Genomic DNA, 110,334 nt, shown 5'->3' with positions numbered 1-110,334 from the left:
TCACAAGGGTAACGATGTTTTTCTCTGGGACGCGGGGAGTGTCTGAGAGTGCTAATAAGGCTATTACTGTGGGTTTGTACTGAATAAAAGAAGTTGACCGCTAATCGTTTAATATACTCTTGAATAAGTTCGATTCGAAGGTCTCTGTGAATATAGATGTTGGGAATATACCAAGGAGCATTGATAATTTCACGTAGAATTTTATTTTGTAGAATTTGTAATTGTTTAATATTGGTTTTAGCTGCAACTCCCCAGATCGGTGCTGCATAAAGAAGAGCTGGGCGCAGTATGAAGCGATATAGAATTAATTTGTTTGTAGTAGATAAGTTGCTTTTTCTACCAAGAAGAGGTCGCATAGTAGCTGTGGTGATTTTAAATTTTTGTACTACGGATCGGAAATGGGTTCTGAAGGTAAGTTTTTGGTCAAGGGTGACTCCAAGGTATTTGGTTTCATTAATCCAGTCTATTTCTTCATCAAATATTTCAGGGGGGTGGAGGATAGTATTTCATGTTTCCTTTACGGAAAATTATTGCCTTAGTTTTATCAGTGTTAATTTTAATCCTCCAAAGGTAAGCCATTTTTCCAGTTTTATGAGATAGCTTTGGAGTTTGTTTCTTACGGCGGTAACTGTGCAGGCTTTAGTAAGTATGGCGGTGTCATCGGCAAAGAGTGCAAGATGAACAGAAGGTTCTTTAGGGATGTCTTGTGTATAAATATTAAAAAGGTACGGCGAAAGTGCCGACCCCTGTGGGACACCAGCATTTATTACTCTGGTGGTACCCTGCATGAAGGAGTAGAAATTAATCCAGAAAAAAAACCTCTTTATTTTAGTCTTATCTGAACAGATAATTTTGTATCCGATATATTGTCACATACTGTGTGCAATCATGAAGGAGACTCATTTGAATTTTGTATAATAACTATTGGTATGCTAACCAGAAGTGGAGCAGGTATCCGTGGAGAACAGCTAAAAGATACAGAATTTTTCAAAAGTGACGTCAAAGGTGAAAATTTTTCTAATGGGACAAAATGAGATTATATAATGAATCAAGGAATTTTGTATTGCTATTTTTCCCGACTTAACTACCTAAAATATTCTTTACTGTGTAGAATAAGTCTTAATTACGAAAAGTTCTCTGAGTAATTTATTGTTTCACCGAAAGTCTTTCAAACTTCCTTACAGAATTTGCTATTCAAGGTTCAGCTGTTTATACCGTTACTCATTTTAGCTTCAACAGACTGAAAACCCACATTTCACAAGAACTGGAAAATACGTAGTGATGTTTAAATGTTGCAATAGAAGAAGTTCAAATTAAGAACATTTATTCTATAAAGCTGTACAAACTTGACCCTAATGTTTGGAATCTAATTTGGCTGAAATTTAAATTTATTTTAATTTGCTAAAGCCTACTTTGGGTCCATTTGTTTCTGCAGTACTTGTTTTATTTAGAAATCTTAGTTTACTTGTGGATTTTTTTTTTTTTCAGATTAACTCGCATAAGCTTTTCCTGTAATATATGATTAATTTTAATAGATAAAAAAGAAATTGCAAAAAATTATAAGTCACTAGATTCTAAAGCATGTTTGTAATTTCTTGATGTAAAGCAGCAACAAGAAACATGGACAAATGAACTATTCAAGCTATAACTGAAAGGAAGTTTAATACTTAATCAGCATACTTTTAAATTCAGCAGCTGTATCATGTAATTCTATATAAAAATTGAGACTACATTTAATCCTTTGAATTTTACTTTTTAGCAAGCATAAAAAATAAAATTTTCCAAAAGTATTCAGATAGAAGATGTTAACTTTTTATATTAAAAATATAAGTAAAAGATATTCAAAGAATATTTGCATATCCTCTATTATTTTTTTGTTATTAATACTGTATATTTAGAATTTTATCTTTTAGGTTTCTATATTTATTTCACTTATGTATTATTTAATGTATAAAAATAATAACGAAATGAAACGTGTAGTCATTTTCTGAATTGTTATCCTCATTTTTTATTTCAGGAAAGTAAATCCTAGATATTAATAGGACTAAATGCTGTATGTGTTTGTTTTGGTATTAAAAAAGAAATTTTTTTATATAATAACTTAAATATTACATTTCATTTAACATATTCAGTTTATCCATTCTATGAATAAGAAAAATTAGAGTTTATCAGTTTAGTTGGGGACAAATATTATTCATACACAGATAAATGCACTCATTAAAACATTATGCAATTTATATTAACATCATTTGACTGTCATTGTACTTTCTGTGAACACATGGAAAAAGGGTGGATGTTTATTTAGTATGATGACCTGTATACAATATCATCACAGACATAATGATTACATTTGTAGATACCAACAAATATATTTTGCACATTTTGCTGATAAATTTATATAATTAAATGCAAAAGTCAAAATTGGTACTAAATTTTAAACACTACATTCAACAAAATCTTAGTAAATATGGATCTTAATTTTATAAATGAAATATATCATGATGCACTGTATAGTCAAGGAATGCATATTTTAAAACTATAATAAATAAAATATTTGCTTAAGTTACATTATTCATTCATAATACAAATCATTACAAAGTATAAATACAGATGGAAAATGAAATTTTATATTTTGCAAGAATTTTCGCATATTTGTTTTTTAAACTTTTCTATATTCTTAAATTATACATTTAGTCCTTCTTATTACATACATGTATCCCGTGTATTACTGATATTTTAATTCTGGTATGTACCTTATTAACAGTTTAAGCATAATAATACAACTTAATTTGCTTGCCAACTGAATTGTGGACTTCTAATATGTTGTTGTCTGTACTCAGCAATGTTGTTAGTCCTTCTTATTACTTACATGTATCCCGTGTATCACTCATATTTTATTTCTGGTATGTACCTTATTAACAGTACAATAGGCTCAAATTCTAAGTAATTGACGAGGCCCATCAGCTGAACACTGGTGGTTTGACTTCAATTCCTGGAGAATGGGCTGGTTGCATGGCAGTTTTTCCATGTGTAACAAAAGTTAGTTAATGCAGTGAGTTACATACACATTATTTAAAACTATTTAAGCATATTTGGTACTGTGTATATTTTATGTAATATTATTTATATCTATCTCTACTCTACATATTTTTATTTACATTCAGTTTAACAACACTCAAGTATAGCTATAGTCTACATGTTACTGTGTACTTTGATTATTATAAAATGAGAAAGGTCTAAACACAAAGAATTATGACTACCTGATACTATACTAATGGTACACAATGTTTACAATTACTTTTTTTAAACACTCAGTGCATTTATGTACATAGCATCACTTGCATTTAATATATTCAAACTCAAGTGTAAAGTTTCTGTACATATAATAATGGTATTTATAATATTACAAATTGCATTAGTATATTGCTGTTTGTACATATATATTAATGCTATATATTAATGCTATTCGCACTTACAAGCAATGCATAATATAACATGCTTGCACATAAGAGTACTGAAAAATTGTATCAGATATTTTCTTATTTATTGTACATAATCGTACATACGGTATTTTATGTATGGAGTGTTATTACATATACTGTATTTGTAAGTATGTGCAACATCTCACCAATGCCCACTGTGGCCCAGCATTTAACTTGCTAACACTGGTAGGTCAACCCAGGTTCATATCCTGATGAATGGGCTGGCTGCATTTGAGTTTTCATGTTTTTTTTTTTCATGTGTTATAAGGATAAAAGGCAATTTCTCTTAAAAAGGAATACACAAAGGCCTCCATTCCCTCGATGGACACGCTTGTATGCATCGGGGAAAAACATGCAGATTACTAAAACTATGTATCTTTAATAGATTTGTACTTATACACCCTTGAACTCGCTGTATTTTGTGAATTTTGATTTTAGCCATAGATGCATTTATAACCAGTGTAATTTCAATCAATGCGATACTGTATCTTTAGTATCGCATTAATTAGTTGCATTCACTTGTGATCTAGTCAAATTGTAATAAGCTAACATAGATTTAAATTTCCCTGTTATTCATGATATAGTGTTTTCTTTATTATGCATTTCTAAGCTTATGGTATTTTTGTTTACATTGGATTACTGAAAGTGTATGTGATATTATATAATTATATGCTATGTAATACTGTATTCCTTGTAGTATATGACATGTTTTGATGCTTTTTACCTCCATAAAAACTCTGATCGTAAAATCTAAAATGATATGCATAAAAACTAGGACTTGTATTCCCATGTAACGTTTTTTTAAATAATTCATTAGCTGCTGTCTGGTCTGCCACTTCAGAGACTGGTCATGGCTTCCATGGAGATATATGCATCACTAAACATTTCTGTTCAACATTATGCAGCCATAGCTGGGAGTTGCTTCAGTAGTAAAAATGTTGTTACTTGATAAGTAATGCTTTATATTTATATGCATTTGTCACAATTCACAACAATATTGAAGACCGTTGGCATTTAAATATACCTAATACAATGCATAAAAGTTCTACATATATTAATGAATCAATTAATTTAAGTAACCCGAAAATTCAAAATGAACTTATATCACCACTATTTAAACATTAACTCAAATCAAAACACACTATAAGTTTCTATACCTATGAAATGATACATTTTGCTGATTATATTTTATTTTGCCTGCATTATTGGTGCATAATGCAATCGCGCAGTGTGTACCAACCATTATACTATATAAATTTAATTATATTTGAGAACGAAAAAAAAAAAAGAACTAATGAGTTTCCACAGTCGATCATAAGCTTACGTTCAGCTTAATGCGGAAATCTCTGTCGATCTGAGGAGAGAGAACTTCAGTGACGTCACAGCCAATGGACGGCGAGAACGCATTTTCGTTTGTTTACCCCAAGTGAGCTAACCTTTTCTTTTTACGGACCTTGGTTGAAGATTGCAACACGAAATGAGTGTAACCTTTTTTCTTAACCACTGCTACTGGCTACCACCAGCTGTTTCTCCCTTTTTCGGCGTCAAGGCTGTTCTCAGAATATCCAAATATTCCTCCAAAATGAAAATTGACTATCCGCCCAAATGAAGTTGTAGCGCCCTCTATTTTTGAATATTGATATTAATCGAAAATACAAAAGTGATATTCAGCAAATTTTTATTAATAACATGGTAAAGTATGCTATTTTTTAATTCAGCAGAATTTTGAGGATGTGTTATGTAGCAGCAGACTTTTTCAGTACGGCAGTGCAATTTTTTATGTGATAATACAGGGCTAAATTTGCTTATGTTGAATGAATAGGCAGACATTTGTCAACAAACCGCCTTAAAATAACAATTTCAAAGGTAGTTCTAAAATACGATCTGTGTGTGTGTGTGTTCAATATAACAGTTCAGTGGCATGGTAAGAGACACCAAAGTTTATTTTTTTCCTTGCGGCTGAAAGACTTAACAAATGCAAAAGAAGTCGGTCCGTCTGACTATGATTCCGCGTGTACTTCGTAAGTTGTAAATTTAGTTGGAAGTAAGTGATCATTATGGCCCGTTTTTTTCGCAAACAAAGTAAGCGCATGTCCTGTCGTAAAAAATACAAAATAATAAGGAAGGTTGCCGAGCATAAAAGAAAGCTTCGACGCGAAGCAAAGAAAAACCCGGTGAAGAGGAAACCGAAAGATCCTGGTGTTCCTAACAGCGTACCGTTTAAAGATGATATACTGCGAGAAGCAGAAGAGAGAAAGCAAAGAGCTAAAGATTTACGTGAAGCGCAAAGAGAAAGTAGATTGAAAATGCAAATGGAAAATAGAGGTGTGGAAGATTTAGTGAGTAAGGCTGTCAAGAAAGATAAGAAGTATGAAGGTGATTTACCAATTGATAATTCCGAAGAAGAGTTATTACATAGTTCAAGTACTAATTTCAAATCTTATTACAAGGAATTTAAAAAAGTTGTTGAAGCTGCAGACGTTATTCTAGAGGTATTAGATGCTAGAGATCCTTTGGGAAGTAGGTGTCCTCAAGTTGAACAGTGTGTTATCAATTCTGGTAAGAAATTGGTTTTGGTACTAAATAAAATAGATTTGATACCGAGAAATAATTTAGACTCGTGGTTAAAATTTCTTCGTCAAGAGCTGCCCACAGTTCCATTTAAGGCATCCACACAATCCCAGAATACTAATCTCTCGCAATCCAAAGTTGCTGCTTTCCACATAACTAAAAGTTTGCAAACATCAAGTCGCTGTGTGGGCGCTTCATATCTCATGAAAGTACTTGGAAATTATTGCCGAAATCAAAATATTCAAACCTTTATTAAAATAGGTGTTGTTGGTTTTCCAAATGTGGGTAAAAGCAGCATCATAAATAGTTTAAAACGGACTCGTTCGTGCCGAGTTGGAAGTGTGCCAGGTGTGACTAAGTCAGTTCAAGAAGTGTCATTAGATAAACACATTAAGATTCTGGACAGCCCTGGAATTGTATTTGCTAAGGATGGATCGCCAGCAACTCTGGCTTTGCGAAATGCTGTTAGAGTAGAAACATTGAAAGATGTTATCACTCCTGCAGAAGCTATTATCCAACGAGCTGATCGCACTCAACTTTGTATGCATTATACTATCCCAGAATTTTCATCAACTCATGAGTTGCTTGGTTTATTGGCCAAGAGAATAGGTAAATTTAAAAAAGGTGGTATCCCAAATTTTGAAGATGGTGCTAGAAGATTAATTAATGATTGGAATAGTGGAAAAATTAAATATTATACCCATCCACCTGAAGAATACAAACCATCGATTCATATTAGTGCAGAATATGTTTCAGAAATGGGAAAAGCATTTGATTTATCATCTTTAGACGAGCAGATGGAGTTGGATAAAGCTCCTGAAACACTGCCAAGCAAAGCTGTTGCTGCTAAGAGTGCTGAACCAACAGAAGGTATGCTATCTGGTGAAGAGGAAGAAGCCATGGATGCTGATGATGATTTTGCGACAAGGAAGGAGAAAATGATTGTGGCTTTTAATGAGAGAAAGAGACGGGAGAAAGGTGAGACTGACCATGAAACGAAAACTTTCCTGAGAACACAACAAATAAATAAAATTTTGAAAAAGAAATTGAAGAATATGAGACGTAGACGTAAGAAAACTGAAAAGGCTGCCGTTGCTCTTTCTGAATCAATGGATAGTGCTTTAAGTATTGCATAAATTTAATAAATGAAAGATATTTAAAGTTTTTTCTGTTTTTATTATTTTGTGTGTTGCTTTATTTTCACTAAGATTTTGCTGAGATTTATCTTTTAAAAACAAGTAAGTGTCAGAACTTCTTTATTTATAGTTATATTGCCTTTATTGCTTGAAATATGTAGGGTATTAACTGCTTTCTGTTTAACATTTAAATTTGTGTCAGTTTGTCACTAAGTTTAGAGTATTTTGAATTTAAATAATCATAAAAAGTGTAATTTTTCACTGTATACAGTATATGCATAATACATGGTATTAATTTATATATAGATTCATTTTCTACTTGAAGAGAAAGAATAGCAATTTATATATTCTGTAGTGTGAACTAGTAGTATATTTATTTAATTAAAAATCCAGTTTTCTATAAATTTTATCAAAAGAATTTCAGTTCACTTAAGACTTATAGCATAAATGTTTTCTTCATTTAGGAAGCTCACGAGTTCAAGTGTATTATTAGATATAGATCTTTCACATATTTTGTTAATACACTGCGAGTTCACATGTTTCAATGCATTTTGTATTCTGTTAGGAAAAGAAGTACTTTTACTGTTATGTATTAGCCATCTATGCTTTTTAATTAAAATAAACTACAACATTTTTTTAATTGCTTCTGTGGTATTATGCAAGCTTCTGAACTGCAATTTATATTGTTAAAAGTTTATATTTGGGTGCTCCTTATTCCTTTTCATGCCAAGATTGGTGCCAGGAAGTCACAGTTTCAAGATGGTCGCCACACAAAACCAAAATAAGAAGTCAAAGATTTGCACAGACTTGGTGTCCATGTACACATCAATCTATTTTCGATGACTCTTTTCCATTTAATATATATACATATATATATTAAATGCATGTCAGGGTTACCATAATCTGGCACGCACGCACTCTTCCGAGATGTCAACAAATCGCTAAGGGCCAGTTATCTGAAAACTGCCTTCAAGGTATGTATATATAATCAATTTCAAAGGGAAGTAAAAAGGTGGAAAGAGAATTAAATTTAATGCCTAAAACAAAGGTAAACCTAATTATCTTATCTACATGAAGTTAGTGAAATCACTGAGTTACATCTATTCAGTGGGAAATAGTTAAAAAAACATAAAGTATCCGAAGAAAAACAAAACTACTGTGTAAGTATATATTTTTGCATATGGCTTGGAGGATTAATGTCAAAAGAGATACCAGTGAAATCATTGTAAAATTAAGAACCAGACATATTAAAGAAATGAAAACTAACCAAATAGACAAGAACTAATAGATTCTATTTGTTGAAATTGCACTGGTATTGAACTTACCCCTAAATATACCTACATGTACTTTGCAATGTGGGCATCATGGATGGATCTCAAGAACAAATCCTTCATATTGATAAAGTAGTACTGTCAGCTCATGAATTGGCTTTTTGATAAACGTAAATGCTAGCAAGTTTAAAAAAAAAAAAGAGCTAAGTTTATTCTGTAAGTTGTGCTACTCGAAAGGCTTTGTATCATAATCTGATTATCTTATTCAAAACTTATTCATTGGTATTATTTTATAATTAGGCTGAATAATAATCATGGGATGGAATTAATGTGTTCAGTAACACTGTTGTATTTTATTAAGAATAATCCGCACATCTCTTATTTAAAAAAATATAAAGCAAAAAATTATCAAGTGTAGAGTGGAAAATATCTCAGACTGCAATTCTTTTGAAAAGAGGCAAAAATATACTTGCCATATCCAAAATTACTTGACATGTCTTCAATTAATGCATAGATTGTTAATTCTTTCTAACCTTTTCTCTAATGTTATAATGTATAAAAATTAGGACTATCCGTAATTGTATAGGCCCAAGGCGTTTGACTTCCGGAGTACCTTTGCAACTTAATGCAATTACCTCCACAACTTCGATAAGGAAACTGAGTTGGATAAGAAAAAGCAATGGCTAAAGTAGAGATGAACAAACCATTAAGGGTTTACACTGAAAGAAATGAATAAGGAGTCCACATATGGGACGAGCAATTCTCTCTGCTTTCAACTTGTAATTCAAGATTGAAAGAGAGAAAGGTGTTGATTGAGGCGAATTCCGGAACGCATTGCGTTAATGGAATCGGAAAGGTTGGAAGAAAACAGCCGGGAAACATGTTGTTCCAGGGCTTGGGAAAGGTAATATTAGGTAATACGGACAGCCGCAGTGATAGCTAATGCCTTGGGGATGAGAGGGGGGGGAAAGAGTCTTGCGACTAAAACTGGAATCCAGGGAAGAAGGAGCGAAGAGGAGGGGGGGAGAGTCTATTCAGGAAGGGTAATTGTATAGGTGGCCCTAAATAATTAAGAAGAAAGATAATATGCTTATGTCTCATTTTAAGTACACTGTTTGTGAATATAATTAATTCAGGAATCATGCTTGTAGTCCTAAATTGTCAAAGCATATTTCCTTATAAGAAATAATGGATAGTCAAAAGATTTATTCTACAGGTAAAACATTATTGATATAAAAATCATATGAAATATAAAGTCAAAATGCATAGAATAAATTAACCGTTTCATGAGAGAATGGTGCTAGCACCAGGGTACCTGGGCCGAAGACCCTATCCCTAATCGAACAATTGGGTAATTCTTAATTCTGTACAGCATAAGATAAAACATTAGTCAAACTCGACATTTAATACTTAAGGGGGGTAGAGTAGACTTAGCCATATACAAGGTACCCCTTGTATTATGGCTAAGTTGTTTGATTTATCTCCAAGTTGGTGTTTGATTTATGGTAGCCTGAGTAATTGAATGTTATGGAAATCCTATTGTGATGTAATCGGGTGCATGTTTGTGGTAAATTTTGAATCATGGGCTGTTTTGTAAGCATTTTTGTGGTATGTGTAGGTTTGATTCTTTAGACGGTGGAATGGCCGAATGTAGTAAGATTAATTTGAAGTTTCTGTACGATTAAGATTATGTATTTTTTGTTTGCCTATATTGTACAATTTGGTGCTCTTTTGACTTTAAGTGAAAACATATCGATGTGTACATGGACAAAGTAAAGGGAGCGCGCAATGCAAGTTTGTGCAATTCTCGGATTTTTCTTTTTTAAGTGAAAATAGGTCGATGTGTACATGGATAAAGTTAAAAAAGTGCGCAATGCCATTTTTGTGCAAGTCGGGGATTTTTTTTTTTAAGTGAAAATAGGTTGACATGTACATGGATAAAGTCAAAGGAGTACGCAATGCCATTTTTGTGCAATTCGGGGATTTTTTTTAAGTGAAAATAAGTCTATGTGTACATGGATACTGAGTTTGTGCAATTGTGTTGTCTTGTTATTTTGGCTTTGTGTAGCGGCGCTTTTTGGCGCAAAAATTGCCGCTTCACAAGCCAAAATAACGAGTCAAAGAATTGCACAAAATCGGTATCCATGTACTGCCACGTTTCGCCAAGGAGTACCCTAAACTATACTTTTACCCTTAAGGTAAATAAAGATACAAAATTTTTGGTTTTGAATTAACGATGAGTGTGAAACTGAGCCGAGAGTGAAAATGCAAAGCATCTGGAAAGCCATTAAAGCTGGTGGCATAATTTGTAGGAGAACTACATAGTACATGGAAATGCAAGGTAGCACAAACTTTTTGTGAATTACAGAAAGGAAATGAAATTACAAATGGAAGTATTTTAAGAAAAGTCAATAGTAATTGAACTGACTATAGATAACATGAAATGGAGAATTGAGCGTTAGGAGAACTATGATCTAGCCGATAAATTTAAGCCCATGGTTTTGGACTGCATGTATACATAATAGTACATATTTTTTATATGTCATATAAATACATATTTTTAAAAATTTATCTTATTATTTTATAAATACAATGTGCTTTAAATATTTTTAGAGTGCTTTACTAGCATGAGTGCTACTAATCGCTGTTAGTGTTGTTTGACATGAATATTTCCTCAAACAGGTTGAATAATTTATCAGTAAAATTTTCCGTTGATTGTATTTCAGGCATTCTAACTGTGATTTTCATAATAATGTTGGACAATGAAAGTCCCTTGAACAAGTTACTTATTTTTTCTTTGAGGAGTTTGAAGACTTTGCTTAAGGAGCTTTTGCTTTTTTTTTACAATTCATTTTGCCATCATTCGATGTTCTGAACACAATTCTACAAAGCAAAATTCCATTAATTCATGTTTTGCAATCAATGATTTATGATCTGTTTAAAGACATTTTATCAAAGTTTGTAAAACCAGTCTGTGTTTTGTCTTGTAATTCTATATATGATGTGATTTATGGTGAAACAGAAAATCAGAAGGAAGATGAAGATTTGGTAATAGGAGCTGCAACTACAAAAGTAGTGGAAGAACTTTCAGAAGAAGACAAAAATAAGTTTTATCTTCATGTTAGAAGTTACTTCTGTCGAATATGTGATTACACACTACATAAATTTCCAGTCAACGATGAAGTGATTTTGCATGCTAAAGTTGCTGATGTTTCTGCTCTAGCAAATGCATCTTTTTTTTATATAAGGTACTTTTTGAATAAATTTCCTGTGTTACTTCGTTTAGTCATGAAAGATGATGATATTGATGTTGCTACTGATATACTGCAGTCGCAATTTTGCAGTTTACAATTAGAAAACTTGGATGAAGTTATAAAATCAGCTAGGATTGACACCCAGTGGAGGTTAATTGGAAAATTGAAAGGTGCTGATGGAATTTTAAAATATAGTGAACTCTCTAGAATTATGTTGGCCATCTTGACAGATCCCCATAGTAATGCAGAGTGCGAGAGGATCTTCAGTGTTGTTGCGAAAACGAGGACTAAATTTAGATCTAATATTAGTGATGACACATTAGAAAAACATTTATTAGCGAAAGCAGGCGTACGTGGCAATTGCTATGAACAAAATTATGAAGTTTCTTTCTTAACGAGAGCAAAATCTGCCACTGTCCATAACATTTGTATGAAAACTGATTAAAGTGCTTTTTTTTTTTTTTTTTTAAACGATGAAAGTAATAAAAATGTTTTTTATGTTTAAAGTATTTTTGTTTTGCTTGCATTTAAGACTTAGTAACTATTTAAAGTTAATTCATTATTAAAAACTATATTTTTATCATTTAAAAAGTCTTTTTAACATTGTGAAAAATCTCCTGATTTCTTAAAAAAATTTCCTGATTTTTGAGTGTCATAGGTTGGCAAGTATGTTAATGTCATCGATGAGACAATCTATTGGAAGGCCTCTAATGAGAACCTTAATTGGACGGTCAAATTTTTTAACAATGAGAAAGTGATTTAACTTTTGTTGGTCTAGATAAGTGGTGATGCTCTGTTTTGGGGAGGATTTTTAAAAATTCTCCCTGAATGTTTCTCGCGAAGTTCAAATTAGTTTCATGTCTCATCTTTTTTAGAAATTCAGAATGTTTGATTTCAGGCTTGGCTATTATGGGCTTATTTTTTAATAAATTAACCTGCACATTGCTTTTGATATGAGTCACAAATAACTAGTGGAATTATATAATTATCCTGATGGCTCACTAGGACCTTTTACTCTTGTGCCATTTTAACTGGGAACTTATACAATGATATTTGTTTTTGCCTTCTTTTGAATAGTTCACGGGAATGTGGCATTGTGTTGTCATTAAGGAAATTAATCGATTGCATTATTACTACCTTATTTGTGTGATGCTTTTCTACAAAATTTTGCATTCTTTTCCATATTTTACTCATTTCCTTAATCACATTTGAAATAAAGAATTCCTCTATCTCTTTCTTTTCCTTCTCCTCAAAAGAGATCTTTCCATTGCTATTGCTCACAATGCAGACAGTGGTTTATTAGTGGTTATCTTTGCCACGTTTCCTCACCTGCTCTTGAATGTCTTTATCATTTACTTCCAGTCCCCTCAGTCCCCTTGGTCTTCCTCCGAAGACACAATATCATCAACAGCTAATGATACCTGTTTATGAGTAAATATATCAAAGTTATGCCTAAAAATGCAATCAGATCACAGTTTCTCCCTAGCAGATTTGAGCTTTTCTTGGTGACCTCATCTCAAGCTTGTTCAATAACTTTGAACTTGTTCACGATATGGAAATTATTTTTTAGAACTATAACTGAACTTGAGGAGTTTGAAGACTTTGCTTAAGGAGCTTAGGCTAAAGTTGTTACAAGTATTTTTGTTTTTATCAACATTGCTGGGGCTTGGTTCATGTCTATAAGTTTTGTTGCTGTTTCTACCAAAACATTAATGGTACAAGGTTATTTCTTTCTTAGCATTGAAGCTTAGCTTTTCAAGCATTGAAGTATTGGTTTGGTCTAAAGCTTTTTAAAATTCAAAGTGATCTACTAATCCATGGGCTGGAGTAGTGTTGGAAGAAACCTGCTTGAGCTTAATTTGAAGTTCACTAAAAAGTCATCCTCAAAGCCAGAAGGATGAGCAGAGAAGTGTTATTCCTCACAGCAAGATAATGAGTGAAAGGTATTATAAGAGTTATTTCATTTATGCAGAACCGAAGACTTGTTGATCTATTTGATGAACAAAATACATACTAGCCTTTCTCTTGAACCTGTATATCTCTAATCTCATATAAAAAGAGTGCTTTATATACACATATATATGTGTGTGGTCATAATATTATAATAAACAGTATACGCATATACTGTTGTTGACTGTATGAGAGAGGCACATTGATTAAGACCAAGCATGGGAGGTGTTTGTCCATGATAATAGATATGATTAGTATATATGGCATTATGCAAGGCCGTAATAAGCTAAGTCATGTATAATGCTACTCAGAGCTCATGATGTTTAGAGGTGGTAATAAATTGAAAACCTGTATAGAGGTAACGTAATGAGATATGCAAACATCAGAGAACCATAGCATAAGGAAATCCAGTGCGAGAGAGGACAGGAGAAAATATAGAAAGCCATAATGCATTTCTTATTTGATTATTATCAAGTAAAATACCCACAATCATAGAGAAAGAGAGGGGAAACTTTGATTCAGTTGTATCATGTTGCATTTACAAAACATATATGTATTACTCGTATCACAAGGCATTACTTGTTTAAGAACTTTATTACAAATTTAACCTTTTCATGCAAAACATGAATGGTACAAGGTTTTACTATAAAAAGCTAAAGATGATTAATTGTAGAGGGAAAGATATGTCTGTTGAGCTATAGAAAACAAATAGGTATTTTTCATGAAAATTGTGCTGAATGCTAGTAAAAAGTTCTATTGTGTGCTAAATAATAACTTCTAGAAGGAAATTAAAAGTGTTACATCATGTACATTAATAAGAAGGGAATGAAAAAACCTTATTTTATTGATTGCAGTATGTATAATGTGAGAGTAATTTTAATATTAAAGTGATTCATTATCATCTGATGGATTGAAACTGAACCTTTAGTATCTTTAAATCTTACTAAAAAATACAATGGGACTTCGAATTTATCATATATGTGCTTGATTCTTCAGTATTTTACTGGATGTAATTGATTTCATATTACATTCAGAATTCAAGACATTGATAATATCATGATTAGTTTATTCAGAAGTAGTTTTTTTCCCCCTATTACTTTGCAAAGATATTTCTGAAATTCAGTTTTGTGGCTTTCTTTTAATTAGAATACTTCATTAGAGTTACTACATTTTAGGGAAAATATCAAGGCATTTTGTATAGCATGTTAGTTTTGAAATCTTATCATCCAAGTGCACAAAAAGAGGAGAGAACCTATTAAATGCATTTGTAATATTCTGTTCCCATAAAACCAACTGCAGGAAAAGTGTTTTTCTTCTGCTTGGACACTATAGGTATTTCCGCACTTTCTGAAGAAGAAATTTAGTAAAGGTCCCTCCATTAAAAGAAAAAAAACTGAGGGGTTAAGTTCTAAAAAGGTAGATAAGTGAAGTAATTTTTAATGGTTTTGATATTCGAGCACTGTGCACAGAAAGCTGAAGTTAGTAAAGATATGCAAAGGTTATTATTAAAATGCCAATGCTTAGAAATTTATTGCAGAATCAGAAAAAAAAAAAAAAAAATCAAAAATGAAAGTAAAGCACCGAGAGTGTGAGGGTTGGTTTTGGTTTGTTTTATTTAAGGCAGAGCATCAGAAATTTATCTGCTTAATGGAAAGGAAATGCCTTTATGGAGGACTTTCTGAGGGACAACTGGCTTGTATTCGTATTACATGTGGGGAAAACCACAAAAATGTCTATGCAACCAACCCATTCACCTGGAATCGAACCCAGGTCGAACTACCAGCATTCAATGACTTTACTGTTCTGTTGTTGGTGGGTTGGCAAAATTTTGGAAGTAACCTATATTTTTAAAAGGTTTTATTAATGCATCTCCTCTCCATTTGGTAATCATATCAATAGAACATTGCCAGGAGTTGCAATTTAATGTAAAATTAATTTGTTTAGAATGATGTGCTATTGAGTTTTAAATATTCAATGATTTATTAGCCTTTGCTCTGTAAGTGGTTTTATAATTGTGGGTTTTTTCTCTTTGCCGTTGAGAGTAATTTCAGTTATTTATAGACGATCATTTCATTTGTAAAAATAGTCAATGCTAGTAGATTCAGGAAAACTTAATGAACCTGTCCCATAGCAATATACATTTATACATTGTGTAAAATATAGGCTTTGTAGAGTTAATATTAAATTTGCAGTTGGATCTCCAGTTTTAACATTTTGGTAATGGTTGCAGGACCTGGATACGGCAATTTTTATGAAGAATCGTAGAATAATTTTGAATCCCTAGGTTCATGTTTTGTTGGCCTAAGCAGTAATCAGGCCATGAATGCCATAATCTGGTTGAATAAAAAGGTCTACATGCAGTAGCCATGTGTTGAATCAACCTTTGCTATGTTTCTAAAAAGTACATATTTACTGACCAGCGCTTGTAATTATTGAACTTACTAATGTATTGTATCTAATATACAGATTATAGTTTCAACTTATTACATTGCTTTATGTGTGGAGACTTTGCATGACAATTTATAACATTAATTACACAATGGGCTTTTCAATATGTAAAAAATGATAATGTCTGAAGAAAAACAAGCTACATGGAAACTAAAAGCATATTTATTTCTTTTAAATTTTACATTGCTGTTATTCTGTTTTTAAGCAGAGTACCTAAGAATGATGGAGGTTGTGTGCTAGAATTACTCTTCTGACACGTTGAATTGACATATTCGACTGTCTGCAAAGAAACAGAAAATTAATGCAAATAAAATTTTTGAATTCTAAAGCTCCACATTTGTAGTTTGGATAAAACATTTAACACATTTCAGTCACTGAAACAATACACTGAAAGCTGTGAATAGTGCATTTTTTTTCTGAATTTGTTATTCAGTTTATTTAGCATACATATAAATTAACAATAATATACATTTTATAGAAGCTGTTGGATCTTAGTTCAGAAAACAAAATGATGTTTTCATTCTTATTAATCGAATGTCATTGCATTTTATTAAATGTATGCAATATCGTTCTTTAGATTAAAATTAAATCCTGGTCTTCACGATTTAGTCAATCGGATTCAAAATTTTTGTTCTAGAATTTCTAGAAGAATTTGAATTTTGAATAAAAACTGTAGTTTGCAGCAGGAGTGAATGGCAAAGATAAATCTGAGTTTACGAGACATCGTAAAAATATTTATTTGGAACGTTTGACATAATTAAAAATGTTGTACAGTCAAAAGTCTTTAATCTGGACGTCCATAATCCGGACCTCAAAGCTACAAACTTTTTGCGCATAATACTTTTACGAATGCGCGTTTAATGCATAATGGACAGTATAAGCTAAGCTAAAATTATCTAATTATCTATTTCAGTTAATGTTGCAGATTGCGTTGTTCCATAATCTTCTAATTGGATCCGGCTTATTATTTTTTGCAGACTGTTAGAGCAATTTTATAAAAGTAAGCTTGAATTTTATGTATACTTGAATTATGTCAAAAAGAATTTCCAATTCTGGAGCTGCCAAAGGATCTAAAAAGTGAAAGCATGTTTCGATGTCCATCAAACAAAAAGTGGAATTGCTGCAAAAAATGGATAAAGGCATATCCTTTGTTTCTCTTACCATTCCGAAATCTGTTTATCATTTTCACACTGTTCTGTGGGAGGGGGGGACGTTGTGGCGCGCAATGAACTGGAAGTTGATCTGTCAGCACTATCCTTATCTTCAGGGCTGATGTTTTTATTTTATTCGGCTTATAATTCCTTACTAAATGTAGTATTTCATCTCGATGTACTTCGTCTTTGATGTGATTTAAATCAAATTCCTCGTCATTATAAATATCACGAATACACATCAAATAGTTTACTGGTTGCAATTTTCTATTTCGACTATGCGTAATGTGTGCTTTACGCATGCGCGCGTTGAAAGAAATGTTTAATAAAGTAAACAAAAATAAATATTAAGCTTTTTTTTTTGGTAAATTTTGATATCCTTTAGATCATAATTGCTCTTTATTTCATAAATTACAGTTTCATATTTTTAATTTTATAATTTCTGCATGCCATCCTACCAGATTTAAACTGATGATCTAGAATTCGGAAAAACCGATAATCTGGAATCGCCGAAGTCCCGACGAGTCCGGATTAAAGACTTTTGCTTGTACATATTTAAATTATAATAAACATTGCACTAATTTTGTAGAGAATTCAAATGTTATAACATTAAATATTCTTTTGCATGTAAGGGATGAAAAGAGAGAATAAGCAAACCTTTTATTATTTATTTCAAACTACTGTAATGTTTTTAGAGATTTCTTGCAAATATTTACATGTATTTGATAATGTTAGGTATATTTTAAGTACCATTTTGAAAGACCATATTATGGACTTTGCTGAATACGAAAGCCTTTCTTCAGTTACTAAAGCACATTTTCTGAACATTAGAAAGAGAGAATTCACAGAAAACTTTAATTTTTTAGCTCAGTTTACCGAAGATTAAAATTATTGAATGTAAAAATTCGTTTTTAAAATCTGTAAGTTTAATGCCATGCTTCATCCAATATCAGACAACACAGAGCAATACCCCTGAAAAACTTTTGCTGTATTTACCAAATTACATGTAATAAATGTAGTTTATACTGGTGAGATCAAAAATAATCTTAATCTCAGAATCAATAACCATAGATCACACATTAAAATGTTTAAACTAAAATCACATTTTGCTCACAAAGAACCCACGACAGCAGTACCTGAACATTTTCAGGTACATGATTTTGACCGAATAATAATCTCAATTTTTTATATCATTCCAAACTAAAAGAAAGACGCTTTAAAGAATATATCTACATCTTGCAACACAAAACACAAATCTCTTTACCCATATGGGCTTAAATCGTAGAAATATGACTAGTAGAAAATGAAATCGTAGAAATATGACTAGTAGAAAATACTATTTACAGAAATTTTCAGTAAAAAAACTTAAAGGGAAAAGAGGAGGCACTCATAAAAACACGGTTATGGGACTTTCAATACCGAACAGCTTCAAAATAACATTAAAATATTAATTCAAGGTAAGTGTCTCCTTAAATTGTTCCACAATTTCAATAAGATTTAAAGGCAATTTCTTAATTACTTGCAACAAACTTTTAAAAGTTACCAAATTGTTAAAGATAGATTGACACCTCATGACTTCCTTGTAAGGAATATTAAATTATACGCAGTTTTTGCTCCATTTCATTTAAACTTTTTTGCTCCAATTTTATTAGTGATTTAGTTTTCATTCAATTAATTCAGTTCTCACATCAGACAAGGCAAAAATACATAAAAACTCAGAATAGCTGTATTGAAAATTATGAAGTAAATCTTAAACACTTATTTCCTAATATTAAAAGAAAGCATTATCTCTGTTATTGCGAAGCTTACTTTCTCTAGATTGCCGCCAAATCTACTATTCTGCTGTTTCAAATGTAAACAAATATGGCCGCCATAGCAAACCTCAAAATATGTTTATTAAAAATTGAAAAATATAAAACACGAAATACAGTTAAAACAATTTTTACAATTAAAATTAGTAATTCTATGCCAAAAACATGCGATTCGGCCAGCAGGCAAATTTTTCAGTCCGAAAAAATTAAAAGTTTCCTTTTGGTTCCATTCGGCAAAAAGACACTGAAGGTGCGTGTATTATTCTGCTAAGTTTCAAATGTAAGCAAATATGGCTGCTACAGTAAAAAAAAAAAAAAAAAGTGGGCTTCTTAGCCGCACTTAAGCAACTTTTAAATTGTTCATAATTCTACAACTATTGAATGCAGATTAACTAAAGGCATAAAAACCTTAACCGGAAGATAAAAACAACATAATTCAATCATTTTCAAAGCAAAAATACACGATTTACCAACATATAAGAATATGAAAAAACAGCTCTTGTAACAGAGTATATATATAGTTCAACCGATTGCAAACCAAAGGGGAGATGCACAAGTGCATCTCTCCTTTGGTTCAACCGATTGCAAACCAAAAGGGAGATGCACAAGTGCATGTTATAGGAGTCCTATAAGCAAAATTTCAACGTTCTGAGGTTTCTCATTTTTGAGTTATGCAAAATACGTACGTATGTATGTATAGACGTCACAAAAAAATCTCTTTGGAATGCATTTTAAATCCTTTTTGCAACCTGTTTTGGGAAAAAGAGTACTTTATTCTGTCCTTACGACAGATGTCATACAAAAACATCGTTAAATTACATTCGATAACGGTCAAAATGGATATTTTCGTTCAAATATGACACCCGAAAATTTTCGCGATTGCAATACTTCCTCTACTTCGTACAAAGAAGTAAAAAAGAGAAATTTGACAGAAAATATATATATATATATATAATAAACTTTTTGTTGGTCATTTGTTCTGCATATTATTGAACATATTAGATTCAAAACATCCGCAGAAGAAAATTCAGATTCTACTATAATTAGAATGCATTTACTTTATTACAATATAAATATTACCTTGTCCGGATGTTTAATGATAGATTGGGGAACGCATTCAAGACCAGCAATGCATGGACATTCCATCAGATATATATCTCCAAGATGAGACATTTCATTGTTTGGTAAACAACGACTTCCTGGATTAAAACAGTACATTTTAATAATTGGTATATGCGTACACATATATAATATAAGAAAGTTATTAATACACTTAGGAAGAAAATCAGCTTGGTGGCTTAAGATCAGCTCTCCTCTACACATGTACACTGGTGTGCAAAAATTAAGGACGAGACGGTTTTTTCAATATAACTTTGTACAAAAGCTTTCCAGATCAACACATTTAATACCGTAAGATCCCCAATACGTAAGGACATAAGTAATGTAAGCAACACTCACTAAAAGAGAAATCAGAGGGATAAAAAGAAGCTTTATTGAAAAAGTAGCATGGAGCGCAATGCGACTGAAGGCCGAAACATCCCTGTGATGGGTGTCCAGCAAGAAACATCCGGTCTTTAATAGGGGATATGATCTCCCCTGACTGCTAGGCAGGTTTCACAACGTCTGCCCATGCTGAGACTGAGGGCGTCAATGAGTTGTTGAGGCATTGCTGCCCATTCGTCTTGCAGCGCCAATCGATGCTCCGGAATCGTTACAGATGGTAAGGTACGAGCTGCCAAGCGTCTGCCTAGAAAATCCCATACATGCTCGATGGGATTGAGATCCAGAGATCGTGCCGGCCAATCCATACGTTTAATATTCTCACTCTCTAAGAGCTGTTCGGCAGCTACTGTGCGATGACATGGTGCATTGTCGTCCAAGAAAAGGAACTGCGGACCCACAGCGCCTCTAAAAAGACGCGCATATGGAAGAAGAATCTCGTTACAATAACGGGTCCCGTTGACTGAACCTGCGTCGAAGATGTGAAGGTCTGTACGACTACCAAGCATGATAACTCCCCAAACGAGAACACCGCCATCTCCACACCTGTCCCTTTCAATGATGTTCGAGGGATGATTGCGGCTTCCCCGCTCTCTCCAGATGAGTATGCGATGAGAATCGCTACTCAGACTGAATCTGCTCTCATCTGTAAAGAGTACTCGTCCCCATTCATTGCCTCTCCAATTCCGGTGTTCCCGGCACCACAGAGAACGCCTTCTCCGATGGGCAGGCGTTAGAGGTACACACCGTACAGGGCGTCGTGCAAACAGACCACCACCGTCCAGTCTTCTGACCACGGTAAAGCGCGATATCGGTCGTCCAGTCGCCTGCGTCGTGTGTCTAGCGATTTCTCCTGCTGTCTGCCGCCTGTTTCTTCTGGCCTGTAAGGCAATCTGCGGGTGTGGTTCCTCGTGGACGACCACTACTAAACCCCCGGATAGCTGTTCCTGTAGTTTGAAATTGTTTCCAAAGTCGTGAAACGATGCTGTGAGCAATTCCGAACTCTGCAGCCACACTTGTCACACTGCGGCCTTCCTCCAACTTCCCAATGATTCAACCTCGGGTAAAAGCATCCATATGTCGTCTAACAGATTGATTATTCGCCATTTCTCGCTGAGGCAGCAACTCGGTGTGATTTTAACTGCTATACGGCGTGCAATCTCTTTGCCAGAAATACTGATTTTACACGGACAACATGCTTTATACTACTCAGACACTGCCCCATTATTACGTCTACCTGCATATCTGCGCATGTGCTACCTTACATCACCTTACTTAATCTCCTGATTGGTCTTTCTGAGCGCTCTGCCTCTTCGTTCAGCTGATATGCTAATTTTTCGACTTCGTCCTTAATTTTTGCACACCAGTGTATTTTGTAAATCCCGGAAATCAAATTGCCTCAATTGTTTCTTTTAAGTATCTGGGAATTTATTTTAAGGATTTTTCACTTTTTCAGGTCCGCGTTTATGAGGTAAATTAAGATAACTGAAAAGTTTTGCTAAAAAAACTCTAAAATGTTTCTTTCTTAACGAAGAATTCCTCCTTATTAACGTCGCTGTGATCATAATTTTGTTGATATTCGAAATTTCTATTCAGAAATTTTGATGGTATAAAAAAAGGTATAATAAGAGTATATAGCTGTTAAAATTTGATGGTGACTTTTTTGAACACTTCATCTAGAATGAAAACTTATTTTTCTTCTCAATTTGATTCCGTGCAGCAATTTAGAACCTAATTATTCTTCACTTGCCTCGATAATCCACTTTACTAACCCCTAAAAAATAATGTTTCTTGCAAAAAATGTGCCACCCTGGAGGATCGCTCCCCTCCAGCTACGCCATTGGCTTTTACTAATATAGACAACGTAACGTGCTGTAATGATCTGTTGTTGTTTAAGCTACAGGTTAAATTATAGCATATGCATTAAGTTAAATAACTATCAATTTTATCATTCATTTTTGATGCTTCAGTCATGGAACACTGGCTTATTAATTTAAAAGTAATAAGAGCAGTAAAAATAAATATGTAATCCTTTTTTTGCAAAATTCGAATACGTAATTCCTTAAAGTAACTGGAAAAAAAAATCAGTTTGAAGTTTATTTTATGAAAAATATACTAAAGGTAACGTTATAACTGAAAAGGCGCAGTAGAAGTGATCCTGCAATTAAGAATCGAGACAAATAACATAGATATGTGTGAGTACAGTACTATAATACTACAAATAAATATATTTAGTAGATCAGGTCAATAGCATGTTATAGTACCTTTAATTGAGGAAAACAGCTACCATGAAGTGTTCGAAAAATGTGTTATCTGAAATGATTATATTTCATTTATGAAGTTCTGTTAGAGCAATTATAATGTAAATACCCACCTTCACTTCCTTTAAGCCTGCATCCACCTAACAATGTGCTTTTTGTCATACAACATTCATCTTTCCTGCAATGATCACCCGTTCGACATAATTTCCCTCTCACGATACTTAAATGCACCTAAATATACAAGTTTCACATTATTACAATCTATGTTCATTTTGTACAAATACATAGTAAATTAACTGAAACTGATTTGTAATGAATTGAAATACTTAGAATAGATTCATACAACTTAAATTTGATATTTTATTCAAAATTTTACCTCTGCGCCTTTTAAAGTATTTTTAAAGTCACCAGTAAGGAAATGACTCAGGTCAGGGGTAAACGATTCACTCATTATCCCATAGTCGGCAGGCAAAGTAAAAAGTTTTAGCCAAAAAATCAGCATTAGCTGTCGTTATTTGTACTTCGGAGTCACCAATTATGTGAATAAAAAGTACTTTCGTTCCTGCTGTTATATGAAGGAATATAGGTATATAAAGGGATGCCGTTTGCGAGAATGCTGTTCATCTTTGGCAAATCTTCGTCTATTGTAATATCTAATCTTCGAACAATCAACAAATCGCCTGAGGGATTGTCTGAAAAACCACAGGCTCATTAAAGGGCATTCATCGGTTTGCCGATGGGAGAAACAACATCGCGACTGGGAGAAGGTAGACCAGATATATTGTGAACACACCAGGCAGGGCCTTAAGAAAGACCATGTGTGGCTGCGAAGAAAAATGAGCAATGCTCTCAGCGGGACTCGAACCTGGACCTGTCGAATACGAGCCGTTACACCACGAAGGCATGATGGACGGAGGGAGAAAATACTTTGTAACTCGATGCCATAAAAACAAGCAAAGATTTCAAAGAAGAAGATCAAGTGTTATTGTGAAATTTTAAGCATCGATAAGGGATTTCACCCAAGCTGCAGACCTCATGGTCTTTCCGTGTCATCAAGAGAATTAACATCAGGGAGCCTGTGCAAAGAATATATATTCTTAAACCTGAAATAGTGCATTATGTAGGTTAGTTTCTCATCATAGTAATTAAAAGTAGGTTCTCCCCCAAATGTTTGGGACTGCGCTGTTCCAGAAGAACTATTTAGGTTAGGTTATTTGAATAATGCCATATTAAAAGACTTTCTAAGGGAAACTGGCTCGTATTTACGCTACACACGGGAAAAATCATGAAATCTAACCATGCAGGGTCTGGGATCGAATACACAGGATTCAGCGGCCGTTAACCCCTCGGCAAGTGGAGAGGACGAGACTTTTCATCTATAGCCAAAACCATGGTGTTGGCGAAACGGCGACGGGGGGGGGGAAAGGTCCTAGACTCGATAAAGGATATAGAAAATCTGGAAGCTCATCTAACAAAATCATAGGCGATGAAATGTTAGCTTCTCATGGGATCCAATTTTAGGTAATTAGTTAAAAATGTGTTGTGTTTTTAGAAGTTTCATAGTGATCTTATTAATACTAGTATAGCTACTAATAAAAATGACATTAAAACATCTTTTCCTTTAATTTTGCTTGAAAAAATGACACGTGGCAAATAAAATCCAAATTTTTACTTATCGAGATAAATCGATATTGAAAGAAATTACCCCAAAAGATGTTTGCGTTTTTTATGATGTCAGTGCACATCGAATTGTTATAAGACTATATCGGCGTATAATTAAAATTGAAGAAAATTTAAACTATACAAATAGAAATGAACATCAAATTCACTATTTTATGAAAAAAATAGACATTATGATTTTACACGTAAGTTTTCTAAAACAGAAACGAGAATGGTATTCATATAGGAATAAACGATTGAGATGTGGATGCAAATACGTAAAATTACTTTAAAGGTAATTTTTTATATGTATAATGAGAATGAAATAACGAAACGGACTTATTCACATACTAATTAGCTGGATGATAGCTTAAGTCAGAGATGTAAGGTGGATCAAATATGATCGGGACTAACATCGTTATCAACAAACTTTATGCATTCCAAGTTCCAAGTGGGATTTACGCTTAGGACTCGGGATTGAAGTGGTGGACCCTCGTTACACTAACGGTCACTGTAGGCCAGCAATATGCGTAATCTTCATTTTCAAACCATCCCAGGAGATAAATGATTTGCACACGCATCGATTTGCCTTCGTGGGGGGGGTGTCAATGTGTGGAATCCACCGGGCATATTCCTTGCCATGGTGCAAATGTTTTTTCCTAATGGTTTCTTCACTACCAACACTAACTGAAAGCATCGACTAGAGTTTCCTGATAGTGTTTCTCCTGTTCTCGTGTATAACCGAATTCACACGATCAGTGTTTGTGAAGGTGTTCCCCATACGCTCTTGTCCTTCAGTGAAGCACTTACACCACTCTAACACGTAGATCCTAGAGAGACTCTCTTCCCCATATTGTACTAAGTATTCTGCCCAATTTCAGATGACTAAACGTTTTGTTCAGGGGCGTAGCTAGAGGGAGGCAAGGGGGCATCTGCCCCGGGCGCAGAATCCAAGGGGCGCCAAACTGATGTTACGACATTTTAGAATTAAATGTTTTCCATCCTTGGCAAGCAGTAGGGGGCGCGAAATCTTCAGTTGACCCTGGGCGCTGAAAACCCTAGCTACTACTCTGGTTTTCTTGAACGAGAATGTGATCACAATGCGTTATTCCACGTTCCGAGGCAGCTGTTGTTCGCTTATCATTCATGCAAAACACGGTTGAGAAGTTCTAATCTCCACGGGAGGTAAGATGGGGATAGTGGCTGAACTAAGGATCACATAACTGTGCGTGGGTAATGGTTTGTAATAGCTACAGTCCCAATTACGAGTATATTTGATCCCCATGCATATTCAAATAAAGATTTCTAAATTTTTTAAACAGCGGTAGATTGGAAAGACGGGGCTGTGATAACGCAGGTCATAAACACGAGGTATGCCGTTTGGCTTAGAACCGAACATTCAATTAAATTTTTTCAATTTTAGATGATGTAGCGTAGGAATTTAAATTTAAGATTTGTTCCAAATTAAACAATATTTTCTCGTATTAAGGTATTGCTGGAGCTATATTTTACAGTTTTATATAGTTATGTTTTTAAACGTGTGAAGAAACAAATTTCCTTTCCATCTTGCTTATTAAATAATTTGACACGAGCTGTCTGTTGAATACTTTGCAGCAAAGTTTTTGAAACTTTTTTCAAATGGGGATCAGTTTCACATATTAGAGTGTTCTGCGGACCACCTTAATCTTGTCGCGTTCGAAAGCAATTTCTTTAGCGTAGGGGTCTTCAACCAGTTGGCCCGCTGAGACATTTTAGTGGCCCTAGACTTCAATTTGAAGAAAAAAAATTCAGACCGACAGACATTTGGAGGAAACTTTACGAATTGCAACAACACAGATTAAGTCAAATATTAAAGCTTTAATCAAACAAAAACAATGTTAAATTTCGCATCAAAACTAAAGTAACTACTATCTCCCTTCAATAAGTTTTTTTTAATTGTAAATGCATTTTGTAACATCGTTCTGTACAATTACCTTTACGCTTTTTTTTTCATAGTTAAATATGTTGCTAAAGATTTTAATTCGATTTCCATTTGACGTTTTGGAACCAATGTGTGTATATATATGCAAATGTGTAACACTATCTCTTCGCTTAGAATCAGTTGTAGTCTTGCGAAACAAACATCCCTTTTTCATATAAATTTTCTAACTACACTATTTTTTGACAGGCATTTAGCTCGCGAATCTTTGCGAATTTAGTGATGTGGCTCTCGGGCGAGAAAAGTTGAAGGCCCTTACTCTAGCGTAATTACCAGTATACTTATATTTTTAAAATGCAATTAATCAAAACTCGTTTAATTTTATATTGGTATTAATTTAATAGAAGAAAATTTATTTTCTTTTTTATAACTAAAGGCTCTCAAAAATTGAATAATATTTATCTTATTAACTAAAAATTAAATAAATATTAATACTTGCATAAATAAGATGGACGAGGCTGCCGATTCTTGCATAGCTGTTCTATGTTTGGATGTAATCTTGCAAGAAGCCCTAGTGTCATAGCGCTTTAAATCTCTCTTTTGTTACATTTCAAACTCTGATATTTTCAGCTATAGTGTGGTATACCCAGATAATTTGAATTTTATGTTTTATTGTTTTTGGAAATCTGGGAGAACTACAAGGACGGTCTTCGAGAACTATTTGTGGCCGTCCTGCAACACATTAAAGAAGACTGCTTTACAGTATGGAAACATTCTGAGCTACTCGCGAGTAACATGTTCCTACAAAAGTATTGATAACATGACCTAGAAAAACAGCAGTCGTAATTGATATAGGCATATGCAATTAATAATTAATTGAATAATGAAAATTAACACAGATACATTATAATGGCTTAAGAAATAGCACGGTCCCACACAGACACGGATGCCGAAGTTTACATATCACGGTGAAGGCATAAGACTAAAGAAGTTACACAGACTGAAGTATTACACAGACTAAACTGCCGGAGAAAAACTCGTCACTTCCAGTCAACCCGTAAGGTTGCCATTACTGTCTTTCGCCAGTTGGCGGTTTTCTCTAGAGTTTTTGAGTTTGTATCGCCTGTTTGGCCCTGCCGCTGCATGCTCCCTCCGTAGTGTCAACGAAATGGTTTGCTTTGGTTTATTAGATTACGGCAAAGCACTCGAGGGCTATCTGCCTTAGTCAACGAAATGTGACATACCGATGCGGGGGTCGGATTAATCGTCCAGAACGAGTGGTAAAATGTCCGAAGGTTTTTTCACACTGAGAAACAACTTGTGAAGAGTCTATGGTTATATTAGCGGGTTTCAGTCTATCTATGGAGATCGTTTGCTTACTCCCTTTTATTTCGAGATCAAACGTTTTATCTCGTCTTTCTAGCACTTTAAATGGTACATCATAACCAGCTTGGAGTTAATTTCTAACTCCGTCGTGTCGAACAAACACATGCGTGGACTCATGGATGAACGAAACAGGTTCGCTGGCCGTGGTTGGAAGTCATGTTTGGGCGGACATTGGAAAAGTGGGATTTTAAATCCTCCACAAACTGTTTGGGGGACGCGTCTGTAGGTGTGGGATCAAAAAATTCTCCAACGAGACGAATAGTCTTGCTGTACACAAGTTCAAAAGTGGTTGCTCCTATGTCCTCCTTGAGAGCGAAGCAGAAACCCATCAGGAGCGTTGGAAGAGTCGCCACCCAGTGACTGGTATCGTACGCTTTTAAGGCAGCTTTCAACGGACGTTGAAATTCTCTATAAGTCCATTTGCCTGTGGGTGGTACGGAGACGTCTTGGTCCTCTTGATTCCCAACAACTGGTAAAGCGCTCGAAATAAGCCGCTTTCAAACTGTCGTCCTTGGTCAGTAGTAATAACAGCCGGACAACAAATCATGTAGTCCGGTGGTCGTAGAAAGCCTGTGCTACTGCGCATTCAGTTTTGTCTGGTATGGGTACCGCTTCGGGCTATCTAGTAAACCTATCTATCATAGTTAAACATGAATTATATTAAAATTATTCTGAGAAGGAGGTAGCGGACCAACGAGGTCAAGATAGACGGGATCAAATCTCTGTGATTGATCTGGAAACTTCATTAACGGGGCTCTAGTGTGTCTGCTTACTTTTGCTTTCTGGCACGGAATGCACTGTTATGGCCAGCTTGCACAATTTTTACGGATGAAAGACCAAACAAATCGAGAATATATTAATTTTGTTGATGCATGAATGCCAGGATGCGACAAATTTTGCAATGCTGCAAGAACTTTCATACGGAATGCAGGGGGAATGTAAGGCACCTGTTGACAAATCGCAATATATTGGTAAGTTACAATTCTGTAACGTAAGTTTTCTGAGTTGTAGAAGTTTTGAATCTTTAAGTAATTGATCTTAAGTTTTGAATCTTTGTTGCATTTTAGCAATTTCCTCACAGTCGATAGGGTTAGGCATACTTATCGCTTCTATGAGAGAAAGTGCGTTCGCGGCGATATTCTCAGAACCTTTTATATGGTGAATTTCAATGGTAAATTGTGAGATAAAGTCTAACTGCCTAGCCTGACGAGGTGAACACTTATCCAAACGCTGTTGGAATGCATACGTAAGCGGCTTATGATCGGTGATTAAAGAAAAATTCCATTCTTCCAACATATGTTTAAAATGCCTAATAGCAGCATAAGCTGCCAATAGCTCCCGATCACAAGCGCTATAGTTCCTTTCTGCTTGCGAAAGCTTTCGTGAGAAAAATGCGAGAGGCTGTAAATTTCCATCAACTATTTGTGATAGTGTCCCGGCGATAGCGAAGTCTGAAGTATTGACCTGTAAAACCAACTGAGTATCTTTCTTCGGAGTAGGCGCTCAATCCCGGAACAAATTCTATTGTTTGCTAGAAGAGTCCAAGATTTGTAGGTATGGTACGGGAAAGTAGGGATGAGCTAAGAGGAGAAAGGAAAAGGGATTTTGAGTATAGAGAATTTCAGTCGTTCCGGGATTGAGCGCCCACTATGAACGGGCTCCTGCTTTTGTGAGGGTAGCTAGCGTTTCGTTAATAAGTATATTATTTATTATTCTTATTTATTTTCTGCCCCTTTTTTTTACAGTTACAATTTTCTACAATACCTTAAGTAAATAAAAACTTTACAGTTACGTATTGTAACTTCATGTAATACTCTCTTACTTAACCGTAATAAGAGTTTTAATAAATATTAAATTTCGTTGGAATAAACAAAATTATGTAATTTCGCCAAAACGTTATGCCTTTAAGCAAATTTTAAATAAGCATACAATTTTACATTGCAAACACGTATTTCTCTACGAAATATTTTTTTGTTTTGTTTCATAAATTGATAAAAATTAATCTGTTCTTAAACAAACTATTCAATAAAACATGAGTATAAAAATAAGCTGTGAAACTCCTTCCACGGTTCGAAAATAAGTCAGCGAGCATATCCCTTTTTTTCCTGGTACCCACTGAAAGCCATTCCACGATCTAATTATTTCCGTTGGAAACCATTCCGGAACCTTTCCTTTCTATTCCTCTCACCTGCGTGTATTGAACTCGCCCAGGTAACAATAGCAGGCGTTCCGAGATTGACGGTCTAGTCTTTCTTCGGGTGCGCTAAAAGAACCGCATTCGCGATTAACTGTTTGCACTTTTGAAATTCGTTCCACGCTTCCTCAGATAAATTCAGAGTTGTCATCATTTTTCTTAGCCACTTTTAAATACGAAGTATTTGATTCTGGGCTACGTTGAGTAAAAATCGACGGTAAAAATTTAAAAAATCCTAAAAATCTCTGTAAATCTTTCACCGTTTTGCGAAGTGGGTAGTTACGTATCGTTTCAACTTTGTTCGTCAAAGGCTTGGTGTCATCTTTATTAATTAAATGTCTCAAGAAAGATATTTCGTGAAGACCAAAAACACATTTCGAAGCGTTAATTGTCAATCCATATGAAGTTAATCTTTCAAAAACAGTACGTAAGTGAGATTTATGATCGTCTTCTGTATCACTAAATATCAAAATATCATCTAAGTAGACACAGGCAAATTTTAGGTCTCCAAGAATTTCGTTCATAGACCTGTCATTGTTTATCTTACGTAGAATCTAGCTAGTATCGAAGATCGTAACCAAAGTGCTGATAATTAATATTGTCTTGTCATTAAATGACGCGGGTTAAAGATATAGAATTCTATCAGTAATCCTAACGAATATTATCAGTAAAATGTTAAGATATGGCTAAGTACATCGTTGCCATTTATCTGAACGAACACTTGAAACATCGTGTTGGGCACTTGTTAAGCTATTCGTTTTAAGTTTTAGTGACTTAAAGCTTGCTAATATAAGCCTATATATAATTATATAAGCCTTATTCACTGGAGACAAATTTTCCCAGTCAAAAGTTTTTAAAAGCAAGACGCACCTATTTGATTATATGTTTAAAGTATCTGAATAAATAGTATTGTATTTTTTTTATCTATATACATAGGATGCTAGATATATATACATTTATATATATATATATATACAGCCAAAAGATACGTGTATATATCTAAAAATGATACATACGTATATATCTAAAAATTAATAAATATAAAACAAAAAGCAGTTCAAAAACTAACCCACTTGCGCGTTGATAGCAGCAGCAAGTGGTGGTAATAATGCAAAATAAAATAAATAAAAATACAAGCAAAATTCATCTCATTTTCAAATCGAAATAAACCGTATTAAAAAATCCAAGAAGCACAGTGAAAAACTGCAAGAAATGCTAAAACCAATAACGAAAAATGAAATTCACATCTTTCGCTGCATCTTCATGAGGGAATTTGTGCAACGAAAGAGGTAAATAAATAAAAAGGCCTGTTTTTGAACCAACAAAGGCACAAATTAATGTTTGATGATATTAGAAAAACAATCAAACTAATATGTTTCTTTATTAGTCCAACCCTTACAGGCCGAAGTAAGCAGTGAAAAGAAATTGCAAAAATTTATAGTATCAAAAACATGAAGAAATTAAAAAAGATTGCGAAATAATAGACAAATAAAAAAAATTATTTTGAAACAAAACAAAACTAAATAATAATAATCCATAGTGCAAAATCAAAACTAATAATAACCCGAAACTTGAGAAAACAAAACCACATACAACTCTTTTTTTTTAAATCCAATATTTGAAAAACAAAATTATATGCAAATTTTGAAAACGTACAGGCCAAGTAAACAATAAATCATAAAAAATCAAAAATGTTAAAAATGTAACAATAATCGATGTAACATCATCGGTGTAAAACTGTAATATGCACTACGCACAGCATTATGGATAAACGAATCATTAAAATTTTAGCTAACTTTTTTCACAAATTAAAAAATAATATATAATTTAAATGAGCTGCTTTAAAAACTGATCGAATTATATTTTTCTAAAAACTATTATATTTTTTTTATTTTTGTGGCTCCAAAATCGACTATTTTTTAAGCCAAAAATAAAAGGTAAGTTCCAAAATTTTTATGCAAGAAGCATAATAATTAATTATTTTTATGCTCATACAGTAATTATGCGACTGCTCAAAATTTCTCAGAATTTTAATTAACATTTTCATAGATATCATGCGTGAAAAGAAGAAAATTAGTCTTAAGAAATCTTAACTTGAAGATGTAATTGCCTTTAAATCCCGTAGATGCATTCTATTTTCTTAATATTAATATTGAAATATAAAGTACATTTTTAATACAAATTTTTAAGCATGCATAATTACATACAGGCAAACTCGGATCACGAATGCCTTATTCCACAAGTAATCCGGCTCACGAACAAATTATCTGAAGAAAAAAAGGGCTCAGACGAAGAACTACTATGTCTCGAGTTGTGAACACCTAAGTCGACAACATATGATTTTCAGAGGTGTCTTGAATTGACTGTGCCACATAATTAAAACTCATGGACTTATAGAAACACATCATTTTAATGTATTCTATTGCTTAACTCTCTTTAGCAAAACTTGGCAGCAAATGACTCCATTGGAAAGGACCATGAATTCGGCTGGAGGAAATTATGGCCAGACTGGGTACTCAGCAGAGGAGTCTTTGCGCACTTTGCCATACGGGACTTATCTGCTATTTTTGATATTGTGTGTCGAGGCAAAACCATGGGCTAGGAAGTTAAGAACGAAGATTTAGACAAGTTACTAGCAGAAATTAATTTCTAAAATTAGAAGTCCGGGGGAGGGGCATAATTCACAAGTGCACATGACTATCGCCACCGAAGGAGGGGATTCAAAATTGGACCAATGAGCTTCTCTTGTTCTTGTGACGCTGAATCTTTGAAACTGCATATGAGGGCATGTTGTTGTTTACGTTTTGTTTTGCGTTTCTTTTGCAGTTATAAATGAATGGCGTATAAAAGCATGCTATCATTTTATTAGAAAATCTCTCAGGGCTTTTATAAATTTGTTTAATAGTCAACATTTTCACTTTCGCGAAACTTAACACGCAGTGATATTTGGATTAATATTCATGGCATATTATCGCTCTTTATATGGAGTAAATGACTCAAGCTATAATTTTTTTTCCCAATGACAGATTGTGAACAATTACAAATGTAACCCAGTCCATTAATCTATACAAGACCGGATGTGGTGGTCTGTTTATTATGAAGGGACCTAATAAGTGAGACACCATCGGCTTTCCTATGAAGGGACGGACAGTTACAACCATGCCTTCTCTGGGATTCGAACCCAGGCCCTTCGACATCGCAGTCAGCTTCCCTGACCACTATACCGACTGGGCGGCCTCAAGCTATAATTAGTCTCGAATATTATGCATAATTAACCTGTGGATTAAGAGAACTCAAACGTATGATTTTTTTATTGGGCTGAGAAGTTTTGCAATAAATATGCTTGCATTATCTCAATGCTTGCATTCCTTTGATTTTGAAAGCGTGAAATTCAAAATATTGTGAATGATCTGATTATACCTATTATTAACATTAAAAGTTGTACTATATGAATAAATAAAATATATTCGTTGTGAGTAAGATAAAGCCATTCTGTTTGAAGAGTATTTCTTGTGCAGGTAATAAATACATTTAAAAGTGAACAGTTACTAATGTTAAATTTCACATACTAGACGGGTAGTAATGTAAATCAGGAAAATTCACTCTGAATACAATTTTGCATTGGCTATTATTATAGCACATCTTTTTCATATAGACTGCAATAAAAAATGCTGAGACTTCTACTATTTGCATATATAATTATGCTTATATTTAACCTAAATTCGTACTGAACATTTTCACAAGAAATCCATGATGTTTTAAGTATTTTGTACAGGAAATTGCGTAACAAAGCATTTTCAACCATCTTGCTTAAATCGCTAGGCAAAGGTCATGGAAAATAACAGAAATAATTACAGGAAGCTCATTGGTCCATTTTAGAAGCCACTCCCTCGGTGGCGATACAGATGTGCATTTACGAAATATGCGTCCGGGAGCCCTATGGAAGGCAAAGGAACAAAAATAAACAAATTATAAATGAAATATTAAAGTAATTAATAATTAAAATTGAATGAAATATTAAATGACGAATAAAAGTTTAATCAATTGTAATTAATTCATTAAATTGCATTACAGTTTTACTCAGAAATTAAGAAATAGCTCCGTTGGACTCGGGTTGAATTTACGCACTGAATGTCCAGTATAATGTAGAATTTCAAGGGATGGTAGAATTTAAGACCATTCTTTTTCCAGCACATCAGTGAAAAAAGGAAAATGATTAAAACGTCTCCAATAACAATAAACATAATACTAGAAACAGTACGAGAATATACAGGAAATTTTATCGGAAAATATTAAATATGAAATCAGAATCCAACACTTTTTGACCGCGATTCCCTACCGATATAATTCTAGCTGTCGAGTAAAGTACGGCAGGGAAAATTCCCCCCTTGAAGATTGATACCTAAGCAGAAAGCAAACGTAAATTTTCTGTATAAGTAACAGTTTCTGTCCCTTTTACTTGGTTACATTGTTCTAAAATGTCTGCTGGTGCTCTTTAACGTGTTGGAAGATATAGGACTTTCGGCCGTCGCCGGTTTGTCTCAGCAAGGCCAACTTATACTCTGTATAGTTACTCAGTATAAGTATAAGTTATACTTATACTCAGTATAAGTATAAGTTATACTTATACTCAGTATAAGTTGGCCTTGGTCTCAGTTTCGCTGTCGCTCTTTCGCCGAGAAGACAATCCGCCGCTAGCTGATTCGAACTGAGTCATTTTGCCTTCAAGTAGGAATAAAATACATTATAAAAGTCTCTCATAATGTATATCATACAGAACAAAATTATCACATTTCATAATTTTGGGCTAAACCTCTGATACATTCTGTTATATTATCAAATATATCTCTCAAGTCTTGGGTTCACTCGTTCCCGGAGGCATATAAGCAAAATGTACACTGCTAGGACAACGGCTTGAATTTGGCCAATGACAGTTCAGATGAGGGTCCCATTAGCTCCGCCCACATGAGTGACGTCATATTTCTGACGTTTGTTTACATTCTACTGTTCGGAGCGTACATTTAGTTTTTCGGAATAAAAGTGTATATATATGAGTATATATCTGTATATAACGATTTAATGTTTGTTTCGGAATATTAAGGATGATTCTACTGTTCCAATACAAAATTAGGTCTAGTCAGATTGAAGTTACTGATGGCTGGAAGATACATGTAAAGTGTAGTTTACAAATTATACTGCATATTGATAATCAGAAACTTTTAAGTGATAATGACTTAAATCATCTACTATATAAAATGTACCTGCGGGAATTCAACCAAGTGAAGTTAATGTTAAGTTAGTGAATCCAAGTGCTATTTTGTGTCAGTAATTAATGCAGTAAATATTTTGAATCAAAATGCCACCAGTAACTATTGCAATGAATTGACATAGTGTGTGTCAAGAAATCCTTAAAATACATTTCATATATATCTATCTGGATATTTACAACATTAATTGTGCTTTGATTAAGAAATCAATATGCTTTACAGGATTCAATATGCTTTCTTAGAAATAAACTTCATTTCATTATTAGAACGTAAAGAGTATAAAAGAAAATAAACTTCATTTCATTATTAGAAATAAACTTCATTTCATTATTAGAAGGTAAAGAGTATAAAAGATGAAAGAGTGTGTCCACTCTAATGAACATATTGGAATGTAATTTAGCTGTAAAACTACTGAAGTTAAATGATGAACATGTTATTTAATAAGAACTGAATATATTTAAGATATGCTACCAGCTCTGATATTTCAAGACTGTTGGATATGCTTATCTATGAAGATTAAATCACTATTAACTGACAAATTATGGTTCTGGTAAAGCATATATCATATTTGGAATCGTAGAAAGGAAGTTCATTATTTTTCTGAAATGTAAAGAAAATAATACTGAATAACTGTAAGTGCTTAGTGTTATAGACCTACTAAAATCTAATTTAGCTATAAAACTGCAAATGCTAAATGATGCTGAACAAAATTTAGCAAGAACTGAATTTAGTAAGATATGTTACCTGTAATGATATTTCAAGACACTCAAAAATGCCTAACAATGAGGTATTGTTACCTGTTCTAAGGTGTAATGCTAAATTGAATAAGTATACTTTTATTTCCAGGAAACATACCTTCAAGTGAATTGCTTGAATTAATCAAATTCAATTTTAAAAAAATCATTATTAACTGACATTATAGTTCTGGTAAAGCATATATAATATTTGGAATTTTCATTGTTCAGTATGCATTCTTAGAAAGGAAGTTCATTGTTTTGTTGAAATGTTAAGAAAATAATAGTGAATAACTGTAAGTGCTTAGTGTAATAGACCTACCGAAATTTAATTTAGTTATAAAACTGCAAATGCTAAATGATGTTGAACATAATTTAACAAGAACTGAATTTAGAAAGATATGTTACCAGTTATGCTATTTCAAGACTATCGAAAATGCCTAATAATGAGGTATCATTATGTGTTCTAAGGTGTAATGTTGAAATGAATCCAATAAGTATACTTTTATTTCCTGGAAACATACCTTCAAGTGAATTGTGTGAATGTGTGTTTATAGTTCTTTACATCTAGTTATATACAGTGATACTTACATAAGCCAAAACTGAATGGATTAAAAAAAAATTATCTTAAAGTTGTATTTCAAATTTTACATTTTGTCGTATTAAAGACTGATTACCTGGGTTTCCACTGATGGTTGAACTTAATAAAATATGTCTTGAACAGGCAAATTTTTTTTTTCTTTTGAGAAAAAGCATTTAATATTGATTTTCTTACATTAGTATGTATTTTTAACTGTGAAGTTTGTGCATTTAAAAATTGTAACGACATGCAGATTATTATATTTTCATTTATTTCCAATTTCATTAAAAGTATTTTACAATTCACTGCCTGATTTTATACATTATATGTATGAGTAATAAATAATTATTGTAAATATGCTATGTAACTTATATTGTGATCTTTATATTGAAACAACTTATATATGTATGAGTCATGCATCAACTCATGGCAATTGAAATCAAATTGTTAGTAAGAAATTAATGATAATAAGATGCATTGATGTATCTAATAAGATGTATTATTGATGACAGTACATAAAATTAATCAAAATATAAACTTGTAATATTGAAAAATTTCTCTCTTAAGTAAAATTATTGCCACTACATAATTTCAGCACAAACTAAATATTACAGTATATAAAAGAATACAGTAATATGCCTGTAAAATTAATGATACTTACAGATTAACACAACCACCTTAGCTCAATTTGGATTTAACACATGAAAATGTAAAAATTATTCATTGGGTGCAAGTTGATGGTTTTCACAACTTTTCTTAAATAGATACCCAAATTATTGATATTTATCATAAGTTGGCTAAGATTATCAAATTATGAAAAGAAAACATACTTTAGAATTTGAAATATAAATTTTAATTATTAAATAAGGAAATAAAGCACATTCATCTCCAAATCTTTCTGTAATTGGTTTGCCCTATTCTTTTCCCCAAGCAGTTTGTTTTTGCTTGAAAAAAAAAATTAAATAATTTCAGACTCGGCATCACACAAACTTCAGCAGCATCAGCTATCTACCAAATGCATTTCCTTTTTCTTTTAGAAATTTTGTATTCCTGTAGAGTTTCCACTGTAGTTTTTTCCATTGTTGATAAATTCCAAAGAGCATATTTTAAAATTAAAGCAAAAAATATCACAATTTGTTGAAACTTGAAATACAACACAAAGAATGTGTACAAAAATGGCGACATTGTGCTATTAAAGGATTGTTATGAGCATGGTTGCTAGAGTTTGGCACATTTTAAAAATTTGACGAGTTCTACTGAGGTGGTTGCAAGTAATAAATTAATTGCATTGTAATATGTGCATTTTTACTGTTAAAAATATAAAATTTTTGCTTACAATAAATATCTGAATATGCTAATTATTTATTTGCCCTCTTGTGTAATTTTGATAAATTAGACACTATTTATTTTACATTATGGTTTTTTCCTGTTATGTTTTTACCACCAATCCTCGAATTCCATATCACAGATTATGTTCTTACTGCATTAATATAAATATTAACAAGACATAGTGCACAATAAAAATTAAGCTTTATTTAGGAACTTCGCGCACACTGCCCGACAGCCTGCCTGTTTCGCTCTGCTCGCTACTCGTAAGAAATTTCTCCTCTAGGGTTGCCACATTTATCGGAGGGCGCAAGGCACGCTCCTTATCGCCATCACCACAGAGTCCCCCCCCCAGTTCCTTTAATGACTATTCAAAGGAACGACATAGGTTATGAAATTATCTCAGAGTATCCGTGCTGTCGGGTATTTTTTTTATGATTACAAAATTAGAATATAAAATTAGAAAAGATCAAAATGCAATTCAATATATAACAAGGTATTGACACATATAATAAACATGAAATAACAAGAAATATTAAGATATGAATTTAAAAAAAAATGTTTTAAATTGTTACGTAAGAAGCAAGTTTCTTAGGGAAGTGAACATGTCTTCCCGATCTGGTGACAGTTTGTGTCTTAGAGAGTTCGTTTGCAGATTTATTCTGCTGAACTGTCTTTAAGTCTTTATTTGTTTTCAGTTCAGGCAAATTAGAGTCCGAAAGCAAATAGGCTGGTTTCACACGGTCTATAGACACAGTAGATTTCAGACCGTTAACATCAATTGTGAAAGTTTTGTTCGTTCTAGAAAGGACTTTATGCGGACCTGTATATGGTTGGCACAGAGGTGGCTTTACTCGATCAACACGTAAGTATACATGCGTACACGACTTTAAGGTAGCACTTACGTAACATTTTTCTTGGCAATGTGCAGATGTTGCTATTGGATTCAATTGTTGCATTCTATGCCGAAGATTCGTGATAAATTGTATGTCATACGGAGATATCGTAGATGACGTTATCATATCACTAGGCAGCTTGAGAGTTGTGCCGTACACCAGTTCAGCACAAGATGACTGTAGATCTTCCTTTACGGCTGTCCGAATACCAAGCATAACAACTGGTAGTGTTTCAGTACAGTTATTGGTCTCATGAGCCTTGAGAGAAGATTTTAAATGTCGATGAAATCGTTCAACAATGCCGTTGGACATTGGATGATAAGCTGTTGTTGTGGTTTCTGTTCGTACCCAAAATGCGCGTGAATTCTGCAAAAAGTGCGGATCTCATTTGAGAACCTTGGTCTGTTGTTATGATCGATGGGCAGCCAAAACGAGATATCTAACAGTTGAAGATGGCTCTGCAAATGGTTTCCGTTTTTATATCCGGGATGGGAATGGCTTCAGGCCATCTGGAGAATCTATCTATGAGAGTTAAAAGGTACACATTGCCTTCTGATGGAGGTAACGGTCCGACGATATCCATATGGATTTCTGAAAAACGTGCATCAGGAAGAGAGAATTTGCCCAGTGGTGCTTTAGTATGCCTAGTAATTTTCGATGTTTGGCAAGATTCACAGGATTTCACCCAATTTTTGATATGACGTTTCATGTCGGGCCATACATAACGAGAACAAATAAGCTTCATAGTAGCTGCAATTCCTGGATGTGACAGATTATGCAGATGATTAAAGATGAGTCTGCGAAAGGAATTTGGAACAAATGGACGAGGAATGTCCGTTGATATGTCACAAAGAATATTACCATCAGAATATTGGCACGGTTTAAATTCCAGTTTCAAAGATGATGTGTTGTTTTTGAGAAGGTCTTGTACCTCCGGATCACGCCGTTGAGCTTCCGAAAATTTTTTAAAATCCAAAAATGGAGATTTTGTTATGGAATCAATTTCGATTCTTGAAAGAGCGTCAGCAACGACGTTTTTTGAACCTTGCACATGCCTAATATCAGTAGAGTACTGAGAAATAAAATCTAAATGGCGCAATTGTCGAGGTGAACATTTATGAGGGTTCTGCTTAAAAGCGTATATTAACGGTTTTTGATCCGTATAAATTATAAAATTTCTGCCCTCTAACAATGTGTCGGAGTTTCTTAATTGCAGAATAAATTGAAAATAATTCCCTATCGTACGCGGACCATTTCTGTTGACTTTTATTGAGTTTCATAGAGAAAAATGCTATAGGTTCCCATGTTTGTTGAGACAACTGCATAAGTGTGCCGCCTATTGCGACGTCTGAGGCATCTACCCAGATGCTTAGCTGGGCTCCGGGAATAGGGTGTCTCAAAAGGGTAGCCTGAGCAATGGCATTTTTGGCAGCAATAAAGGCTTGTTCAGCATTCTCGTTCCAATTTAATTGTGGGGATGAATCCTGAACACGAGAACGAGATTTCGTTTTATTAATATAGCCTTCTAACAATTTTATTAAAGGAGAAAGAATATGTGCTGCTTTAGGTATGAAACATCTGTAAAAGTTAAACATGCCTAAAAATCGGCGAAGCTGAGTGAGAGTGGTAGGTTGAGGAAAATCTAAAATACATTTGACTTTGTCAGGAAGAGGTTCAATTCCGTTTTCACTAAGGTGAAAACCTAAGAAATCAATAGACGTTTGACCAAAGGTGCATTTTGAAACATTTATGCAAAGTCCATATTCCTGAAGTTTGGAAAATAAAGCTTTCAAATGCTTGCAATGTTCCTCAGAATCTTTAGAGGCTATGAGCAAGTCATCGACGAAAGCGTAAACACCTTCTAAATCCCGCGTGACTTCATCTATAAAACGTTGAAAAGTCGCGGATGCATTCCATAAGCCGAATTGCATACGGGTACTTTCGAATAAACCGAATGGTGTGCATATGGCGGTTTTGGGGATGTCGGCTGGGTTAATTGGTATTTGATGGTATGCCTTAATCAGGTCAACATGACTAAAAATTTTAGTACCGTGCAATGCAGCAGTAAAATCGGCTAAGCATGGAATAGGATATTTGTCTTTTATTGTTTGAGCGTTCAATGCTCCATAATCTCCTACAGGTTTCCATTTCAGACTTCCTTTTTTGGAACCATGTGAAGTGGGGATGCATAATTGCTGCTCGAAGGTCTCAAATGCCCCGATTGCATCATAGTTTGAAATTCTTGTTTTGCTATTTTTAAGCGATCTGGAGCTAACTGACGAGGTTTTGCAACCACAGGTGGACCTTTAGTTATGATATAATGAATGGTGTTATGTTTAACAGGTTGGTTAGGATCTGGTAATCTAGTAACTGAAGGAAATTCTTTTAAAATTTTGTGATATGGTGTATCACTAAATACAGTTTTTACTGAATAAATGCTTGCATTTTTCACGCAACCAACGGTTTTAAAATGCGTTTTTAAATCTTTGAGACATTTGTTTCTGAGATCAGGCACCAATTCAAAGAAATAGAGAAAATCTGCTCCAAGAATGGGTGTACTAACATTTGCTATAAGAAAAGTCCATGTAAACTGTCGTCTTAATTTGAAATCCAAAGAAAGTGTTTTTTGACCATAAACATGAATAGTAGAAGAATTAGCAGCGAAAAGTGTTTGTTGGGACAAATTCCGTTTTTGAGAATTATTTGCTGGAAGTAAGGACACGTCAGAGCCGGTATCGACCAAGAATGAAAGGTTTGTTCTACGGTCACGAACGAACAGGCGACGTGAAACTTGAAGCAAAGAATAAGTCGCCTCTATTCTTTGCTGGTTTCGTTTTCCTGCCATGAACGAGGTTTTGTACATTTGTCATCTCTACACTTTTTCCCAAAACGTCTATGATACCAGCAAACAGAATAATCTCTCTTTTTGGAATTGCTTCTTTCCTTATTGCGATCTCCGCGATTTGGCGAGCGACGAGAAAGAGAAATGCGATCAATACGTTTGTTTAATTTTTCTATTTGTTTAAATAATTTATCCTCAAGAGACTGATCGACTGTGCGAGAAACGGCACAAGTCCCTGGGGTTGGATTTACTTCGAAAATTCTGTCGGCAATTTCTGCAGCTTTATCTACAGTTAAATTGGAAACCGCTGCCAAAATAGACTGAACAGTCGAAGGCAAACGTTGAAGGAATAATTCTAACATTAAGTTATCAGGAACATTTAAAGATTCTGCTCGATGTTTCATATTTCTAAGCAAATTGGAAGGTTTTAGAGAACCTAATTCTTCTCCAGATAATAACTGGCGAATTTCTTGCTGAGAAGATTCTCCTGAACGATTTATTAACTCAGTTTTGAACTTTGTATATGGATCAATAGGGTCTGGTTTCATAAGTAAATCCTGTACTAGTGATGCGATATCTGGAGGAAGATGAGAAACTACATAATTATATTTAGTAATGGATTCTGTGATAGGTTTGGGGGTGGCAAGAGCAAAGGTACTTTCACACATAATAAACCATAAAGATGGGTCTGATCGGTTATAAACCGGAATTCGGACGGCATGAACATCAGACATTGTGCAAGGTTTTTAAGCCAAAATAAAAGCAAAAATTTTAACTAAAGAAAATGAAATTAAATGATAAGTAGAAAACAGAATTATAAAATTATCTATAATTACTACTCATCTGTAATCCGGAGGACGAAAACCGATGTAATCCATTACTTCTGGTTTGGAGATCTTGAGTGATGGCTTGTAGTCAAAACCGAAAGTGCTTGAGAACTGTTCATATGATTTAACACAGTCCGGGTTACCATTATGGTTTTTTCCTGTTATGTTTTTACCACCAATCCTCGAATTCCATATCACAGATTATGTTCTTACTGCATTAATATAAATATTAACAAGACATAGTGCACAATAAAAATTAAGCTTTATTTAGGAACTTCGCGCACACTGCCCGACAGCCTGCCTGTTTCGCTCTGCTCGCTACTCGTAAGAAATTTCTCCTCTAGGGTTGCCACATTTATCGGAGGGCGCAAAGCGCGCTCCTTATCGCCATCACCACAACATCAGTAATCTTCAGACTAATTTTAAATTTAGTTTCAGTGTGAATTTCTTTTGTTCTCTGCTTTCTTATGTTTAAATTGATGTCATGTAAAGCAACATAAAAAATAAAACTATTAAAAAAATATATGAAAAGCAAACAAATGAACAGATATGAAAATTTATCAGTTCAGTTTCATAGATATTCCGTATAATAAAACCCCAAGTTAATTAATAGGTGAAACTAATGAAACGTACAACTGTCAGAAAAATACATAGAAACTTTATAGATGATATCTATATATTGGTTTCTAAGTTGAATTATCTTTATAATATGTAGTATGATGTTCGTACTCTCGCATATATGTAATACATGACAGTGAACCAAAATGGATTTGGAGGACTCTGAGAGATGTTGTGTAGTACAAGAAATCGGTTAGGCTAGAGGTCCTTCATCAAAAAATTATAGCAGAATGTGCAGCAGTCGCCTCAGACACATCGACTAAACATTGTTCAAATAGCTGCTCAGTATTGTGCTATAACTCTAGCTGTTAATGGCTACCGCTGTGACTGAGCAATCTAAGTAACTGTACAGGTACATATTCATAAATATTTTTATTAAACCTAGCATAGCCTCTGATATGTATGATTTAATTAAGTTCAATACTAAAGCACAAGAATTTTCTGCTAATCTTTGGAATATGGTAACAGGTAGTTTGGCGACATTTTGGTAAGGCGATAAATGTTACTAGCTAGAACTTTAGCAGTGTACATGGATAAAGTCAAGAATTTGCGCAATGCCATTTTTGTGCAATTCTGGGATGTTTTTTAAGTGAAAATAGGTCGACGTGTACATGGATACTGTGTATGTGCAATTCTTAAAAACGCGGCAAGCGATTCTGCACTTTCTCCCAATTTCACACCTAATCTGTCATGATTAAGCACTTTTGTTCCATAAAAGTTCTAGCATAAGCGTAATTCGGCTAGCAGATTGTTGGAAAAAAAATGTTGAGTTAAAAAAAAAAAAAAAAAAAAAAAAAAAAAAACTGCCTTTACTTCGTGAAAACAAAATGGCGTCCAAAAAAAAAAAAAAAAACTAGCAGGTTGCTGTAGCAGAGTTGGTCGCCAAATTTTCGCCAAGTTACCATAATCCAAATATTAACCGAATTTTCTTTTATTATTAAAGTGTGTGCATTTTTTGATAGGCCGTTTATAAATATAGATGAATTTTAGTTTAATAGGACCGAGGGCCAGACAACCAGCACCTGAGTGGTAAAGTTGCTGAATACTAGATATTTAGCCCAGGGTTCCAATTTTGCCAAATGCATGGGCGCTTTCATGGTTTTCCTCAAGTGTAATGTGTTTAAGAGCCAGTTTCCCTTTGAAAGTCTTCCATAAAAGCATCCCTCCTGTTAAGTAGATAGCACTCGAGTGCTTTGCATAATTAAATAAACCAAACCAAACCGAGGGCAAAAAAATCACTAAACCAAGGGCACTAAATCATGCTACTTGGCGGTCAAAGGGATAATAGTAAGAACATAAAACAGTATTAAAATTAACACACTGCATTTTTGTGGATGCCAATTGCCTCGTATTTAGCACACATTTGTAATTAGCATCTATGTTCCCCATAGCCTTTTTATTATTTGAGCAAAGGATCTTTTGTCAAATTTGTGACTATCATACATTTTTCTGTTAACTTTAATTTAAAACTGTGTAACCTCACGTTCCCTTAAGTCAAGGATGAATATTCCATAACATGTGAAGAAAACATATATTTATTTTCTCATATGTCGAATCTTTTTCAGTATTATACTCAAATATAAGACTTCATACTATATTTAAAGTTTATTATATACATCAATAAACCAGAGCTTGATCTTTCCATTAAAAAAAAAAAAAAAAAATCACATTACAGGAAATGAAATTTGAGATTAACACTACATTCAAATTTATATAATTTTAATTTCAGCTTCAATATTATTCATTTCCTAAATTAAATCTTAACCTGGACTATTTAGACATGTTATGTTCTACACTTCCTTCCCTACAAAAAAAGGGGCTCACCAACATCAAGCGGTTAAGTCGCTGAACACTGGTAGTTCGGTCTGAGGTTTGAATCCTGCAAACAGGCTAGCTGTATGGATGTTTTCATGGTTTTCCCCATGTGTAATGTGTATACAAGCCAGTTTCCCTTAGAAATTCCTCCATGAAGGCATCCCTCTGCTTAGGCAGATAGCCCTCAAGCTATAAATTGCTATAAATAACATAAACCAAATCAAACCTTGCAAAAAAGTTAGGAACAGATTATCATTTTAACACAGTGAACTTTTTCTTTGTCATCACTTCTGAAACTGACTACTTCTCCTCAATATACAAATTCTGGTACTGAACATCTTTTTGAAATGACAAGCTTTACACAAAATTAAAATCATGTAGAACTGCTGGTGGTCATCGTAGAGAGGGTTCACTGTATTTATTAAAGGTCAGAAATTTATTCAACTATTTCTAAAAATGTAAATTAATCAACAAAATCTGATATTAAGTACTTTGTAAGCATAATTAATAACAACTTCCAAGTTTGATTTAGTATATATGATTACAGTTTATTACACTAACGAATGTCATTTGCTTGACAGATATGAAGAATTTCTTTTGAGGAGCTGTTTTGCTTGGAGGGTTGGTTTAGTTTGTTTGATTATGGAAAGCATACAAGGTCTATGTGGGAGGGATGTCTTTGTGGAGGATTTTCTAAGGGAAAAACTCTCATATCCATGTTACACATGTGGAAAACCAGGTAAGTGGTCATGCAGCTAACCTATCCAACTGAAATCAAACTCAGATCGAACTATCAGCGTTCCAGTCACTTTACCACTCAGCTGCTGTTGGGCTGTGTGGGGAGGGCCATGAAGGTTAGGTTATTTCATTACGGCAAAGCCTCGAGGGCTAACTGCCTAAGGGGAGGGATGCCTTCGTGGAGGACTTTCTAACCGAAACTGGCTTGTATACACGTTACACATGGGGAAAACTACGAAAACGCCCATGCAGCCAGCCCGTTCACAGGATTCAAACCTCGGACCGAACAACCAATTTTCAGCGACTTTACCGCTCGCGCTGGTGGGCTCGAGGGCCATGAAGGAAAATAATTACATGCACTGAAAACTGAATTCTAAACTAAATGTATAAAGAAAGCAATGGAAATTCACTTATCAACACTAGTTCTTATTAAATTAAAATACTGCTTAAAATAAATTTATAAAGCTATTGAATGAAAATTTTCTGTTAACGTATTTCAGACATGTGTAAGGAGTAACAGATTAATTATTTCTAATATTATTAAGTAATTTTTGGTTAATCTTTGAATTATGGTAACTTGGCGATTTTTTGGTGACCAACCCTGCTACAGCAACCTGCTAGTTTTTGTTTGGACGCCATTTTGTTTTCACAAAGTAAAGGCATATTCTTTTTTTTTTTACTCAGCATTTTTTTCGAACAATCTGCTAGCCAAATTACGCTTATGCTAGAACTTTTATGGAACAAAAGTGCTTAATCATGATGAAGATTAGCTGCGAAATTGGGAGAAAGTGTAGAATCGCCCACTGCTTGCCGCGTTTTTAAAAATTGTACATACACGGTATCATCCATGTACACGAACTATTTTCACTTAAAAAAATCCCAGAATTGCGCACATTCTTGACTTTATCCATGCACACTGCTAAAGTCCTAGCTAGCAACCTTTATCGCCTTACAAAAATGTCGCCAAACTACCTGTTACCATATTCCAAAGATTAGCCTAATTTTCTTATAAAGGAATTAAAAAATAAAAACAAACAAAATCTTCTTTAGAGAAATTATTCTACTATTAAAAATCATATACTACTGGAATTAACATCCCACTTTATCCAAAATTAAATAAATGCATTTTTAATTGAGAAATCAAGTTGTGCAGAAATATTAAATATGAATACATTAATTAATCTTAATTATTTAAAAAAACTGAATGTGAAGATGGGAAAAATTAAGAGAAAAAAGCTTTGTAGGCTATTTGCTAGGAAATCTGACATTCTGAAAAATGAATACATGCATACACACACTCACTCATACTTATATGTATAAAACACACTATTGATAGATATAATTCACATATGATTAATTATATATTGAAAAATATATGTATGTGAGCATGCGTGTGTATACACACTCAGGCACATAGTGAGAAATTTTGTAATGTTTGAGACATAAATTTGTATTCCTTCTGGAACAGTAAGGAACGCACTTCCTCCCGCCGAATAACAGAATGTAAACCAAAGAATCTATAGTAATCCCCTAGAGATTCTTTGTGTAAACAACGTCAGAATGTGACATCACTCATGTGGGCGGAGTTAATGGTGATCCTTATCTGGATTGTCATTGGCCAAACTTAAGCTGTTGTCCTAGCAGTGTACATTTTGCTTATATGCTTCCCGGAGCTCAACACGCTCTCTCGACGATGCACTAACCGCGATTCACTACGAGACTCTTTCGGTGCACTCGACGACTCACTCGGCACTCGCTGTCCGGCTGTTAACTCGATCGACTCCGCAGAGATTGATTCACGAGACACCGACTCGATACTAACTATCTCGCACTTTTGACGAGGCACACTCACTGCCGACCAGCAGGGTTTATATAGCTTTCGGCTTGCGTTCGAGAACATTCTGGACTAAACCGGTAATTCTGGGCTAAATTCGTTCCAGAAGGTTCTCCATCCGTCCATGGCATGTCGCCAAATGAGCAATTTCTCGCCAAATGTGGCAATCCTGCCGTCCCTTGCCATTTTGTGGCAACTCTAAACCTGCGTTGCCGGGAAGCAATCTCACCGCGCCTGTACATTTCGTAACAATATGTATATGAATTATTACTTTATTACTTTGCAGCTTTAGCGCAAGTCACAGGCTTTTTGATTTACTTTTAATTACTGTATTTTGAATTTATATTCTAACTAATAGCAGCTTTTCGCTCTATTTTAGTAATAGCCTATTCTCTATGTATTATCTCCAAGAAGAATTCCAATTTTCTGGCCAATTTAGGCTAAATTTCTTAAATAGGAACTGCGCTTTACGACAACCCTTTTACTTCCATCACTTAATACTTGAATTTCCAGCCATTTGGTCTTAAAAGCTTGAAGTCAAGTTTGTTAACTTTAACTTACTAGTTTGATATCTAAAATTTGTAATTACTTACATGTTTTAAATGTTAATTTTGAGGCTGTATTATTTTTATCTTCTTATGAATTTGAATTAACTTTTTATGTTCTAATATGCTTACTTCTGTTTTTGAAATTGAAATGAGAGTGTAGGGGTCAAAGTAAGCATCTCGTTCAGATTAATAGTGTTCTTAATAGAAACTTTAATTTTAAGGTTATTTGCTATTTTGTTTAACAAGAATCTTGGCTTAAATGGACTAATGTCTTTATTTGGATTGAATATTAATTTCGACATATGGTTTGAATCTAGAAAATAATTTGATACTTACTTGGAAGTAAGCTGAAACATTCTCTTAATTTAGTTGTTGTTAATTGACGGTAGATTGGTTTATCCCCTTGATAAGTCGACTAATCTGCGATCAATAACTACTTTTTCAATATTTAGAATTTTCTTTTGGTTTTGGTGTTTTTGAGATTTAAGATTTTTCTTAGCAAATTTTAAACAAGAAGTTGAAATTACTATTTAAAATACTATTTTGAATTCTGACTAAAATTTTTTTTATTCATGGTTTTAAATTGAATTTTGTTCCTTGGAGATGGTATATGGAAAGTTTTCTTATTATAAATCGATATGAATTATATATAGAGAGAGATATAGATAGATAGATATGCCAATAAGTAAACTTCTGTGTCATGCGTAACGGTTATTTCAATAAAACTGCGTAATGTATTATTAAAGAGGTTGTAATTACAGGAATTTTCTGAAATACGAGAATGTTAACAAACAATGTGGTTCTTTAAATGGCAAAAGTTTAGCAGGGTGGTTTACCATAACTTCGGTTGAAGAGCAAATTTTTGCTTGCTTAATTTGTTTTAAAATGATTTCAAAAAAGGGACTTTTACTATAAAATGAATAATAAAATTCAAATTTTTAATTATATTAAAATAATACCCCTTAAAAATAGTATCTTAAAAATAGTTGATTTATTTTGAAATCTCAAAATAATTCCTTTTTATTATGAATTTTACATTATATTGTGTTTAATTTTAATATTATGCTTCATTTCATTATTGTATACTATTTTATAATTATATTTTATCTTAATTATGAATGTTTTTAGTTATTGATTTCAATTTAACTAAGTACCATATGTCATTAATGAATTTATTATTTTAGTATATTTTAGTAATTCTAGAAAATGCTTTTGATTTACAAAAGCTTTTCTCTTTTAAAATTAAAGATAGCCAGATGTTTAAAATAAGTAAGCAAAATAGATATAATAGAGACATGTAAAGAAAATATGTCTTGATGGCGAACTGGATCAAAGGCAAAATGGCATGACAGAGAAGTGATACCGCGGAGGTGAATAATGCCATTACCAATGTGGACGTGCATAACCAGAATGATCACTTCTAGTACTTTCGGAAACGAAAAATTTACCCGTCATAAATTTCGTTCCAGAAGAAATAAGGCATGTGACTAGTGGCTTTTAATTCCTTAAAAGTCTCACCTTCCGTCCAAGGGTTTCTTTCCCAGGCATGCATTCAGAAGATAGAATCAAATTTTAAGGCTTATTTATTTTTAAAATAAAAATTTCGGGATTAAAAGAGTTCTTTCCTGAAACCGTAGCTTATTGACATAAAAGAAGTACCGGAGCACTCTTATTTAGGGCTCCAGTGCAAATATTGTCTACGAATATTTTTGTTCGACGTTACCTATAGAGTAATTTAGAATTTTTTCGACGCCAGGAAATTGAAGAAATCTGCAATGCACTCTCCGGTATTCAAACTCCGGACCACCTGATTACGTGCCTCCAGGGACACCACAAAGGCATGCGGAAAGGACGGAAGAAATGCCTTATAAAGCTAGAATAAGCAAGAAGGAAGTTTATAACTATTTACATACAAACGCATGCTTTTCTTATTTCTGCGTCGAAGAAAAACTTCATAAGTAAGAGAAAGAGATTAAATTGTTACTATTGATCCTAAAGTTTTGTCCCAGTTGATAAATTTTCTCTGAAAACTTCTTAAGTTTTCATAATTTATTTATTTTTGGTTTAAACTGAAGTAAATTCTTTAATAATTAAGCAAACACATCAGATTTATTTGAAATAAAAATCAATCTGAAAATTTAATGTTTGCCTGTCAATATATTTGAATTACAAAGTGTAACCAATGAAGTGTCTGGTGTGCAAATATAGAAAAATAACACTTCTCTGACTCCTATGGAACCAATATTTTATTCCATACGATGTTATAGATTCTTATTCATAAGATTTATTTACATTTTACATGCACGTAGCATCGCGTGACAAAAACTCGGAGTTTGTTTACTTCGTTCTTCGCGGAGACTAGAAGGTGTTGCCATTCCGCTTTAACTAAATTTAATTAGAAATGTAACGGAACTGAAGCGACACTACACACCCCTTCCTAGTGGCAGCGATTATGGAAGATAATCTTTAAAGTGACTGGGGAACTTCACATGTCTGCCGGTTCTAGTAGTCTTGGTTTTATGATGAGGTTCTGAATTTTCTTCAGTGTTCTTGAGTGCAGGTGTTTCCCCAAGTTCCGCTTTCTTGGAATGGGAGTTTTGAAAAGGAATATCAGAATCTTGCACTAGGAAACATGGCTTTAGTCTGTCTATTGAAACTCTTTTAACTTTTCCTTGGATTTCAATATCGAAGTACTTATCCTTTCTTGCTCTTACAGGATACGGTCCAAGATAGACAGGCTGTAGCGACGAATTATTAATGTTGTTGTATAGGAATACGTGAGAACAGTTGGAAAGATGTTTAGAAACAAAGACTGTTCTATTTCCATGGGTGGTGGTAGAACTTGGCTTCATAGCTCTTATTATTTTCTGAAGGTTTTGAGAAAATTCAGACTGTTTCATATGAGGTACTGTTGAAAAGAGTTCACCAGGTAATGCTAAAGAAGTTCCGTATACAAGTTCTGCGGATGAGCAACCTAAGTCTTCCTTGATGGCAGATCTTATGCCTAATAGAACGAAAGGCAATGCTTCCAGCCATGATTTTGATTCGAGTAGATGACATTTGAGACTTGCTTTTAAAGTTCGGTGTTGTCTTTCGATCAGGCCATTTGCCTGTGGATGGTACGCAGTTGTAGTGTTTGTATGAAAACCAAGATATTTTCCTAAAGCTTGAAAAAGTTGGCTATCAAATTGCCGACCTTGGTCAGATGTTATGCGATTCGGAATTCCAAAGCGTGAAAACCAAGTATAAATCAAAGCTTTAGCAATAGATTCTGCTGATTGATCTTCTAACGGTACCGCTTCGATCCATCGTGTATAACGATCGATGATGGTTAGAAGGTATTTGAATCCTTTGCAAGGAGGTAGCGGACCCACCAGATCTATGTTTAAATGCTGGAATCTGTGTGGAGGTACTTTGAATTCTCCCAAAGATGAATGTGTATGTCTGTGAACTTTAGATCTTTGGCAAGATAAACATGCTCTAGTCCATAGTTGGCAGTCTTTATTCATATTGGGCCATATGAAACGTCGTGTTATCAATTTTATCGTGGATCTTATTCCAGGATGAGATAAATTATGGATTGAAGAAAATATTTTCTGCCGAAACTTTGCAGGGATGTATGGTCGATTATAATTTGTAGAAGTATCACAGTAAATTTTCTTGTCGCTGTCCGGTATAGGGATCTGTAGGATTTTTAAGTTTGGGTTGTTTTTAAGTATCTCCAAGTCGTCATCTTCTTGACAGTCTACTATAGTTTGTAAGTCTATTGCAGATAGTACAGAAATGGTGTCTATGCGAGAGAGAGCATCAGCGACGGTATTTTCATGCCCTTGTATGAATCGGATATCGGTTGAGAACTGGCCAATATATGACAGTTGTCTAGCTTGTCGTGGCAAAGCTTTTTCCAAATTTTGTTGGAAGGCAAATGTTAGTGGTTTGTGATCCGTGTATATTGCAAAAGTTCGCCCTTCTAAGATGTATTTGAAATGTTTTACTGCTGTATAGATGGCTAAGAGTTCTCTGTCGTAGGCACTATATTTTTGTTGTGCTGATGTCAAATTTCGGGAAAAGAAACTTAAAGGTTGTTTTTCATTATTCACAATCTGATGTAAAACGGCTCCAATGGCAGTATCGGAAGCATCAGTTGTTAGCGATATTTCAGCCTTTTCGGATGGGTGAGTTAAGTTTGTGGCATGAATAAGTGCATCTTTTAAGATCTGGAAGGCGTTTCTTGTTTCTGCCGTCCAGGTTATTTCTTTTCTGCAGTTCTTTTTAATACCACTGAGCAATGTTGTTAAAGGTTGTTGCAGTTTTGCACAATTTGGTATGAATCTGTGATAAAAATTCACCATACCTAAAAATCGTCTTAAACTAGTAAATGACTTTGGTTCTGGGAAATTTTTGATGGCATCAACTTTCGTTGAGAGAGGTTTAAGTCCTTCAGCTGACACTTCGTATCCCAGGAATGCAAGTTTTGCTTGACCAAATTTACACTTTGCCGCATTAATACACAGGCCATATTCGTTTAGTCTCTCAAGGACTGCTCGTAGATGTTTTTGGTGAGTTTCTTCAGCTGGGGAGGCTATTAGAATGTCATCCAAATAGCAAAACACGAATTCTAGTCCATTCAACACACTGTTCATGAAACGTTGGAACGTTTGGGCCGCATTTCGTAGGCCGAACGTCATGAATGGGAACTCGAATAAGCCAAAGGGAGTGAGAATGGCCGTTTTCGGTATATCTTCTTCGCGAACAGGAATTTGTTGGTACGCTCTAATGAGGTCTATGGATGAGAAAACTCTTTTTCCAGCTAAAATGGAACTGCAATCTGTTAAAAATGGTAGAGGGTATCTATCAGGAATCGTGACGTTGTTTAACGCTCGATAGTCTCCACAAGGTCTCCAATCACCTGATTTCTTCATAGCGAGATGTAGTGGGCTCGACCAGTTACTTTTGGATGGTCTGCATAAACCCATTTGGAGCATAAATTCAAACTCCTTTTTAGCCGCTTTAAGTTTCTCAGCTGATAGTGTCCTGGCTTTAGCGAAAACTGGTGGACCTCTGGTTTCGATACAATGTTCGATGTTATGATTTTTAACTTTATTATTAACTACATTGAGTTTTAACAAATCCGGAAAATCGTTAATGATACGTTTATATGGATCATTTACGGCATTTAAAATCGGAATATTATTATTGTTATTTTGAAAACAAGGAGTTCCATTGGTTGTTAAGAATGTAGTACCATCAATCAACTTGCGATTTTTAGAATCTACCAAAAGGTTAAAATTTGCAAGAAAATCCATGCCTATTATCGGTTTGTTTACGTCCGCAATTACAAAAGGCCATGTGAATGATCGTCTGAGTCCAAGATCAAGGTTGTGTAATTTTTGGCCATATGTTTTAATTTTCGTACCATTTGCAGCAAAGAGTTCTAATTTTGAGATGTTTTTTTTATCTGCAGGCAAGGGAGGAATGACAGAAATTTCTGCCCCAGTATCTATTAAAAATTGGGTAGCCGATTCTTTGTTGCTGATGAAAAGACGACTCAGCTGCACCCCTTGTCCCTCCGTCGTCAATGAGAGACGGGGAGCTGGTTTTCCGGACTATTTGTCTGCGATGTTGATGAGTAGTTGCAGGGTTGTTTACACTTAAATGACTTATCATCGAATTTTTTATGATAGTAACAAATATCACTAGATCTGTTACCACTGTAACTCCTATCTCTTGATTTGGATCGGTTACGACAATAGGGACGACTATGACGTTGCTTGTTTAAAGCAGAAACTTGTAAGCTAAGTTCACTAACCTGTTTTTGTAAACTTTCAATCACTTCCGTTTTTACCGTTATGGATGATGCAACAGCTATTTGGGGAGTAACAGGGTTTAATTCCCAAATCTTATCGGCCATTGCAGCCACTTTTGACAAATCTTCACTACTAACAGATATAATGCTACGCATATTAACGGGTAAACGTTGTAGCCACAATGTTTTTAGGAAAGTATCTGTTACTTTATCGCCAGCCAAATTACGCATCTCACACAGTAATTGAGATGGCTTTTTGTCACCCAGTTCTAACTCACTCTGTAATTTTTGGGTTTTTTGAGTCTCTGAATCAGCATATAATGAAATTAGTCTATTTTTAATTGCCTCATATTTATTATCTTGTGGTGGACTTAGCAGAATATCAGATACCTGTGACAAAATATCGGGTTCAATGGAACTTATAACATAATCATATTTTGTTTGATCTACACTAATTTTTGCATTTCTAAATTGTGCTTCTAGTTGAATAAACCATATTTTAGGATCTGGCTTCCAAAAAGGAGGAACTTTAACGCTTACCTTGGCGACAGATGCAGTTGTTGCTTTAATTTCGGTTTCGTCTTCGTCAGCCATTGTAGAATTCGATCACGCCGGGATACACCAGTGAAGTGTCTGGTGTGCAAATATAGAAAAATAACACTTCTCTGACTCCTATGGAACCAATATTTTATTCCATACGATGTTATAGATTCTTATTCATAAGATTTATTTACATTTTACATGCACGTAGCATCGCGTGACAAAAACTCGGAGTTTGTTTACTTCGTTCTTCGCGGAGACTAGAAGGTGTTGCCATCAGAGAAGTGTTATTTTTCTATATTTGCACACCAGACACTTCAACCAACAAAAATATCCTGCAGGCATCAAACTTGGCATTTCAGGTAGAAAATAACAATAAATTTTCTTTCCCTATTATTATTATTATTATAAATGTATATTTTCATAAATGTTTTACTAAGCGAAAGTAAAAATTTATTTTAAAAGTTTTAGTTTGTTAATTTTTTTTCCTTTGTTAAAAAAGTAAAAAAATTCTGGTCCGGCAGGTGATTTTTACTTCCTTGTACGAAGTAAAAAGGAAGTATTGTAATCGAGAAAAATTTCAGGCAGCATATTTCAACGAAAATATCCCATTTTGACCTCCTTCAAATGCAATTTAACGATGCACTTCCGTGATATCTGTACGTAAGGACAGAATAAAACACTCTTTTCCTGAAAAAAAATTTTAAAACTGCTTTAAAATGAATTCTGAAGAGAATTTTTCGTGGCGTCTGTACGAACTTATGTACGTACGTGCGTGCGTACGTACGTACGCATGTACGTATCTCGCATAACTCAAAAACGAGTAGCCTCAGAACGTTGAAATTTTGTATATAGGACTGCTATAACATGTAGATGTGCACCTCTTATTTTGGTTGCAATCGGCCGCACCAAACGTATATAAATATATTTATATATATATCCACTCTGTTTCCCGGCTCAGTGATCTCAGTTTCTTTACTCTTATATATGTTTGTAAATTGTACATCTTTCGTATAAATAATCATCCCTACTTATAATTGAGACAATTAAAAGACAGAAGCCGAATTTTTTTTTTGTGATTTCAAACATAATTATAGTTCTAAAAGTTGGTATATTAGAAGCTCAATTAATTGGCCATTTTATACAGATAGAATGCTTACAGAACTAATTAAAATTTCGTGTTACTCTAATCAGCAAATTCAAAGGGGTGTACTCCAACTGCGTTAATGAAAATCCTCCCGGGTCGAGCTATAGTCCAACTACGCCAATCAAACTTTCTTCCCCCTGCTGCCTACAGGGTTACAATTTAACTTTTCGAAGCCAATTGTAGCCAAGAGGAGAAAAAAATAAATAGAAATAAATAGAATTACATATCACAAGAACAAAAAATATCTAACAAGCAGGCTAATTACTTGAATAACAGTAATAAATGCGAGAGCTAACAAAGAAAATAAAAGGTGTTGGTAAACATACATATTAGCATTACAAACATCTTTCATTTGTTATAATAATATCATCGATTAAATAATTATAAAACATACAAGTTATATTTTTAATAAATTACATCAATAATAGTCAGGATGTCTGAACTAGACTGGAAAATTTAATAGAGTTCACTAGCGTGCAAAAAATTATTCCATATCAAAGTGTGTTAAAATGTGCTAAAAATATTTTTTGTTAATTAAAGTAATCATGTAAATGTTTGCAGAAATTAAATTTAGTTAAATTTAAAAAAAAAAAGCTTAGCATGAAATCTATTATAACAACATTAGGAACTACTCTGATATGCGCCCTCAAGGCGTCAAATTTCTCGCCAAATATTTTTGGCGAGAAGCTCCACGCTGCCATATTGCTATCTAAATGTTTTGTCTACATTTCGAACTTTAAGCCTAAAATGTCTCCAAAAACACGGTTTTTGCGAATGCAAAACCCCCGTTTTGAGCATACAATTTAAGTTAAAAATCCGAAACAAAAACAAAAAATTTAGATAGCAAAACCGTGAAGTTTCTAACCAAAATTATTTGACAAGAGTCCATGTACACAGCGATATGTTTTAACTTAAAAAAACATCTACGAATGGCACAATCTAGGCAACGAACGAATTTACGAACTACGCACACCTCGCTTTAATAAATTAACATAATAAATTTCAAAGAATATCATGTACACTGCATCCTGTTTAAACTTAAAAAAACATCTACGAATTGCACAATTTAGGCAACAAACGAATTTACGAACTACGCACACCTCACTTTAATAAATTAACATAACAACAATAAATTTCAAAGAATACCATGTACACAGCGTTCTGTTTCAACTTTAAAAAACATCTACGAATTGCGCAATTTAGACGGTACGCACTAATCAACAAAATAACTAAAATAAATTTCAAACAATTAAAAAAAACAACAATAACGACAGAAATTCATACTAAAAAAACAATGAACATAACATTCTACAAAATAAGAACAAGAATAAAATAAAATGCACTTACCATTAATGCTTTTTCGAGCAGCAGAAATACCAATTTCATACCGCTTTTAACATGCCGCCGCGTAATCACTATCGTATTTGTATGACAGCCAGACACACTATCCAGAAAATTCATACTATGGTTCACAAATAAATAAAATAACAAATAATCACAAATCCTTACTTCTATCACGCGCAGCCACTAAAAATAATCTCCCATACCTTCTTTTCCACACCTCCAAATACCCATTGCCCCTCAACAGGATGGCCACGACGACAACTTTCACCATTAAATCTTCCCCCCCTAGCTTCTCAGACACAAAGCATGACGGGAACCAACGAACTCCAGCGAAAGATTTTTCAACGTCAACAGGGTTGTCATACAACACGCAATCGCGCCAAAAACCAGCGCAGAACACATATCGCCACATTTGGTGAAATTAGGGCGTATATCAGAGTTGTACCCAACATTACTATGCATTTGGAACACTGACATATAAATTGTAAATAAATTAAAATTATTATGCTAAGAAGTTTTTTCTAAAATTTATCGGGTCCACCAGCGGCCGAGCGGTAAAGTCGCTGAACACTGGTAGTTCTGTCCGAGGTTCGAATCCCGCGAACGGGCTGGCTGCATGGGCGTTTTCGTGGTTTTCCCCATGTGTAACGTGTATACGAGCCAGTTTCCCTTAGAAAGTCCTCCACGAAGGCATCCCTCCCCTCAGGCAGATAGCCCTCGAGGCTTTGCAGTAATCACACACACTCTAAAATTTATCTAGAAGAAAGGAATTAGATAAACAATACTGCGAATTAATATAATCAATCAGGCCTCTCAATAAATAAAAGTTTATTTTTTTAACCAAAAATTAAAAATTGGGATGCAGAAGTTTGAGTAATATACTTGGAAATATCTGAACATATAATTAATTATAAATGTGAGTGAGTGAGTGCACCGCTATGATGGCTTCCGACCACGGACAGGAACCAAACGGAATTATATACCATCACGGCGGGAAAGACTCCAGAGTAACAAGGTTGAATATTATAAACTAATAATAGTTTTTACATATTGTTAACTGCAAGGCACTAAGCGTTATTCTGGTTATCTGCTTTAAGGTCTGAACTTTTGAAACATTATAATATTATCCACGGTTGTTTCTGCTTAGGCAGTGTTCTGAGATTTTCTCTATTTTATCAAGGGCTATTCTGTTTTTGAGTGTGTTAGTCGTCCACATTGCCCAGGCACAGTCCGCTGGTTTCTTCAAGTGCCAGGTTCTTGTATGTACACAATGGAAGTAATAATGGTCCGTGTCGCCTTCCTCTCCGCATTCGCAGAAAGGAGTATCCCTAAGTCTGAATCTGTTCAGGTATACTGGGAATGGTCCATGACCTGTCAAGAACTGTGTTAGGCTAGCACAGTGGGTCTTTATTTCCATGTTAATTTTTGGTAGTAAGCGAAATGTCCTTCGTCCTACCTCTGCCTCTGTCCATCTACTATGCCAATTTTGTAGAAGACTTGTCAAAGTTGTTCGCTTAATATGAGACCAAGGAAGTTTAGTTGGTCTTTCTAATATATCCATACAGTTGGCTGCCTGCTTGGCCAGTAGGTCAGCGGCTTCATTGCCTTGAATCCCTGTGTGAGCGGGAACCCATTTTAAAGTGGGTCTTTGCGAAATAGGCATTGTCAGAAGCTGTTTCTGAATTCTGTATACCAATGGACTCCGGCTGTTTTGACTTGCGATAGCCGTCAGACTTGATGCCGAATCACTGAGTATGGAGAATTTCTCCTGTTGACATGTGTTCGCATATCTAATTGCAGCACTGATAGCTAGAAGCTCTGCTTGGTATACCGAGTTATTCAAGCCTAATTTCCTTTTCCACTCGAATGTTACAACTCCATTTTCTAGTCTACAGAAGGCGCTGCCCGTGCCGTTCTCAGTTTTGGAGCCATCTGTGAAAAGGTTATTACTGTACCTCTGAATTGGTTGGTCGTTTATACTGATACCGTCAGAGAGATTAAAAGCTGCTGGATGAAAGTTATTGCAGTTGTTTTGCTCCTCGTAGTCCGAGTGGTGATAACTATGACCCCAGAGTGTTGAAGTTTGACCCAGCCTGGTAACCCTTACGATAGCTGCCTCCCTTTCTACTATCAAATCTAAGGGAGGAATTCCTGCTAGTTGTTGTAGGGCTAGTGCTGACGTGGTACGGTAGGCCCTGCATACTTGAAGTAGCTGCTGTCTCTGAATAGAGAGCAGGGATCTTTTCATATGAGAGGTAAGTTCACCACCCCAGATTGCTGCTCCATAAGTTATTACTCTTTCTGTAATGGTTCTATGCCAAATTTTTAGTAGCTTAGATGAGATACCCCATTTATGTGAAGTCATGCGTCTCATGTTGTTGCTTAGGATGCTAATTCGAGTCTTAAGATTCCTGACATGTGGCATCCAAGAAAGTCTGTTGTCGAGTAATAGCCCAAGATATTTCAATTGGGGGAAACATTTTACCGGTATCCCATGGAGTTTAATGCTTGGGTTGCGTCTTAGCTGCCTGCTGCGTCCTATGAGCAAAGCTTTAGTTTTCTCTGCCGAAATCTGAAGCTTATGTGCTCTGGCCCATTGGGAGAACAGATCAAGACAGTATTGAGATCTCATTTCGAGGTTACTCCTTCCTGCCACAACTAGCATAAAATCGTCCGCGTAGGCTATGATTCAAGCGTATTCTACGCTCTCAAACTGACGAAATGCCGAGTTTGCTACTATATTCCACAGTGTTGGTCCAAGGCATGACCCCTGTGGGCATCCTCTAAAGACATTTTTGACATAAATGCCGCTGTCTGATGTTACTTGTACACTTCGATCTTGAAGGTACGAGCGAAGGACGGTAATAATGGCTGTTGGGCACGCCATGTTGTGCAGCAAATTTATTACGTCTGGCCACCAAAGGGAGTCAAAGGCTCCCTTGATGTCAATGGCTATTGCCAGTGAGTGCAAATTGTTATCCTTGTTCTGTTTGATAGTGGCCATTAAAATTAATAACAAGCTAATTAACAGTTACATTAAGCGTAATTTCATTCAATCTAATACAAGCAATCGATCAGGAGCTCCGCATAACTGAACTTTTAATGCTATTTTACGTAGATTTGCGTATAAAATAAAAGTTGCACTTGTGAAACAAGTGAATAATGTACTGATAGTCAACAGGAATTAAAATACAGTGGTTAAAAATATAACTACTTGTCAGAAGGTATGCAAAGTTGCCATGGCTAGAGAAATTGAATGATTATAGAAAACTTATAAAGTTAAGCGCTACAGTGTAAAAAGAAAATTGTGGAACAAACATGTTAAGAAAATTAGATGGAGAAATAATCCTTAGTTTATTGATATCCATATAAACTCTATCCTTTTGGAAAAATGTTACATATAATTTGCACCGAGCTATCAATCACCGAAACCAAGTTAATTTCTTTCCTTATTTTTTCTTATTACAGGAATTTGTAAAAAGATATGCTAACGTAAAGGTGAAAATTTTTGCAATATTTTTAAAGAATAAATTAAAAAAGTATTTTTACTTCATGAACTGAAATTTTTACTTTACATTTTTACACAGTAAATAAGTACAAAAAAAAAAAAAAAAAAAAAAAAAAAAAAAAAGCTGGGGAATCACTGGGACTAGAAACTCGAGTCGAACTACCAATGTTTAGTGACTTTTCCGCTTGATCATAAGACCTTTTCAAATTAGGCTGAACAATATATTAAAGAAAATAGAAGATACAGCACACGTAAGAACGAAAGTGGGTTGAATTACAGATACATGTTTAATGAATGAGTTAAACTTACTTGTATGCCATTATGAAATATTAGGAATGTAACATAAAAGCATGAGTGAAGAAGGCAATGGCAATCTAAATCATTGTAATCTAAATGTATAACATTATCAAATTAATAAAAATTAAAAATGCTAATAAGTTACAAGCTTTTTATGTGTATTTCAGTTTCTTACAACCATTTTATGTATAATACAAGGAATTTGCTTAAAGTGCTAATATATATATATATACTAATTCACTTCTTTTCACATAAACTTTAGTTCTAAAGCAAATTTCTACGCAGGTGTTATTTTAAACTGCCTATTGAATAATAAATTGAAATTTAATACAAAAGCATAAAAAAATTCGATCTTTTTTACTATTTAAAGATTCAAGTATTCTTTAAATGCAATGAAAAATACAAAATACTCTTCTAGCTGTCACAATAGTCTTTATCGCAAAAATAATTTATGACTGAACTAAAATAATTTTGTTTGCGGGGCTGCTAATAATGGCTGATGTTAAATCTTAACTGTCAAAGAGAAATTTAAACGAAATGAATATAATTTCTATTATCATTTCTATACTATGGCTATCTGCTAGTAATTTCAATACGGCTGAAAAAATTGTAAGTTAATTATATTATAAATCACATGAACTCGTTGCATTATAAATTACAACAGTTAGAAATATTATTAGCGTGATTTAGCGACCATCTTTGTTAACAAATAATTTCAAGTAATTAATTTTACAAATAATTCAGCCTGAAACTAGGTAATAATAAATAAGCTACATGCTGAAGATTAAGCTTTGCCAAGATGTTAGAAACATCTTCTGTTAACTAGAGTTGTGATGCAAGAATTTGTAAAAATTATCATTTAATTATAAATTGGCATAAATACAATACAAAGTATAAAGTATATAAATTCTACATACATGAAAATTTGAGTACAGTGCAACAATATGTGAAAAAGGAATGTATTAAAAGGGAACTGAAAATCCCAGGATATGAATATAAGGGAGTTCGAATTTTTTTTTTGGTTAATTATGAAAATTCTGCGGACGCTCATAATTATTAATTGATTAATTAAATGTGTATTTGAAATTAAACGTATGCCAAAGTACATCAGGCGGAAAAGAGAATAACTTTAAACGTTTCTAGTATTAAAATATGGAATTTGTAACAAAGTTAAATAACCTTAAAATAACTTCAATGACTAAAAATGAAAAGCTTAATACGAGAATATATTGCAATAATATTAGTGCGAATTTAGAACGACTTAAGAAGTCCAATTTTTAGATTTAATAAAGAGAATTTTTTAATTAAATTAGAACTGTTTACCTAAAATGGTAAATTTAAAAGCTAAAACCATTCTGCTATCTAAGAAGATTTGTTAATATTTATCTAGACAAGAAACTTATTTAAGGTGACCTACAAATCCGATATTTGATACGTTGATTAAGTATCAGTTTTGTGTATGTCATTAATCTATCAATTTTACTATTCAAAAAGCGATTAAAATCTACAACTTGGAAAGTTTTTAATTCTTACAGAGAATAAAAAAGATCTGGCTCATCATTCCCTTAAGCATCATAAAACTTTAAAATGAGTGTAAAAGAAATTTATTTTTACTTTAGCACACTCCAGACTTTAAATTAATATTTGTTTTGCATGCACAATTTTTACAATATTGATAAACGAAAATAAAGCCTTGCAGTCTCAATAGAATGTCCCATTAATGGCGATAAATGACTTTTGGTAGCACCCAATCTTCTTGGGAAAGAAAAGAGGACAGGAAACGTCGCGCAGTTCATGGATTAGATAAGAGGGGGACTGGGATCTTCGATCAAATTTGGTGCAGTGCGTACCCTACCATTCAAAGAAATCCCGCACTCAAGCAGGAGAATCATGTTTTTTACTTTATCACGTAATTATTATATTAAAATTAATAAAAATTAAAAATGCTAATAAGTTACAGGCTTTTTATGTGTACTTCAGTTTTTTACAACCATTTTATGTATAGTACAAGGAATTTGCTTAAAGTGCTAATATACATATATATATATATATATATATATATATATAAACAGTTTGAAACTTAAATGGGTTAAACTTCTCTTTACATAAACTTCCTACTAATTCACTTCTTTTCACATAATTTTTGGTTGTAGAGCAAATTTCTACACAGGTGTTATTTTAAACTGCCTATTGAATAATAAATTGAAATTTAATACAAAAGCATAAAAATATTTGATCTTTTTGACTATTTAAAGATTTAAGTATTCTTTAAATGCAATGAAAAATACAAAATACTTTTGTAGCTGTCACAATATTCTTTATCGCAAAAATAATTTATTACTGAAATAAAATAATTTTGTATGCGAGGCTGCTAATAATGGCTGATGTTAAAGCATAACTGTTAAAGAGAAATTTAAACGAAATGAATATAATTTCTATTATAATTTTTATTATCATTTCTATGCTATGACTTCTAACATTGGTTCAGGTTCTGTTACTGTCCATATACAGTTCTTGTAAGGAAGCGCCATGTTTTTATTTTTATTGACTTAATGCAAAAAAATATTTTGATAGTTTAAAAATAGTTAAAAAAATTCTTCTTCACTTCTCAGTACATTTAATTCAAAAGTGTATTTTAAAAGGTTGTATAAATATTTTAATAATAAAAAAGTCTTTTTAATTAAATTAGCAATAAAATTAGCGATACCCTTTTTCTTTCAATGTTTTCCGATCTATTTGAAGGTGTAAATTAATTAAATTTATGTGTGATTAAAAAATATGCTCTTATCGTCATTTAAAATTATAAGGCTGTTAACAATGCAGTATTAAATCTTTTTTTTAATAAAAATTCGTCATTATTAAAAAATGTATGAGAGTTAAAAATATAGACGAATATCTTAAAAATACCAAAATTCAGGATATTACTAAAAAATTCAAAGACAAATTTTTCTTTAAAGAGTTATTTCTGACGATATAAAGATCAAAATTCTGCGATGAAAAATTTAAACAATTCAGTATTAAATGAAAACATATATCTGTTGCATTTTCAAGACTCCTGTAAAATATTATGATGCCATCAAATATATGTGTATGTGAAAAATTCAGAGAAAATCGGGTCGATAGAAGTTGTTTAAAATTTACTTTTAAGATTTGAATGCAACAAATAGAAAAGCAAGTTAAATGAAACCGAACACGTATAGATACATAAGATTGTATGCATGTATATATAAAGTCAAAATCACATTAAGTATCCATATATATATATATAAAATTCAAACTTTTCTATTTCTAGGAGATACTCCAAGTACTGTTTTCTTATATAAATTTTGGTATACAAGCATAATTCGTGTCGGTCCAATAGGCAAGGGTTTCAAAATTACTTTTGATTTAAACTCTTAATTACATTAGCAATGTACTTTTAATTAATAATTTTGTTTCTGTGTCGATTTGCTTACCAAATTTCTCAAAATTCTTTAATAGTTAAAATTTCTTATTTAAGCAATTCACTAAATTTGGTTTTTTCTTTTGGTTCTAAATTTAGTTTTTACTTTTGGTTTTCAATAATACTTTACCCATCCCTACATGGATGACGAAACACGAATTGAGTAACTGAAGAGTTAGGTTTGGAGACAACTTCTTCTTGAAAAGATCTGTTACTTGCTTGCTCAATAATTATTTCACTTTATGCAAATTAATTTAGTCTTAGAAATTTATCAAATTTTTAGGTCTCATTTTTTTGAATTATTAAATATTTTTTCATAGTTTTAGATACTTGCACTTAATTTACATATGGTCTCTGAATTTAAATGATAATGCAAGTTAGTTCGCAGCAATAATTAATCTTTTATTTGTGTACAGTTAAATTTTCATAATTTGAAATTTAAATTAGCTTTATATGAATGAGAAAATTTGTTAAATTCAAATACATGTATGTATATATATGTATATATATGTGTGTGTAATTCAAAACTTTCTATTCTTAGGAGATAATCCAAGTACAGTTCTATTATATATATAAATATATAATTCAAAGAACTAATTATATAAGGTAATTTTTTGTACTTTTTTGCTACACTAGTATTAAAGTTCACTTTTTATTAAATTTCTTATTACCCTTTCTATTCCTAGGAAATATTTTAAGTATATATATATACTTAAAATATTTCCTAGGAATTAAAATATTTCCTAGGATATATATATATATATATATATATATATATATGTATGTATGTATACATACGTATGCACGTTTATTTAACTTTCATATGTACGTATTACTCACGTATGGTACATATGTATGTCTTACAAAATTATTTTTTTAAAACCTTTCCAAAGTTTTCAACTGATGTTTTACTTTTTTACTTTTGAATAAATTTTAGAGGACTTTTGATCACTATTTAAATGAAATTTACTTTCTGAACTAAATTAATAGGTATGTTGTTGTGAAGCCACGGGAACTCTTTAAAAATGGTTGTTTTGTTGCTAGGAGAATTGCTCTGGAATTACCTTCTTTACACGTGTTTCGTTAAATATCCGAAAAATCAGCATACCAGTACGCTCTGTAAGGGAGATATACTATATTTAAACAAATTATACTTACAATGAGGAAGAAACAGGTGATTAGCAAAGAACAGATCAGTTTCATGAGTATACAATTATTTGACACAGGTAACGTGAAGTTCTACGGCCTTGATGTCTGGCTGCTTAAAACAGAATTTGGCGCCGAAAAGTGTGTTCTTTATCATTGCTTATGAGAGACACAGATAACGGCCTTATTATTGTTCATCTGTTAATCGAAGTAGCTAGATAAAATCGCATCAGCTTACGCAGCAACGTTACTGTCCATTTTCTACTTTTCAGAAAGTAATCTATGCATTATGTAAAAATTAAAAAGTTTTAATTTTAATTAAAAATACCTTTTTTTCTATTGATTTACATCTTGAAATTAAAAACATGCAAAAAATATTGCTTACGTATGATAAATTATTTTAAGGAAGATATTAAAATGAAATTCTACAAGAATACATTTTTTACACCTTTGTGTACCCATTATATCGTTCATACTGGCACAACTGGTGTTGGTGTGGGTGATTTAATTATGGCAAAGCACACTAGCTGGCACAACTGGAAAAATGAAGTTTTGAGATAAACGCGTTTAAAGTTTTGCTTGACAAGAAAATGCAAAAATCGCATGCTTAACTGGCGGATTAAGGGGTAGCATTTCGAAGAGGCTTCAGAATTGTTCTGTTATAATAATAATTAGATAATTAACACTATTTAATAATAAGTTTTATGATATTGTGTTATTGTGTAACGCAATAATAACACTTCCTTTGTAATGGCGAAAAATTTCAGATTTCAACGGAAATATAAATTTTTCAGATTTCAACGGAAATACTTACTTTGACCGTTTCCGAAAACTTTTTGGCTATTTTTTTGCGCGACGTTTCTGCGTATGGATAGAATAAAGGCCAAATTCTTTAATTACCACTTTAACATAAGTAAATAAACTATTCTGTTAAACTAAATTTAAATACACTGCTCTGCCCTGTGTAGCCAAAGCTACACAGAGTAATTTAGCGAAGTTGGCTCAGAATTTCACCGACACCGACGTGGCTTTCAACTACACAGAGTAATTTAGCGAAGTTGGCTCAAAATTTCACCGACACCGACGTGGATTTCAACTATCTGCAATTGTAATTCAAGGCCGGGAATAAGAACTCTTTTCTGGAGTAGTAACCTATGTAATGTGGCCTCAAGAGGCAAAACACGCTCTGTCTTACCGTTTCAAAACCCTAACCTTAAATACACTCAAATTACGTTTGATTCTTGGCGGGAAAACAGAAAGGGATAAGCGACAGTATAGATCCAAAACATAAAATAGCTAGTTAATCAAATTAAAGGAACCTCACACAGTATTGCAAATAAGTCCGTAGGTAGCATCTCCTTGTTATAAGAGTTTGACACAGTTAATAGAAAATGAATCATAAACTAGCTTTCATAGCCGCTGTATCGAGTAGTTACTTATGGTAAACTTGTGTGACTGGCTAGTTTTCAACTCTGAGGGGTCCAATAGCTTAATGTGAAATTTTCTGAATTGCTAACTTACAGAGTTTGTAATGAATTTCCTTCCCCTTACTACATGTTTTTATAACGTAACTGGAAGAAGCAAATCTGGCTAGCAATCGGAAGGTCCGTAGGGAAAGGAAAAAAAAAAAAAAAAAAAAAAAAAAAAAAAAAAAAAAAAAAAAAAAACCCGCTTAAGACGTGTTGCTTGAATTACGATGTTGTGGAGGATAATTCATCATTACCTACATTTGTCGGCTGGATCCACTCTTCAATTGTTCTTTAATTGCAAAAGAATATGAGGAATATTCTCCCTTTCGTGTGCAAGTGGAAGCACGTCTGGCTACCAAATGGAAGGTCCGGACTCGAATTCTGAGGAGAGGAGCCCCGATTTTTCATGCTGAAGTAAACATAGTGACTTTTACATTACATTAAATACGTTAAATTTCTACCGCACGGCTGAGATGTTAGAGAATACAGCAAAAATATGATCCAATACAATTTTTTCTTTAATCCAAATTAAAAAATACTTCGGTGTTGAAATCCATGAAGACTATTACTATTTGCATACTTTTGTTATCTACCAAGTAGACACATAATTCTATCCTATAATCTATAATAAGTCCAGAAATCGGACTTCATTTGAAAGTTTATAGTCGTCTATAGGAAAGTAATGGAGGAATTTTTACACCATTTTTAGCGAGACAGCATTTCCACTCATTGATTTGAGCTAATTTTCTTGAGCTAGCTTTGAGAATCTTAGCTTGAAATATCATGAGCTATACGCATCCTTACTTATTCACGTTTTCAAATGCATTTTTATTTGTTCCCCCCCTACAGAAATTAATACTTTATACAGCAGTTATAAATAATATACACCGCAAGATATTTGATTTTGAAGTACAAAGAGTTCTGTAAAAAAAATAGTTACGGAAATTTTTTGAAGCATGTCCAGTTTTCACCGGTTCGTTCGATAATAGGGAATTAGTTAATATTAGGGTTATTAAAAAATAATGGATTAATTTCGAAATCCTATTTTGCAGTCCTACAGAACTTTTACGGAATAAGTCACTAACCGTTTGAAGAAGTCTCTAAATTTCGAATAGTTCTTAGCAGGGCGCTTTTCCTCAAAGTTTAGTTGCTTGTTTACGTTCGATTTTATGAACATGCGTTATGTTCTCTGCATGAGCATTCGGAAATGACAGTCTCATGACTACTGATGTCAGCGTAAGGAAACAAGTCTTGGATGGCGGCGAGTATGAGTGGAGAAAATCCAGAAGGCTTTTCAGCTAAGTCCACTATTAGAGCTAGCTGTGAACTTGATGATCTTTTAACCCACCTGAGCATATGACTGACAGAAAATACGAATTGGTTATCAGCAGAACTATTTTTGCTTTGTTAGAAATTTAAAGTACTTTTGAACAATCCTGTATTTCTTGGCCATCATAGTTTACACCCCGCTTAGGAAAATTTCAAAGTTTTTTCACATCCTCTGTTCACAATTTGCCTTAACATTCGTCAGCTCATATACATACCATGAGAGAGAACAGCATCTGTCCAATCGGCAAGAAGCTGTCCTAGCTCGGGTGGCACATTTCTGGGCATCATTTTACGGGTGAAACATATTACAGGTACTAATTATGTGGATCTTCGGAGCAGAAAGAAGAATTGGAATTTATTGGATTATAATAAAATTCATTATTTTTATCTGTCTAAGGGTCGGAATATCTTAGTAATTCACCATGAAGAGCTTGAAAAGTGAAGTGGCTCGTATACATATCATGCATGCGTGGTTACAACGCTATATACCCTAAATTGCGTAGATGGTGAACAATGAAAACGTTCATGCAACCATCTCATTTTCTGGGATTTGATCCCAGATCGAACTAGCAGTAGTCAAAATCGCAATAACAACCTTGTATTTAGCGTGCATGTATTAAAACACTCAATCGATTTAGAGAACAGCTAAAGGTGCCTCCTCATCAGGAGAACGAAATTACTAGAAAGGGGAAAAAAGAAGAAAAATAAAGCATTGGCAAAGGAGTCTCAGAAACACGGGGTCGTTATCAGCAACGCACGGGGTCGTAACCGGACTTTGAATCAGAGTTACACTGGCTGCCTACTTTTACTGAGCTACAGAGATTAATTCATACATAAAACACATAGATCAAACATAAAACACATAGAATAAAACGCAAAATAATCAGCGAAGTCAAAAAATAGGGAGCGAGGGGCAAACTGCACCTTCACGCACCAAGTCTCGAGGTTCAGACTCTCTCATTTGTCACCTTATTTTTCAAAAAGATTATTCTACATAGCATAATTAAATCGCTCTTCACTTATCAGAAGCCGAAAAAAAAATTGATCTATTTTCGCTTCCTTTATCCTTTTTATTTTTAATGATTATGAGAAATATATTTTTATGAAAAATCTTTGCCAAAAGAGATAATTCGACTGTAAGCTCGCATGTACGTAAGTGTCAAGCTAAAATGCTGTTCGCAGTGCAGCATCGAATTTTTACACTAAAAGTTATAGAAAAAGAAACGAAGATGCTCCCTTGATTAATAAAAACAAAGTTTCACGAACAAGGACCATGAAACCATAGTGATCCACCTAGAGATCCGTTCCTGGAGACTGATCTGACTGGTTTGGAGTTTCATGGTCTTTTCCTTACATAAAAATGAATATGAACCAGAAAATGGGCCTTCGTCGAAGACTTTTCTTCAGTAAGTCCTACGCGAAAGCCCCCCTTAAGAAGATAATCCCCAGGGGATTTACCATAATCAGTTAACCAACCAACCAAATTATTTTTATTGTAAATTCTTAAAAAACGGTATTTTTCACGTTTCTATTGATATTTAAGTAAAAAATAGGAAATTATCAAGAAAACCATTTTCATTTATAATTAATGTTTCAAAGTAATTCAGTTTTAAAAAATCCATTAAAGTTAGTAACATATTTAATTTTGGCAAACCTTATATGGTATTTTGTTCCTCCTACATTGCCTTCGTGGTGGAACGGTTAGCACACTTGGCGCGTATTTCAAGACGCCCAGGTTCGAATCCCGGGGAGAAGATTGCTTATTTTTCACGTCTCTTGCTTCAAAATAACCTAATGACTTTACAGTGGGTCCCGAACTAAAAACAAAAATGTGGTGGACGATAATTCGTCACCACCACCAGGATTTAGCGATTGGGTCTCCTAATCCCCAATCGCCTTTTAAAAGGGGGAGTATATAAGGTATTTTCTCCCTTCTTTCATAATGCCTTCGTGTTGTAACAGTAACACACTCGAACGGTAGTACGCTCGAAGGTTTAAATATGGAACCTTCTCCTTCAGGTATAAATGATGAAAGAGAAGGCTGCGCTCAGGCGATAAAAAAAAGAGGAAGGACGTCAAGCTACTAGCGCTATTTATTGATGAAAAATGAAAACAACTATGAAATCATTTCTTTAAAATCTGGAGGTAAAAATGCATTGGAATTGTAATCACTCACTAGAACTGGAAGAGGTTTGGGAATGTAAAAGGTTGTAGAAAGCTTTAGCACCTTTAAAAGTCGTTATTCTGTATGTTATTTTGATTCAGATATGCATATGTTTTAATATGTAATAACATAGCGAATTTATCTTATGTTTTTCATAATTTTTTATTTCCTTATGAAATAATATTACTACAAACTTACATTTAAAAACCTAACTTCTAAAATTATCTAATATCTAAAATTTAATGCGAAATCCGTTTTTTTTTTTTTTTTCTATAGCATTAAAAATATGATAGTAACATAATAGGCAATCATTGATAAGAATAATAATGTCAAAAAAACTACCTGCTTAAATCATTAATATAATGCTATCCGCTTGTTTTGTTTTAAGAGTGAGTATTGAAGTTTAGATCGGCTATTATGTACCAGGGATGTTGAATTGTCAATCTCACTAAAACATTTTTTTTCTTTTCAAAACAAATGTCTATCATTTTAAGTCTTGCATAACCTTCTCCATACACGTATGAAGGTCTCTATAAACATAAAACTTTATATAAAAATATTTATTTGTACATTTAACACAGTTATTACACATTTTATTACATAAACATGATTATTAAACTTTCTTCTTACCTACACATACTTATTAAACAACTTTCTGGCATAAATATATTTATCAAACCCTTTTCATATAAATATGCAACTATATCTATAAGATTATGTACATTATTTACTAAGATGGTGAGCAAGTAAGTGCATCTAAATAGACCTGTTATCGGCTGAAACGTCAGATCGATTAAATATTAGTCCCAATATCAGCAATAGAATCCAAAATCAGTTCTTTAACGAATCTATAGTTTCAAGAAGAGCAGTATCAAATCATCACATGGTTATAACACCTTCTGTGCACGTTTTTTTTTTTCTTTGGCCTTTTCCATCCAAAGAATAAGGAGTGCAGTTAGGTCTCAGCTTACTGCTATTCAGTTTACAGATATAATAATAATAAAAAAACATTTTAAATATGAGAATTATGAACCTTCATTTATGAGAAGATGATTTTGCGAAGAAAGAATGTTTACCAGATAGTCCATGCTACATTGACTCATTTGCTCAAGATAACTCAAATACGTGAGCAATAAAACATGTCACACGAAGGAGATAATGATGGAGCTAAAGATGTTCGCTGATAAATCCAGTTTACTCTAGGAATCAAGCCGTGTCTTGATCTGGAGATCAGAACACGCATTTACAGCAGAAAAAGGAGTAGCGATTCCTTTGAAAGCCTACATCATATCTAGACAGAATAGGAATTCTTTGGATCTCCACATAGACCACCATATATTTACTGCTGAATCGCTGAATGTGGTGAAGGGTCAAGAGGAAGTTCTTTATCAACCTGTGAGACCAACTGCTGCCATAAGTGATTCATTTGTTTTAAAATGCTTGTTCGCATGTGACAGCTGTAGTCAACCGATAACTTTGAAAATCCTAGACTGAAATGAAATCTATGGAACTACCTAGAAAGCGAGGTATTGATGTATCCACTTCTAAGGTTACAGAATGAATTGTAATGGAAATAAAAGCGTGTATTGTTCTTGTTCCAAACTGAGACCTTTGGTAGCTTGATTGACAGTATCAAAATTAGGTATCAAGTTTTATTCAGCCAAGGATAGACATATGAAACTTTCCTGAAATACTTTTACAAAATGCTTTTGCTCTCTTTTCATCACTGATTTGACTTTTGCAAAACAACACTTGATAAATTTTTAGAAAGGTAAAGTAGAAAATCTTTGAAATGCCTTCTAAAATATTGCAGTATCAATTCCTGCGCAAAAATTTCATGTTTATATTTTCTTTGTCTTTGCAGTTATGGCCTAAAAATCTTGCTGCTAGGCTTAAAACCTCTAAATTCCAGCTGAGGCCTAAATGTTCCGTTACGTTTGAAGGATAATGTAATTTGTCTTTACATGTGAAGGGGGAAGTAGATATTTCACAATCAATATCGAAAGAATTGAGTGCCACACACTGAAATGCACCTACAATAGTCAGCATAATTTATCTAGAAAGAGGTGATAAAGACGATTTTTGGCAGAATAACACAAACTGACTCAACGAACTCAAGAATGGAATTTTATTCAACATGAATAAGGCTTTTATAAAATGAATTTAAACTTATTCAAAAGATTATCCATATTTTTCTGGCTTAGAATTCCTACACAATAATGAAATTATCTTTCTACTAGTTTCAAGCTTTCTTCATTATCTCCGGGATGTAATTCGAAATTCTGAAGAAGAGAAGCTATGATCAAAAACACTTCTACTTGCGCAAATGACTCTCCAACACATGATCGCTTTCCTAAAAAAAATTAAAAATTAATTTTTTTGATATTCTTCTGCAGATGGTTTTTACAAAAATAATATTGAAAAAGGATTATTTAAAATTCAAAGAAATTCTCTATTTTAATCGAATACTTAACATCATAAAAAGAAAGATTAATGAATAAGTAGAAAAAGAACATAATTTATAAAGCACAATCACATTTAATAGTTCACAAAGCAATGAAATTTCGAAATGGAAAAAAATTATAATAATTTAATCCAAGTTCACAAGTTCACATCGGTTGACTACAGCTGTCACATGAACAATGAAATAAATTTAAGCTATGTATGTTTTTATTACACAGATGGCTTCTACTTCCTTAAATATTAATGCCGTGTATCATTTGATTATAAAATTCCTTAAAAATATAATTTTACCTAATTGGAAGACAAACACGTCAATGCAAAATTTAAAATTAGGCAAGAAAAGAAACTTCGGACTAATAAAGATTTTGCATGAAAGTCTAATCGGTTTCGAGAAGGATCAAATACATATCCTTCTTCTTCAGAAATAAAAAGGTTTGGCAATGAAATTAAAGTACTCCCATTCGAAAACTATTTGCTTTTAAAAAGAGGACCTATTTCTGATGACTTTCGAAATCTGTTGAATATTATCCAAAATTTTTTCCGATATAAGGTTGCTTTTTTTTGTCTGATTTTAAATGACAGAATTATACTTGTATACTGCATAAGTACGCAGGCTTGTAGAAAAGTCTTGAAACTCATTGGCTTATTCGAAAGCAGATGACTGTATCAGTGGTGTATTTTGCTTTTAAATTCGAATCCTTATTGTGTAACACATTTTTCTTTTTTTTTTCACACATTTTGCTGAGTTCGAAACATGACGTACACATTTGTGTTCGAATAAGTGTTGAAACATTCTAACAACAGTGTTGAAAGAGATCTTTTTTAGATGTGAATGTGGAAGTCTCCACATCTAAACAAATCTCTTCAACACTGTTGCATGACTGAAACGTAATAGTGAAACTGTTTTGGGGCATAACACCGAAACGTGTTTAGAAAATACGTGTCACTGAGCCTAGGTTACATGTAGGCTATTTTGTTGTTCACACTTCAGCAGGGATGAATTGAGATATTTAAAGGCTCTAAGAACTTAAAATGATTTTGGTATCCCTATGCACAATTTCAAAGCAAACGTTTTTCCCCAATTTTTTCTCTCTTAGTTTTTTAGTTCAACTGCACTTTACATTCCATGGTAAAACCGGCAAAAAGAAATTTTGTGTTCTCCTTCTCTTGAGCGCCCAAGCATATTTGGTGATGTCCTCCTTGCTGCTCTAATAACGTGCTTATTTTACTTGCTGATTATGTGGATTTCAGATTGTGTTACCAATACCGCAGCAGCAACATGCAATTTGCATTGTCTTGAAGCAAAAGCGCTATTTTTAGAGCAAATCTGGACTTTTCTTCCTCAGGTTGCACACAAAGAAATTTCAAGATACTTGCATACTGTTTACTATCTGCAAATGGCTGACAATTCCTAAGCGAAGTGAGTAGCCAGCTAGAACATGCTCTGTCGATCACTTGCATGTTACCGTCTTTAAGTGCTTCCATCAATAAAATTTTAAAGCACGACTAAAGGTTTCATCACCATATGCACACTGTAATATTTCAAGCCTTTCATTACAGCACATAATTCAATCACATATCTGTCGGATAGTCAGATTCATTTTCCTCACTCTCTAACACGAAACGTACCAGATAAATACACTGGATTGCTGAATGCCGTGCTGTCCAACAGTAAATTCAGTCATCCCAATGCGAGTTAAACCACTTTCGCAAAACCCAGAATAGGATTCGCATGCCTGATATTAAAAAAATCTCAAGTGGCTAGCACACGACCTCCCTCCAATTCCATGTCTTAAATACAAATGACCTATAAATAATGTATCATTTTCGGTTGATCGTTTTTAAACAAAACCTAGTTTGTTGTTCCAATAAATGTAAAGGTCTGTAATAGGAAATTTTGGAATGTATTTTATTAGGATGTATAAAAACTAACTTTCCTAAGTTTACATAAATATGGTGTTAGGGAATTTAATAACATATAATTTAATTAATTGTTTTTAACTAAAGAGAATTACCGCATTTGACGTCATATAAGACGCACTTTTTTTTTCCTAAATTTGGTCTCAAAAAAGTTACCTGCGTCTTATACGTGAAGGACACAGTCTTATACGTGAAGGTAATTGCATTCAATAATTGTTTATTTGGCTTTTACGTAACGTGAGAACTAAAAGAAACCACGCTATTGAAACCTTTTTTCCTTGTGTGTGGCCGTCTAAATAAGGGTGCGTTTTATATGCCGTCAAATACGGTAAGTGTTTTTAATATATAGGGTATCCATAATTTAATCACCGGATAACGGAATTAAAATGCAACTTAATTTTGCGAAGTAATCGGAAACAATTTATATCATCGTACTCTTTAGTTCAAAGAATTTCATTTATTCTAAATTTTGGGAATGTTTCCCTGTTTGTTTACAGATAAAATGACGTTATGTCGTGAGAAAGCAATCTACGTTCTGTAGTTATGGGAAACGAAATCTCTGAAATCAGTTCAGAGGCGATTTGGACGTGAATTTAATAAACCTCCTCTAACAGAGCAATCAATTAAAAGATAGTCATAACAGTTTTGAGAAACCGGACATATTTTGCTTTAAGGAGATGCAAGTAGTGATGAAAGCATTCGAGATGTGTTTGCCCGGAGTTCCAATAAATCCATTTACCACGCAAGCCTGCAAATAAGAACTTTCAGGTCGACTGTTCGTAAAGTTATTCATGAACGGTTAAAACTGACTGCGTATAAATTGCTGATTTGTCAAAAAATTGTCAAAAACCTAATGATCAAGTAGTTCATAAGGAATTTTCTGTAGACATTCTTGACCTTATCAGTAATGATGATCAATTTGTTCAGAAAATCGCACCCCTCTCAATGGGATACACATGCGTATAATATTCTTTATGAAAAATTCGCAGATCGTGAGAGATGGACTAATTTCATGTCACTCCGTTCTCCGAACGCCACGCCACGCGACTTATTTTGCTGGGGACACTTAAAGAGCCAAATTTATGCTGCAGAGATCCTCAACATCAAAGAACTAAAAGTTCGAATCACCACTTAAACAGTTTGACCTGCTTATATATCCTTGCGACATTTGCGTATAAATAAAGAATGCTCGTTAATTTTCGGAATGGGAGCTGAATAGTGACAACCGTGCGTTCCGGGGTAGAAACAATGCAATAGGCGTTTGCCAATTTGCTTTTTCCTCGTCACCATCAACAGTGCAAGAAAATAACAAGAGCAAAATAACAACCTACATTACAGATTGGTTTGGTTTGGTTCATGTGATTATGGCAAAGCTTCGAGCGTTATCTGCCTAACAGATCTAATAGAAATAGCCTTCAATAGGTGTTGCATTATTTAGAGTAAACTCTTTTTTTAATTCTGTATTTTCTCACGGAAATCTATTAAGAATTTCAAAGTATCACTTCCGGTTTATCACATGAAGTCAAAATTTCATATGATATTTTAAATAATTATTGTATATGCATATACGAATTTTAAATACTAAAGTTTAGAAGTTTTGATTACATATTAATGTATTTTTTCACGAAAATATGTTCAGAGTTTCAAATAAAGTATCACTTCCGTTTTATCAATCTAATATATTGTTACCACTGATATAAAACTCTTGACCAGAACTGAAAGGTTTTCGATTATATTTTAATATAGTTTTACATCAAAAACTACTGTGGATTTCAAATAAAGTGTCATTTCCAATTGTCCAATTTTACCTAAAATTTAATTAACTCTTTATATGAATGCAGAAAGTTTAAATACAGAAAACAGAAATTTTTAGAAATTTGATGTAAAAGTTATCGTTGACGGAAAAAGAGTCGTCATACAGACAGTCAGATAGAAAAACTGTAAAAATGATACTAACGTTTTGTGGGAACCATAATCCGTGCTTAAATATGTGAATGAATGAAAATGAAAACTCACTATCAAATATTTTGTCCGGCAACATTACCTCCCTTACCTACGTATATAGATTGGCTAGTGGTAAAAAGGAAATAGTGGGAATTTAAAACGCATTCCAATAGGCCTTATGTTAGTTCATATACTTAACGGAATTTCAAATGAAAATTATATCGAAATAAATTAATTAAATAACGGTATTAATTAAGACAGGTCATAGTATAATTAAGGGTAATAATATAAATATGGGTAAGGAAATAAAGTAATGCAAATAAAGTTATGCCAATACTATTAAATGGTATGCAAATAAATTAATGGGTTAAAATGGGTATATAACTTCTTATATATAATTTATTAAAGGATAATGAATACCGTAATATTTACTAATTGGAACATTTGCTTTGTTGAGACAATATATAACTTCAGATTTTGCTTTTACATATCTGTTACAGCGACAGGTTGATGTTATTTTCATAAAATTCTTTTCGGGAAGATTCGTAATTGACATGGAATGATATGTTTGGCATCAATAAGTAAAAGCGAAAATTATTATCTTTCTCCTAAGCCCAGTGTATGTTACATGTTATTTTTTTTAATGTAAACCAAAACGTTAATAAAATAAACATATAAGCTTTGGAATTATCTGACTCAGTTCACTAATCAAGTTAACATTTTAATATGCCAGAACTGCTTCTAAATTAATAAAAAAAGAAGGAAACCGCCTGAAATTCTAATTATTTTCAATAAGACATTTTTCTCATTCGATTTATTCATTTAATTTATAATTTTTAATTCTGATAATTCCATTTATATCTCTTCCTTTTTTGCTATTTAAATTTTATTTCTATTTTTTCTCTATTTGAATTTCTATTTCTATTTATTTTATTAGGTATCCCGATGGATAGGAAATATCAAAGAATTTTCAGTTTTATGCAGTTTACTTTAAGCTTAAATTTAATTTGCTTGACCAATTATTTTATGCTGGCAAATCTGTACTATTATTTCTCCCTTTTCGTTTCCCCACCAGAGTGCAAATTAGTTCGCGTAATTAAGTGAAGGTTTGAAATTGTGTAGAAGAGAGCGTGTTTTGCTGAGTGAAGGCCACGTTACTAGGTGTGCTTTCTAAGATGAGAGTTCCTATCTTCGGCCGTGAATTGTAATTGCCGGTAGTATTTCTGGCTGATGAAGCTTTAATAGCTAAATTCGCGTTTAAATTACTTTGCACTGCCTCTGGCTATTATCTATTTAGATTTAATTTTACAGTGTATTTTTACTTTGAATTCTCGCCATAAATGTTGCCTGATTTGTAAGCACCAGGTGTGCCTTCTGTTCATTTCACTTAGTTTTAAAATAAAGGCTCTTTTACACCCTTCTCAAATATCTGTAATATTTTTTTGAAGACCTGGCAATAAGTCACTTACACAGTCTTATTGATGATTAGCTACAAATTAGAATTAGTAAAAGGCATCTTACAACTTAACAACAAAAATTTATTTTACTAAGAATTTTTAAATTGAGAGACGTTAGTATACAAAATAACTTTTGAATAATTTTCGAAATAAAATATGTGTCTTGTAATTTGGTGAATAACTAAATTTAATATGTCCTTTTAATTATTCGAGGTGTTAATTTAGCATATCTGTCACGTAGTGCATGCTCATATTTAAAAATATCTCGTTAGCATAAACAAATTCTATCAGAAATGATAGCTGTCACAATTTTCTAATATAACTAAAACTGAGAAATTATTAACGCTTTCTGAACTAGAGAAACAAGATATTTAACAAAAATTCACTATGATCTATATGCTTAAAGTCATCTGAATTTTCAAAAAATCTTGTATGTGGTGTAATAATTCTCCTTTCAAAGCTTAAACATGAAGTCTGTCGTATTTATCTTACTGTTTGCGAATACTCACCTAAACAAGGAACTGCTTTATAACCTCTAAAACATAACATAATTAATAAGTCCTTAATTTCTATCAGTTTATTTATATAAACTCAAGCCCCCTCGATCGGTATATTGGTTATTATTCCTGGCTGCTGCATAGTTTGTTGGACTTCTGCTCGAACCCTGGAGAAAGCATAGATGTTCCTAGTGTATAGTGTCTGTGAGGTATGGAGGCACGCAAACTCACGGCTGGTCGAAAGTCTTCTCAATTGGTTTGACAATATTAGAACAATGGTGGGAGACCTTTGGATTGGTCTCCCGCAGTGCTATCACACTAGTGCAGAGCTGGACACAGATGTACTTCACTCGTATGGCGCTTAAGACTCATGCCAACGACAGACGTAGTCTTATGCTCTTTCTCATGTGATTAAAATTCGTGAACTTTAGTTTAGACAAGTGAGATGAGTCACAACAACAGCATGAACTCAAAAGTAATTCAGGCAATAACGCCAGTTGAAACAATGGCCATGATTCCTTTTCGCCTGTTAAAACAAATGTTAACCGCAGTGGCATTAGAAAGTTAGACAATCATTAATCATTCTCTCAATTTGCCCTTTGAGCTACAGATAAGAAACGAAGATCAATTTCTACAGTTAATAAACCCTAGAATGTAATGGAGAAAGCTTCAGAAGAATTGAAAGCTGAGAAGGATAAAGCAAAATAATCAGAAATATATTTTGAACGATTAAGAATCACTTTTGGAAGAATTATGCCATGGTTTCTGTTTCCCCCCCCCTTTACTACATAAAGATCAGGATTCCAAAAAGCAGCGAACTGTATTAAAAAAAAAACCTTTTATTTAAATTTTCTCGAACATTGATCTCTTAAGAGTAACACTGTTGTTTGATTTTATATGTAACGATTTATATTAGTTTTATTAAAAGCAAAATCTCTCAAAGCATATATTCTCTCTATCTTAACAGGTTACAGTAAGACTTTGATTATAATATCTTAATATTTTGAATTTACTGCTTTGATGAGAAGCGTATGTATGTGCTGTAATGCCAATGAATGTCCAAATAAATACAAAGCCGTGTTTCTTTCCCTAATGAGTATTTTGTGAACAGTGACTAAGTATATACAGTATTATAGTACTAAACTAAGACATCACTATTTATGATAGTGATGTCTTAGTTTAGTACTATAAAATCTGTATAATTTAGGTTTAATTTACCTTGAAATGACATGAATACCTACTTACCTAAACTGAAAGGGTATGGACCAGAAATTTTTATTCTTCTGCCTTCTGAATTCAGGTACCTTCGTGGGTTGAACTTTTCTGGTTCCTCAAAAACCTCAGGATCTAAATTCACCGACCATAGATTCGATACAATGACACTACGACGAGGAATTCTATAGCCTTCAATAGTTGTTTCCTCTGAAAGAGATTTTAGAAACACATGCAAAATACCAGACATTATAATCATTCTAATCTTATCTTTATTATGAATATGAATAAACTTCTAAACAATTGGTAACCCATAGATTACAAGCAAAGTTTTTCCCATTCTTGGACATTATTCTTAGTGGCATAGAAATTCTTAAAGTTTACAATGCCACAACATTATTTATCAGTATCAATGTAACAGAAGATTAACAAGCAGATGAAATATAACCTAACTATTGTTATGTAAAATTGCGATACAAAAAAAGGACATGAGTTATAAAATAGATAGCTATGGAAGCGATGACATATAAATTAATACCTTCCCAAATCATGATGCTCAACCTAAGACTGCTATGATGCTCTACATTGCAGCTTTTCAGATATCTTTCTCAGAGGCGAACGAAAGTTCAGCCGTCATGAGTCCAAAGATTATACGAAATCACGAAAGATCATTTGTGCCTATTCAGCGTCCTTGTATTTTCACTTCACCTTGAAGCAGTTGACATCAGTAACAGACGATCAAAGGAAAGCCAAAGCAATGAAGCTTTGATGCAGCTGTTGTCGACTAACAATATTAGCATCATTGTTCTACGTTGTTGTAATAACGCTCTCAAAATTATCGCACAATTTCGTTCACAGCATGTGGGCTAAGTGTATCTTACCTTTCTGGTGTAGTACTAGTTGCTTCATTTTCTTCCAATCGTTTTCCATGACAGTTAGTAAGAGAAGCCGCTGAAAATTATAACGTGGAATATGTTCTCATTCCTTGGCTTAGATTATATCTTAAAAAATAACCTCTTGACAGTCTCACTAAAAAAAATGGCAAGAAGAATGGAATTTTTGGGTACAGGGCAGACGCATATCTGCCAACGGTTGATTCTAAATCGTAAAATTCCGATTGCACATATCGGAATTTTACGACCATGTTCTGTTATCAAGTTACATAACAGAACATGGTCCCTTCGCAATGCTTTGCTATAAACATGTATTTACCAATAATGATCATTATGTCTGTGGGGGCATTGGATCTCCAGATTATTGATGGAATGTCCCTTAACGAAACAACATGATATTAAATTTTCCTGCAGCTAATGTCATTCCTGTCAAAAGATTTCTTAAGGAAAGAATCTTGTTCATATAACATGTAAAATTATGAATCTGTTGCATTTTAAAAGATATTTGCCATTCCTGTTAAAAATTGCTTCAGTTGCTTCCTGCCGAATATAATAATAGCATATTTACTTCTTTTTATAAATTTCCTTATTTTATTTATGAGATCACACACAGCAACTTTATTTTATAAGCCTTAATCAAGACATTATGATTATTTGTATTATCAGTTTTATGATAGTTTGATCGAGCTTTATAGACTCTGGCAGACTTCAACATTGACAGATGGCTGGTCATAGATTAAGATTCTAAAGTATAAAACTGCATGGAAGTAATAATAATGTATTTTTAAATTTTGCAAACTTAAAAATTACTTTTGAGAAAATTCTTTCGACCAATCATATATCACGCAGTTGCAAATTAAAGAATGTTAAGCAACATTAAATCACAAAAGAATATCACTGTGTGATAATAAAGGGGAAAAATCAACTTTGAATTGATGAAATTTGCTTTTTAACCAACATGCTCGAAAATGACGTCAAGAATTGAAAATTTTTAAATTTAATGTTTGGTTAATTTTTGGCGTACTGGTATTAGGCCTCCTGTATTTTTAATAATAATTATAAACTTTTATTAAATAGAAGTATAAAATCGTACAAAAGGTTAGAATTCGTAATTTTTACTAAATTATCTTTTAAATTGAAAAACATATCATACAGGTTATGTATCACTTTAAAAACTTTTTCGTAAATGGAAGCATATGTTTACGGCTGCGCAAATAAAATGTATTTTATTTTCGCACATAACGGCTGCGAAAATAAATTAATTTTAACGACGTTTATGGACGCAGTAAATAGTAAAAAATTAATATTAAGAGTAATTTTTCATTTAACAGAATCAAGTTCGAGCTGTTTCTTGCTATTTTGGGGCTAGGATTCTAAAACGATTTGGGGGCCGTTTAAATAATGCTAAAAGTGTTCAGAGAATTTTTTTAAATGTTCGATCTGATAGTCTTTTTTTCTTGCACTATAAGTTGCACCGTGGTTTCCATGACAGAAGTGATTTCGTTAAATTGTTAACCGTTTGATTTAAATTTTATTCAAAACTTTTTTTCCACTCAAATGGATGGTTTTATAAAGTTTAGCATGTTTTAAAAATCACCTAATAGCATCTAAACTTTTGGTAGACGTTAAGCGAATTATCGCTAAATCAAAAATAGCAACTGAAACTTCAGAAGAGTGTAAAAGACACTTTTATTGAAAACTAAGAACAGAAGGCACACGTGGTGTTTCCAAATTAGCCAACAACCTGACGGGATGTAACTTAAAGTACTAGTGAGTCAAATGCAAAATTTAAATTAAATAAGCTAGTAGCCACAAGTTGCCTGCGAAGTTGCTTAATGCGAAGTTAGTCCACAATCTAACCGGCATGGAGATACAATATCAGCAATTATAATGCAAGGCCGAAGACTACAAATCTTATATTAGCTAGTGGCCTCGCAAGGCAGAATACGCTCTGTCTTACAATCCAAAAACCATGCGCGAACTAATTTGCATTCTGGGGGAAAAACGCAAGGTAGAAGTGACAATAGAGATCTAAAACACAACCTAACTGGTTAATTAACATTTAGAGGAACCTTACAGCGTAAGCAGTAAATTTCTGAGATTTTTGGTTTGTTCGCTAGAAAAAGACATGTGTGAAAAATCGTTTAAACATTACATTCATTAAATTAAAAAAATACCCAAATCAGATTTTGAAAAAAAAATCGCTTCAATACTTTGCACTGTCATTCATAACAGTATGTGTATAAAATTTAGACTCGACTGCTTATCAGGAAGTAGGTTAAAGATGTATGATAATCTTCCGACAGTGAAAAACGCCATGAATGAACTAAATAAATGCTTATAAATACATAAATGGGTGTTATTGTAAACGTTTTTAATTTTATCCAAAGTGAAAATGTATTTGTGCTTTGATAGAACTTACCGAAATTTGAATACTGCGTTGTAATAAGAAACGGAGCAGCGAATCTGTACAGTTCCTGTATAGTAGCGTCTAAATATGGCAAATTTAAACGATCTGACCATGAAGGAAGACGTTCTCGTCCTACAACGTTGTCCATTTCCTTTTGGGCTTCACATTGCACACTTAGATGCTTGCTTAATTCGACCAACATGCCCATGATGGCAGTGCTAACTGATTCCATTCCTTCGATGTAAAGGTTAAAACTGATCGCTCGCAGTCTTTCCACTGTAAAATGTATGAAAAAGGATAAACGAAAAAAAAAAAAATGATTCTGAAAAAGCAGTTTATGAATACATAATATGGCAGTATGATATATAGCAGTGATCTCAAACTTCTGACATCTAAAACAATTTTAAGCGGTCTGGGAATACGTTTCACTTAGATACTGATTGCAAATACAGCGCTTATGATTTTAAAACAAACAGATATTGACTGAGCTTCCTATTGAAAAGAAAATGATACAGCGGAGAGGTTGTTGCTTTCTCTTGCTAGCATAATTCTTAAATCCACATTAGCAATCGCAACTGGGGGAGATGCTTGGAATTCATCCCAATGGGTTTCGACTGCTTTTGTGGCGCTAAGTTCTTATTTGCATTTTACTTCGTATTTCTCCTGCAGAATTCAGCATGTATTTGTCTAACCTAAGCGCTGATATAATGATGCCATTTCACGTCTAGGAAAGTCGCTTCAGATTTAATCTTGAATAATAATGTTAAATTATTTCAGTTTGCTTTTGTTTCGTTTTATACCAGTAAATCTTCATGATTACTTATATTTGATTTAATTTCGCACTGGAAATTTTCACGAGAAATCCAAATCTTTTAATTATTTTGTAGAGCAAAAAGGTCGGCAAAACATTTTCAACCGTTTTACTGTTTAAGCACTGCATAGCTCGAAGGTGCGTCATAGGTTACGCAATTCGACAGAAAACTACGGAAAGCCCAATGGCTTGTTGAAGACAGTTCTTCGGTTGCGATAACAATGTACACTTACGAATTACGTGTCCTGCTAATCTTGTACGCCTATCTACGTGACTAAAGTTTAGTTTACACTATTTTTTTGTTTTGTTTTGTAAAAAATGTTTTTAAAATTTTGTTAAATAAAATGTTCTGGTCTGTCAGCTGCTTTCAGACCGTGCATTCGGCTTGCATGCAATTTGAGTTTGCTTTTGTTTCGTTTGACCACTGGTACATAGCATAAACTAGATTGATCGAATGTAATGGAAATTGAAGAATTCGCGTGGGTACAGCCAATGTACCGTCGGAGATTTGACACATTTTTAGAAGTTCTGTATTAATTATCAATTTCTTGATATTAAATAGTTCTGAACTGCATTCTTCTTATTACATTTAAGCGCTATTGTTGAGTTCCCTTAGTTAGTCTCTTATAGCGGAACCATTTTTTTTTTCCTGTTGTTGTTGTTGCGAAAGAGAGAATGAATTACTGTTGCAGAATGCTGTTATAGCTGCTGTGGGTATTGTGTGAAGATTAATGAGGCCATGAAAGAAGGTTGATGCTCATTGCTGCTATTTTAGTGTGGGAGGACGGAACTTGTATCAAGCGATAAAGCTAAAAGCATGCCTTAATCTAAGCGCTGAGATGATGATGCCATTTCACGTCTACTAAAGTCGCTGCAGATTTAATATTGAATAATAATTTTAAATTATTTCAGTTAGTTATTAGTTTTGTTTTATACCACGCTTGTTCTTCTTCGTTTTAAAGATAAAATCTCTTTAAATGAACTACGGTTTCAACAGACCAAATGAATATTATTATGAAATTTTAACGATGATAATGTGGCATCTGAAATACTCTTTAAAAAAATTGTAAAACTTCATTTCAAATGAAAATTAAAAGTAGTTCAGATTTGCATTTTATATATGAAGGAACGGTATCGTTGTTCGTAATTAAAGACAAACCAATGCTTTAATTGTGCCTTTCTTTTCTCACATTTTTATTCATTTTTAAGTTCCTTCGGGTGCATTTAGTAAATACCTTTTTAAAATTTTACTTCGTTCTTTTCGATTTGTAATATTCTAATATTTTAGCAGGTTATCTTTAAGTGAGTGTATGAAGATGTCGACTTATGAGAAAATGCTTATTTGGTAACGATAATTAATCAAGCATATTTGTCTGCTTCAATATTAAAACAGAAAGTTTACCTCCAGTTATGTCCAAATGCTAACAATGCTCGCCTAACATAATCTCGTACCTCGAATTAATGATTATAGCTATGCAATCTTTGTCATATGGAAAATTCTACTTAACAGCTGTAGTGAAGTTATATTATGCAGCAAAATGCATTTCATGAAATAAAAATCATTCAGATTTTCATAACTTACTTGAAAAGGAAGACTCGTTCAGTTTTCCACTTTTAAGAAGTTCATTTCGTTTAGACAGATAGACATCTACATAATCCCGGATATGATCTGGATCGAAAGATGTAAGACGTTCATCTATGAAAGCATCCGTTATCGTCCTCAAATAATCTCTGTCTTTAATTGCTTTACGTTGTGTTGGCAATATGGTTGCATACAAGCTGAAACATCACAGAAAAGAATGAATTCCACTAAAACGTGTTTATGAAAATTTAAATATATTAAATCTTTTATAAGAAAATTATTTTCAGCGTCGAAATATTTGATGAAACATTTAAAACTAAGAAAAAGAACAACATATGGGATATATGGATTCAAGGTGAACATATGAGGTTCAAAGTGATCTTTGCAAACATTGAGATTAAGGAAAACAAAAAGGAAATCATAGTTATTTTATTATTTCACTCTGTAATGTCCCATTTCGATCTTTTCCACTTTAAACAAGAGACAACAAAAATCGTACAACTTTACCATTTTAGGCATTTTTTTTTCTGCAGATGTTCGGGATAAAAAGCATTAAAAATAGTACCAGTGAACCTTTCCCTCCCTCATTCGTCCTCTTTCACAACAATGTTGCTGGTGAGACGCTTAAACGTTCAAAGAAAGAGGTTGGACGAAATGGTAGCACGTGCTTCACTAACAGGTGTTTTACTGCATGTTATTATTTCATTAAAAAAAGTCATGTTTACTGCATTAGGTATTAACGCCATTGATATTAATGTTACATCTAAGCAGTGTCTGAGCACAAAGTTTAAAGAGCGCAGCTTTTTCGTGGATCCTGAATGAAAAAGTTAAAAGTGGAAACCCTCTTGCCTATAGTGAGAGGTTGAAAAGAGACAACTTTTGAGAAAAGCCTTCTTCAGAGAAAGTCTAAAGTTGAGCAATTTTCATAAAAGCTTATTAAAAAAAATCCGAAATAGGATATAATCATTTTACTGAATATTTCATATGAGAAAAACTGGAGAAAAAAGAAATATTAAGCTTAACGTGTTTGTTATTAAATTTATTATCATTATACAAAATAGAAAAATCGCTTGTAACCCGCATCCAGCTAACCGGCAATATTAAAATGGCACTTTTAAAAGTCTAGATTTAAATCTTATATTTAAGCTATGAGATAAAAAGTATGTAATAAGCTAACAATCTGAAGCCTTAAATATTGAAAACATTTGTATTACTTTTTTGCCGCCCAAGGTATCAAGCTTTATCTAACTAGTTAATCAAGGAATTATCTAGAATATAAAGATGAATTACCGATTCTTCTTTATGTGTTCATGTGCAAACATTGAAAACAGTGTCCACGAATTTTAGAAATAATTTACACTGAAGGAAGCCATAAGCCATATTTACTTTATCTCTTTTCTGGAAAGATATAAAGAACATTATTTTATACCACTGTTGGAGTAAATTGTAGTCTATGATCATGTTAGTAATTTAAAAATCGAGTAACAAAGACACTCTTAGTTTTAAAACATGTTCAGGGATCTCGTCATCTTCGATTTACTTACATATTTTGAGAAAATTAGTGTTACTGAAGAGAAGGTGAGACTTTAATGAATGAAGATAATTCTCCTCGCACTCTCTCTAAAGCTGACAAAGGATTGCAAACTATCATAAGATTTCCCGAGAAATGCTTGTCTATATCCCCGTACATGATGTTACACAGCTTTAAAACTACAGCGGCAATCTCATAAGCAAGCAGACTATAGGGTTATTATTATTTAAAATAACAGTTATTATGATTCAAATACTGACTATGTTTTCTCACCAGAATGCAAATCAGTTTGAAAATATTTAAACTGAGGTTTTCGGATTGTAAGAGAGAGAGCGTGTTTCAACCTCCCAAGGCCATGTTAGAAGGTTTCTTTAATTCTGATAACAATGAAATTATCCGGGTTTGCGTTATAGATGCCGTCGTTTAAATTGTTACACCGGTGAGATATTCTGAGCCAACTTAGAATTAAATTTAATTGTGTGGTCTTAACTACTAAGCTCAGTTTAAATTCTGAAATTTAGTGATAGTTTAAGTTGCATCATCCCAAGTTGTGGCTGATACTGTGAGCACGAGACGTGCGTTTATGTCTAACATCTCATTTTAATAAAAAGGTTATTTTAATGTTTTCACGTTTTTGTATTTCATTTCAGAAGTCATTCAAAGTTAAATGGAATCATGTTAAGGAATTAGTAATTTTGATGTCATAATAAATAGGGTAATTTTAAAATTGTTTAACTTTTTTTTTCTGAATTCCCTCCCCAATCGGTGGGCACTAGCCATTATAGGAGGTGACCACTACTAAGGCTGGAAGCGATGATCATTTTTTTCAGGAATATAAAATCATCTTATGTGTTTTAATTTTAAGTAATCTATACGACTGAATTTCGATACGTTATTTATTTAATTTCGGAGCAGAGATGAAAATCACTGCCGATGGACTTCGTATGCTGCAATTTCTATAGATGGCATAATAAATCATGAGCGAGTTAGCTCTAAAAATACGTATTCAAACTTATGCGGATAAAACTCTTACCCGGAATCAGTGTGGCCCCGTTGCTGCCAGCTAAAAGCGATTCTACTATGCTATATTTGTTCGTGAGCACCCCAGAACATTAAAGATTTTCGAAAATACGAATTCGAAAGTACTGAAGTTGCTCACACTTTCTCTGAATCAGAATATCTAAATCTTAAATGCCTGCCAAGAACCAAATCGCTTTTTATCTAAAGACTTATTGTTCATGCTTGTTTCGCGTATTCTTTAAAAGAGTTATATTTTGCACAATTTCCACAGATATCTTAGCAATTAGATCAGCATTAAATGTTGCAATTGTTTCTTCTTGTACCCAGACTATGAAGTTCGATATATTCGGAAGAAGAAGAATTAGTAAATAAATAAGTAAAATATTCTGGAAAAACTGATATTATGAAAGAGATACCAATTAATAAAACTACCATTAATTAAACAGAAGAGATATTACAATATATAATCTCATTTGTATGTGCACTGAATAAATTTAAATACCAAAGAAAAGAATATGAGAGGATGGAACAAAAAGTTCAGTTACCGAATAAAGTAATATTAGCATAAATTGTGTTTACTGCAAAAGTATGAAATAAATTATGATTCGATTGTTAAAGCTTATTATTCAATGTTATTATCAAGTTTGTTGATGTATAAATTTTTTCTCTTCCAGTCTGTAGTAAAACTTTTGCTGTTGACTAATACTCACTTGTCTGATATATAGTCAGCCCAAGCACACGAAAATCGTGGCAAGGAACGTAAGATACGCCTGTCGCTGGCAACAACCTTGAGCACCTTACAGGTGACAGTGCGATTTAGATCAGTTCCGCCCCGATTTCGATAGGGAGCCCTTGGGAGGTTGGATCCCAGGATCTCCCACCCATCTTTTCCTACCACAATTTTTCGAGAGGACTTTCTGCTCGCCTCATATTTAGATTGCCCCATGCCGCACGGACACTATACATTTATAAACATCCATGCCTTCTCCGGGATTCGAACCCGGGCGCGGCAGTCAGCAACGCTAACCACTATATCAGTTGGGTGGCAAAACTTTAATGAAATTCTGTAGCATGCACGAAGTAGTAACAGAAGTGAAATAAAATGTGTATATTGCCGTGAAAGATCGAAACTGGAGAATGTCGACACTGTCTGGTGAATGTCGACAATGCCAGATACGTCAATGAAAGACCGAATGTTTGGTTATATTCTTATACATTCAGATCATCATCGACGCATGGTGACAAGCACAGATATACTCTGGTGGAGATTGAAACGAAAAGCCGAGAAGACAGACAGAAAGGCGTTGTAAAAGAAAAAGGACTCCTGTGCAATTCAAAGAGTCATAGCAGTTTAAGTTGTATAATCAATTACATATTTAAGTAAGTTTATTATTGGTATTATTTTCTTTTCTCATTTAGAATGTACTGTTCGTTTTAAGTTCAACAGTTTATTTACATGTGCTGTTACTTCAGCTTTCTCCTTTTTTGACGCATATCATAATATGTTTTAATAATGAAGCGTGATTTAAAAATGTTTTTATGCAACATTCACCATCAGTACATGGTGAATGTCGACATTTGCAAGTGTAAATGAGAAATTAGGATATTTAGCAAACATTTCGTGCATACACCAAGCGACTATGTGAATGTTAACAATCACCGAAAAATGTCGACATTCTCCAGATTTCGGTCTCATGGTAACGCATGTTATTCCCTTCTTAATATATATTCTAGCATGAAAATAATGACTTCGTTTTAAATTCAAAAAGCAAAAAGAAAATTAGACGTACTCGTGAATCCATCCTACAAGGTAATTCGCTCTTCCAATAAAGAGTTCTCTAAGGCCTTGGCCACTGCGCAATATTTTCGGCATTCTAGGATCATTTCTGTCAAGTTTTGTGCTGAATAAAATCTGAGAAACGAAGCTGTTTGTGGCATAAGCCAAATGAGCTAGTATCTCAGTAGACCTTCCAGTGTTCTTACGAAGGATTTTTAACATGCTCTGGACTTCATCTGCAATATGATTTTCCATTTCTGCTTTGCCGACGCCGAAATTCTTCAGATTGTGCATGAAAAAACGTCTCTGTTCTTTCCAAGGTATACCATCCTCTTGAGTAATTCCTATAATGATAAAAATAAAAGCTCTGCGAATACATTCTTTATAAGACACGTCATAAAAATACAATAGCACCTTGGTATACGTCCGTATTAAAATAAGTCCAACTTGATATATGCCCTGGTTGGTTAAATTTTTTTTTATATACGATATTTATTTGGAATACAACTCAAATTCGATTATTAATGACTGAGCTCACTACCCTTGTTTGATTCTTTCGAGCCGCCTAGCCAGTATAGTGGTTAGTGTCGCTGACTGCTGTGCCGAAGGGCCCAGGTTCGAATCCCGGAGAAGGCATGGATGTTTGTAAATGTACAGTGTCCGTGCGGCATGGGGCACTCTAAATATGTGGCAAGCCGAAAGTCCTCTCGAGAGGTTGTTGGTAGGGGAAGAGAGGTGGGAGACCCTTGGACCCATCCTCCGGGGTGCACTTCATCAAAATTGGGAGCGGAACTCAGCTAAGTCGCACCGTCACCTGTAAGGTGCTTAAGGCTGTTGTCAACGACAGGCGTAATCTTGCGCTCCTTCCCACGAGGAATTTCATTGGCTTGTGCTGACTATAGGTCAGACAAGTGAGCGTTAGTCAACAACAACAATCTCTTTCGAGACAATGCTGCGATTGCCATGGGTGTTGTTGCTACTATATTCAATTTGCAACTCAGCTACATCTTCGAATTTTCATGTGATTTTCTGCTTTTTCGCGTGAATGTTCTGTCAGTTCTTTAAAGATGAGTTTTAAAAATGTTAATAAGAAGAGTCAGGCATCGAAGAAAATGTTAGAATCACCATGGAGGTGAAAAAAAGACATTGAAAAAGCAGGAAAATGGCATGCGTAGTCAGGACTTGATTATTGCATACAATAATATCTATGACTGAAAAATAAAGACGCTACATTACAAAAATTACATAGGCTAACGTAAGACTCAACTCATTAACGTAACTCAACGTAACTCATTAACTCAACTCATTAACGTAAGACCTGGGGATCCTCAACCAGGCTTAAGTAGGAACCTGAAAGAAGAAAAGAGCTAGAGAAGGTATATATAAATAAATTTAATTATTTTTCATTTATGTACAGTATACATTTCGCATACTGCACTGCTATTTCATTATTAAACGGCGTTATACTAAAAACAATAAAAATTTTTTAAAAAATGTACTAATATATTTTTCTTTAACTTTTATAGGAAAATTTCGTTTGGTATATGTTCAATTTGTTATAAATTCAAGGATCTGAAACAGATTAATAGCGTATACTGGGGCACCACTGCGCCTAAAATCTTTTACACATGAAAACATATGAATTCCCTCATATATGAAACATATTTTACATATGAAAAACATGTGAATATATCGCGGCAAAAACATAGTTGTGCAATATATCATGACAGAGAAAAAAACTGTGTCAGGAGAAAACTTTGCAATTCTAAAACGTTGTGGTGCAAAACATCGTAGTACGAAATAAAATAGTGACAAAGTTTCGTAATTTGAAAGCATCCGATACAAAAATCGTGGTAGAAAGTAAAGTAGCTGCAACATAGCAGAAATACGTGCGTTCAGGATTCTGAGGAACTATCGTTCGGGACTACAGTATTATTTTGAGAACAACGAACCCCCTCTAATTTGACCACTCACGGTTTCAGATGATTTTGGTCTTCTCTGGAGGGGGTCATCCGAGGTGACGTTTAATAAAGATGTTAATTTATTACGTAAGAAATACTTTTTACATTCAGAGGTTGTCGTCTTGGGAAGGTGGTCACAATGAAAGGGTTCACTATATTTTAAATGGACAGAAAGATAAAATACAATTTTTTTTATTTCCTTGTACAAAGTAACAGAAGTATAGCAATCAAGAGCAATTTCCGATAGCATATTTCAACGGTAATATCCATTTTCTCCGCTCCCGAATCCATTTGGACGAATTTTTTTGCGTGATGTCTATACATCGGAAAAAATAGAGGAAGTTTTTTTCCAAAACGGATGTAAAATGGATTCGAAAGGAATTTTTTTGTGACGTATTTATCTTGCATTACTCAAAATCGACTAGCAGCAGAGCTTTGAAATCTTATATAGGGGACTGCTATAAATCCAGTTGTGCCCCCTCAGCCTTTTACTGCAAACGAAGCTGCCAAAAGTATATATATTCATATATATGTAAAATATAAAAAATACGACGGCTTTGCTTTACGCGAACAGGCAACCTCTAATTAACTTTCCGCAATTTCAGGATCTTTTCCCTAGACTTTCGAGAACATTCTGGCATGTTACGTAATCGTAACTATAAATGAAGAGTTCGCGCCATTTTTAGTCAGATTGCTTTTCTCCTGCTGCTTAAGAACTTTGCTGCCGCTTTTCCCGTCTGTTTTTCTTTGTTTGAATAGTATGACGCGGTAAATTTAAATTCAATCCTATTTAGTCTAAATTACTATCGCGTACGTAATCTTGCAGAATCTAAAAGAATAATGATTTGCCATTTTAAGTGAATTAAGATATGGAGATTTAAAAAATGAAATCTTTCGATGTCATCATATCTGCTGTAAGCCACTCAGCCATGTCCGGATTTTGATGCCATTTATGTGCCCGACTGCCAAAATATTACACACACACGCACATATATATACATACCCACAGCCTTACCTTTATTTTCGCAATCGTTAGTCATATAAAACAATAAAATCGATAAAAATCACATTGTAAATGTTCATAATATTCATAAATGATAATTTCTAATATTCGTATGCTTTAGTACAAAGGCTATTCATTTATAAATAATATCAGATTTGTCTACCGAAATATTTCTAACATATTAGAAGATTTATTTCCAGATGGCCCAAACTCTACGTTGTTTTAAGTGATAACGCTGCAAACTTCAAAGGAGTGGAAAATGTTCTTGATAACCTCCTTAAAATTTGCAGATCAGATCCTGATCAACACTTTAGTTCCGAAGGAGATATAAGCTGAAATTTCATTCCTATTTCTAACTCACATTTTGGTGGCTTGTAGGAGGCTAATATAGAATCAGTGAAAAGAATTTTTCGAAAAGGTAGCGGAAAAACACTTTTAAACTTCGAAGAACTATCTATATACATCTTTTGTCAAAAAAGTTTCAGAACAATTTTTTTTTATTTCTGAGTTTGCAGTGCTAAGAGGAACAAATGATGCTTTTATGTTGCCTGGTATTTATTCTTACTTTACATTACCTTGACATTACCTACGAAAACTTACTAGGTGGCAGGGATTGCTTAGCAGCTCACTGTCCCGATTGTTGTCGCATTCGTTAAGGTGACGCAATGGATACTGATTGTGAGCATTAAGTTCTGTGTTAAGCTCAGGAAAACCCCTAGTGAAACGTGAAACATGATTAAGCAAGCATATCCAGGACAGGCATAAGAAGTCGTGTTTTCGAAGGGTACAAAAGGTTTCGTGAAGGCAGAGATTCAGTACAAGGCGATCTCAGAGGTGGTCGCCCGTCTGTAGCACAGACCGATGCAAACGTAAAACGTGCTAGGCAGTTATTGCAAGAAGACCGTCGTGTAACTGTGCGTATGATATCAGAAGAACTGAATTTGAACCGTGATGTGTGTCATAAGATTTTACGCGAATATTTAGGGAAGCGGAAACCTAATGCAAGAATCGTTCCTCACTCGCTAACAGATAAACATAAAGAGCAAAGACGAAGAATTTCTGCTAAAGTATTGGATAGAGCCAGACGTGATCTCACATTTGTGTCAAAGATTACTGTATTTTTTTCTTGTTTCCGTAAATGGAAAGGTGACTGGAAAGAAAGCTTCAAGATTTTTGCAGACATCCAACGGGTTGTGACAAATGAGCTTGCAAGTATCGCAGTTGAAGATTTCCCTGCTTGCTTCCATAGCTTCAGAAACGTTGGCAGTTGTGTCTAGATAGCCAAGGGGACTACTTTGATAGTAGCTAGAATCATTACTTGGTAAATGCAGTTTTCTATTTTTTTACGAAACTTGTCTGACTAAAAAGGTACATTAGTTACACAAATAGGTGTTTGCTTGAACTCTTGAACATATTTCTGCTGATCCAACGGATCTTCAGGCTTTGACTCCAGGTCATTTCCTGGTAGGAGCTACATTTTTGTAGATACCAGAATCAAATGACACTGTAGATTTTTTTCCTGTCGTCTTCTAGGTGGACCTTAATTCAGAATCTTAGAGCTAATTTCTAGAACCGTTCTAGTGTGAAATATCTCAATCATTCTCAAACCAGTTCAAAATTGAATTAACCGAAATCCAATCTATAAGTAGGACAACTAGTTTCGCTGAAGAATAAAAACAAGACTTTCATGAAGTGGGCACTGCTATGCTCGACTGATTCGGAACATTTGCTATGTTCCAAATCGGGATATGGAATTGCTACACATATGTTAGATACCACCGCCGGGAAGTTCATATAGCTAGTCAAAACTAGCTTGGAAAGAAGGCATTTATATGGAGTTTTGTCCCTCCTCTTTGTTGAGATTGCCACCTTACAAAACATTGCTAACAATGATTTTGAGTACCTTTGTTCAATTATGTTTCCAAAAATAGTAATAAATTTCAGTGGTGCTCATTTTGGAGATGTGGGCACTATATGAAATTCCATTATATGTTCTCAGAAATGTGGTTTAGCTTCAAAAATAATAATTCTTTGGAGATAGTCGGTGGCATATTCCACTGTAACCACAGTTTTGCATATTATAAGATTTTTAACTACTACAAAGCTAAGCGCTTTCCGTCTTAAAAAAAAAAAAAGTATTTTTCTGCGATTTAGGAAAATTTACTAGTACTGGTACTTAAATTGAACATATGGAAAACGGCAATGGAAATCCGCTAAGTTCATCCGTAGCCATATTGCCATAGCTTAAATCCGTGCCCACAGATGCACTGTGGAAGCGATTAAAGAGCCAGCTTATGTTTAATTAACAATATTGCTTAGAAAATAATTACTGTTAATTAGCTTTCTTGCAAATAATATTTAAGTGTTTTGCGTTAGAAATGAAGCATGTAAAGAGAGCCAAGAAAGTTGTAAGGTATTTCTCCACCATTCCTAGCGTGTCTTCGTGGTGTAGTGGTCAGCACACTGAGCCGGTATTTCAGAGGTCTGTGGTTCGATTTCCGGCGAAGGCGTTGCTAATTTTTCATCTCTTCCGCTTCCAAAAAAAATCCTAATGTGTCTACAGTGGCGCCCGAACTAAAAGGGTTGTGCATGATAACTCTCCACACCCAGGATTTGGCGATTGGGTTCCCTAAAAACCCCAGTCGCCCTTTAAAAGGGGGAGTATGTAAGGTATTTCTCCCGCCTTCCTAGTGTGCCTTCGTGGTGTTAGTAGTCATCACACTGAGCCGGTAGTTCAGAGGTCCGTGGTTTGATTCCCGGCGAAAGCGTTGGTAATTTTTCATCTCTTCTGCTTCCAAAAATAACGTAATGTCTCTACAAAGTAACTCTTTGAACGTATGTACAGGAAACAGTGTTGCTCTTAAAATTTCTGCAAGATGTTTATATGCAGAGAAATAATTAACATAATGTTATGGAAAGAGAGGATTCTAAACCAGATAGGTCAACTAAAAGTGATATGTCATCAGGTCAGTCGTTCAAACTTTAATTTAATTAACGTATAAAAAATTTATAAATTGATAAATAAAAAAGCACTGGGAAGAAAATTGGCCGTTGTTAATTTAACAGTGGCATAGAATGGGTTAAAACAAGCAGTCTTTATCAAAACAGACGATGCATATTTTTAAATGTGTAAAACCACAGAGGAGGCCAGACTGATGATTAATACACAAATAAAATAATACGTAATTTAATATGAAAATCTCATCTCATTTTGAATTCTCTTTCCCACTTTATGATACCACTAAAATAATTAAAGATCGAAAGAATAAAATATAAGAGAACAGAAATTAATTTGAAAGAATATTAACATAAAACTGTTTATTACAAGACAAATATTACGTAAGATTTGGGAAGGAAGAACAAGATTATATTGTTTTATAAAATCGCATATTACAATGAAACTACCCCTTAGTTCCAGAACATTGTGGTTTTTCTCTGTATTAGAAGACATAATTGGTTGAGAATGTTCAGTACCAATTATTATTTGTGTTTTCAGAAATACTGTTTATTTTCAGAGGTTATCACTATGAGAGGTTTTAACTGCAGCTCTTATCGAATTATAAGCTGTGTTGCTTCAATTGTTCGCGATAAGTTGAGTTCAATTTTCAGTGTTACAGATTTGAAAGAAACATAATTATCTGATTATGGGAAAATATCTCGTTCAGTTTAAATTTTATACTTGGGCGATAATCTTACTTTTATCATACCTTTTAAATACCGTATCTCCTAGTCTGACTTTTATCATATCTTTTTAAATATCCCTTTTCCTTGAATAGCTTGTCACATAATTATTTAGCCAGACTTGTTTTCTTTCAGGAAGAAGAAGCCTTCCTTGAGTTTTTCACATTCTAGACTATTTTCAAGATGTAAAACACTTACACTTTTTGAGATCATTTAATTTCACCGCCCATTTTTATAGATATAAAATGCACGCAAAAGAATTTCTCGAAATGTTTCTGTAACAGAAATGGAGAAATTCTTTCGCAAACTAGCCCTTTTATGAAACCTCGTGAGTTTCCCTCCACCAAGATTTTGCGATTGGATCCCCCTAATCTCCAGTTGCCTTTTAAAAGGGGGAGCATATAAGGTATTTCTCCCGCCTTCTTAGCGAGCCTTCGTAATGCAGTGGTCAGCACACTCGGCGCGTATTCAAGAGGTCCGTGATTCGAGTCCCGGCGAGGACATTGCTCATTTTTCACACCTCCTGCTTTCGAAATTACCTAATGACTCTACATATTGAATGCACAGGTGCGATGATAGATTAATAAAATTGATTTTGTCAACAGAAAAACTTCAAAGTTCATTTCTAACGCAAAAGATTTTCCACAGAAATACTTGTAAAGGGCTTCAGTAACACAGAGTACAATTAGTAGTTATGATTCAAACTACTAAGACTATTAAACACAATGCCATGCAAAGGGCATCTAAAAAGAAAGCTAACCCGAAAATATCTCCAATCTCAAGCTGAACTAACAGCTCGCAACAATAAAAACTGAAAGTAGAAGCTCTCTCCGGCCTTATATAGTTTCCAACCGGCCGCCGAGATATTATTAATACTTTCTGCTTTCTCGAAATTATTGGAAAGCAATATGAGGGTCGAATTACGGTTACAGCTAATACAGTGATCAATTGCATTTATTCAATTACAATACTTATTACGGTGATACAGGGACCGAACTAAAATGTCGCCAACTTTGACAACTTCTTGCCAAATTTGATGAGAAAATAACTCGCCAAAACCGTTGTTAGTTTGGCGATATCTCGCAAAAGTACCAAGATACCCATTTACTCAATTGGGCTGCTCTTTTCCCTCTGTATTCTTACTTTTCCAGAACAGCCCTCTTTCTTGAGATTTTTCGCGTTACACAGAGAAATACAACAATTTCACTTATAATTGTACTAAAAGCATCTGTGTAGGTACAAAATAAATAGAACTCTTGTTAACTACATTTCACAAAATCCAAAAACATAGAACGTAGAGCATTTTCCGGAGCCTATACAGAAGTAGGACATAGCACCGAAATTCCGGATTGTCCAGTAAATTGAGTAAAGTAAAAAGTCCAGTAAAAAGGCATAAAACAAGCCTTCTTGCAACAATATTGTTTTTAACAAGTTAACCTTGCGAAAGTGTACTAATTTTATTTTAATCCTCTAGTATCATTCATTGTAATAAGAGAACATCTTTTTTTATTTCTACTTTTACTGATGATTATATTCAAGTTACTTGCGTGGTAGTTAAACATGTTTGCTGTGGTAGTTCACAATTTCGAAAAAATTTCTGTAATTGATCAGAGAGCATTTGTTTTCACGTTCTGTATTCATAATTCATACGAATGTGTCCTGCTAGGACATATGTGTGTGAATTTAGAATTTAATATACATATGAAAATCTTCATACATATATGCCAAAATTTTCAATAAAAGCAATTAAAACCAAGTATTTATCTATACAGCCGTGTTTCCTCTCTCAATTTCTCAAGAACCAAAGAATTTAAAGGTCTGTAATTAGAGTTAATAAATGCATTAACACATTTTTTTCTTCGAGATAGTCAAATACTTGTTTATAACATTTGCGATACATTCGGGCAGCAGATTATAAAGACTATATTTTGTTTGCTAGCATCGATAAAGCATTAATGATCGTAATATTACTGATTTTGCTATAATATTTAATGAAACTATTCACTCGTCTTTGTCATATATTACTCAAGTATTAAAATTTCGTCCCAGGTTAATAAATTACAAATTAAAAATAATAATTCGCTTATATTTTTTATTCACGAAACTAATACTCACGTGAAAGTGTTCATAAAAGTTGATTCAGATTGTTTTTAAATATGGTGAATCAAACATTATTTTAGGTCTACGACACCTGAAGATTACAAGAAATTTTTAAGTTATGAAAAATAACCTGCGTTCATTTTGAAAAAACTTCCTCATTTTTCAGAAAGTTCCATGATAAATAAAAGCTGATATTTGCAAATAAAATTAAATCGTTATACATGACAATATAATATAATCGTTATATATAAGAAAATAAAAATACCTTCAGTTTTCACGTCTCTTTTGACGTCTGTGCTGTTTAATGATATATAACTTCTTTTACAATGAAATTAAATATGAATTATTTTAATGATTTTATTACGAAAACTGAGAATAAAATCATGCAAAGTAATGGATTTGAAGAAAACTGAAGAATTTTTTACAAAGTGAATTATTACACAAAATAAACATTTTTTACAAATTGATCAAAAACGTGCTCACCAATTCCATCGGACATCAAAGTTATTACATTGTTTCCATAAGGTCTTCCAATAAATTCATCCGCTCTATTAATCAAAACCTCCTTAATGACTTTTGTGCCATTCAGAATGATGATCAACCTTCCTCCGAGTGTGCGAAAGCTAAATACATTCCCATATTTTTTACTTAGTTTAAAAAAGTCTTCGTGTGGCCTGTCGGAGATATATGGGTAATAACCAATGAATGGTAATCCCCAAGGTCCTGGAGGAAGCTTTCGATTATTATTCCAAAAGTAAATAATCAGCCATGTAAAAATTAAAACTATAACACCTACTAATAAGGGGTTATAAACATACTGTTCTAGAGCCATTTTTCTCTGTATAGAAACGCCATTTGAGCTTCGATATCAAGTATTTTTCTGATTAAGAGAAAGAATGTTGAGCTTTGATACCCTTCTCAGTAGATGCTATAGCTACGCAACACATTCATACATGCATCCAAGGTCGGCAAAGGAACAAGGCTAGGCTTATCCCATTGCTCGAATTCAATGTTTTCAATTGACGGTTAGATGTGGGAGAAACGAAGGCGCGAAGGGAGTAGGGATTAGTTACCTTTGAGGGGACAGTGGACGTTCAAATACTTTTTTTTAAATTATTGTCATAGAATTATGAAATTTTGCATGCATGTATATTTTACTATAATTATATTTTATATTTTTGAAAAAATTTCTGGATCATAGCAATTTAATTTTTTTTCAAATTTTTTTTTCAATTTTTTAAATTTTTTCAAAATGCTCCATGCGACTGAATTTTTTTCTGTCTTTTGTTATTTTTGCTTTATTTTTTATTAAAAATGCATTGAAAACGCAACTTAGTATCGATTAGTGAATTGCATAAAATGTTAGTTTTTAATCAATATTTCTTTCACATATACCTGAATTTTGGACAAAATTTCCCACTTTAATACACTTTAATTGGACTTTTATCCCCTTAATGAATTCGCATTCAAAAATGCATACCAATTTTTGTTACATGTATAAATGCGAATCTAAATTACAAATTACAGTCATTTTGAACATAAAATAAAGCGCATGGAGCATTTTGAAGATGCAATAATTGCGAAAATTTCATTGTGAGAAAAATACATTTTAAGAATATTTTTAGGCTTACCTATAATATTTACTTCTTAACATGTCCTAATGTATGATTTTATTTAATATAAAATATTTTAACATTATTTTACGTATGCATAAATAATGTTTTTACTAATAAAATCGTAGAATGGTAAGAAATACTTAATATTATTTTAGAAATTTTCTCGAACACTTTCAGTAAATTCATCCAAATACATTTTTTTAAAACAAGGATCACTTTAAAAACGTCCTTCACCATATGTTTCCCCTTCCTCATTTACATTTTCATTATGTTTACCTACCTTATATAGTTTTTAGTCCAAAGGGATTTGAATCCCGAAGGACTATTAGTTTCGTTTTGGCATTTTGCGTCGGACTCATAAATGTCGGTTCACTTTTCAAACTGTTGCCACAAAATGTTAGAGTCCTGCATTATATTTGAAGAAATTAAATAATGAAAACTCTGCATAAATGTATGTATATTTCTCGTATTGTGATAAAACAACGGTACATAGAGTCATCGAATTTTGAATAACGTAATCCTCCAACGAATATGAGCATGTGGAAGACCAAATTTGAAATTTGAAATTTGTTTTATGATCGATTTCCTATTTTTTAAAACTTTGACGAATTTTTGATTAACAAACTCAAGGATTTCAAAGCGAGCAATGGCAACGTTGTGCAGAAAAAACATTTTTATCCCCAGCGCGTGAGTCTCTGTATCGGAAATTCTAAAGATATGCTCGTTTTAAAACTATTTTGCGATATTGCTGTTGCACTGGATCTTATGGTTTAAGTGCGAGGAACATGATATTTAATAAAGAAAGGTAACACACAAAATGTTAAAAAACGCCCCTTTGGACGTAATTTAAAATCTGAAACATTTCAGATTTTTATTTTATTTTATTTTATTTTATTTATTTATTTATTTATTTATTTATTTTTTTTTGTTTTTTGTTTTTTGTTTTGGTAATTCTTTTTTTCTTGTATCCAGTCGAACCCCCCCCTTTTTTTTTGCTTTGATGTATACGACGTTTATCTTGCCTCTTTCCAATAGATATTGAACATGAATTTGTCTTTATGTTCCATACCTAAAGTATTTAAACACTCAAAATTGAAATCACTAATTGCTGTGATAACAGCTATTTCGAGTCTGTTTTCAATACAAATGTTTCCTTCGGGCAGTTCTTCCAAATGTCGCTATGTGAACTCTCGTTAGTGTTTTGTATTTTTTCAGATATGGATCATGCTAAAAGCTGATTACTGGCTAGTTATTCGTACACCGGCAATATTTTGGATAAAACATTTACTGTTGATTTGTTTTTCATCATTGAATGAGATTTAGGTTTCATATTTTTAGCAATGCTACACTTTCAAAAAAAAATGATATGACATCTGTTGGGTATTTATAATGTCTGGGTAACTCATCCGTGAAATGAGCTTGCATAAATTGCAGTCTTCATAAACTTACACATTTATATCTTACTAACAGTAAAAATATTGTCGCGGAAATTAAAATAATGTTTCTCAAATGTTTGTTTACCTTTTTATTGGCATTTAAATGTCCCTTTAAATGTCACAAAAAAGATAAACAAGGCTATTCAAACGGTTATAACTTCTTTAAAAATAATTTTACATAAAAGCGGTATTTTGTAGACGATAGAGTTAAAAACCTAACAATTATTAAATTAAACTAAATATTCTATTCATTCAATGTTTTACAAATTCAAGATTATTTTCCGCCATTTATCTTTTAAATTAATTCATTTATGTATGCAAGCTGAAAAACGTTTTCAAAATAAAGAATTTCTCGGATTTATTAATAGCATGTGAAGTTTAACCTTTTAAATTGCTGGAATTAAAATTTTTTTCGGCTAGCTTGCTGAAAATGATAGATTACATCAAGAGAAAGAATGTAGAGATTCTAATATAATTTAGCGAGGTGGTTATGTTTTGTCCTTCAGGTGTGAATTAAGAAACCATATTAAATATGATTATGATAAAATGCTAATGTCTTTTTGTTATCCATCTCGAAAACACTACTAGTTCTTAAGAAATACTTTATATTTTCTACACTTTATACTTAAATTCATTTTATACCAGTGGTATTCAAATTATGGGTCCAGACCTCATTAGGGGTTGCAAGTCCTGAAAAATCTGAATTGATGGTATATAATTAAGGGTGATGCACCGATTGGTTCGTGAAATTGTTTTTGGGGATCGTTTACATTTTTATGGCGTCGCACTGCCACAAAGTTTGACTAACATTGTTTTTTACAATCCATTGTCAAGAAACCGAACACTGCTTCTTTACAGAATTTAACAATATAATAGTAGAGTAAATGTAGTATACTGTATTTTGTTACAGAAAAGATAAACTGAAATTCTTTGATTCATAGATATGTGTTTATGTAAGACTTTTAAACTCGAAAAAAAAAAATGCTTAGATTAATCAATAGAGTGAAAATAATTTCAAATATTACTATTAAATGGAATAATTATTAAATCTTTTCAAATCTTTAGGCTCTTTTAACACTTCGTTACTTTTTAAGGTTAAAAATTTGTTTTCCTTAGATTAATTTTGTGTAAAAGTAAACACATGATGCTTAAAAATATTAATATTTTTGCACTTCAGTAAATTTTTAATAAAGTGTTGCCATAAAACTGCTTAAATACTTACAAATAAATACTTACACTGGATATCATTAATTAAGGAATAATCACAAACATGACGATTACCCCGAACGTTGCGTGTTAGAATTTAATAAAACTGAACCATTGTATACAACACATAGCAAGGTATCAGTATCAGTAGCGGGCGCAGCCCGACCCGCCTAACCAAACAAGTTGGTCTTATGGTCATGACAGGCCATGCCCATTTCAACAAATGAAAAATAATTATTATTATTCACACATAGCAAGGTATAAAATTACATGAAAAGAAGTTACCAGACAATTATGGTGTTTCACAGAAATCAGCACATGTATAAAATGAACGAATCGGATGTGTCAGTTTGACATAGGAACTTTGTAGAGATGTTAGGATATTCTGAAGCAGGAGACAATGAAAAACGAGCAATGCCCTTGCCGGGACTCGAGCCACGGACCTTTCAAATACGCGTCGAGCGTGCTGACCACTACACCACGAAGGCTTGCTAAGAAGGTATGAAAAATACCTCATAGCCTTACCTTGAATATGGAGTTTGATCTGCTCTAGAAGCACTACAGCGCATACAGCGATGTGTAATGCTGTCAATTATAGGATCTATGTGTTCCGCAGGAAGCGAAAGCCATTGCTCTTGGCAAGTTGCTCAAGGCAGTTGCAAGCGTGGCATGGGTCTAGACAAGAGGATTGAGAGCAGCTATACGTTTTCCTAAAGCATCCCAAATAAACTCGCTAGAATTCAGCTCCAGTGATCAAGCTTGCCATTCTGTACAGTGAATTGTTTGCTGCTGAACATAATCATACGCGATGAAACTCCTGTGCAATTTAGCTTTATTATCATGTAGCATGAAATCATCACGCCTCGGCGTAAGGGCTCATAAAACATCAAGGATGTCATCTCTATAGGCCTGAGTATTCACGGTACGCATCACTTTCAGGAATGTTTGATAGCTGATGATAGGCTCCATGCCCTTTCCAAATCAAATAACGTCTACTTTTGCTTTATAGGCTAAACACGGACTCATCCTTAAAGAGAACAACCCCCCATTGACCAGTAATCGAATGGATATAGTGACGTGCTCACCTAAAACGTTCCTTTTTATGACGTGGCATCAGCAGCACTCAAATTGCTGGTCGCCTCGCGTAAGATCCCCTTCCTGAAGCATTCTACGCACTGTTGACGTTGACACCAACCATCTGGTGGCTGCGGCAAGGTAGGAGAATTGAGTCGGAGATGCGATTCTATTCTTTCAGGCGCATAACAATAAAATCTGTCATCGGCACTTGTCGTATCGGTTGGACGTCCATGGATGATTCTCATGAATGCCGAATCTGTAGTTAGAAATTGTTGCCAAAGTCTATAAAGCACAGGACTCACATTTAGCCATCTGGTTACTTCTGTCTGACTTTGTCCTGCCACTAATCTTCCAATAGCCCTCTGCCTCGGCCAAATGATGCCTGGAGGTCATTGTTACGAATTGGCTATGCCAAATTTCTCATCTCAGTATCACAACGAAATTTACAGGCTTTCTCTCAAACATGCAATTTTATGCTTCTTCCAGATGACGCATTCCAATTGCAGCCCTACTATGTGCATACTGCAGTTTTACTCAACAACTCTTATTTGACAACATATCTAAATTTCTACGGATTGACTTATTTTTGAACAAGTTATTTCTATTTTCGTGATTTTTACTTAATTTTTGGAAACCAATGTGGTTGCAACTCCAGATGAAATATTGTGAGCTGAAATGTAATTATGAGAAACAATAATTGTTAGGAGATTTAAAAACTGTGATTCTAAATTTATTGAGATTATTTTCGATAACTATGAATTTACCATTAAAGATCTATCATTTTAACATGCTATTTTCCCGCTTAAGAAAAGCTGTTTTCATTTCATAAGCTGCAATAAATCGAGGGTGTAAAAATTTTAAATATTTATCTTATTTAATAAAAATAATTAATTTATACAGATATTATAACTTGTATTCTTGCATTAATTCATATTGCAGTTTTGTAAAGAAAATTTTTATTCAAAAACTAAACAATTAATGTGATCTTAAATTTATGATAAAAGATGATATGCGTTGAATAAACAATAAGCGATATAAATTTAGACGCACAATGAATACTTCATAATCAAATCTCTCTCTTATCTTTATTAATTTCAAATTGATTTATCAAAGATAAATAAGACTCTTGTCAGTAATGTGATACTGCAGCAGTTTGTTTGTTTTGTTTGTCTGCAGCAGTTCCAAATAACAAATCAGATCTGTGCTAAAAACTGGATTTAAAGCATTTTAGTCAAATGCGGCACAGACAAAATTATATATAAATAGCAGTTCTTAACATCTGAATTATCAAGGATATCGCAAGGAACTGAATCAATGTGATCGATCTCCGATAAGGAACTGAATCAATGTGATCTTCGATAATTTTGATATCTACTCATGTCTGAGGTTAAAAGGCTTTAATATGCATTCCACTTTATCAAAATCTTTTTGATGAATGTCGAAGAGTTCAAAAATCGTTTTACTTAACTTTATATAAGCTACTTCAGAAACATCAGTCCTGAATAAAATCAAATATATACCATGGACAGATTAAAATCAGTAAACGTGATTTAGTGACTGCTTGTGGGTCATAACTGAAGAGAAAATACGCGACTTAAGTTGGAATACTTGTTGACATTAAACCTATAACAACCAGGCAAACTTTCTTTTCATTGATGGGCAACTATTAAAGGCTATAAATCTTAGGCACCTATTTTTCATCTTAATCCGACCAGATGTGGAAAGAATTCTTTTAAATAAGCATCTTTAGAATAGGTACTTCAAGGTCCTTTTCTGCCTTCCTGTTTTCTTAGTACTAACAATGGTAACGACAAGTGTGAAGATGGATAACTCATTTCAGTTCATGAGAAAGCGTTGAGCTTTGTGAAAAGTGCACGAATGAAAACTCACTTATGCTATAGTCTAGACGGTGAAAATAAGTGTGTGATGATGACGATATTCGTAAATGAGGGAGAGCTGGTAAGACCTTGATGTGCGTATTTTAAAGTAACATGTTACAATTAGTTCAAACAATTACCCTATTTTCTTGCAAATTTTGCCCCTAGCTCTTTAGCGCTAAGTTAGAAATGTTTAAAATATTCTCATAATTTTCTCTTTGTTCTATTATACATAGATTTTCCCACTGAGAGATATAGTTTATTGGTAAATTGTATTGCTTTGATTATTTTTATTTTTATTCAGAGCATCAAATTTCTATTTGTATTTATGTATTAGAATTTCATCCATTTTATTTTTCCTTGCATTTATTATTTGAACATATTTCATGCAGATTTTTCGACGATTTGTCCGGACGGATTTCCAAACACGTGACTCCACCTTCTTATCACTTCTATTATTCATATTCCAGTTCATTTGGGCTTTACTTATTGCTGATGTGTTCGATCTTTCGAATCTGGATCTTTTGTACGGCCACCTTGTCTTCCGTTCCTCTGATGTCCTTCTTGGAAACTATGGTCAAGACTCATTCATGTGAGAGGGTCTTGGGACTTTACAAAGTAACTAAGCAGGTCACGTATCGTACTCAATAACCGTCAGATGTAGGCTCCATATCTATCTGATACTGTAATGTTAATATTACTATGTATTTTATTGCAATGTAGGTGTCTTTTAAAGAAACAATATTTTGACAGTTAATAGCAGTTTTCGCATGACTACATTTTCTTTGTTATGTTCTTACCGTAATCGGGTTTTCCCTTATCGATTTTCGGCTGATAAAATTTATTAAAAATAGGAGGAAAATACGCGAGGAAATATGGTATCAACGATGAGAAAGCTCTTGACATAAAAAGGCAAGAGTTGCATTTAACTTTTATTTGTATTTAAAATTTATATGCATGTATTTTACATTCGTATAACTTTCTGATCTAAATGAATATATGTGACAAGAATCAAAGAGAAGCCAAGACAACATTTAACTCAATTCCTAATGAAACTTTAAATCCATTTCATGTTAATAAGTTCTTAATACAACTGCTAATATCAGATTTTCCCCCCACATATTAGCACCACTCGGAAATCAATTAAGCTAGTTGTGATAACTCACCAGACAGCTTTTACGTTATATTTGAGGGATAGAAGTTGGACTTCACCTACAATGGTTATCATTAATTAAGGAAAATCACAAAAATGAAGATTACTCAAAAATTTAGATACTAACAATGGTAACGACAAGTTACCATTGTTAGTATCTGAATGAATGAAACTGACCCACAGTATAAAACACACAGTAAGGTATAAAATAACATGAAAAGAGACCACTAGATAATTATGGTGTTATAGAAATTAGCATATGTATAACATGAACAAATCGGATGTATCTATTTGGTAAGGGAAAATTATCTTCAGTATGAAATATTATCTCCCCTATAAGTAATATAACACAGACAACGATGTGCGATACTTTTAATTATGCAGTCTATCAGTTTCATAGGAAAGTAGAGCCATTGCTCTTGTTAAGCAGTTGCAAGCGTGGCAAGGATCTGAAAAGAAGAATTGAGAACAGCAATACGTCTTCCTGAAGTATCTCAAACATGCTTGCTAGGATTCAGGTCCGGTGAACGAACTGGCCATTCCATGCATTCAATTGTTTGTTGCAATATAATCATCCACGAGCCCTGTGTTGTATAGAGTTGTTGTTCTATATCCGAAAATGATCGCCTATTACCCAGACATAAGCGCGCACATAATCATCAAAGATATCATCTCTATAGGCTTGAGCATTCATGGTTTCACTTGGAAAGACACGGAGGTCTGTGCGACCAACCAAAGAGATAACACCCCCAAAGAAAGACACTGCCTTCTCCGTATGCATCTCTTTTACTTATGTTTGATGAACTCCAAATCAAATAACGCCTACTGCCACTTTTGAGGCTAAACCTGGACTCTTCCATAAAGAGAACAGTCCTCCGTTAATCAGCTGTCCAGTTGACATGTTGACGTGCCCACCTCAAACATCCTCTTCTATGACGGACATAGGCAGCACTCAAATGGCTGGTCGCCTCGCATACAGACCTTCTGCGTGAAGCCTTCTACGCACTGTTGAGGTTGACACCAGCTTCCCGGTAGCTGCAGCAAAGGAGGATCTGAGTTGGTGTTGAGGTTCTATTCCTTCATGACCATAACAACAAATATTGGTCATCAGCGCTCTTCGTTGGTCATCCTAGGCTAAACCTCCTGGATGCCGAATCTGTTGTTAGATATTGTTGTCAAATTCTATGAACCACAGGACTCACATATAACTATATGGCCACTTCTGTCTGATTTTGCCCTGCCTTTAGTCTCCCAATAGCTCTCCATCGCAGTTCTTTGAGTAAATGATACCTGGAGGTAATTAAAAATTGACTATTCCATATTTCTTATTTCAGTATCACAGCGAAATCTACAGGCTTGCTCTGAAACATACAATTTTATGCTTCTTGCGGATGTCGTATTTTGATTGCAGCGCCATTAATTTGCATACTACACTTTTACTCAGAAATTCTTATTTGACGACATATTCAAAGTTCATGCGGATTGGCTTATTTTTGAATGAGTTATCGCTATTTTTTGTGATTTTCCCTCAGTTTTTGGGGACGCAGTCTAGTTAAGAAGTAAAGATATCTAGCTCCTTAAAAGATTTTAAAATCTCTCATTCTAGTTGAGCTATCTTTAGAATTCAGGTGTCGATTCAGAATTAAAATCAATACAACATAATATAAGAAATAAATATTTACATTACAATATTTTGTATAACCAAATAAGTTAGCCACCAACTTGGTTATGGAAAACGACACAATTAAATTACAAAATAAAATGCACTCAATAAATAACTAAAAAACAACACATAACATAATAAAAATATGCAAACCCGAAATAAAACCAAATAAACTTACCGTGTTTCTTTGCGTATTCCCCCCTTTTTAAACTAATTTTAACATCGGAAAATCGAGGGAGGAAAATTATGCCAGAAATTTAATTTTCGAAGAAGACAATTACAGTCAGAATGTAAATGAAAAGTGGTCATGGATAAACAATTCTTAAATTTCTCTATATATTCCTTTAAAAGAAACCGTCATTCCAATATGCATACAGGGTAATATTAATACTGCGCTATCTGACGGATATCGGAAGCTTGAAAAGCTCCAGCGGCACTTCACATGTATGAGTCTTGACGCAGTTCCCAAAAGAAACATCGGAGGAAAGAGGAGAAAGAGACAAACAAAAAACTACGGATTTTGAAAGCCCGAACATATCAGTAATAAATGTGCTACAATGAGCTGGAACATAAATTACAGAAATAAGATGGAATCACATCTGCTACGTCCGGAAAGCTTAACGAAAAATGGTATTTACGTATTATCATAACCACCCTGGCGCAATCTGGCGAACATTTAACGGAATGAAAAAAATTACTTTTATTATAAAAAAATGTATATTGCATACATACACGTTACACACACATATTAAGCAAAAAATAATCATAATTTTTCTATAAAACCTTTGAAAATTGGAATGCAACAAAAAGAATGCGTACGAAAAGGACGTCATTGGAAACTGAATATTTGTCATGCATATTAGTTGCATGAAAATTGTTATGCTCGTGGTTGCCACAGTTCGGTGTATTCTGAAGCTTTGGCGATTTCTATTAAGGTGATTTCGATAATACGTAAGTACCGTAAAATCTCCACAAAATATGTTTCAAATAATAAATGCAAGGGAAAGTCTGATAGATAAAATACAAATAGAAACTGAATACAGTAAAGAAAAATGAAAATAATACAGGGAATGGATTTTACCAATAAACTGCCTCAGAGCAAAAATCCTACGTGCAATACAGGATAGGGAAAATTACGCGAATATTTTTTTTTTTTAATTTTCAAAATTTAGCTGTAAAAAGCTAGGGGAAAAATACGGAAGGAAATACGGTAAATATTTTCACAAATTTACAATAATATACAGGGTATTCCATCAAAACTACACAAACACTGGACAGCCAGATTCCTCGCTGAGGATGCATAAAAGATTACCAAAGAACTACTCGTATAGCTGTAAAACCTATAGTCTTCAAAAGAAACGTATGGCGTCATATTTGTTACATCAACTATCGTTCCAGCATGATGGAGCTCCGGCGCATTTAACAACATAACCGGCTGGATATGGAATAACTAGGCCGCTGGAGTAGACATGGAGGTCCGGTTTTACAACCGCAAGATCTGGCATCTTTGGATTTCTTCTTATGGAGCCACCTGAAAAAAACCGATCTATTGAGAACTAGTTACTATAGAGAGTAACTTAGCTGCTGTTTTTCATCCTGTGTGATCTTTGGTGGACATCAAAGATCACACAGCTGCAACGCATGCAATCAGCCATTGCGAAGCCTGCACATGCGATAGGCTCGGTGGACATTTTGATCATCTTTCTGTATAAACATACGCAAATACCGATGTTCATGTTTCCAATAAGCTTTTTTTTTTTCCACCGGATATGACATCATAATTTTTTTTTTTTTTTTTGCTATTACCTCGAAAACTATATAGGTTGTACAGGTAC

At 33.6% G+C, this 110,334-nt stretch overlaps 3 protein-coding genes across 4 annotated transcripts; 1 reads left to right on the top strand and 2 right to left on the bottom strand.

Annotated features, from left to right (window-relative positions):
- Positions 1–5,465: 5,465 nt before the first annotated feature.
- Positions 5,466–7,218, top strand: Ns1 (Nucleostemin 1). The gene has a single exon (XM_035362708.2). The coding sequence runs from the start codon at positions 5,540–5,542 to the stop codon at positions 7,187–7,189; it is 1,650 nt and encodes a 549-aa protein (XP_035218599.1). The 5' UTR covers positions 5,466–5,539; the 3' UTR covers positions 7,190–7,218.
- Positions 7,219–16,256: 9,038 nt separating this feature from the next.
- Positions 16,257–65,416, bottom strand: LOC146994971 (uncharacterized). Of its 2 annotated transcripts, none has more exons than XM_085824952.1 (4): positions 65,260–65,416; positions 22,949–23,066; positions 20,155–20,273; positions 16,257–16,392 (listed from the first exon to the last, which is right to left on the bottom strand). In XM_085824952.1, exons 1-4 carry the CDS (start codon positions 65,302–65,304, stop codon positions 16,291–16,293), a joined length of 384 nt encoding a protein of 127 aa, XP_085681078.1. In that variant the 5' UTR covers positions 65,305–65,416; the 3' UTR covers positions 16,257–16,290. The 2 variants fall into 2 exon arrangements, with proteins under 2 accessions (XP_085681078.1, XP_085681077.1); XM_085824951.1 differs by lacking the exon at positions 65,260–65,416 and adding an exon at positions 56,858–56,911.
- A 6,904-nt stretch (positions 65,417–72,320) lies between these two features.
- LOC118206070 (cytochrome P450 18a1-like) lies at positions 72,321–99,400 on the bottom strand. Its single transcript, XM_035378342.2, has 6 exons — positions 98,955–99,400; positions 89,740–90,070; positions 85,399–85,595; positions 83,018–83,281; positions 79,736–79,912; positions 72,321–72,562 (listed from the first exon to the last, which is right to left on the bottom strand). The coding sequence occupies exons 1-6, from the start codon at positions 99,301–99,303 to the stop codon at positions 72,435–72,437; spliced, it is 1,446 nt and encodes a 481-aa protein (XP_035234233.1). The 5' UTR covers positions 99,304–99,400; the 3' UTR covers positions 72,321–72,434.
- Positions 99,401–110,334: the final 10,934 nt, after the last annotated feature.

Source organism: Stegodyphus dumicola, chromosome 10 (assembly GCF_044657685.1).
Source record: "Stegodyphus dumicola isolate Sdum_Otavi_A_Nest chromosome 10, ASM4465768v1".
Taxonomy (NCBI): Eukaryota; Metazoa; Arthropoda; class Arachnida; order Araneae; family Eresidae; genus Stegodyphus; species Stegodyphus dumicola.
Note: the sequence above shows the minus strand (reverse complement) of the source record. Positions and strands in the feature narration are given on the sequence as shown.

Excerpts from the sequence above, each read along its gene's own strand:
- LOC118206070 (XM_035378342.2), bottom strand. The coding sequence starts at position 99,303 with ATGGCTCTAGAACAGTATGTTTATAACCCCTTATTAGTAGGTGTTATA. Across the intron at positions 90,071-98,954 it reads TTTGATGTCCGATGGAATTG|GAATTACTCAAGAGGATGGT; the intron begins GTGAGCACGTTT and ends TTATCATTATAG. Across the intron at positions 72,563-79,735 it reads TCCATACCCTTTCAGTTTAG|GAAAGCGATCATGTGTTGGA; the intron begins GTAAGTAGGTAT and ends AATTTTTTTTAG.
- Ns1 (XM_035362708.2), top strand. The coding sequence starts at position 5,540 with ATGGCCCGTTTTTTTCGCAAACAAAGTAAGCGCATGTCCTGTCGTAAA.
- LOC146994971 (XM_085824952.1), bottom strand. The coding sequence starts at position 65,304 with ATGAAACTGATCTGTTCTTTGCTAATCACCTGTTTCTTCCTCATT. Across the intron at positions 23,067-65,259 it reads TCACCTGTTTCTTCCTCATT|GTGCATTTAAGTATCGTGAG; the intron begins GTAAGTATAATT and ends TTGTATATTTAG. Across the intron at positions 20,274-22,948 it reads CAGGCTTAAAGGAAGTGAAG|GAAGTCGTTGTTTACCAAAC; the intron begins GTGGGTATTTAC and ends GTTTTAATCCAG.